Here is a 136,754-nt window from a genome sequence, read left to right as displayed (position 1 = left end):
GGCAGGTGCAGGGGGCGGTGCCCGGCCCTGCCCCCGAGGGCAGTTCTTGGAGGACAGGGGCGGGTCAGAGAAGTGGCTCGTGCGGGCGACGCCTTGGAACCAGCGGACGGCAATTGCAACCACAGGTGCTGCGCAGGGCAGGGTGTCCCAGCTCTGGGCATCAAAACTCCAGCGCTGGGAGCTAAGGCTTCCGAGCTGCTCCCAACCCTGGACACCTAAGCCCCTGGGCCTCAGAACGGAGCCCTGGGGTCTTCCGAAGCGCGTGGGCCTGAACCTCCCGGCTTAGATATTGAAATTCCCAAGCCTGCCGCAGAGCTGAATACCGACGTCCCCGTGCCCTCCCCAGACCAGGGCGCGGAGACTCCTGAGCAAGAGAGGGAAGTCCTCGGGCCATCAGCGAAGCAGGACGCAGAGCGTCCTGGGCCGACCGCAGCTGGGGGCTTTGAGAGTCCTGGGCAAGGAAGCGACGACCCTGAACCGTCTGAAGCGCCAGGCGCGGGGCTCCTGGAGCAGTGTCTCTCTCAAGGTCCGGAAACCTCCTCTGAGTCGAACTCGGAAGCCCTCCAGTTGCGTTCGGAGACCCCACAACATCCCCGAGAGGAGCCACTCATGGAGACGCCCATCGAGCGCGAAATCCGCCGCAGCTGCGAACGCGAGGAAAGCTTGCGCCGGAGCCGGGGCCTGAGCCCAGGTCGCGCGGGCAGTGAACTCGTCGAACTGCGCGTGCGGCCGGTGCTCAGCTTGCCGGGCCCCAGCCCCGCGCTCCCGCGCGCTTTGGAGCGCGCTCGGGCGGGCGCGCAGATGCAGCGAGACATCGAGCGGGAGGCCTATCGGCAGGCGGCGCTGGCGCGCCCCGAGGTCCCGAAGCAGAGCGCCCGGCCGCCGCCGCAGCCGCTGGGCGAGCTCAAGCGCTTCTTCGAGGCTGGGTGCTACTCCTCACCCGCGGTGGAGGGCAGCGCAGACACGCAGCGGCTGCCCGAGCCCGGAGGCCGGCCGCATTCAGTCGTACAGGGCCGGTGTCCGGTGCTGGCTCGCGCCCCGCCGCCTATCGCACCGTCGCTGCTGGAGCAGGAGGTGCGCGAGGTGAATGAGCGCGAGCGGGATTTGCAGCGCCAGCGGCTGAGCCTCTACGGCACCGCCGAGTTCAAGGAGCCCGCGCCCAGCCTAACGGGTAAGCCACCGGCGCCCCAACGCTGGGGATTCCCTGGGCTCCAGCCGCTTTCACCGACTCCCCAACTCCAACGGGCCTCTAATCCTCAGGGTCCCCCTTCCTGGCTCCCAAACTCCCCGGCCACCCCTCTCGACTCGACTCTCTCTGCCCACCCTTTCTGGACTGACCGTCCCTATGCTCCACCCCCACCCCCGTCGAACTCCCAGACCCACCCCACCTAGGCTTGTGGTGGGGGAAGGGAGGAGGATCCCAGATGTCTTTGTCGGGTTCCCAGGGACCCTCCCTGGGTTCTGGCACACCTGGATCTCCCCCTCTGAATTTTCTGGTTCCTACCTCCTCACTGTGGGTTTGTTCGCCTTCCCCCTCCCTGGGGTTCCTCCCTCCTCCCTCGGGACGGAGGCTTCCGTGGGGAGGAGGGGGGTGAACGCCTGTGTGTGTTTAAGGGGCGCGGCCGCTCTCCTTCGTCTTGGCCGCCTCCTGCCGGTAAGGCGTAGGGTGGGGCAATCCCAGCTGAGCGCCCCTTCCTCCGCAGTGAGCAGGGGCGACGGAAAGCTGGCGGTGATCTGGCCTCCTCGCAGAAAGGCTTCGGAGAACGGTCTGGAACAGGTGGGAACTCCTTTCCCCTCCTGCCCCTACCCCAACCCTCTGCATGGGAGAAAACTGGGCTAGCGAAAGGGCTCCCTGGGAAGTCACTGCGCTAGGACCCAAAGTCCGGGGCGTGGCCCGCGGGTGAGGAGGAGGCGGTGGTCGTGGGGCCCATACTGCCCCATCCGGCGCCTGGGTGTCCCCACTCGCGGTGCGCGCGCCGCTAAGACTTGCCTTTGGTCTGGCCCCTCCCCCTGGCAGGAGGAGCCTTGAGGTTCCGGTCTTCTGGGGTCCCAGGAGGAAAGTAACATGCCCCGCAGACCCTCGGGCCCGGGCGCTCAGGAGTGCCCTCCGTATCCGCGGAAGGCCTGGAGAAGGGCCACAGGTCTGCGCCGGGGAAGACGCAATCGATCAGCATCCTTGAACCTGACTTTGTGAAACTGACCAGAATCTTCTATAAGACTGTTAGTCCGCATTGGGAAGCACCGCCATCACCACCGCCAGTAAAACTGCCCAGCCCTTCGCCGCCTAACTGCAAACGGCACTTAGCCTCTCCTTCTGGCCTTGTCTGTTAGAAGACAGGGGTCCTCGGCTGCCCCTACTCCCCAATAAAGCCCTTTCTTTCTGGACAGTGCAGGCTGTTTTCTTCTGGGTTTTCTTCTCCTGGGGTGGGGCAGGAGCGCGGCGAGACGAGGAAGGCCTGACACACACGGGAGGCGCCAGCCGGAATGCATAATGTCCCCTTGTCGCCCGGTTCCGTGGCCGCTGGTCTCCCCCGGCCCTGCCGGGGTCCTAGTGCCCCCTAGCGATGCGGGCGCGAACTGCGGCTTTGGGACAAACGAACTCATGCCCTCCCTTTCCAGATTTCGTCAACTTTTGTTGGTGCCAAACGACGTGCCCCGCGCATGGTGCTGGCTAGACAGAAGTGATAAGAGGTTGTTCCCACCCTGGGGATATAAACAATAGCTACAAAAAAAAAAAATGTGGTGTTGGTAGTTCAAGCTCCTTAGCAGGGCATGTAAGGCCATTTATAATCTGCCTAGCAAGTGTAAACCTCAGATGCTTACAGACCCCAGTGTGTGTGTGTTAGCTGCTCAGTCGTTTCTGACTCTTTGAGAGCCCATGGACTGTAGCTCACCAGGCTCCTCAGTCCATAGAATTCTCCAGGCAAGAATACTGAGTGGGTTGCCTCCCAACCCAGGGATGGAACCCGGGTCTCCAAAATTGCACACAGATTCTTTACCATCTTAGCCACCAGGGAAGCCCTTACAGACCCCAGACATATATTAAAAGAGCGAGAGGGTGTGCTGTAAAACAAAGACCTGGTTTCAACAGGGAGGAGGTAGGGGTTACTTCGTATTACCAGTGTTTTCAGTGAGTGAGCTCAGTGGTGTTAAGTCTGTTTTCCAAAAGCAACTGGAGGGGATTCCCTGGCAGTCCAGTGGTTAGGATGTCATGATTTCACTGCCGAAGGAAGACCCTTGTTCAATCCCAGGTTTGGGAACTAAAATCCCACAACCCCTGTGGTGCAGCCAAAAAAATCTAAAACAAAAAACCCGAAAATAACTGGAAATCATCTTTAAAAGAGAAATCTACTGAACTTTAAAGAATTGTGACTATTTAGAAAACTTTAATTGGTGGGAGGTAAGAGCAGACAGCAAACAATACCTGTTTGCAATAGGGCTTGTGGCTCAGCTGGCAAGCCCTCCTTAACTTCCCTTGGTCCCAAGACTAGGGGTCCAAGGCCTCTGATGGGGTTCAAGATAAGCTGTAAAGCTGCATCAGTGCAGTATATTCTGCAGTTTTAATGTATCAAATTCCTGGAGATACGCTGAGACCCAGAAAAGACTGTTTTAGAATCATTGTTTAAACTCCTGGATTTATGCCTGGGTCTAGCTCACACAGCACTGCACCCCAACAGTAGCTCAGCCCAAGGACCCATCCCTGACCCCATCATCAGCACACTGACCACATGCTTGACTGTGACTCTGGGAGGAATGGAGAGAAAGGCAGGAAAGAGCCAGCATTTGTTGTTCAGTCGCTCAGTCATCTCTGACTCTTTGCAACCCCATGAACTGCAACACACCAGGCTTCCCTGTCCTTCACCATCTCCTTGAGCTTGCTCAAACTCACGTCCATTGAGTTGGTGATGCATCCAATCATCTCATCCTCTGTTGTCCCCTTCTCCTGCCTTCAATCTTTCCCAGCATCAGGGTCTTTTCTAATGAGTCAGCTGTTTGCATCAGGGGGCCTAAGTATTGGAGCATCAGTCTTTCCAATGAATATTCAGGATTGATTCCCTTTAGGATTGACTGGTTTGATCTCCTTGCAGTTCGAGGAACTCTCAAGTGTTAAACACCAGAGTTCAGAGCCAGCACTGCCAAGGTGGAAAATGGAAACACCAAGAGCCTGTTTTCAATCCCCTGCAGAGGAGCTAAGAGCTAAGTATGTCAAGTTGACAGAAGTTAAGTATAGACCTGGGTTCATGAACTTTCTTGCATATTAAAGTTACCTGAGGCATGCTTATGTCAAATAAATCAGATTCTGATAGAAGCTTTGGAATCAATAAAGCTCCTCAGGTGTTTCTAACATGGAGCCAAGTTTGAGAGCCACGAAATCGATGTAGGCTCGATATAGGTCGATACAGGCTTAAAGTGTGGTGTCTGGATGAGCAACATCAGCATCACTTGGGATCTTGTAAGAAAAAAGTTCCATCCCAGACTTAGTGATCAAACCCTCCAGTGATTCTAAAGCTAGAGAATCATGGGTGTAGACAGTTCCTGAGCAACTACTGGTTGCTTACTCTCTAAGTTGTGCCTGACTCTTTTACGACCCTATGGACTATACATTCCACCAGGCTCATCTGTCCATGGGGTTTTCCCAGGCAAGAATTCTGGAGTGGGTTGCCATTTCCTTCTCCAGGAGATCTTCCCCACTCAGGGATGGAAAACCCTCCCACCATCTCCCCCATTGCATTGGCAGGCAGGTTCTTTATCATTGAGCCACCAGGGCTTCCCTCCTGACCAACAGGACCCAGGAAATCAAACCTGTTTCCTTCTTCTCCCGGGACTGCCACCACCCACCAGAAATCTAGTTTTAAGTGGCTTGTGGATTTGTCTTAAGGGAAGATAAATTAAAGCTGCATGTGGCTAGTCCAAATTGAGATGTGCTATAAGTGCAAAATACACAGATTTCAAAAACCTAGTACAAAAAAGGGGGGATACCTCAATAATTTCTTTTTTAAAAAATAATTTCTTATATATTGCAAAAATATTTTAGATATCTGGGGTTAAATAAAAATATCACTAAAAGTCTGGCCTCTTTATTCTTTTAGTATAGCTCTTAAAAATTTGCAATTACATAGGTGACTCGCATTTGTGGCTCAAATTTCTATTGGACTGGACTAGTCTAAACAGTTTTCCAGTAGTCATGTATGGATGTGAAAGTTGGACTATAAAGAACGCTGAGCGCCAAAGAATTGATGCTTTTGAACTGTGGTGTTGGAGAAGACTCTTGAGAGTCCCTTGGACTGCAAGGAGATCCAACCAGTCCATCCTAAAGGAGATCAGTCCTGGGTGTTCATTGGAAGGACTGATGTTGAAGCTGAAACTCCAATACCTTGGCCACCTGATGCAAAGAACTGACTCATTTGAAAAGGTCCTGAGGCTGGGAAAGACTGAGGGCAGGAGGAGAAGGGGACGACAGAGGATGAGATGGTTGGATGGCACCACCGACTCAATGGACATGAGTTTGGGTAGGCTACGTGAGTTGGTGATGGACAGGGAGGCCTGGTGTGCTGCAGTCCATGGGGTTGCCAAGAGTCGGACACGACTGAGTGACTGAACTGAACTGAACTGAACTAAGTCTGAACAGTAGTGGTGGTGAACTCAGAGGGGCCTTGACTCAGTATTAGGGAACTTCAGAACCCATTTGGACTCATTCAAACTCCTGGGTTGTGGACTAAAAAATCCTTGGTGCAGTCAGAAATTGTCACCAGAAGCCTCTACTCCTACTCCAAAAAGACAAGGGTTTTGGTTAATCATGTTTCACTTCACGTTTCTATTTTTATAATTTGTAAACTGGGATAATCATAACACATGATAATACTATGTGTCAGGGACTATTAGGTAAGCAGGGCTCCAAGTCTCTCCTCCAACTCTGAAAATGCAAGGGAGACTCAAAAGGTGTCCGTTAGTTTAAGGGGAGAGGGGTGGGTAACTCGCAGCTGACTGACAGCCGGATGAGAAGGACACTCCTCCCCTGGCAAGTGACCAGTTGCTATCAGGTGCAGGCTCCACCACCTGGTCTCTGAAGCTCTAGGTAGGCAGGTTCACCTCTCAACCCGGTCTCCTTTTCAGTCCAAGGAGGGCCTCACCGCTCTCCCCCCCAGCCCGCGCCCCGGACACCTCAGGAGGGTACAGCGACCTGCCCAAGCCATGACCCAAAAGCTGGAAGAGAAAGATCTAACCTCGGCGCTTAGGAAACTGATCGCTGGCCCTTTCCTGGGGCACGTCGGGAAATATAGTCTTTTTCGGTACAGGGAAATAATTTCCGGGTCAAAACATGAGAGTGGGCGTAGCCCTGCGTTCCTTCTCACAGTGGGCGTTGAATTTCCTCGCTACCCGAAACTTGCGGTTATCTGGGTTCCGGTTGTTGACAGGGGCCGCTACTTCCCTTTTTGCTTGGTACCGGCCCCTACGCATGCTCTGAGCTCCCGTCAGCCAGTCAGCGGACCACGGTTTTGTTTCCATAAGACTACATTACCCAGAAGGCCACAGCGAGTAGGCGGGGCCTCCTCTCCCCAAGGGGAGGGGAGCGGCGCTCCGAGCGGACGCTGAGCCTGTGACCTCTTTCTTTCTTTTATTTAACACAAAACTGGTGTGTTCACAAGCAGGGCTCCGCGGCCGGGCCGGATCCAGTGCGGACGGGCCAGCTCGGCCTGGCCCCTTGGAAGGCAGGCCGAGCCGCACTAGGAGAACGAGTGAGCCCCTCCCCTACCCGCTCTCCTGGAGTTTGGAACTGTCAAGCTCCAGCTCCCACCCTCTCTCCAGGTTCAAGACTCCTGAGCGGCCCACGCCGCGGGCCCGGCGGCGCTCGGGGGCCGAGCCGTGCCTGCCTGGCCCGTGAGGATCTGCACCAGCAGGTCGGTGGCCAGCATGTGCGACGGCTCCTCGAAGCCGATGGTTAGCAGCTGCTGATAGTCCCCAGGCGGCTGCGGGCACAAAATCCTGGGCGCCAGGGACAGACAGGCCAGGACGTGAGCGTCCCCTGCTACTCGGGAGCCCCTCCCCTTGAGCGAGAAACTGTGGCTGAAAGAGGCTTTGTTTCAGCTGGGGGTGGGAAAAACCCTGGGGGAAAGTGGTTTCCTTGTTGATGCGAAACCTAGAGTGTAAGGCTCTGGGAGGCTGAGCAATTTTATCCCTGACCTGGCTGATTACTCAACGAGCTGTGTGTCCTTTGGCAGGTAACTTAACCTCTCTGAACACCTGTTTCCTTTGTAAAATGGGGCTAGTAGTATAGACCTCAGTGGATTGTTACATGAGTCTGCATAAAGGCTTTTCAGGGCACAATAAAATTCATTATTATCAATGGTAACAATGTTGAGGGAGGCAGATGGTCTCTGGTTGGCTTCTGTCCCTCCCTCCAGACCCCACCCACCTTACCATTGCCCTGGCTCCTACCATGAATAAAGGTCATCCTCGGCTGGTCCTAGGGGCACCCATCGGCCGATGGACCACAGCTTCTGAATCTGGGGGCAGGAATTGGCCGGACTCTTGCCTGTGTCTTCCCATGTATCTCGATAGCATAAGAAGTAGCTGGGAAGGGAAGGGGCAGCAATTAAAAGTGAGCAGTGAGCAGTCTCTTAGTTCTTCTGTTTGAGGGCTTTAATTTTGGAGGTAAAGTGGAAACTCATCAAAAGTTACCTTCAGGTTCTCAGGTAGGCATGTGACAATACTGAGGTCTTTTCTCCCTGTCAGCCTACTTTTTAAAGATAACGACTTCTATTTTGATGGGTGCATCTATGTATGTATGTATGTATGTATATATGTATATTTAAGGTGAGGATGACCTTGCAAAGGTTCTTGAATTCCTGCTTGGTTTTCCACTTTGGTGGTGGTTCAGTGGCCCAAACTGGCATTCTCCCATAGCGAGGGGGAGGACTTGGATTCTGATAAGGGGACTCACTAATCCACGTGGGAATCTTGCTCCTGGCTGCTGGCCTCTGGGGTGGTTTCCAGGTTCCAGCGCATCTTCTTATAGAGGTATCGGGGGAAGCGGCTGGCGGTGTAGGCAGCAGGGGCACAGTATCTGAAGATGGACACCTCATGGGAGGGACTGATGGAGAACCTCCCGCAGAAGAAACAGGAGATGCTGGAAGGAGATTCAAGAGTAGGGAATGAGGCTATGCCCTGGGCTCCTCCACCCCTGACCCCAAGCCAAGTCTCTTAGGCTTTTACCTTAGGGGGTCAGTCTCCTCCAAGTTCACGAACCCAAAAGAGGCATACATTAGGACCAGCTGTTCCAGGCGAAGAGTGAGTTGTTGGGAGATCTCCAGCAGCTGTATGGAAGAGGGGGCATAACGAGATTAGTTGGCCTTCCAGGAGCATCCTCCCCATCCCCCAGGCCTGAGGGATGCAGAAAGGGGCATCAGGGTCTAGGAAACCTGCTCCACACACACCCCCTTTCGGATCAGCTCCTGCAGGGCTCCATAGACGGGGGGCACACTCCGAGCAGCTGCCTCCAGGTACAGGAAGTAGGGCTCACACATCTGCAAGAAGGTGGGCATGGCCTTTGCCAACTGTTCCTTCTGCACTCGGTCCCTGCTGAAGGGAGAAGCAGGCCTTTGCCTGAGTGCTTGGCTCCCCCACCAATTTCTCCCATTCTACGCACCCCTCCCACCTGTATCCCTGGCCTGGACTCCCACTACGAACAAACTCCCAGAGGACCTTTCAGGACCACCATCATCAAAGACATGTGAAACACTTGTTAAAATGCAGACACCTGAGTCCCACGTCTGACTTTGACCTACTACTATTCCCTGGGTGAAGCTCAGAAATCTAGGATTTAAACAACCTCCCAGGGGATTCCAATGGACATTAATCTGTGAGCATCACAGTCCCCCTTCCCTTGGTCTGGGAATATTATCCTCTGAGGTCTCAAACTGGTGGCCAGCAGGCCAAATCTGGCCCAGATAGGTTTTGTTTAGCCTGCCCAAGGTTCGAAACTTAAGCCAACAGTTAAAAAGTGGGAGAAAAGTTCTAGCAGTTTGGCAACCCCAAAATCCCACATAGTAGTCCGCCCTCCCTAACCCCAAGTTTCTACACAGTTCTCATAACTCTGAAATTGGGTTGCTAATCAGCCAGCGTCATTTACTTCGTCTAGCTCCCAATGCTTTTGAGTTTGCAAACCTAGTGTATTTCGCCTATTTTGTTAAACCCTCCTCTGCCCCTTTATCCATGGTAGAATCTAGGGCCCCGTCGAGCATCACCTGTAGAGCAAGTAGCTCTGGAAATCATCTGCCTTCTTAAGCAGGTAGCAGAGCTGTTCGGTGACGGGGCTGAACAAGGTGTCCAACGGCAGGCGAGGAGGGGTGGGCCGGGGGCCTGGGGCCGGACGCTCTGGGGACGGCGTAGAGGTGGGGGTCTGGGGCAGCTGTCCTTGAACATCCTTCTCGGGCTCCGCCTCGGGTGGGTTCCCAGGTCCGCCAGGGGGAGGCGACCACGAGGGGTCTTCGCAGGGCTGTGCCCCAGATTCCAAGTCGTCCAGGGGCGGCGTTTCCCCAGAGCCCGCGGGGAGCGGCCCCACGAACCACTGTTCGGTTGCCATCGTGCGGCAAGAGGCGGGGACCACCGGAGCTCTTTAAGCCTCCGCTGCTCACATTGGCCGCGGGTTCGACCCCGCCCAGGGTATCTCGGACCTGCCTGGCCTGGTTCACCCCAGCCTCTACCTCCCTGCCGGCGCCGCGTGGAGGGAGTTCGCCTCATTTGAATTTCAACACGCCGGAGGGGCGCGCCGCTCCTGCCCGCGCTGCGCGGCAGCGGCGCCCCGCGCACACGCGCGCTCCCGGAACCTGACCGTGGGGTGCGCCTCCTGGGCTGCTGCTGGCGCGGCGGTGTTCTGGGGGCGCGGCCTGGGGCCAGCGCATCTAACTCTCGGAGGTGGTTTCCTAGGGAGGAGGGATCTTCTCGGCGCGTCAAACCCCTGGGGTTGCATGTATAGAAATCAAGGAAGGCCCCGCCTCGCTCGCTGACTCTGACCCCCAGGCCCTGGAATCTGTATTTAAAAAGAAAAACAAAAACCTAATGGAATTGAGAAACTGACTAGAACTTACTAGGCTCTTGTGATGTAGTAGTTGTCACTAACAATAAAAATCTTCACTTGGAAAAGATTTCCCCATCTCATGATCTCATCTGATGGCCCAGTCCCTCCTGTCCCTTTTATGAAAAAGACCTTGAGGATTGGGGACCCTACCATGGGCCCAGAAGAGACTTCTGCCCTCCCCACCCCCCCAAGTTGTAGACTGGATTCTTTGTTAACATGCAAACGTTGTCAGATACAGAGGTCTGAAGCCAAATACATTAATTATACTTAAAGACGCTGGGTAAAGAATGACAGGTGTCTGACCCCACCCTGTGTGACACCGAGCCAGCATCTTTGCAGTGATGAGCCAGTTGCCAGGTCTATAAAGTGTTTTTTTTTTTTTTTTAATGAGCTCTGCCTCATGGGGCTCTGGTGAGAACCCAGAGAATGCTCATAAAACCTAGAGTTAACTGCTAGTCACTTAACAAATATTTGAGCACCTACTATGTGCCCAGGGACTATTCTGGGAAAGGAGAGATGGCAGAAGAAACAAATAATCCTTTTCTCCTGGAACAGTTACTGTCAAAATTACAGCCAGCTCTGAGGCAGCACCACTCACTACCTAGTCTTCCACCGCACACAGCTTTGTCCGAAACCCAAGGCTCCCAGGGGGCTGATGTGGCTCTTCTCCTCCCCAGACTACTTTTATGAAATGGACTCCATGCCATTTTTTTCTTCTCTCTTTTTTTAAAATTTTATTTAAAAAACCTTCGGTGCAATATTAAAAAGCAATACGGCCAGCTGGAGCAACAACGAACAGAAAGAAAAGGGGAGGATGGGTAGGGAAGATCTACGGACCCCCTTCCCAGCTGCTCCCAGGGGCTGGAGGCCAGGGCCAGACTGGGGAGGGGCCTGGGTGGTGGGGGAGAGAGGAAAGGCCACCCACCAAAATGAACAGGCAGAATAAAACATTGATATAGGAAATATCTGGCTGAACTGAAGAGGATCTAGGGGAGATGGGAAGCCCCCATTTTCTCTCCCCAAAATGTCCTAGATAGGGGGCAGGGGGCGGGGGGAAAGGGTTGGCCTCCTGGGGTGAAAGGAATAGGTCCTGTCCCACCCCACACTCCTTTGTCAGGGAGTACAGGATGTGCTGGGGGGCCAGAGCCGTGTATGTTGGGGGAAAGGTGAGTAGGAATGCCCCCTCACTAGAATCTGTTACAAGGGCTGAGGGTGTCCCCGGTCCAGCTCCCAGACTCTTGGGGGTCTTGGGTGAGATGGAGACTGGAGTGGGTTGGGGCAGGGGTGTGAGGCTGGGCATTCAGCCTAGAAAGCCGTCGGGGTCGTCCTCCTCAAAGTGGCCTTGCTGCAGCACCTTGATGTGGTGCTCGTAGATTTTCAGGGCTGGGCCGAGGCGGATGGACAGGCCAGTCAGCACGTCTGTGCGTTGCATGAGCAGCAAAGACTTGCCATCGATTTCCTGGGTGGGACAGAGGAGAAAGAGAGAGAGAGAGAGCAGGGTCAGAATACACCCCCACTGAGACCCTGAAACCCTGGGGCTAAGCTAAGGGGCTGAACCCACCTGCTCTTGGAAAGCTGTCGCCTGCTCCGGGAAGCCAGCCTCAGTGAAGTATTCAACCACATCTGTCACCGTCCACTCCACAGGATCAGCCGGCTTCTCCTTGCGCCCTGAACTGTGTTGGAACAGAGGGAACCAGTGAGCAGTGACACTCCTGTGGTTCGGTCACGCACACCTGGGCAGCGGCCCCCACCCCACCCCGTGTCTCAAACACTGCAACTTACGGACAGCCAAAGGGGGTCCCATCGGCCCCAGGGAGGGCTGGTTTTCCTGGGGGCAAAGGCACGGGGGATGGGGAGTCTGGCCCAGTGGCAGCAGAGGCTAGGAAATAAAAAGCAGATGCCTGTGGTTTTGTCTTGGGGCTCGGTTCCCCCCCACCAGCCACCCTCCCCCACCCGGAGGAGCCCTTACCTGATCCCCCTTCCTTATTCATGGCGGCCATCGAGAACACTTGACGGGTGCCACTGCCTGGCGCTGGCCCGCGTCCTTCATCCTGGCCCTGGTGGGGCCCACAGGGCGTCCACTCCTTGACCCTCTCCTTGGCACTCTGAGGGCCCCGCTCGCCATTAAGCTGGTGGTGTTGGGCACCTGCAGGACGGTCTCCCTCGGGCACCTCGGAGCCCTCAGACACTTCATCTTCATCATCTTCATCTTCGTCATCTTCATCCTCCTCTTCCTTCTCAAGCACTCGCTCTTCTCCACCTCTCTGGAGCAAGAGAGGGAGGCCCGTAAGGGCAGTAGCTGTTCTAGCCCTGGGCCCGACCCGGGGATCCAGGACCAGGCGGACTGCCTCACCACCACCTTTAATACCAACACGGACTAACTTTTACACATCCACTCCGTGCCAGACTCTGTGTTAATAAAGCTCTCAGTAGCCAAATCTCACTAAACTCGCTCAACAACCCCAAGAGGTCGCTACTGTTATTAAGTCGCGTTTTACAGCGGAGGAAACTGAGGCTGGCGAAGATCAAGTCACTTGCCAAGGTCACCACCCGCCAAGCCCGCAGGGAAGAAGCGCAAAGCCCCGGCCGCCTGCGGCCCGCTTCCTCCTGGGACTCTCGCCCCGCCACCAACTTCGCCAGCACCTGCCCACCGCACGGCGCCCCCCTCCGCGGCGCGCTCACCTTGCTCCGCGACGCGCGGGCGCTGGCGGCCGGGGGCGCCCGCCCGGGCCTGTCCCCGCGGGGCAGCGCGAGCGCTCCGAGACGAGTGCGCTCCAGGCGGCCCCGAGCCGCCGCCTCCTCCTCTAGCAAACCCTGCACGCGGCCGCGGGTTAGGCGGCCGCCGGCGCCGCCGCTACCCCCGAGGTAGCGCACGACTTCCCGCAGGCTCACGGGCCGAGCCGGGCCGCCGGCCCGCGCCGCGCCCCCCTCCGGCGGCTGCTGTGGCTGCGGCGGCGGCGGCGGCGGCTGCTGCTGTGGCTGTGGCGCCGGCGGCAGCGGCGGCTCCCGGGCGGCGACGGCGGGCGGGGGGGCGCGGCGCGGGCCGGCCGGGGGCGCCACTGCCGGAGGAGCGGCGGGCGCGGGCGGCGGCGCGGCCAGGGGCGCGGCCCGCTGCGCGCGGGGGCCCGGTTGCGCGGGGCCGGGCGAGGGGGGCGCTGTGGCGGCAGCAGCGGCGGCCGCGCGGGGCGCCCGGGCCGGGGCGGCGGCGGCGGCGACGGGCGCGGGCGGTGGCGGCGGGGCGGGCGTGGGCGGCGGCGCGGCGGCGGCAGCGGGGCCCCCGCGGGGGGCGCGCGGCGGGGCCGGCGGGGTGGCTCCGCGCCGGGGCGGCTGGACGCGCGCCGCGTTGCGGTACGAGATGCTCCCCTTGTAGCTGACCCGGAGCACGGCGCGTTGCTGGATCAGTTTCTCTAGCTCGGCGCGCGTGCGCTCCGGCTCCGGGCCGTGCCGCCGCCGCACCATCCGGCAGATGCGCTCCAGGTCCGGCCGCGCCTTGCGCGAGCGCAGCGAGTCGATGGTGTCCAGGATCCACTCTTGGTAGTGCGGGGAAGCGGCGGACGACGAGGCAGCGGCCGCCGTGGTGGCGGCCGCCGCCGTCTCCGGCGGGGGTAGGGCCGGGGGCCCCGCCATGCCTCCCGCCCGGCCCGGCTGCACCGTGCGCGCTGCCTCCCTCCCAGCGCGGCGCCCCCCTCCCCGGCACCCCTCCCTCCGCCGCTGCCCGCCTCCTCCGCCTCCCCCCCCGGGGGGCGCAGCGCCTCGGCGGAGCGGCGGCGGCGCTGCTGTTTCTTTGCAAAAAAAAAAAAAAAAAAAAAGAACGAGAGAGAGAGGGAGCGAGAGAGAGAGAGAAAAAAAAAAACAGTGAGAGAGAAAGAAAAGAGAGAAAAAAATATGCACACACTCACTCACTCGCACGCACGCACACACAGACCCGCTTCTGCTGGGCGCGCGCGGGGCCGGGGATGCGAGGAGGGAGGAGGGGAGCGCGGCGCGGCCGGCCCCTCCCCGCCGCCGCCGCCGCCGCCGCACGCGCGCCCTGCGCCCGGGACACTCCGGCCCCCCTTCCTTCCCTCCCTCCCTCCTCCCCGCCGCCCGCCTTCCTCCCTCCCACCCCCACGCGCCCGCTTTTAAGGTGGAGCCCGGGCCCCCCGCCCGCCCCCTTTACCCTGCGCTCTCGCTCACTCCGGCTCGCCCCGGCCCCCCCTTACAACTCCCGCGCGCTTTTTAAGGAGGCGCCGCGGAGTTGGCGCCGGGGCGGGGGCGGGGGAAAGCGGCGGGCGGGGGAGGGGGAGGGGAGCGCCGGGGGGAGGGGAGAGGGGGCGGGCGGGGCGGGCGGGCGGTGCTCGGCCGCCCTCCAGCCATTGGGCGCGGGACCCAGACGTCCCCGGCGCCCAGCCCCCCTCTCCACGCCTCCCCGGCGCGCTCCGCTCTCGGGACCGCACTTACCGGGAACTCGCCGCCCGCGGGCCGGGCCACTGCGCTCACCCGGCGCCGCGGGGACCTTCGGACCACCGCCGCCTCCGTGCCCCTTGGGCGTGCTTGGCCCTGCGCGGGGAGGGGGGCGCGCACGGTCTCCACCACCCCATACCCCCCCTGCCAGGGCCGCCCCCGCCGCCGCTCGGCTTCCAGGCGCGCCGGCCCCAGCGTCTCCTTAGAGCTCCCGCCCTTTCGGCCTCTCGTTGGACGCAGAGGGGGTGCCCCTCAGAATGTGGGGACCCCTAATCTGGGGTCAGAGGGCAGTTTGGCGCCCCCTTCTCCGGCAGGGCGGAGGGGAGTGGCGGAATTCCAGCTAAACCCGGCTTTACAAGGACTCCAGGCCAGGTGCTGATCAGCTTGGACGCTGGGGTCCGAAATTCTCTTTCCAACCCCCTGGGGGTGCGTGGGTGGGTGACCGAAGTCAGGCACACTAGCGACACTTTTTTTTAAACAAAACTTTATTGATAATAGTTTTCAAATATGTTTACAACAGCACACTGTTCAAGAGGAAGTTGCGTCCTTCGCAGCACACAGGTTGAATCACCCCCGCGCCCACCCGGGCCCCACCCCAGGCCTGAGAGCTCCTCCTGGGATGGGGAGAAATGATGAGAGGGACAAATATGGGGATGAATGGGGTGACTCCCGACTTTTCTATTAAGAGAGAAAAAACCACAAATGGGTGGTGGCGGTGGGGTGGGGGGAGAACCGGTGATTGACAGCTGACAGCTAAGCAGAGGAGGAGCGCCCAAGATGGGGGGGGGGGGGGGGGGCGGAGGCTGCTGGGTGAATAAAACAAGCAGCCCCTCACCAGCAACCCTGGCCTTGAACCCGGGGGAGGGGGCGCTCTACCTCCTTTTGCGGTGATTGCCTTCCCAATTGACAGGAGGCTGGACATTAAAATCTAGCTGAGAATAAAATCAAGGAGTTTGGGGAGAGTGTTACTGGGAGGGACGACCCTGGGCTCGGGGCTCCCCCTCTGTCTTTTCAGGGGACGACTCCTCTTTGGCAGGGAGAGGGGCAGCTGCTTTGTCTGGGTCCCGAAGCCCAAGGGTGAAGACAGGTCTGTTGGGGGCAGAACAGAGTAGGGGCTTCCTAGAGGGGCTGAGACCCTTCCAGGCTTGGCAGGGGATCCTGGGGAAAGGGGTGGGGGGAGGAGGCAGGAGAGATTAGCAGCTTGGGGGAGAGGTTCGAACCCAGCTCCTTCCTTTACAGTCAGTCTGCTTCCCATTTTTGTTATAAAAAAAAAAAAAAAAAAAAAAAACGATTTGGAGAGGAGGGGCATGGGAAAGGGTGGGAGAGGAAGGAGGGAGGGAGGCATTGGTGGAACTTAAATAAGACTGTAAATTGTATTTAAAAAAAAAATTATAGCAAGTGGCCCACTGAACGTGTCACTAAAATCTCTCCTTCCCTGGCAGGATTATTCTGAAGGCAAGGCTGGCTTTTCATTCATTCGCAGTTAGAGAGCGGTGCCTGTCGGTCTTTTTTTTTGGGGGGGGGGGGAGGGGTGGCTGTAGTTAAGTTTGGGCCCCTCTTGCCACACCCTGTCCCTGAAACCAGGGAGACCTGGTCTGACCTGAAGAAGGGAAGAACTGAGAAACTCGTTTAAAACAGGCAGAAATGGGCTGGGGTGGGGGGCTGTGGAAGAAAGGCAAAAGCAGTGGGGGGGGGGGGGGCAGGAGGGCAAAGGGGGTGAGGGGGAGCAGCTGGTGTTTTGCCCCAAATACCTGGACTTCCTGCTCCCCCTACCCTGGAGGGTGGGGCGAGGTGGGTTAAATTAGATGCAAGGAACTCTGGGGCCCTCTGGCTGTTCAATCCAACCCTCCCACCCCCCCCACCAAAAAAAAAAAAAAAAAAGGAAAGAAAGAAAACCCATGGGCGCACAGGCACACCCCTAGAACTCAGAAAACTCCTTGCCACACTTCTCATTGATGGAGACTCGGATCTCTTCCTCCTCATAGTCGTCAAAGTTACTTGTGTCCCCAGGGCCTTTAAACTTTGGTATGAAGGGAGCTTCCACCTGGAGAGGGGTCAAGAACCACTCAGACCTCAGCAGTCAACATAATCATCATTACAACAATAAATGCGAATGGGCTAACATTCATAAGATAACTTACTCTGACCCAGGCCTGAGCTTAGCATTAGAGTGTGGACTCTTAAGAATCTTATAGAAGTCTTCCCTAGTGGTCCAGTGGCTACAACTCTGTGCTCCCAAGGCAAGGGGTCCAGGTTTGATCCCTAGTCGAGGAACTAGATCCTACCTGCTGCAACTAAAGACCCTATATGCTGCAACTAAGACCTGGTGCAGATAAATAAATTAAAAAAAAAAAAAGAATTTTACAGCGAACACATTGATGGGCAAATTATTAATACTTTCCAGAGAGAACAGTCTCCTGCCCAAGGTCACAGAGTGGCCAAATGACTCTGCAATTCTGTTTCTAGACCCCCACTGCTCTAAGTTGCCACATCTACATTCACCCAGAGCCTGAAGGCTATTTTTAGATTCCCCTTCCCTTTTCATCTCTCCATTGGTAATACTCCCCCCCTTCTCCCCAAACCCCCAGAGCACCTGAGGAAGGAAAGGGGTGCCCTACCTTCCTCTGGTAGATGGCAATCCAGTCAGTTGTGGCAAACCACTTGTGGTTCTTGATATCATTGACCCCATTCTTGAGGTTCCCAAAGCGCTTGGTGAGGTCCACTTGTAGGAGGTTGCGCAGCAGATCCTTCAAGTCAGAGCTGAAGTGGGACGGAAACCGCACCTGGAGAGCAGATAACACAGGAAGACTGGGAAACCCCTTTGGAGCCTGGGGAGCCCAGGACACTGCCTTCCTCACCCAACAGTCTTATTGGGTGGAGGAGCCCAAAATGGTGTGTTGGAATCCCATTTAAAACAGCTCGTTGGGCCCACTGGAGTTTCCGACTGAGGAGATCTGGGGAGGGCCTGAGAGCTTGTATTTCTAGCCAGTGCCTGGGCTATGCTGATGCTGCTGGAGGAGGGACCACTTTGAGAACCGCCGGAGCAAGGTAAGAGCTATGAGGTTCCCATTTGATTTTTCATTTTTCTGGCCTCCCCGTGAGGCTTGTGGCATCTTAGTTCCCCGACCAGGGACTGAACCTGGGTCCTTGGCAGTGAAAGCAGAGACTCCTAACTACTGGCCTGCTGGGGAGTTCCCGAGATTCCCATTTTAGAGAGGAGGAAACTGAGGCTTGCCCAAGGTCACACTGAGGAGCAGGATAGGTTGGTTCCGTATGTGGGGTCTGATGGACTCCAAAACTTGCATCCTTAGCCACTGCTTCTTAAGGCAGCTCTGCTGGGGTTGGGGGACTTCAGAAATATTCATGTTTCTGAGAGAAATGATTGTTTTTCTATTTCTCTCTCTCTGCATAGCTAAGGCTCTTCCATTCTTTAAGGCTCAGTGTAACTTCCAGAAACTTCCCCCAAATGCTTTGAGGCTGCAGCCTTGTATAGAAGTAGTCAGTGAATTTACAGCTGCAAGAACTGACTTCCAGCACTGCTCTGCTTCTTCCATGCTGTGTGACCTTGGCCACCGCCTTAACCTCTCTGGGCCTGTGCCTGCCTCTCTGGCACGGGGCAGATATCCCAAGGCTGCATGAGGGAGATAATCCTGCTGAGGGTGCGTGGGAACTGTGAAATGCTACAAAGAAGGGAGTCAAGCTCATCTCCTCTCCCCCTCAGAAACTTCTATGACTTTTTTTTTCTCCCCACTCTGGGCCATTTTCTTGGCAACCTCTATTGTGCCTTGTGGCAGACACCTCATCTTTCCCTTTTTTAACGACTCCACTTGGTAGTTGGTGACTCTCTTAAACCTCCCTGAGAGGCAAGTGGCTTGTTCCCCAGTTCTGAGATGGATGAGACTCAGAGAAGCAAAGATATTGGCTTGAGGTTTCAAAGTTGATGGATGGCAGAGCCGGGACTTAGAACCAGGTCAGTCCACCGAGGCTGAGCTGGGAGCCACGTCCACCACTTTCTGAGCCAGATGGAGGGGTGGCTGGTCCTCCAGGGGAGGTGGGTGAGCTGAAGGCAGACTTGGGGCTCCCAACCTTTCTCGGAACAACAGTGCTGTGTGATCTTGAACCAGACATGCCCAATCTCTGGGCCTCAGCTTCCTCCTCCCTCACAGTGCTGTGTGACCCAGGGGGTGCATGGGGCAGCAGACACTTCATGCACTCCAGGGCTCTAACAGGTCAGCCACCCCTTACCCACGTCCTCCAAGTTAGAAAGTCTGTGTTTGGGAAAGGAGGCGGGGCTATGTGTCCTCAGTGACTCTCTGCAGGGCTCTAAGGTAGCGCCTGGGAACTGAACACACTTGCGTTTCTGCTGTCAAACTTATGGATACTGACGCTAAGGGGGTCACGCAGAGGTGAGACGAGCCTCATGTCAGGCAGGGCAGGAGTTTGAGCGAAGCCTGGGGTTTTGGAAACCCGTGGGGTTTCGGCACTGAAGGTCCAGAGATGAGTGAGGCTGTGTGAAGTGGTGGCCTCAGTGTGGTGGGTGTGTCTGGCTTCACCACCTGGCCTGACTTCGTGAACTTCTAGATTTGTTCTTTTGGTTTTCCTTTGGTTGCCCCGTGAGGCATGTGGGACTTAGTTCCCCGACCCAGGGATCAAACCCGAGCCCCCTGCAGTGGAAGCAAGCGCGGAGTCTTAACCGCTGGGCCATCAGGGAATTCCCTAGATTGTTCTGACAGTGAGGAGCAGGGCTCCATGGTGGGCAGGATGGGCGGGGAAGGGTTGGTCTTAGGGCTGAGCCCCCAACATCCAGGCCTCACCTTCCCAGAGACAATCTTCTCGTAGATCTGGATGGGCTGGTCGGCGAAGAAGGGTGGGTAGCCTGCGGCCATTTCGTAGATAAGGACCCCCAGGGCCCACCAGTCCACAGCTTTGTTGTAGCCCTGGAGGGAGAAGGGTGAGGTGCAGGTGTGGGGAGAAGGGTGAGGAGGGGGTAAGGGCAGAACAGGCCTCCGGGCGGTGGGAGGGGTCAGGAAGCGCCTACTTTACTCAGGATGATCTCAGGGGCCAAGTACTCAGGGGTCCCACACAAGGTCCAGGTGCGGCCTTTAACACGCTTGGCGAAACCGAAGTCTGTCACCTGTGGGCACAAGGACGGGCGGTTGGCTGGGAGGGCGGGAGGGTTCAGGCTGAGCCGCCTGGGGCTGCCCCCTCGCCTGGCCCAGTGGGCACCTGAATGTAGCCCTGCTGGTCGATGAGGAGGTTCTCCGGCTTCAGGTCCCGGTAGATGAGATCAAGCGAGTGCAGGTACTCAAAGGTCAGGACAATCTGGGCGGCGTAGAAGCGCGCATGGGGCTCACTGATGGAGATAAGAGAGGAGGGGATGGGAGAGTGGGATGGGTGAGATGGATGCGGGTATAGCCATACCCGCAGCACCCGCCCGCCCCGGAACAGTCCAGCAGGTGGGCCTATGGCGCTGTCTCCAGCCTAGGCAATCATGATGCATCAGCAGATGGAGAAGGGGAATGTCAACACACTCCAGTATTCTTGCCTGGGAGATCCCATGGACAGAGGAGCCTGGCAGGGCTACAGTCCATGGGGTTGCAAAGAGTCGGACACAACTGAAGTGATTAAATAACAAGGTGGATTTGTCAGTTTCTCTTGTGTGAGTACTCTAAGAGACTAAATAATTATAAGCCTTATTTTGTGATTAAAAAAAAAAGCACCCACAGAGCAACCTTCTTCATCTACAGCCCTGGACTGGAGACAGCCCTTGTGTCCATCAGCAGAGGAATGGAATCACAGGTTGCAACAGATTCATACAATGGGATCGGACCCAACACCACCACCAGGACGAATGAGGAATACACCCAACAATGTGGCAGGGTCTCAAAATGATTATGTGAAGCAAGAGAAGAAAAGGGACAAAAGAATATGAACTGTGTGAGGCCATTTATATCAAGTCCAGACCCAGACCAAACGCACTTATGGTGTTTGAAAGCCAGAAAGGACGTTTGCCTTTGTTGGGCCGGTGATTTGCCAAGAAAGGCATTCGAGGGAATTTTCCAGGATGGCGGCTACACACACGTATGCAGCTGTCAAAACTCATGGGACTGGGTATTGAAAACCTGTGCATTTTATTGTACATAAAATGTATCACTGTATAAATAAGTAAAATAAAACAGCATAAATTTAAAGGACATAAAATCACTCACTCACGGGGTGACACATAAGTCACTGTGTTTGTTTTGTTTCATGGTAGTTGAGACATTGTAGATTCAGATTCCTCAGCTCAGGGGGAACGAGAACTCACTGGGACCCCGAGAGACCACTTCCACGGATGATGCCCATGGACAGCCCCAAGGTGGCGGGGTGGGGTGTCGGGCTCACCTGAACCTCCCGATCCGTCGCAGGTGTGAGAACATCTCCCCACCGGGCACATACTCCATGACCATGTATAAATTTGAGTTGTCCTGTGGGAAGCAGCAAGTGATCAGGGTTCTGCTCCCCAAGCCCCGGGCCCCATCTGCAGGCCTAGTGCCCTTACCTGGCAGGTTTTCACAAAGTGACAACCACCATCTTGGCTCCCAAGTGGAGCACGTTCCAGTGCCAGGCTCTGTGCTCACCAATTACCTGTCTCATTTCCTTCTGCCTGCCAGCAACTAGGGGCAGCTGTCACCCTGCTTACGGGGGCCCAAAGTGAGGGCCGGTGAGGGGTACATGAGGGACCTGGCCAGTCGGTCTGGGCTGCAGTCAGAATTCCATGGTGGCTCATGTCTTGAGCAAGGCTCTTGGGGCCACGGTTTTCTCATCTGTCAACTGGGCCCAGGATGGGGTACAGAATTTGTGGGGCCCCCACAAATAAAAGTATGAGGCCCCTTGTTAAAGACAGGATTATCAATTTCAAGACCAAGTGCAGGACCCTTGTGACCGCAGAGGTCACAGACCCTGAATGGCCTTTCCCAGTTCTCGCAGTCAAGGCTTAGGATGATGCCCAAAACAGCTCACACAGCGTGCGCATGCTGTGCTTTGAACTGTCACGGCAGCCCCAGGTGGGGACTGCCACGATACCCCTTTAACAGATGAAGAAACCAAGGCTCAGGGGAGTAAAGTCCCTGGCCAGGGTCACACGGCCAGGAAGTGCAGGGATGGGATTGGAACCCAGGCTGAGTGGCCTGGCTTATGGCCGTGTGTCAGGTGCTTGCTATAAATGAGTGATGATTTTGAGGGATGTTATCCAGATTGAGGGACTAGCCCCAGCTTATCAAGCTAGAGGCTGGCAGGCCCAGCTGAACTTGGGGCGATCAGAGCCCCAGGCTGATTTGCACACCCCTGCCCCATCAGTGGACAGCCACCGGTGGTGATCGGCCCGGCCCCAGCTCTGGGAACCCAGAGGCTGCACTGCCTGGCCGTGGCCTCGGTCTGCCGCCACTGGAACCCCACCTTGAAGGAGAACTCGAGTTTGACAAGGAACGGAAAGTTGACCGCCTGCAGGATGCGCTTCTCGTTCAGGGTGTGCTCAATCTGTTTCAGCTTCACCACCTGCAGGAGTAGGAGGGGAGAGTGGAGAGGACGGGGTGTGAGTGAGTCCTTTTCCTCCTGACCACCCAAAAAAAAGGAGAGGTGCCAGGGCCTGGCCAGGTCCTTCATCTAGAATTGTATGAGTGGGGACTTCCCTGGTGGTCCAGTGGTGAAGAATCCGCCTGCCAATGCAGGGGACACAGGTTCGATCCCTGGTCAGGGGCAATGCCACATGCCATGGTGCAATTAAACCCGTGTATCACAACTAGTGAGCCTGCAAGTCCCAACTACTGAAGCCCGCATGCCCTAGAGCCCATGCTCCATAAGAGAAGCCACGGCAATGAGAAGCCTGTACACCACATGGCAACTAGAGAGTAGGCCCCACTGGCTGCAGCTGGAGAAAGGTTGTGCACGCTGCACAACAAAGACCCAGTGCAGTCATAAGTAAATAAACACGTTTTGACCTAAAAAAAACCCCACACTGTTTGAGTGCCTGGGGACTGTCAAGCCCTGGGCCAGGTGCCTGTCCCCACATGGCATGCAGTCATGCAATTCAGGGCAAGAACACATGAGTCACCAGGCCACAGGGGTCACAGCCCTGGTGGGGGAAGCTGGGGGCCTTATCTGGATGCCCAGATAAGGCACCTGGTGAAGTCTGAGGAGTCAGAGAAGGCTTCCTGGAGGAAGGGGCAGCTGAGCTGAAACAGAACATACAGGCAGAAGGGGCAACCAAGGGGTGGGGGGGTTGAGAAACACCTTCCTTGCAACTAGAGCACGCCCCTCCCCACAATCCACCTGAACCCTGGGCTAATTCCTCCTTGGCCCTCAGCCATCCCCAGCAGCCGCCTCACACACTGACAGGAGTCCTGAGGACGATGCACTGGGAACATGCCTGTCTGGAAGCCCAGATGCAAAGAGGGGAAGTGTGGTGCCCAAGGTCACATGCAGCTAGTCAACCTCAGACCAGCTTGTCACACGTACGCAGTCTGGCCCCTCGGTCAGCTCTGAGCCCCACTGCAATGGGGCATCTTCTGCTTTGCCCACAACTACATCCTCTGGGTCTATACCTGCACTGTCCAGGACAGTCCACACTAGCCATGTACAGCTGCTGAGTACTTAAAACATGGCTGGTTGACTGACAGATTGAGTTTAAGATTGAAAGTATCTTGGGGCTTACCTGGTGGCTCAGTGGTAAAGAATATGCCTGCCAATGTAAGAGATGTGAGTTCGATCCCTGATCTGGGAAGATCTCACCTGCCTCGGAGGAACTAAGCTCATGGGCCACAACTACTGAGCCTGTGCTCCGCAAGAGAAGCCACTGCAATGAGAGGCCTGTGCACCACAGCTGGAGAGTAGCCCCCGCTTGCGACAACTAGAGAAAAGTCTGAGCAGCAACAAAGACCCAGCACAGCCGAAAAAAAGATTAAAAAAAAAAAACAAAAAACTCAAAGTATTTAAAATGAAAATTTAAAAACTGATACTCAATGCAGTTACTGGGCAACTTTCAAGCCTGTTTGGAATATATGAATATGCTTTTCAACTTTTTTCTTTTCTTTCTAGTGAAAATGAACATCCAAACGAAGATGTGTTCTAAGTGTAAAGTACACTCTGGATTTCTAAGACTTAGTACGGAAAAAAAAGAATGTAAAGTGTCTCATTAATGATATTTCTACACTGGATACATATGTTGAAACGATAATATTGGAGATATACTGGCTTAATTACAACACACTGTTAAAATGAATTCCACTTGTTTTTTTTAACTCTTTTTTTTAACTCTTAAAATGAGCATTCTAGGGAATTCCCTGGTGGTCCAGTGGTTAGGACTCCATGCTCTCATGGCTGAGGGCCCGGGTTCGATCCCTGGTCAGGGAACTAAAATCCCACAAGCCGCTTGGCCAAATAAATAAAGATAAAATGAGGAGTCTAGAAAATGTAAAACCATATGTGATATTTCTCCTGGACAGTGCTGCTCTAGAACATTTTGCCTGGCAAAAATATTTGCAGAAAGGAGGTCTGCGTAGACATCACTCCCCTCAGGAAAATGCCCGGCTTCCTCGAGACAGGCTAGGTGTCTGATGCCGCCTCCATGCTGGGATTGGCGCGGGTGGCTCCCGGGGAGGGGAAGCTTTCTGAAGGCAGTTCGGTACCCTTCCTGCCCTCGGGTCTGGCACGTTATGGAGGTGCTCCAGGTGGTGACCACTGGGCGGGCGGAGCCCTGGTAGCTGGGCCCTGGGCCGCGTGGCAGGGCCAGACTCACCTTCTGTTTGTCAAGGATCTTCATGGCATAGTGGTTCCCGGTCTCTTTGTGCTTCACCAGCATCACCCGCCCGAAGGAGCCCGTGCCGAGAGTCTTGATTCGTTCAAATTGATCCAAGTGGGCTGTGTTCTGCAGACAGAGGGCTCTGGAGGGTCAGGGACCACCCCAACCCCTGCAGCCTGCGCGGCCCAGGTTTGGGGCGTCCCCTCTGCCACCAGCAGAGGGGGCCGTGGGCACCGGGTGGAGCGAAGCCGGTGAGGCCGGGGGCGGAAAAACAAGATGGCGGAGGGCGCATTCCTCAAGGCTGGTGGCAGGGTCCGGATCCAGCCCTGGCCAGGGGCCCAGGAGCTGCTGGCAGCTGCCTGGGGGGGCAGGGGCCGCCCGTTGGAAGGGGGTGGTGGGGTGGAGGAGCCTGGCAATGTGTGATCAGGTGCCCCCATGAGCATCGATGGGGTGAATGAGGCCAGGTGAGGCGCCTCCACAGGGCCCCAAAATCCTAGCCATGTCACCTGGATGTGGTTGGGGGTGAGGGGGCTGTCAGTCACCCTTCCCGGGGCTCTGTACCCACGGGGCTTACCTGAGCAGGATTTTCCCATTTTTTAAGAAAATCTTCTTTGGCTTTGGCTAAGAATTCTTTCACTGAAAGAAAGAGAAGAAGGCAGTGAGGTGAAGACCCCATGTTGCTGGCGTGGCCCCGGGCTATTCCCAGGGAGATGCCGCTTTGTGGAAAGTGGGGTGCGGTCACCTTAACCTAGAGCCTGACCTTCTCCCTGGGCCTTTGGGTATCCTGGCTGAGTCTGAGGGTAACCTTGGGTGGGTGGGGGGGCCTGATCTGGGCTGGGGCGTGGGTCCCCTTTACTACAGACAGCTGGGGTCCAGTCTCAACTCTGTCCACAATGGGGGACAGGGCGACTTGGGGGGTCACTCTTGGTGGGGGGACAGAGAACAGTGCCCGGGCCAGCCCACCCCCACTCGCCCCAGTTCTGACCGACATTCCAGGGCCAGGGACGACGCCAGCCGAGGTATTTATAGCCTTTGGATTTGGCGGCTCCTCTGGTCCCTTCTCTGGGGAGGCCGGTCCGGGTGGAGGCCTCTGGGGCTCGGGTAGCAGGCGCCCTTGGGGGGTTCAGCTGTTGCCTTGGCCCCCAGCTGGCTCCATTCCCGCCTGTGCCAGTGGAGGGCCCCTGGCTCCTGAGCCGCTTCAAAGAAAGCCTCGCCTGATGCCTGCCCCCTACAGGCCCCTCAGCAGCCCCAGGTGATCACCTTCTAGCTAGCACTGAAGATTTCCCTGCGACCCTGGGCTTGCTACTTTGTGTCCACTCTCTCCTTTGGTTCACTTGCCCCCTCCCACATTCCTTTTATCTGTGCTCCCCATTCACCACCCCCCTCCCCACCCCCCCAACTGAAGCCTGAAAACAGGCATTCCCACCAATGTGGAGCAGCAGCCCGGCAAAGTAGATAGGGGCCAGGACTGTGGGATAAGATCAAGTTCAGCTCCTGGCCTGGTCACACCTGCTGTGTGACCTTAGGTGACTGACCTCTGGGCCTCAGTTTTCCTCATCCGTAAACTGGGGATAATAACAGTAATGACCCAGTGGGGTAGTTGTGGGGACTGAAGGAGTTAATCTTGGCAAAGGGGGTCTGGATGGTGGCTGGCACAGGGTGCTAGCACCATGTAAATGTCAGCTATTAATTTTGCTGTGAAGTGTTTTTTATTTTTAAGTTTTTGGGGCCTCACGGCATGGTAGGCAGAACTTCCCTGATGAAGGATGGGGCCTGCGCCCCCCACCTGCAGTGGAAGCGTGGAGTCTTAACCACTGGACCATCAGGGAGGTTCAAATATATTTTTAAATAGAAGTATAAAATCCAGGTAGAGCACTGAATGCGCAGCCTGACGGACTCCTGCAGCATGGACCTGTCCGTCCAATGGCCCCCCTGGGGCCAGGCGTGCTGCTGTTCAGGGACCATCTCTGTGTCAGCTCTGCGACACACTCAATGCTTTCCACGCTTAATTCCCACACTGATGGCTCAGAGCTGCTGTTACTCTCATTGGACAGATGAGAAGACTGGCCTCTGATCACTTTCCAGACAATCCCTAACACCCACGAGATTAACTACTTTGCTTCTGATGGGTCACAGGCACCAGGGTGGCCCATAGACAGAGCTATCCTCAACCCTGATGTCCCTGGGACGGTTGCCACCCTGAGAGGGTCCTGCAAACCTGTACTTTGGCTTTGCCTGTCATTTGCCTGGCTCACCTGTAGGCAGTGCCAGGATGCCCACAGCCTTGTGAGTAGCCACACCCCTCCCCCCATCAATCCTAAGACTCTCCCTGAGTGTTCCAAGAGAAGAGCCTTCTGTGGGGCCACAAGAGTGGCAGACGGAGGAGAGATAGTTGGCTAGGAAAGCCCTATGAAGAATGACCGGGCAGAGAGGGGGCAGTCAGGAATGGCCGAGGGTCCTCGGTTGGTGCGCCTGGCTGAGCCACCAACTTGTGTGAGAACTCTCTGAGCCTGGGGGCTGCACCACTTGCAAGGGTTTCACTAGCGGAATCTTTCTGGACATACGACACCTTCCTTGGAAACCTCCAAACGTACACGCTGAATTCTGGATGAAGGTGGGTGGGGGGGGCAGGGGGAGATGAAGGTACCCTCTTGGGACTCTACCGTCACCCACCCAAGAAGGCAGAGAGGAGTGCATTTGAGAGGAATCCAGGAGAAAAGCAGGTCCTGCTTCTTCTTTTCCTCTCAGTTGTCCCTGAGAAATGCCACATCCTGTTTTTTCCCAAAGTGGTGGGTCGGCGTCTCTGTCTGCTGGTACCCCACTAAGAGGCTCCACATGGATGCCCTGATCCTGACACAGCCCTGCTCCGGCCTTTCCAAAGTGCAGGAGGAGCCAGGCTGTGTGCGCTCTCATCAGCTTGCCAGATTTGGGGGTGAGGGACAGGGTGTGGCAGTGGCAGGAAGAGAGGGCAGATAAAGAGGAATAATGATGGGGGGGAAACCCAGCCAGGAGTCCCCATACTCACCTCTGCTTCCTGCCTCTTCCAGCAGGGGGTACAAGGGCGGGGAGTGGAGTGGGATGGGGTGATCGGGGGGCCCATCTGCCTGTGGCCAGGGAGGCTCAAGGTGCTGGTTGCGGCTTAGGTGCCCAGAGGGTATGGCGCAGGTAGCCCAGGAGGCGGACAATCAGATGGCCCCAGAGAAGCAGCTGCAGCCATAGCTGGAAGGTGGTCTCTGAGTCCCCATCCCAGCCTCTGCCTGACCCCGGATCCATCCCAGGCCGCCTTGACTCTCCCAGGAACGTTCCCTTGGTAGGGAAACCAGGAATACAGCAGAGTCTCTGAGCTGACTTCCTTGGGAGGGCCTGGGGGTGGGGGTGGACAGGGGAGGAGGAGGAGCTGGTTGCTAGGGAAGCATTTAAAGGTACCTGCTCCCGGCTGGCCAAGGTTGGTAAAGGCCCTCCTTGGCAGCAGGTGGTGGGAAGAGTCTCCTGAGGGTGTCCCTCCTGGCGGGCCTGCCTGCCCTGGGGGCGGGGTGCTAAAGCTAACTTCCCGTTCCAGGGACTTCACTGCTCCCCGCTGCCAGGCCCTGCCTTTCTCAGTGGGTGCTTGACCGCCCAGAGGATGGCATCCAATGTGCCCAGGGCAGTGCCCACTGGGGAGGGGAAGGAGTTAAGGCTCAGGCCCAGGCAGCAGCCGGGGCCTCCCTGGGGGTCAAGGAGGCCCCAGAACTCCATTAATTAGCTGAAAGAGCAGCTGGAGAGAAAGGCGGAGGTGGGGGGGGGGGGGGCAGCGAGAAACACCCTATCTCCTCCCCCAAGTGCTCTCTGAAACTGGAGCCCTCAAATTTGGCTACTTTGAGAGAGAAATGGGTAACATCGAACTCAGTCCTGCTCCTGTGCAGGGGCGGAGACGGGCATGGCATCCCGGGATGTCCTTGGCCTCTGTCAAACCTTGCCCTGTGCTTGGCTCTGCTCTCAGCCCTGAAAGTCCAAACCGGAAACGAAACGCTAAACCCAGGGGTGGGGGAGGGGGAGGCAGCTTTGACCATCTTCCTCCTTCTTTCCAGATCCCCAAAAGTAGTGGAGGGTCAGTGGCAGCTACTTATTCCCCGGAGTGCCTGGCAACCTCGGCCCCTGCTGACAACAGGAAGTGGCAGAGAAGGGAAACCCAGCTAGCTGCTGTCTTTGGAGACTGTAGGCCTGGCCTGCTCCTGTTTCCCACAGGAGGGGTACCAGCTTCCACCCTGGGCTGGATTCCACTTGGGCTCATAGGGAAAACAGCCCTCAAAAAGCCAGGGCCCCAGCAGGAAGCAGGATCCCAGCCTCAGGCCCCCCCCCCCCAAAAAATCTCAGGACCCCGTGTTCCCTGAAACTTGCTCGTCCTGGAAAGTCTGCGGCAGGAAGGCCAAGCCCTAGGCTGGGCCATGCCCTAGTCTGAGTTGGACCTCAACACTGGACTGGACCACTGCCTAGTACCACCTGGACTCCATCACTGAGCTGGACCAACCCCCACTCTGAACTGAACCCCATCACTGAGCTGGTCTACCCCACTGCCTGGGTCTGGGCCAGATCCCCAATCTGGGAGGCTCATCCACCCCACCCCCTGCCCCCTTGTCTGAACTAAACCACCCATCTCCCCTGCTCTTCCCTACTCAGGGTTGTTAGGAAGGGTTTCCAGGGCCAGTCAGGGGTCCACAGTCTTTTCCTCTCCACTTGCTCCCTAAACTCTACTCTAATCCCTCCTTGACTTGAGGGTCAGAGTGTGCCTGGGAAGTTGCTATAGCAACAGGGCTCAGCCTCACCATCGTTGGGGTTGGAAGCCATCACTCAGTCTTCCTCTCAAAGCACCTGGACTACGGTGGCTGGGAAGGCTCATGAGACCTGCTGCACCAGCTTAGCTGCTCATCACCAGAGCCCTGCCTATAGGGGGAGCCAGGGAGTAGTGGGGTGGTGGCAGGAAGAGAAATCCAACCTGCGGGCCAGCGGGTGCAGGGGAGGGGCAGGGAGGACCCTCAAGCTTCTTTAAGTCCAGGTGGACTTAAAGGAAAAACTGTCTTGGCAGGACCCTCTTGGGCACCTGTACAACTGCCAACACACAGAGGGTGTTTGGCCTTCTCAGGCTTCTGTAGTATGTTAGGAGGGCCACAATTCTTCCCATCTATGGACCTCTTGGGAGCAAGTCTCACTCTCAGCGTGTAAATCTTCTGGTCTCTGGGACCTGGGGTAGGGGTTGGGGGAGGTCTGGAGGGCTTCTTCTTACCAGGCCTGTACCTTCTTCCATGGACCAGCTCTTAGGGGTGCCTTTTTGGCCAGGGCAGCCAAGGCTGGAGACCCAGTTGGCTGCCCGTCCCCAGGGCCTCTTGGGGCCACTGCCCTCTCTCAATTCCTCGAGCTTGTTCAGAGCCCTGGGCTTGATCTTGTTTTTCCTCTGCCCTCTTAGCATCTTACCCAGGTTGCCACCAGTGGCTCTGGCATCTTTGGGTACAGATTTCCTCCTTCCTTGGTGTCTCAGACAATAAAAAATCTGCCTGCAATGCAGGAGACTCGGGTTCGATCCCTGGGTCAGGAAAATCCCCTGGAGTTGGGAATGGTTACCCACTGCGGTATTCTAGCCTGGAGAATCCCATGGACAGAGGAACCTGGCGGGCTACAGTCCATGGGGTGGCAAAGAGTCTGACATGACTGAGTGACTAACACTTTCCCCCACCCCATCCCCGGGCTGGTTCTAAATCCCTGCCCTCTTGAGAGGAGGCCAATGCTGTACTGCCCCACCATGGAGACGGCAGCACAGGGGGCTGCAGGATGCCAAATGGTGCCTACTACGTTTTGGCACTTTCCTTACTCTAGTTGGGCTGATGTCTGGCAGATGAAATTCAGGTGCCCCCTGAAGGCTGACCAGGCTACTATCCCCACCTCCACCCCGTCCTAGTTGCGGGAGAGGGCAAATTTTGTCTAGCTCCATCCTCTCAGAATCGGAGCTTTGAAGCAAAGAGGGGCTTCTTTCCTCATCCTGTTTCCTTCTCCAAGAGCCCCTGCAAATCTCTGGAAGTACAGCTTAGGATGTTTCCCAAAGTGTGACCAGGTCCCACTGGCTGGGGACGAACTGATGTTGAGGATATTTTGCCTTTCTAGTTTCATTGTATTTTAAGGTGTACCAGAGAGAATATAACTGGTATAGCAATCCCATGATTTCATTTATATTATTTCTCAGGACGGATCAAAATTTACATCTGAACAAAAGTGAGTCAAAATTTTTATTTCAGTTAACAAAATAGAAGTGAATATAGTGAAAAATCAGGGGGGCAGCTTGGAAATGTTTGAGTTGGGAAATTCTGGGGTCCAGGAATTTGGCTGGTAGATGGAAATGGATGTGAATCCTGCTTCTGTGGCATCATCTATGTCAAACTCAGAGAGCTCGTTTGTAAAATTCAGGTAACAGCCTGTTACGAAAAATCACTCGAGCAGATAGATCTATGGAGACCATTTGGCCCGGCACATCCTAGCTGCCCAGTAAATAGTGGCTCTATTTTATCCTGATAGTCCCTTCCTGGGTATCCAGCTTGTACTCTGAATTAGCGGTTCCTTCCGGAGCTTCTTATCTTTTTCTTGGGGATCCTTTTCCCTGTGTGGTTTTGCCACCCCACCTCTCTCCACTGCATGTGTTTGATACGCCTTGAAAGTTTCCCAGGACTATGTCATCTCCCAACTTTCAACTGAGTCACTGAAATATACAACTGCTTGCCTCTACCTTACACCTCCGGGCCAGCCTCACCTGCTGGGGGCCCAGCCCCTCCCCCTCTGTCTAGTCCCCTCCATGCTCATGCCCAGACCATTTTTGGTCACTACCCACCTGCTCCTCTGTCATCAAGCGCTCAGCTACAGGCACTTGCCTCCCTGTCCCCCGCCCATCGGTGACATGTCAGGCTTCTCCATGGCTGCTTAGCAGCTATAAGTTCTGCTATTTGAATCTGGGTGGAAATAAAGTTCCCTGGCTTCCATGCTTGGGTCTTTCTGGGAGGGGGCATTCAGGGAACTCAGACACTGGGATCTGAGACAAGTAACTGGGAAAGGCATATTTGGATGTGGCCATTCCTTTTCAACTCTATTTCTGGGTAACTGGAAGGGGATCCTAGTTGAGGCCCAACTTTAGGCCTGGAGTGATGACAATTTGAGAGCTGGATGACTTGAGGAAGGAGCTCAAGACCATTTCTGAAGGCATTTTCAGATACAGAATCTCTTTCCCTGGCTGGCTGGAAAAGGCCAATTTGATTTGGGGGCTGAGGGTGGAAACAGGCGCCCCTCTGGGTGAACCCTAGGGATGATCAGCATCTGTCTCTTGGCAAAGCAAGGCATTAGATGTCACCTACTACTCTTCCCAACTGTCATCCCTCGAGTCCTCTTTCTTACCATCCCAGCTCTAGCTGAATGAGCCTTGCTAAACTCACCCTTAATCCCCCACTTTTCATCCCAAGTCAGGAGCAGGTAAGGAAGCCTGAGGGACTGGGTGAATGATGAAGCCTCAGTTGTGACACAACCATTTATTGAGGGGCCCTCCAAAGAGCCTAGAGCTCACTGCACAGCAGGAGATGGGAAGGGGCTCTCTGCTGAAACCCCTCACCCCCAAAGCCAAGAAAGAGGACGCACGGAATTCCAGCACCATTGGCTCAAACCTGGCTTTGCAAGCACAGAAGCAGTTCTCTAGGTTCACAAACAGTCTGCGACTCCAGCCAGGGACAGACGCTTGCTTGGAGAAGGAAGCACAGGCAGAGAAGCAGTGATAGTGACAGGATGAGAGAGGGGCAGAGGGACCCAGAAAGATCCTGTGCCCCATGCCAAGTGACACAGAAGGGAAAAACAATGCTGGAGGTGGCTCTGGGAAACGCTCAAGGGTGGGTTTGAAGGGGGGCTGTGATAAGGTGAAGAGGGGAAGGGCAGGAGAAAGATGGCGGGGGCTGGAGGGGGTAGGGGTGTGGTCACCAAGTGGCCAAGGACCCTGTGGGGTGGAGGCAGACCCCATAGCACTCCCAGACTGACAGAAGCCTGGGTCGGGGTTTGGCAGTGGGTCTCATCTGTGGAAGAGGTGAGTGAAGAAGTGGGGGGATTAGAATCTGCGGAGAGGGACCAGGAAAGTAGGGAGTGGGGTGGTGATAGGGCCCCATGTGGGGGCCCAGCGGTCATACGTGCCATGGCTGGCAGTGACAGCTGAGGGGGGAGCACAGTCTTTGCAGTGGAGAGGAGGTCTTTGGCAAGGGGGCTCCTACGAGGTCTTCTGCGGGCCCTGGACCCCAACCTTGGACAGGCAGGGGGAAGGGGCGCCTGGGGGTAAGCAGAGAGAAACTGGGAGGGGGGGGCGCGTGGGGGGGGGGGCCAAGCAGTGATGGACAGGGAGGAGGCTGGAAGCGCGAGGCCGGGATCGGGGTCACGGCCCGGGCACTCACCGCTCTCTTGCTCGCTGCCCTTCTTGGCGGCGGCGGCGTTGCCCATCGCGGCGGCGGCGGCGGCCGGGGCCGGTGCCGGAGCTGCGGCGCGGCGGGTGCTGGAGGCGGCCCGCGGCCCCGGAGCGCGCTGGGCGGCGGCGGCGGCGGCCCCTCGGGTTGGCTGCGCTGGCTGAGGCGCCGCGACCCCCGCCCAGCCCCTGCTTCCCGCGTCTCTCCGCGCCCGCCCGCCCGGGAACCTCAGCCCAAGTCCGCTGCTGCTGTCCGTGACGCCCCCGCAGCCCGCAGCTCATTGGCCTAGGCCGCCCTGACTGACGGCGCTGCGCCGCCATTCATTGGTCCTTCGCGACCCTCCCGCGCTGCCATAGGCTCTCGGCCTCATGACGCGCTCCTAGGACGCTTGGCCACTAGAGCGCTTGCGAGACCCCAACCGGGCGGGCCGACCCGTCTGATTGGCGGAGTCTTCCGACAGGGCCCGGGGCCCGCCTAGCGAGGCTGCCGATTGGTGGAGGAGCGCTGTCCGGCAAGCCCCGGCAGAACGTTCAGTGTCAATCCCTGGGTGAGAGGGCGGGGCGGAGGCGCAGTCTGCTGCCCCGGCGCGCCGGCGGCTGCTGGCCGGCGGCCGCGCAGCGCTCGGAGGCCCAGGAGGCGGTCCAGGCAGGCGTTCGCCCGGCCCCGTGCGCGCCGCAGTCCCCCGCCCCCGTTCAGTGCGGCAGCGGCTGCGGGCCAGCCAAGGTTGGCGCCTCGGCCCCCCCCAACCCCAACCCCGGCGCAGCCGCTGTCCACCTGCCAAGCGGGGGAGGGGCGCGGCAGGCGCCGCGGGTCATAGGTCGCCGGGCCGCCGGCCGTCGTCATTCATAAAGCCTGGCGCAGGATAGCGGCAGCGGGGTCGGGTCCAGGATGGGACCCTGCTGGAGGAACTTCAGGAGGATGCTGGGCTCTGGGAGGGGGGCACTCAGTAGATACCTCTTTGCTGGGTGCCCACCCTGGCCTCTTGCCAGTAAGAGCTGGCACTTGTTAAATACATTACTTCGCACCACACTCCTTTCACGTAGGTACTATTATCATCACTCCCATTTTACAGATGAGGAATATGGGGCACAGCCAGGTTGAGGATTCCCTCTGGGCAGTGCAAAAGGAACCTCATCTCCTGGAACAGAGAAGTAGCAAGATGCCCCTTCCTTCAGCGTGCGTGCGTGCATGATTAGTCGTGTCCGACTTTGTGACCCCATGGACTGTAGCCCACCAGGCTCCTCTGTTCATGGGATTATCCAGGTAAGAATACTGGAGTCGGTTGCCATTTCCTCTGCCAGGGGATCTTCCCAACCCAGGGATTGAACCTGCGTCTTTTGTGTGTCCTCCAAAGGCAGGCAGATCGTTTACCAGCTGGAAAGCCCCTCTTCCTTCAGGGTCCCCTTTAAATACAGACAGCCGTGGGGACGGTCAGTTTCCCACCGGCACGTTTGTGACATTCGGGGCTGGCTCAGTCTATGCTGGGCTGGGGGTGGGGTGCTGCCTTGTACGTTGCAGAGCGTTCAGCAGTATCCCCACCCCATGCCGGTAGAGCCTCCCATTCCTCTGCTACCTGTGACAACTAAAACCATCTCTCCCATGCTAAGTCGCTTCAGTTGTGTCCAACTCTGTGCAACCCTGTCGACTGGAACCCTTCAGGCTCCTCTGTCCATGGGATCTTCCAGGCAAGGATATTGGAGTGGGTTGCCATTTCCTTCTCTAGGGGATCTTCCTGAGGGAGAGATTGAACCCTCATCTCTTAAGTCTCCTGCATTGGCAGGCGGGTTCTTTTACCACTAGTGCCACCTGCCACCAAAACCATCTCTAGACATTGTTAAGTGTGCCCTGGTTGGGGGCAAAACTGCTGCCCAGTTGAAACCGAGGTAGAGGAAAGCCCAAGTAGGAGGTGATGCCAGGGGCAGGGGACTGGATGAGCTAGCCCCCCCTCAGCTTGGGGAGATTGACTGGTCTCAGGTCTACAAGCCAACTGGCTGCTCTGAGTCTGGACTGGTATGATCTGAACACCCCACCCAGCAGCCGTCTAGATCCATGCTCCTAAGTCCACCATAGTTTCAGGGAGAGAAGTCTGGGTTTTCCTGTGAATTATGGGGAAATGGCTCACCACTTCACCTGGGGATGTGGAGTTACAAAGTAAGTTTAAGTAAAATTTAATACAAGTATTGATATGTGGGCCCTCAGAGAGCAATGTTAATTTCTTCTGGTGGGTCAAGGTCATGACAAGTCTGAAAAATCACTGGTTATGCTCTATCTGCAGAACAGCTGGGTTGCTTAAATTTTGAAAGCCCCTTCCTGGACCTCAGTCTGGAGTACAACTATGACAAGACTATAAAAAGAAGCTGAGTAAGGGAGAAAGGGGCAGTCAACCTACTGGTTGAGGCAAGAGGCTGCACCCCCCCCTCCCCCACAACGCTCCCATTATGAAGAGAGACAGACAAAACTGCCTCCACCTACTGGAGACAAAAGCAGAAAGAGTCTAGATGAAGTGCTTTTTATTTTCAGACCAACCAAACATTTACTATAAAAACCTTTAATACACAAACTGCAATCACAACAGCATCCACGTAGCAGCGAGGGAATAGGGGTGAGGGTGAGGAGCATGGCAGGGGAAGGAAGGTTTTCAGGGTCCCTACTGCTTCCCTGGTCTGCACTGTGGCCTGAGAACACGGGGTCTTGGCAGAGTGCAGATCAAGGCAGCCAGAAGCAGAGGGGTCCTGACACCAATACTGAGACAGACTGAGAAAAGCAGGCCCCTCCAACACGCCATTGTCTCCAAGGGGCAGCCTCCAGGGAAAGCCAGATCCAGTTGGGAGGCAAGAGGAAGGTGGCTGTGACCCAAAGAAGAGTCAACCATCTTAGCATCCTGCTGATCACCTTTTTGGGAACAGAGTTTTCCAGAGGGCTACTGAATTGAAAAGACTTAAAAAAATCATTCTGGCAAAAGGACAGAAATTGTGTCCGAGTTTGGGGACTCCAGGCAGCTGGGTGGATCTGTGCAGATGGTTGGGAAGGGAAATGAATGGCAGAGCCTTTGGCCCAACAGGGTCGGAGCCTTGCCAGGCATTGACCAGAAAGCCTCAAGGCAGGCCAGGGAGGTCTGTGGGAAAAGTTTTGGGTCAGTGGCACTCCTGGGACGACGGTGGCACAATGACCCGCAGGTGGAGCTTATAGTGTGTGCAGAAGAGAGAAAGGACGCTCCGAAAGAATTAAGAACTGAAGTACCAGGTTCTTTCAGGCCTGGGCAGTAGAGGGGAGATGACCCTCTGGGCCAGGGCTAGGAGAGACCAGAAGCCCGTTCCTTCCTGAGGGCCAAGTGTGACTGGCCTGGATATAGCTGATGGCCCCAAAGTCCTCCATATGCCCTTCCCGATGCTCTCCGGGAGGCCTGGCTGCCCCTTCCAGATGTGCCAGGAGAGACTGGCCGTGGTCCCAGCTGGGCCCAAGTAGGGCCTTGGAGTCCCACAGTTAGATGCAGTCCATGGAGTTCTCAGGGAGGAGGCCCGGGATGCAGCCGGGGAGACCCAAGCCCTTGATGGGGGTGCAGCTGAGGGGGAGACTGCAGCCCAGGGCGGAGTCCTGGTTCTCTATGGCCTCCAGCCTGTCCATGTTGTTGTCCCAGTTGATGTGGAAGCGGGTCACCCGGGGGTTTGAGGCCAAGATGTTCCGCTGGAGCTGGGGCGGGAAAAGGAACACCAACGCTTGTTAGCATGCCTTCGTATTCCTCCCACAAAACAGTGCGCTTTCAGACCCCCTCCCAGAGCCCAGGAAGAGCCGACTTTGCTTACTTATTCCATTAGCATCAACAATATGTGTACAACTCCGGGGAATGCCTGTACACCATGACTTAGAGCTGGGGCCTATCTAATCTTAATTTTATCATTATTATTTTTTTCTTAATATATATTTTATTGACGTATAGTTGACTTACAATGTTTCAGGTGCACAGCAAGGGGATTCAGTTATACACATATATTTCAGACTATTTTCCATTATAGGTTATTATAAGGTATTGACTATAGTTCCCTGTGCCATATACAGTAAACCTTTGTTGCTTGTAGCATATCCCTTTTTTTAAAATTGGAAATCTAGTATTCTATTCATACTAAGTCAAACAAGTGGAATTAAAATGTCATAAATTTTTTAGTTAGGCAAAAATTCATAAGTTTTCTAAAAATATATACATTACATATACTATATATATATACACACACACAAGCTTTTCTACTACATTTGATAAAGGCTTGAGAAAGAATATATTATTGTTTTTATTTTGGCCATACTGCCGTGGCATGCAGGATCTTAGTTCCCCAACTAGGGATCGAACCCACGGCCCCTGCATTGGAAGTGCAGAGTCTTAACCACTGGACCGTCAGGGAAGTCCTGGGGCCTATCTAATCTTGATTCTGTGAGGCAAAGTTCTGAGAAACAAAGATCTTTCTCTCTCTTGTTCTAGCCTGGTGCTGTGAGAGCTGAGCACCACTTAATAAGTGACCTTGGCTCCCAATTCCAAGGACTCAACTACCCCCAAGTGCAAAGGACCACCTGTCTGAAGCAGGAAGTGTGAAGAAGAGCCCTACCTGAGAGAAGTCTGGTTTCAGGGGCGGGTTCTCGCGCAGCTCGGGGCTGAGGTACTCATTGTTGACATAGTAGCCGACTCGGATGAACTCCTGTCCATGGTAGGTGCAGGTGATGAGGACCACGGTCACTCCCACGGCATCGGTCTCCGGGATGAGGGATGGGTTGGGGGCATCCGCCTGGGGAAACACATACTGGGCTTGAGTACTGACGGTCTCATCTTATCTGGTAATATGATTCTCAAGCAATGTGTATTTACACGGCCAAAAGGGTGGTCTCTGCTCTGAGGAGTTTTCAGTTGAGGGGGGAAGACAGAACCATCATACCAATGCCTGTAAAGTGCTGAATGGGGCAGATGCCATCAAGGAGAGGTATACAGCGTCCAGGAGGAATGTAATAAGCGAGGGGGCTGTTGTTGTGTAGTTGCTTAGTTGTGTCTGACTCTTTTGCCACCCCCTGGACTGTTAGCCCGCCTGGCTCCTCTGTCCATGGGATTTCCCAGGCAAGAATGCTGGAGTGGGATGCTGTTTCCTTCTCCAGGGGATCTTCCCAACCCAGGGATCGAACTTGCGTCTCCTGCATTGGTAGAGGGATTCTTTACCACTGAGACACCTGAGAATCAAGGTGGAGAGTGGTATAAAATGAGGCTGAAGGGGTAAGCAGGTAAGTATCAGTGAATTAAAGGCTTCGGAAAGGCTGAGGATGTTTAGCAGGAGATAGGTGTGGCATTGCTCATTCCATCTGAAAATCTGACTCTGGAGGGAAGTGCAGCTGCAATAGGAAAAGAGCTAAGTGGGAGTCGGGAGACCAGGCAGGGGGCTATAGAAGTCATCCTGGAGAGAGGACAGTGGCTTAGACCAGGCCTTAGAGAAGGACAGAAGTGGACAGATTTCCGGGGGTGTTGCTAAGGACAGGACCGGCTATACAACTGGTGCAAAAGGAGACTAACACAACATCAAACCGTAGGGCCTCAGCCTAAGAATTAGTTGTTTCAGCCAGTGATGGCAGAACATTACAGCAAGTGTGGGGCCCGTGTGACTGCATGGTCACATGCCCAAGAAGCTGGCCCTGCTGTGGGGTAGAGTAGATGGGGCTGGCCAGTGGGTGGAGTAGAGGTGGGCAACGAGTTAGGTGATGGGACGAGGTTGCTGAGATTGGGGCAGGAATGGCCAGGATTAGGTAAATGGATTTGAGCCCTGGCTCTTAAACTTTACTGTGCCTAGGAATCATAGGAATCTCCATTTCTGACAACCCCTGTGATGCTGGATTGTTGTTTAGTTTCTAAGTTGTATCCAATTCTTCTGTGACTCTACGGACTGTGGTCTGCCAGGCTGCTCTGTCCATGGGATTTCCCAGGCAAGATTACTGAGTGGGCTGCTGTTTCCTGCTCCAGGGGATCTTTCCCACCCAGGGATCGAACCTGCGTCTCCTGCACTGCAGGTGGGTTCTTTACCCCTGAGCCACCGGGGAAGCCCGTGATGCTGGATTAGAGCCACTTACAAGCTACACTGGATCCTCATTATTCACACATTCCATATTTGAAAATTCGACTGTTCGCTCAAATTTATTTGTAACCCCCAAATCAACATTTGGGGGCTTTCACAGTCATTGAAGGACACGGACAGACAGCGCACAGGTGGGATCTGAGTGTGCCTGTTCCTAGTTGAGGCAGAGCGAGGTAATCTCAGACTAAACGTATTTTTTTTGCCATTTCTAGGCCACAGTTTCTGCATTTTTGTGGGTAATTTTGCTGTTTAAAAAGGCCCTAAACATGGTGCTGAGTGAGGGCTGCCGTGTTCCTAACAGCAAGAAGGGATGTACCTTACAGAGAAAACACATGTGTTAGGTAAGCTTTGCTCAGGCATGAGTTAGAGTCCTGTGGGCCATGCGTTCACTGTGAATAAATCCAAAATAAGGTGTCTTTAAATAGAAAAACACATAAAACAAGATTATGTATTGACTAGTTGACAAAAATGTTGACTTGCAGAAACTTAACACTGTATTTCCTCTAGGGCAGGGATTCCCAACCTCCCAGATCTAATGCCTGATGATATCTGAGGTGGAGCTGATAATAGAAATAAAGGGCACAATAAATGTAATGTGCTTGAATCATCCTGAAACCATCCCCCCACCTCTCTGGGTCCATGGAAAAGTCGTCTTCCCAGAAATCAGTGCCTGGTGCCAAAAAGGCTGGGGACAGCTGCTCCAGGGGCAGTGGTTTGGGATTCATTAATTCTGTGTCCACAGTAACTTTACAGAACAGAACTCCCGTGAGTAACAAGAATCAGCTGTAAATTGGTGGCTCATTGTAACAGCTATGACGTAATAGAGATGGGAGATGTCTGAACTACCTTTGAGAGGTCAGACAGTGCTTGAGAGCTGAGCCAGGATCTGAACCTGAATTTGGACCAATGAACCATCTGTGTGCTTGTGTATCAGAGAGGAGTTTCTGGGTGTCAGGGCCCAAGGCCAAGTCTTTCTTACCTGAAAGACGAACATGTGTCTCCCTGCCGGGACGGGGCCAACCAGTACTGAGTCTAGGATTTGATCAAACTCCTCGCTTTCGGCTGAGCCAACATAAATGATCTTCCACTCCAGGTCTGCAAGGATACAGGGTGTTAGGAATGGAAATCATTTAACAGCAAGAAAGCTGGGGAAGGGCCTTCTTGTGGTAGTTTTGCATCGGTCCTTAATACATTGGTAGATCTTAATTCTCAAAGGACACCTGACATCCACTGGAGGTAACCTGCCAAGGTTTGAATCCCCATTCTGTCTTGTGACCTTGAGAAATTCCTTAACCTCTCCATACCTCAGTTTCTGCATCTGTAAAATGGGGAAAACCTGGGAGGGTTGCTGTGAATAATAAAATCTATTAAAAAAAATTTTTTTAAAAAAATTTTAATAAACAACACCTGACATCCACTGGGCACCCAGTGCCAGGCACTGCATTGCTGGTCACCAGGGCAGGCACGAAGCTCTATTTCCAGTGGGGAAATTTCTTCTGTGGGCCTAGCTTGGCCAGGTGACCTTGACTCTGCACCTCCAGGGCAACGCAGGCCTCTCAGAGCCTGAGGGTGAACCATATGGCAGAGGCTGAATTAAGGGGCACGTGACGGAGGCTCGGAGACATACTGAGGAGGGAAGAGCAGGGAGCTGGGACAGGAGGCAGCATCCTCTTTCACACACAGGGCCTGGTGCCACCGAACTGAGTAGATCCCTCGACAACTGGGGCAGGGCGGCGGGTTGCAATCTGGTCAGAGAGCCAGCCAGCAGGAAGGGGAGATGAGGTTGCTGGGGGAGCCGGCCAGTCCCCGGGTCCTCCAGATCCAACACCAAGTCACACCTGCTCTCGGACCTTCGGGTGACAGTGACTCAGTCCACAAACGTGGCACCCTAAGGCCATCCTGAACCCCAACTCTCTGGATCCCCTTCCAGTTGCGGGACCCCCATTCCTGGCTCTCTTCTGGCCAGATAAAAGAAAAAGCGCTCCATGAGACCCCACCCGTCAAACACAGGAAATTCCCAGTGACTGAGGGCTCTGGCAAGAGGGCCAAGTGTATCAGGGGCAAGGTCACGCTAGTACAGGGAAATCTGGCCGGGGACCTGAAACTTATTTTAGGTTCTTTGAAATTACACAACCTACGGGCTCCAGCAGCCGGGGCAGAAATTTCACAAGCTGTGATTTTCACAGGAAGCACACTGTCTTAGAAACTGCCCTGTTCCTTGGTCTAATGTCCCACCAGAGCACCCAACTTTGATGCCTTTTAAAGAGAATATTTATTTATTTGCCTGCACCGGGTCTTAGTTGTGGCCTGCAAACTCTTTGTTGTGGCATGTGGGATCTAGTTCCCTGACCAGGGATCGAACTTGGGCCCCCTGCATTGGTAGCTCAGAGTCTTGGCTACTGGACCACTAGGGAAGTCCTTCTAAAATGACTTGGCCCTTCAGGCAGTGTGGACATCACATGCCTTTAAGAGGGCTCATCCTAGGAAATGAATTGGAGAGCATTTTCCCAAAGGAACACATGTCTTCCTGAGACAGTTCCTAGCTGAAACGTTATTGTTTCTGCTTTTAAAACGCACATAGGTAAATTAGAAACACCTGTCATTTGAATTGACTGTTTACTCTGAGGGAGAGGGCAGCTGAATGAGGGTAGGGCTGAGAACGGATAAGGTCACCCCCATGTCTATAAGTGGTGCTACTGGTAAAGAATCTGTCTGTCAATGCAGGAGACGAAAGAGACCGGGATCTGATCCCTGGGTCGGGAAGATCCCCTGGAGAAGGAAATGACACCCCACTCCAGGATTCTTGCCTGAAAATTCCATGGGCAGAAAAGCCTGGAGGGGCCCAGTCCATGAGGCCGCAAAGAGCTGGACATGACTGAGTGATTGCGCACATATCTACAAGGGCCTGAGAAGTCTCCCCTCCGACTATTATTTCCATTTTCCCTGACGTGTTTGTGAGGAGGAGGGGGAATGGCATCTCATAATCCTTAGACCCCTGTTCCTTAGTAATCTGATCGTGTCCTAAATCTAATTTAAACTCGTGGCAGTCTCTTTTTTAACTTTTATTTTATTTTTGGCTTTGCCACACAGCATGTGGGATCTTAGTTCCCCAACCAAGGATTGAACTCTGAGCACCCGGTATTGGAAGCTCAGCATCTCAGCTCTGGAAGCCCCAGAGCACCCAACTTTGGAGGCACAGCAATGCCGGGCCACGACTATGGAGGTCGGTCACCTGAGCTCCACGCCCTTCCCCGATACACTGGTTTCCTGTCCTTTCACAGCTGACACCCGGCCTCCTACTCAGGGACCCTGGCAGGCCTACAGGATGTGGGTGCCATTTGACTGAACTGGGCTTCAGTCAAACTCCAGTTTCTTATTTGCAGGAAGGAGTTAGTTAAGCTTACTGATTTATTTTTGCTACAAGTAGTGACACAACCGGAAATAATATGTTTTTGGATGAACAGAAAACAAGCTAGCCCTGTTCTCACTTTTCTGACACAGTTCTATCATTTGGTATCTTTCCTTCTGGCCACCTTCCCCATCATCAGTGGAGTCACATACGTGTGTACTTAACTAATGTGTTGCATATGTGCTCAGTGGCTAAGCTGTGTCCGACTGTTGTGACCCCATGGGCTGTAGCCCTCGAGGCTCCTCTGTCCATGGGATTCTCCAGGCAAGAAAATTGCAGTGGGCTGCCATTTCCTCCTCTGGGAGATCTTCCCAACCAAGGATCAAACCTGAGTCTCCTGCATTGGCAGGCAGATTCTTTACCACTGAGCCACCTGGGAAGCCTAACTAATGTGCTGAGGGTGGATACAAAAGGGAGACTTTCATAGAGTAGGCCCTGGTGTATGTGAATGTTGGCACTCAATGTTGAAGGCACTCAGCTTTCAACATTGTTGGCAATGGAGTTCCCTGGTTGCCTAGTGGTTAGGATTCCCGTCTTCCGCTGCTGTGGCCCGGTTGTCAGCGAAATGAGATCCCAAATTTGGCATGGAATGGCAAAAACCCCAAAACACCTGTTGGCAAAACCTAAACAAGACTGTGTGGGTGCAGACTGGAAGAGAGAAACGCAGGTGGTCAGGCGAATGGGTTGAAATGGTTCTCAGTACTCAGGTCAGAAAGAAACCAGAGAATTAACCAAGGACGACAATACTCACTCAGGAATTAAGGAGCTGAGGGACCTCCCTAGTGGTCCAGTGGCTAACACTCCGAGCTCCCAATGCAGCAGGCCCACGTTCAATCCCTGGTCAGGGAACTAGATCCCACATGCTGCTAATAAGAGTTCGCATGTCACAACTAAAGAGATTCTGCATGCTGTGACTAAGACCCGGTGCAGTCAAATAAATAAATAAATATTAAAAAATAATAAGAGTTAAGGAGTTGATAAAATCACCTATGGAAGACAGAAGATGATTGAAACAAGGACCTACAAATTGGAATTGCCTCTTAAGCAGAGGCATCCTGAAGTGACTTCACTTTTTTGAATGAGAGGTGGGGACGTCAATCACAAACAGCACAAATTCACTCCTCCTGAATATGAGATAAGGTTGCACACGTATAACGAATGCCTAGCCTTCCAAGTAATTCCAAGGGCAAATGGATTCCACTGTTTTGTCTTTATGCCTTAACTTTATCATCTAACCACTGCACAAAATGCTCCTCCACTATGTATGAAAACAAAATCCAGACCAATGATATGATGAAAAACGTAAAAAAAATTATGGTAGTTGAACCAGCTGGAGAATCTGTTTCCTGCCCCCTCAAAAAACACAAACAGGACTACCCTGGTGGCACAGTAGATAAGAATCCACCTGCAGTGCAGGAGACACGGGTTCCATCCCTGGTCCAGGATGATCCCAACATGTCTCAGAATAACTAGCTCCCTGTGCCACAACTACTGAGCCCATGTGCCACAGCGACTGAAGTTTGCTCATCTTAGAGCCCATGCTCCACAACAAGAGAAGCCTCCTGCAATAAGACACCCAAGTACCACAACGAAGAGTAGCCCCTGCTCACCACAACTAGAGAAAGCCCAAGTGCAGCAATGAAGACCCATCATAGCCAAACACACACACACACAAACCCCCCAAACAATCAAAAAACAACAAAACAACCCCAACCCCAACAACTTATCTAGTAGGCCTTTTTCTGTTTATCACTTTCCTTTTGTTCATAATATAGATGAACCTTGGCCTGACTACAGCGTGTTACGTGTGGGTCAGATAATCTGGCTCTAAGACTTGTTCAGGCAGTATCTCATGAATCTCTCAACTAAACTGGGGGAAAACACACCCAATGTATTGAATATAGACCCAGGCCTTGGATGCGTCTATTTCCAGATGCTGCTGAGGAGGAGAGACAGAGAGAGTCAAAGGGGTTCAGAGCCCTTGAGCAATGGCTCAGACTGGGGGCTGGGTGTTCAGACCTTCAGTTGCCAGGTAATAAGGCTGACTGAGACTTTCTCCAGAATCTAAGAGACTTCTAAGCCAGGCCTACTCCATCTGTTTGGGAGGCAAGAGAGAAATCCTCTTTGCTCTGTGGGAAGAGGCAGAAAGCAAGCTGACAGGTCAGAGTGAAGCACAGCCCTAAAGGTACAACCAGAGAGTCTAGACTTCCAGTCCATAGTTGGCTTTCCAACTGGAATTCCTCTGAGCAAAAGCTTTACTGTCCAGGTGTAATTAATAATAGGACCCCATTGCCCTCTTCTGTCCTGTTTATGTCCCACTTCTAAAATAGTGGGTGCATTCTTTTCCAGTATATAGCAAAGATAAAGAACCATGGACTCAGAACTCAGAGACAAGACCTAGTGTTAATAATTCTACACACCAGCTGTGTGACCTTGGAAAAGTCATTTTGTTTTCATTAAAAAATAATGACCTTGGGGACAGAAAGAACTGTCTTTAGGGATTTCCCTGGTGGTCCAGTGGTTAAGAATCCACCTGCCAAAACAGGGGACATGGGTTTGATCCCTGGTACGGGAAGATCTTACATGCTGTGGAGCAACTACTCCTGAGCGCTACAACTACTGAAGCCTGCTCACCTAGAGCCTGTGCCCCTCAATGAGAGAAGCCACCGCAGCAAGAAGTCCAATGCACCACAACGAAGAGCAGTCACTGCTCACCCCAACTAGAGAAAGCCTGAGCAAAGCACCGAAGATCCAGCTCAGCCAATAATAAATAAATCTTAAATAAAATACAACACATATTAAAAAAAAAAAAATACAACACAAATAAAAAACAATGACCAGCAGGTTGACTTTAGACTCTCCTGATTCTATAAACAGATTAGTAAAGTAACAGGGCAGGAGCTTTGCAGGAATGAAAGTACTAGATAATGACCATGCAACCATTTTTAAATGCCAGGAGCACAAACAGACTGATTGAAACCTGATCTCCTGCCATCTGGGAACTATGAATCCCTTCAACTATTAGCTCCTTACATCTCCTGGCTTTAAAATTAAATCTTATTCCACAGGGTCATTCTACACTTTATTTATTTATTTACACCCCGCCTTGTTCCAGAAAGGATTTAACTGGGCATATTCTATAGTTAGTCATAAGTAAAATGACTCCTTGATTTAAAAAGGAGAGAAAGCAGGGACTGATCCAATGGCCCCACCCAAGCACACCAACATCGAAACTCTTCAACCCCATGCTAGTTGGAGAAGCCCATTTGCAGGCAAACCACCCACCGACCACCAAGAGGTGCTAGTTAGAACAGCCTGGCCTTCCAGATCACTACCTCCTTAAAGGCCGTCTCTTCTCTTTTAACCACCAAGTGGAGAAGAGATCTAATGGAAGTACTTCCTCCTGAAAGTGGTGCCAAGACTCGCTGAACGACCTTAGATCTTCCGGTTTTTATAGACCTTTACTTGAAAGGTCTTTTACTCTCTGTGGCTCCCGCCTTCTCATCTGTGAGATGAGAGCCATGTCCGCCTTTTGTCACAGGGATGAATAAGCACATCTGTGAAAGCGCCTTGGAAAAGATGCACAAAAGGCTGTGACCTCCCAGATTGAAGCCAAACATCACCATGGCTCGGCCTGGCACACCCAACCCCACACCGTGCAAGTCGAGGTCAGGCCATCAAAAGTGTTGCAAGCTTCGCTGCAGTGGGTCAGCAGGAATCCAGCAGGCCAACAGTAGGAACCAGCTAACGTCTGCCTGGCCATGCCACTCCTCAGATCTGAGTGTGTTCATTGAAGCCCACAGTCAGGGAGGAGGACGGAAGAGGAGCTGGGGAGACCAGATTATCCTCGAACACTGGAGCAGGAAGCCAGGTCATGCCTCTCTTGAGGGAGTAGAGGGTTGGGGCCAGACTAAGGAGGGAAGCCAGGTTCTAGGGTATGTGTTTTGAGGTAGAAAACAAGGTGTGTGTGTGGGGGGTTGGGGTTAAGTATCAGCAGGTAGGAGATATTATGGGAAGACAAATGGGGCGATAAGGATGCGTGAGGTCTTGCCAGAGAGGGAGGATATTCACAGGTAAAATGGGGGAGGAGGCTGCGGTTTTCATATGGGACATGGGAGGGGGCTAGAGCTTAAGATCTCCACAGGAAAAGAGTGAGGTGGGAGTGTCTCACCACAGGGGAGAGGGGATTGGTGGGGGAGGCTGGGTGGCTGGAATGGTAGTCTGCCCATACAGAAATAGAAGATGGGGAGGCTGAGGTCTCTACATAGAAAACAGGTGCTCAGGAGGAACGTCCCAGGCGAAAGAGGGGGATGAAATGGTCTCCATTAGGGGAAAAGAGGAGTAACCATGGGGGTGGGGTGGGATGGGGGTAGTCTCCAAGCGGGGGTTGGGGCTGGTGGGCGGGCTTTGGTTCAAGGGAGATCGCGGTTGGGGGAGGGGGAGAAGGGGGGTGTGTTTGGCAGGGTTGGCCTCAGGGTTGTCTGCAAAGGGAGGTCGGGGTTAGCTCAGGGGAGTGGGGTCTCCACAAGGGCCCAATCTCACCGTCTGCCAGGGCCTCATTGCACTCAAAGCTGATCTCGAACCGGAAAGGGCTGTGGAAAGGGCTCGGATTCTCCAGCACCGCCACGTTCAATACTGACACTTTAGCCATCGCCTCGTCGGGTCGCGGCTGAGGCCAGAGCTGGGGCCGAGCCCGCGGCTGGGTCCTGTTGGGTCAGCGGAGAAGCTTAGCCCAAATCCGCTCCCGCCTCCTCTGACCGCGATCTGAAGTGCGTATCTAGTCCGCGCGCCTCCTTCAAATAGCCGGCTCTCACCCTACGGCCAATCACCGTCAACGCTCCAGGAATGCGCGAGCGCTTCCTCAGCCAATCCTGGAGCGCCGGTCGGCGCGCGCCGAGACTCCCGGGACCAATCCGTGGAGCTCCATCTCAGGGATAAGCGAGGGAGGCGGGACCGTCTCTAGGCTTCTTTGGTGTCCGCGGGGAACCAATCCCCAGAGTCTCCGACTCGGATGTCAAGGCGGGATGGGCGGGGTCAGAGCGCCTGGCTCTTCTTGGCCAATCCCGAGGGTCCCCGCACCAGCGTGGTCCGCGATTAGCCCCGCCTTTCCGGGAGACCCTTCCAGCTGCGGGCAGCGCAGTCAACCGCCGAGTGGTGGCGCACAGCGCTCGCTTAAGCGGGAAGGAAGGGAGGCGCTGGACTTGCAGTGATTGGCAGGCAGAAATGGGGCGGAGATAAGGCAGGTTTTCTGAGAGATTATTGGCTGAATTGGCTGCGGGGGCGGGAGAAGAGAAGACTCGGCCGGGGATTCGTGGAAGTGGAGCGGAAGTCGACCGCTTAAGCTGTTGAGAAGAGTGTGAAGAGAAAGGGGCATCGTTTGCGGCCTCGGCGTCTGTCAGCAGGTGAGCGTTGCCGGAAGTTTCTCTAAGGGGCTCCTGGCCCCGCAGGCCCAGCAGCCTGGGAGTCCGTTGTGAACGTTGTGAACGTTTAACTCACCCTTGAGGGGAGACGGTGCCGCGGTAACGCGGCGCTCTGGGGCCCGGGACCCGGTCGGGCCTGGTTCGAATCAGGGTCTTACTCGAGAACCTCTGGGGAGGTTTCGGGTGCACGGCCCTGAATGGGATTTCGAATCCGGCCTCTGCCACGCACCACCCGAGGCCTCGTTTCCTTGCTCATTGAACGGGGTCATGAAAATTTACTGGCCTGACTTATGACTACATAATACATCTAGAAACTTCTCTCCACTCCCAGGCGTAGGCGGGACCACCGTCGCCACCTGTCTGGAAGACTCGAGGGGCCTCCGCACTCCCTCGCTCCGCTTCCACCGACGGCAACAAACCTAATCTTATACTTTCCTTTAGTAACCACGTTAAAAAATAAATATATATTTTAATATGTTAAACTTAATGTAGTATAGCCACAATATCATTTCAACATGTGATCGGTATTAAAATAAACACGAACCTGAGGTATCTTTTATTTTGTTACTTAGTACTAACGGTTTGAAGACCTGTGTGTTTTACACGTTACACCACATCTGTGATCTGGACGCTACGTTTTCACCGGAAATAGTTGAGGTTTCATAAAACTTAAGAGTTGAAAGGGAGATTCACATGCCCAATGTTTCCCAGCATACGTTAAAATTTCACTTGAACCCAGTCTCATGTCGGTGATAAATTGAGATGTTAATTGATGAAAGTTAAGCGACGTGGAATGTTCTGTTTCACAGTGGCACTAGCCACATTCAGGTGCTTGTGATCCCCTGTGGCTTCCGGTATTGGATAGCCAATACCAACTTCAGCCAAACTGACCTTTTTGTTTCATAAAATCTGCCATGACACCCCCCACCTCTTTTCTGGTGCCTCCTTGTTATTCAGGTCTCTCCTCAGATGTCTTCTGGGAGAATCCAAGAGCCCCCTGAACAGCATTCAGATTCGTAGAACGTAAGCCTGAACGGTACATTTCAAGCCACTAGCATTTCTTATCCATCCTTTGTAGCCTCATGATGCTCAGAATATTTTCTCTCTCTTTTTTTTTTTGTATCTCCATCTCAAATTAAGTAGGATTAAAAAGATTTTTTTCCCCCTTGAAACAATTTGGCTGCAGGAAAATTCCCATTATGATTGGCTCTGGGTTCTTGGCAGTCATTGGGCATCCTTAGGAATTTTTGTGACGAGAAGATCAAATTTTCAAATTATTTCCAAATGTAATTCAGTTGCTTATAAATATGAAATTTGATGAAGTTGTTTTGTTTTCTAGATATTAAACAGTTATTCATTACAACTTTGTAGTTTTCTTTCTGCATCGTGGAAGTTGTTTTCCTTTATCCTCAGCCCCAACCTTTTCATAGCCCCTGAAAAGTTCATCAGTCACAAGCATTATGTCTCTGTCTATAATGTCTTCTCCCTACAGCTGGCTGAATAATCTTCAGTTGTAAACCAGATCATGTCATTACTCTGCTTAAAACCTTCAAAGGCTTATCATACTTAGGATGAAACTTAAGATCTTCACTGTGGCTTAGGAGGCCCTGCACAGTGGCCTCAACTGACCTCATCTTGCCAGCCTCCCTCTTGTCACCACTCCCAAGCCCTGCTGGCTTTATTTCCTGTCTTTCAACACACCAAACTTTATTCCTGCTGCATGGCTTTGCACTTGCTGTTCCCTCTGCCTGGAATGTGTTTCCTTTAGATAATTGGCTGTCTCATTCTCATCATTTATGGTTCACCTCAGGTGTCTCTCCAGAAGAAGCCTTCTTGGACCACCCTAGTTAAACTAGACTTTCATTAATCACGAAAGCCTGCTTATTAGGAGCACTTACCAGAATCTGTAGATATGTTGAATTTTTTTTTGGCTCTGCTGCATGGATTGTGGGATCTCAGTTCCTTGACTGGGGATTGAACCTGGGCCACAGCAGTGAAAGCCCCAAATCCTAACCACTAGACCACCAGGGAACTCGTATCATCCCTCAGTAGATTGAAAGCTGGTTGTGGACAGTGATCCCACCTGTCTCATACAGACCTCTCAATGTATTTCCAGAGCTTGGCATAGGACCTCACATGTGGGAAGTTTCCAGTAGATTGTTTTTAAAAAAGAATAAATCCATATAAAGGGCTTACATGATAACCTGGAGTGTGAAAAGTACTTCATAAACAAGAAACATTAGCAGTGCATAGTCATCATTTTTCTTAATATTTCAGGTATACTCACTCAAAAAAGAATAAGGAATGCTATAACAAAGTACATTTTTACTCCTTACCCAGCTTAAGAAGTAAAACATTAGGGATGCAATTGAAAGGCCTTATATATCCCTGCCTCAAACCTGTTCCTCCCCTTTTTTCACATGTAACTATAATCTTGGATTTAGTGTTTATTTTTCTGTACATGCTTGTACATCTTTAATAGGTGTCTTTAAACTGTATATAGTATTGTATGTCACGTTCTGCAACTTTATAGAAATGCTGCTGCTGCAAAGTCTGGGGAAAACCAGGCACAAGCTTCCACAAGGCCTTTCCTGGTGAAGTCACAAGGGACTCCCTGAGTTCCTACAGCAGAGTTGTGACAACGTGTGAAATGTCTACCAGGAATGCTCAGTACCCAGGGTACTTGGGGCAGGAGGGGGCTGATCAAGTTTCAAACTTCAGACTCCAGAAGGAAAGCAGTTGTGGACACAAACCACATTGTTTGTACAGTTTAGGCACAATGAGCCACTTGTATCATTTAGGGAGTGGTGGGCGCTCTCCATTCACTTCAGTCACTTCAATCGTGTCTGACTCTTTGCGATCCTGTGGACTGTAGCCCACCAGGCTCCTCTGTCCACAGGATTCCCCAGGCAAGAATATTAGAGTGGGTTGCCATGCCCTCCTCCAAGGGATCTTCTGGCCCAGAGATCAAAACTGCGTCTCCTGCATTGGCAGGCAGAGTTCTTTACTACTAGCACCACCTGGGAAGCCCTACAGAAGGGATAGCTGTACACAAAAGAGTTAACTGTATCAGACCTGAGACCGCTGTCCTTAGAAAGGCCTATTTGCAAGGTTGGTCCTGCCTGGTGTATAGGAATTTGGATTTCAGGAGTGTTCCCACCACTCCCTAAATGATACAAGTGGCTTGTGGTGCCTAAACTGTATGAACAATGTGGTTTGTGTCCAACACCTGCTTTCCTTCTGGAGTCTTGAAGTTTGAAACTTGATCAGCCCCCTCCTGCCCCAGGTACCCTGGGTACTGGGCTTTCCTGGTAGACATTTCACACGTGTTGTCACAACTCTGCTGTAGGAACTCGGGGAGTCCCTTGTGACTTCACCAGGAAAGGACTTGTACCTGGTTTTCTCCAGACTTTGCCCCATGCACCTTTGCTCTTGGCCGATTTTGCTTTGTGTCCTTTTACAGTAAGAAATCATCGCCTGGGAAATTCCCTGGCGGTCCAGTCATTAGGACTCTGTGGTTCTGTTGCAGAGGGCATGGTTTCAGTCCCTGGTCAGGGAACAAAGATCCCACATGCTGCATGGTGCAGCCAAAAACAAAAACTCAAACAAAATCATACCTTGAGTAGGCTAGATGCTAAATTCTATGAATCCTCCTCATGAATCATAGAAGCTAGGGGTTATCTTAGGGACCCCCAATGCAGTGTCATACCAGACTTACCCCATCACGGCTGGAATTAAGGGGAGGAAGAGCAAGGGCACAACATTTAAGGAGACACATACCCTCCAAGTCACACAAGTGCCAAACTGTACTTGCATGACTGAAGGCGAGTGCCTCCTAAAATTTTCACTCTAGACACCTAGCTTCCCTCTGGTGCCAGCCCTGCCTTCTGAAGCTTGCTTTTTTTTGGTCAATCATAATACTTTTAAGATGTATTTGTGGCACATGTATAGCTCCAGTCATTTATTTTCCCTGCTGTATCGCTGTGCTGTGTGATGTGGTAGCCATTAGCCATGTGTGGCTATTTTTTTTCCAGTTAATCAAAATTAAATGAAAAATTTAACTCCCTGGTTACTTCACCACACTTCGTGTGTTTAATAGACACCATGGCTTGTGGCTGCCACATTAGACAACTCCAATAAAGAATGCCTGCGTGATCACAGAAAGTTTTGTTAGACAGAATTTACTTATCCATCCACCTCTTGCTTGTTATTTAAGCTGTTTCCACTTTTCTGTTTTTTTCTTAAATTTAAAAAATTTACTTATGTTTGGCTGTGCTGGGTCATGTTGCTGTGCTTGCTTTTCTCTAGCTGTGACAAGCAGGGGCTACCCTCTAGTTGCGATGCATGGGCTTCTTACCGCGGTGGCGTCTCTTGTTGCAGAGCACAGGCTCTAGGGTTCACAGGCTTCAGTAGTTTCGACTCCTGGGCTCTAGAGGACAGGCTCAATATTTGTGGCACATGGACTTCGTTGCTCCTCGTCATGTGGGATCTTCCCAGACCAGGGATCCTAACCCGTGTCTCCTACATTGGCAGGTGGATTCTTTACCACAGAGCCACCAGGGAAGCCCAGTTTCCAGTCTTCTACTCTTACAAACAGCACTATAGTGTTCATTGTTGTGCATGGCTCTTGGTGTACACATGCAGGAGTTTCCCTAGGATGCATACTTAGGAGATGATTTGCTGAGTTTGGGGACTATTCACCTTGACTAGATCTTGCCAGTGTGTTCTTCAAAATGACGGATCCGGTTCTCAACTCCTGCCAACAAAGTTGGTGTTGCTGTGTCCTTATCACACTTGCTGTTGTCAGACTTTTACATACTTGTCCTTATGATGGGTGTTAATTACTGGTTTCAGTTTGCATTACCCTGATTAACAAAAGAAATTGAAATTTTTTCAAATTTGTTGACTATTTGCTTTCCATGAATTGCCTGCTCATATCTTTGTCCATTTTCTTGCTGGGTTGTCTTCATTTTACTGAGTGCAGGACTTCTTATAAGTGAGGTGTGCCTTTTTGTTGGTATGGTGTCTTTTTCTATTTTAAACAATGTTTATTTGGCTGCACTGGGTCTTAGTTCTCTCTAGTTGTGGCTCACAGGCTTAGTTGCTCTGAGGCATGTGGGATATTGGTCCCCAGCTGGGGATCAAACCCAAATCCCCTGCGTTGCAAGGCAGATTCTTAACCCCTGGACTGCCAGAGAAGTTGCTCTATGGTGTCTACTGATGTTCAGAATTTATTATTAATGTCATCATCATCATTATTTTAATGTTATCAGAATTATAAATCTACTTACAGTTTGTGTTTTTTGTGTCTTGCTTAAGAAATCTTACTCTGAGGTCAATAAGATATCTTACTGTATTTCTTCTGGAAGTTCTACTTTTCATATTCTACTTTTTATGAAATATTTTCATATTTCATATTCATATTTAGGTTAAAAAAACTGGAATTTATTTTTGTTTATGATGTGAGGTAGGTTTAATTTTCAGATGGATAACCAGTTGTTCCAGCTTCAGCTCCATTTATTGAGTAGTCCAGTGGTTCTCAAAATACAGTCCCTTGGGGATCCCTAAGAACCTTTTAGGGAATCCATGAGATAAACTGTTTTCATAATATTCTAAAGCATTATTTGCCTTTTTCATTTGTGCTGTGTTGTCTGTGCACTGTTGATACAAAAGCAGCAGTTAGTAAACCCGCGGGCCGCTTCCAGGAATCAGTGCAGCGTCACTGTATTGTGTAGTGGTCCTTATTGTACTCCTCACCACCTCACACACACTCAGTGTTGAAACAATTTTACTGAAGAATGTCCTTGAATTGTGTTAAAGCTTAGCCCTACAGCAGGTCTGCCTAATATTCTGGGTGGTGAAATGGAGCATTTGCATAGAGTACTTCTGTTGCATGCTGGAGAAGGACGGTAAGGAGGTAATGCACTTGTCCAGTTTGAGTGGAGGTGGAACTGCCTTCTTTTTCCATGAACACCATTTTTACTGAATAATCACTGATTATTATTCAGATTAGGATATTGGCCATGTATCTTCTCAGAAATGAATGAAGTGAGTTGTCACTAGGAGGAAGATTGATAGTGTGTTGTCAGTGATAATATTTGCGCTTTTAAGCAAAACAGACATTTGGGAAGCTTTTATTCATAACCGTGAGCCTGGTAACATATATATATATATATATATATATGGCTGCTCTGGGTCTTAGTTAGTTGGGGCACATGGGATATTCAGTCATCATTGTGGCATGTAGGATCTTTAGTTGCGGCATGTGGGACCTAGTTCCCTGACCAGAGATTGAACCCAGGCTCTATTTGGAGCATGGAATCTTAGCCACTGGACCACCAGGGAAGTCCCCAACTTTTCAATATTTGAAGGCTTTCCTGATGAGATCAGTGGTGATACAATTAACATATATTTTAAAAATACTGTATAGTGAAATATAGCAACTCAGCATATTTTCCTAAAGACCAATGCATGATGTTACAAAATCAGTCATAAAAGATCGAAATTTGTAAAACAGAGCAGTGAGTTCCAGTGTAACAGTGTGAAAAGTTTATTGATACAGTTTCATACTCTACATTGTAACTAACTTTAATACACCACCACTTGTTGAGTTTCGCTATAGTAACCAAGTAAAATATCCCAAATTAGTTGAAGAGGCTATAACACTCCTCCCTTTTCCAACTGTATGTCTTTGTTAGGCTGGCTTTTCTTGATATACTTCAGCCAGAACAGCATACTGCAACAGATTGACTGTGGAGACCTATGTGAGAATCCAGCTCTTTCATTACACTAGAGGGTAGGAGCGTTACAGAAATGAAAAGCAGTGCCATTCTTTTCACTACCTGTGTTTTAAAAATATACAGTTAATTTTTATTAAAATAGGTTATTTTAACATTTAAAAGATTCATTAGCTAATTTAAATATTTTAAATTTTTCTAAGTTTTAATTTCCAATTTAGTAAACATAAATAGATATAATCTCTAGTCCCATAAAGAACAGCTCATTAGGGTCCTCATTAATTTTTTTAAATTAATTTTTTAGAGCAGTTTTACGTTCATGACAGATTTTTCACATCCCCTTCCGCCTCACACATGCATAGCATCCCCCACCATTAACATCCACCACTGAAGTGGTAAATTTGTTACAATTGATGAACCTATACTGACACATCACTATCACCTAAATGTACAACTTACAGAAAGGTTCACTGTTGGTGTACATTCTATGAACTTCAACAAATGTGTGACATATATTCATCATTATAAATCATACAGAGTACAGAGTATCTTTACTGCCCTAAAAATCCTCTGTGCTCCTCCCAGACATCCCCCTCCCTACCATTATTTTTTTTTTTTTCCTACCATTATTTTTAAAATAAGTTTTTAAAAGAGTGAAGGGAGCTCAAGACCAGAAAATATCAGATCCTCTGGATCAATCCATCCTTTTTCTAGTGATTTGTAATCTCTGCCTAGAGCAAGTTTCCATCTAGCCACAGGTCTCTTCCCTCAGATTTTTTGTCTCTTCTCCTGCCAACACCCCATTGTGCAAAATATTAACACACTATAACCAGTCTTGGGAAGGCTAGTTCCCCACCTAGTTCATTTGTGTTGGTTATCCTTGGCCTTTCTTCCTACATAGAAAGTGGGACACACAAATACTTTTTCCTGTTGCAAAAGTAATATATGTGTAATGCAAACAGTTTTTAAAATAGAGTTGCAAGAAAGTTAAAGTTACCTCTGTTAATATTCTGATGTTTAGCTTTATATTCTGCATATGTTTTACATTTATACACACACAGACAGTTTCATATTTGTATATACACACTTTTTGTATATTCATGCCATCACAACAAAAGTAAAGTCATACTTTATCTTGTTTTTACATATAGGTTTTTACCCTTAGGATTATTATGAATATATTTTCACACCATTTAGTGTTCTTCTACATTATCATTTTGAATGGCCGCATGGTGTTCTGTTTATGGATGTGCATTATTCACATAACAGTTCTCTGTGCTGAAATTTTAGATTATCTAGTGTTTCACTCTTAGAAGCCTTGTTGCAGCGAAACTTCTTGTCGCAGTCTTCATGCACTTGGGCGTTTCCTTAGGATCAGTTCCCAGGAGAGGACTGGTTGGCTTAAAGTGAGGGCTTCAGTTGTGAGAAGCTGGGATCACTTGGACAGAGGCAGAGGGTGGTAGAAAACAGTGGGCAGGACAGATAGAAGAGTCGTGATTACAAGAGTTTTCATCAAGGAGAGGCCCAGTGACGTAGGAAGGGATATAAGTGGGAGCAGGTCCTGTCATCGCAGCTTGTTGCCGTGACTCAGATGTTTGAAAAGGTGAGCGAGGAGCAGAATAAGCCTGAGGAGTGACTTCCCTGGGGACCCTGCAGTTCAGAACCCATCTGCCAATGCGCAGGACACAGGTTTGGTGTCTGGTCCAGGAAGATTCCATATGCCACAGGGCAGCTAAGCCCAGGCACTGCAACTACTGAAGCCCATGTGCTCTAGAGCCCATGCTCTGCAATAGAAGAAGCCACGAGAAAGCCTGTGTACCACAACTAGAGCGTAGCCCCCGCTCACTGCAACTAAAGAAGGCCCATGTGCAATAACGAAGACCCAGTGCAGCCAAAAATAAAGAAGAATAATGTATCTCAGGGAACTCAAACAGGGGCTCTGTATCAACCTAGAGGGGGCAGATGGGAGGGAGGTGCAAGAGGGAGGGGACATATGTATACCGGTGGCTGATTCCCTGTAGTTCAAACGGTAAAGAATCTGCCTGCAATGCAGGAGACCAGGGTTCGACCCCTGGGTCGGGAAGATCCTCTGGAAAAGGGAATGGCAATCCACTCCAGTGTTCTTGCCTAGAGAATCCCATGGACAGAGAACCCTGCAGGCTACAGTCTGTGGGATCGCAGAGTCAGACACGACTGAGCGACTAACACACAACACATGGTTGATTCATGTTGAGGTTTGACAGAAAACAACAAAATTCTGTAAAGCATCTATCCTTCAATTAAAAAATAAAAGAAAAAGAATAAACCTGACGATATTGTGGGGATAAAAGGGTAGCCTCAGCCTAGCACCTCTAGACCTTCCCAAGAGTTCATGGGGGAGAGGAGATTTTCTCAGCGGCAGAGGCTCCAGTGCTTTCAGTCCTTTGGGAATCTGAGAGAATCCATTGCTCTGCATCAGGGCCTTCCCTCTAGCTTAACTCACATGAGTCCACTCTGGATAGTCTTCTAACATACTGGCTACGTAGGGACCATCAGGGTGTGGCACAGTTTGTGGGCATCTCTGATGTGGGGAGCCCATATAGTCCGGCCCCGTAGTGTGTGCCTAGTGGGCTTGGCAGGAAGTGTGTGTGGTGGGGGGCGGCTGGGCAACTGCAGCTGAGTGCAGACAACCCTAGATGCAGCCCCTGGGGTCAGAAGACCGAGATGGAGGCCTGGTCGAACTTTCTTTTATTAGCCAGGTGAACATCGGTGTGTTCTTAAACCTTTCTGGGCTTCAGCTTCTGCAGGTGTAAAATGGAGCGAAGTAAAACCTGTCTCATTGGGTGGTTGGAAGGATTAAATTGGACAGTATGCGTAAGGTGTCTACAGGGTGTGGGCACTCTGAACTGCTTTGTAATCTTGAGTAAGTCATTTAATCATTCTTCACTTCAGTTTCCTCATCTGATGTGTGGGGATAATAATATATATCTTATGATCATTAAGATGAAATGTAGCAAAGACCTTTGAAAGGAGTCTCAACATCAGTGTTATTGTTCCTGGGCACGTGCATATGGTTGCCCCCAGTATGGAAGGGTGCCAGTAACAAGCCCTGGGGGTCACAGGTTGTCAGGCACAGCAGGTTTCACTGCATGTGCGGAGCAAGAAGTCGTGTGTGCCGTGCTGGGAGAGTAAAGGGCAAAAAGGTAGAAGAACTGGCCTTGTGGTAGAATCTCGTTTTATGCCAGGATTACATTTCAAAGAGCATGAGGTCAGAATCATATATAATTAAGTTTAACTATGCTTAAATCTCCCGAATTTGCTTACAGAGCATCTCTCAGTAAGTCCAGTAGAACTAGTTCTTCGTCAGCATAAGATATCGTTGGGCACCAGCTAAACTGTTGAACTTAGGTTTCAGGGCCAGGCTGAGCTAACATCAGCATCACACAGAACAGTGTGTGGAAGCTGAGAGCTGCTGAGGGAGGGGTTTTAACTTATCTCAGGCCTACTCTGGGTCTGATGCTCAATTCAGCTTTATGTCTTTTAACAAAGATTCATTGAGCACCTCCAGTGTGTCAGACACTGTGCTAAACAGTAGGAAACAGCAGTGAAAAGAAAAAGACCCTTATGCGTTATATTCTTGGGCTTATCTTGTGGCTCAGTTGGTAAAGCATCTGCCTGCAATCTTCCCTGGGTTGGGAAGATCCCTAGAGAAGGGAAAGGCTACCCACTCCAGTATTCTGGCCTGGAGAATTCCATGGACTGTATAGTCCATGGGGTCGCAAAGAATCAGAAGTGACTTGTGCATTATATTCTAGTGTGGGAGGTGGGGAGGCAGACAATAAACAAGCAAAAAAGATAGTTTGTGAGATGGGAGACAAAGCAAGACAGGGGTTAGGAAATTCTGAAGCAACAATTGCCATTTAAATGGAGTAGCCTGGTAAGGCCTGCTGGGAAGCTCTGATTTTTATATGCCCTGCCAGCATATAAAAATATGCTGTAAATTAATACATATTTTGTGTGTTATATGTATTATATCCTGTATTCTTACAGTAAAGTAAGCTATAGAAAAGAAACTATTACAATCATAAGGAAGAGAAAATGCATTTATAATACTGTACTATATTTATCAATACCATAAGTTTACCTCATCTGTCTACAAGATGAATTGTCTCTCAGTACCTACATCAGTGTTTTCTTATATAATACAAAAAACACTGTAGATGTTACGCATATTCCTAACACTGGACATCAAAAATGAAATTAGGTAACTGTGAAAAAGAAATTCGTTTTTATTTACAGGTATAATGCTTCACACATTGGTAATGAAGAAGCAGCAATGATTGCTTTATGGGAGCCTTGTGTGGTCTGTGGCGCCCATGTATGGTCTGTAAGTCTGGAAGTTTTGATAAGTTTTAACTTCAACTTTTTATAATCAATATGTATATATTTTATGATTGTTGTTTAGTCACTAAATCACATCCAGCTCTTCTATGACTGCATGGACTGTAGACTGCCATGCTCCTCTGTCCAGGTGATTTCCCAGGCAAGAATACTGGAGTAGGTTACCATTTCCTTCTCCAAGGGATCTTCCAACCCAAGGATTGACCCAGGGTCTTCTGCATTGGCTGATGGTTTCTTTACTACTGAGTCACCTGGAAAGCCTGCATTTTATAGTAATAAATGATAAAATAGTATCTATATATATTTTATGCATTTATGACATACCTTTCTTAATTTTTTAAATATGTCTAGGCTATACCTTTAACCAATTGTTGCAAATCTCCAAAAATGTTTCCAATGTACTTATTTAAAAAAAAAAATCCTCATCTGAGTGGACCTGTGTGGTGGTGTGTTGCTCAACGGTCAACTGTATTTAAAACCATGAAATGGGATGAGATCTTCCAGGGAGTGAGTGTGGGTAAAGGTCCAAGGCTGAACCCTTGGGCCTGTCAACATTAAGAAGTCAGGAGATGAGAGGGAACCAGTGTGGAGACTGGGAAGGAGTAGCTGGGGAGAGGAATGGCGGAGGGTGGCACCCCAGATGCCTGTGTTGAGGACAGATGGGCATGGAGAGAGGTTCTTGCGCTGTTTGGTCATTTCCATCTCTGAACACTGGCTGCTATATTTGAGAAAGTGAAATACACATGATGCCATTGCACTGTGCTGTCACGATAAAAAATGCACCACTCCGGTAATGTGTGGGAGTCTAGGAATGGCAGCTGGAATCACACATGGCACAGTGTATGGTTCCTGGGCTTGGCTCTTAACATGGCCTGTGGACAGAGGTCCGGGCCAAGAAGGGCTTGGCTGAGACACAGCGTGGCACAGTGGCCTAGCCCAGAGACTGGGATGTGCACCCAGGTGCTAGAAGCCTGTTTCCCTACCTGTGAGATGGAGCGCTGGTACCCTCCACCAAGAGCACTTACGAGACTTGAGAAAGAAATTGCACCTGAATTGCCCAGCTAGGCCCTTGAGCCTACCAAGTGCTGGGAACGCGGACGGCTCTGACTCCCTGGGCCTCTGCCACGGGTTCTGAACAGCAGTGCAGGCTCCTCTCTGTCACAGCCTCAGGGATGCTGTGAAGAGCCGCTCCAGCGCCTCTCACCACACCCCCAACCCCCCCCCCCCCCCCCGGCCCACCGCAATGAATCATGCCACTCTTGTCATTCCAAGAAATCTTAATTTCTTTATTGATTTTTGACTCAACAATTTTTTTTTAACTTTTTGTTTTTTTCTGAAACGTTCTTGTTATGAGCCTTTTGTTTTGTTCTCGTTAAATGCACTCGACCCAAAATTGGTTTGGCATATCGAAAAGGAGACCAGGAGGGACTGGGGTCATAGGAGAAGAGGGGAGGGGGCCCGAATGGACAGAGAGAAACTGAGGGTGAGAGAAGAGGAACACGGAGACAGTGAGAAAGACACAGGGGAAGAGGTGGAGACACTGAGAGAAAGGAAGGCAAAGAAAACCAAACCCGCCCCCCCCCCCCCAAAAAAAAAACCCAAACACCAAACCCGGAGAAAAATAATTAACAAGATTTCAAAGCAAATGAATTCAGGAGCCCAAGGAAGGGAGTAGGAGAGGAAACCAAGACCCTTCCTCCTCTATACTGTCCCAGCTGGGGTGGGGGCATCAAGGCACCAGGTCTGGCAGGGGTGGGGGGACACCTGGGCGCTCAGGGTAGCCTCGTGCTGGGCTGTAGTGTGTCCGGACCTACCAACCAGAGTGCCCTGCCACACAGCTCTGAGGCCTGGGAACCCACCTTGGGGGTTCTGGCTGGAATGGGAACCCCGGGACCCGCTGCACCCTCTCTCCCCTTGATTGTCAGAGTCTGGAGAGATAAACGGAGGACTGGGCAGGGGAGAGGAAGCGGGACACCTTGCTTGCCTCCAGTCCCCTGGGACCTCTCCCCCCAACCCCCCCACTTCTTCCAGACCTCTCTGCTGGTGCCAGAGGCAGTCTGACTCTCTAACCTGGCCGATGCTTGGGCCAGGCCCACCCTTCCACCTACCCTTGTCTCCCAGGAGTTCTCTAGTCCCCAGAGAGTTCTGGCCTAATGAAGTCAAGGAAAGCCGTGGAGCGGCCCCATACCTTCCTCACGTAGCCACCGGGGCAAGACCGTTCCCATCCTTCCCCTCCCCGTTCAGACCTGCCCATAGTCTGGTGAAAGGGGTCAACCCTCCCAGCAAACAGATGGAACCCAGCCTTACCTTCTCCCCACACCTGTGCCCCGGCATGGGACAGACCACCTTCTTTGGTCTGGCCCCTTCTCCCCTAACTGATGGGGGCCAGCCAGCCCCAGCTCCTCAGGAGAAGGGAGGGGCTTTCTAGCAGCAAAAAGGGTCCCTCCAGCCACCCCTCCACCCCTTTTCCCCAGTTCCTCCCTAGAGTCCCTCCCCCTGAACCCAAAGAAGTTCATGGCAGCAGCAGGCTGAGACCCAAAGATGTCTGAAAACTCATGGCACTTGTGAGAAAAGAGGGACAAAAGAGATGAGGGGTCAGAGCAAAGGTGGAGGGCTACCCCTGGGGAAATGGCAATGACAGGGCTGGGCTATGGCAATGGGACTATGCTACCCCCAAAGAGGTGGGGGGGGGGTTGCTGGGAAGGCCAGGGAGACAGACTGGAGAGGGGGCAGGGAGAGGTCCTCAGGAGACACCCCAGCCGGGCCCCAGTACCTGGCTTGCCTCTCCTACGGGAGGGTGGGGGCAGGCAAGGCAATCTCTCAGCTTCGGCTTCCCCACCCCGTGAGAGACGACCACCTCACCACTCCCAGTCCTTCCTTCTCAGTCCTACCCGCCCCTAGCAAACACTGCTGCCCTCATTTTCCTTCCCCTGTCAACTTCTCTAGGCAGGAAATCAGCCCCTTCTTCCCAGGCCCAGAGTCCCAGAAGCAATATACAAGAAGCAGGAACTCAAAAGGGACAGCGCAGCCATCTCGGCAGAAGCATCTTTGGGCGTGAGGGTGCCTCCCCGGGCCACGGGGATGGGCGGGGGAGACAGGCCGAGCCCTGGGGCAGGCAGTGAGGTACACGCCCCAGGAGGGCTGACTGATGCCAGGGAGAGGCGGAAGGGGGAGAGGCGACAGAACCAGGTGCCAGGGGAAGGGAACGGGTTCTTTGTTTTGATGTTGCTTCTAGATTGTTTGTCTCTGGATTGTAAAAAGCTGCTCTGGTGGCCCGCCCACCCCGGCTGGGGGATGCACACGTACATGGAGAAGTCCTGGCTGCCAGGGCCCAGCAGCGCAGCTCTGCTCCGGAGAAATCCCGGGCTGGCCGGGCCGCAGGCTCCCGGTGGCTTCAAGTGATGAGATTTTCTTTCTTTCTTTCTTTTTTTGTCTTTTTTTTTTTCTTTTCCATTTCATTGAAATATTTACAGCAATGGGGGAAGAGGAGGAGGAGGAAGGGGGGGGGGGGGTAAGAGGGCCCCCTAGGGAAAGATCCAAGCCCAGGACCCACTCCCCAGGGAGCTCCAGACCCAAAATCTGCTCCCCAGATAGCCGAGCCCACAGGACTGGGAACTGCTCAAATATGGCCACCCCTGTGGGCTGGGGGCCCTGCGGGGAGTTGTGCTTCATCAGGAGTCGCCCCAAGGGAGGGGGTCATTGGGTGCACTCAGGGAGGGCTGAGGGGGCAGGCTTGCCGGGAAAGCGGGGACGAAGAGCAGAGAGAAGGAGCTTCAGAGAAAGTTCCACCTGTCAACCACCAGCCACAACCGCCCGTTCCTCTTGCCCTGGGGCTTTCTCCCCCTGAGGGCTCTCTCCCAGGCCAGAGGCCCCAGTCTCTGAGGAGGAGCAGGGAACTGGAGTGCAGAGGAACCTGTCCATCTGTCCTGCGCCCACTGCTCCATCTGGGTGCAGCTGGCAGCACTTCCGGCTGCAAAGAGAGGAGCAGCTGCCAGGCTTCATCCAGCAGGGCCTTTGGCCCAGGGCAAGCAGAACCCTCATTTCCCTCCAGGGAGCAGGAAGGGTAGGGGGGCGGGGGAAGTCAAGGGTGGGCTACACCCTTCCAATGTCTCCTTCCTCACTCCCCTGGGGACCTCTTGGCTCCTCACTGCACTTCCCCCGAATTGAGCTGGTGCACATGGCTGGTGGGAAACCCTGTCTGTGAACCCTGCACCTCGGGCCCCACAGCGGAGCCCCCACGGGGCCTGGAGGGCCCACGGCCAAGGGGCGCCTGGAGAGAGTGGCCCATCGGCCACTGTCCCCATCTGTCTCCCGCTCCCACCAGAGCCCCACCCAGGGGCCCCTCCCTGGCCCGGGCCACCAGCCCCCGGTCCGTGAGGTCCCTCAGAGACTGGTAACCAGTTGCATCTGCCCGTCCCCGTCGGGCCCTGGTCCCTCAAGGCCCGGGGCCGCCAGGTAGCCCTCGTGGCTGGGCCGCCGCACCTGGTAGTAGCCCTGCAGGGGATTCCGGGCCACCAGGGCCGGCGGGCGCGAGGTGTAGTAGATTTCGGGGGGGCCGGGGGGTGCGGGTGGGGGTGGGGGCAGGGCCTCGCTGGGCCCCTCGGGGCTGCTGTCCGGGTAGGAGGGCGAGTCCCGCAGGTTGGCCCCGCTGGCGTAGAGGGAGTCCCGGCCTGGAGGCGAGGAGAGGGGCCGGCTGGTGGCTCCGTCCTCCGCCGTGCAGCTCTCCGACTCGTCCAGATCGCTCTGGTACAGCACCGACTGGGCCCGGGGCAGCAGCAGTGGCTCCTCCAGGGCCTTGTAGAGAAGTTCGATCTCGGCCCGGTCAGCGCCCCCGGGCCCGCCGGCCTCTTCCTCCCCGCCGCCCCCCGGCACTGGCGGCACAGGTGGCTCCGGTGGTGGGGGGCCCTTGGCCCCGCCGCTGCCCCCCCGCAGGTTGTTATGCACCAGCTCCGAGATGATCATCTTCTCGAAGGCAGCGGCGTCGGCCAGGTTCCGGCCTCGAGGGGGCTCAGGGGCCCCGTCCCCCGGAGGGAAATCCCCGCTTCGCAAGGAGTAGCTGTTGTTGAAATTGCCGTTGAGGGGCAGCGTGTCCATGCCGCAGGCTTCCCGGCCTCCCAAGGGGTGCTCTGCAGGCAGGAGGGAGCAGCTCAGGAGGGGACCTGGGCAGTGGACGGGATGTGGGCCGCGTGGGAGGTGGCTGTCTGCCTTCCCCTGGGCTCACCCCGTCCCTGGGGTCTGGGGTCTTCTATTCCCTCTCTCCCTCACCGGCAGTGGAGATACCAGCTAAGCAGAAGGTGAGTGGGGGGTGGATGTGGGAACCGATTTCCCCAGGGTCCCCTCCCACCTGGGGGCTTGGAGACAGCAGTATGAGCCTGGGTGGCCAGGCCCCTTTCCCATGATCTCCATCACCTTCACTCCCCACCTAATGCAACATCATCCAGCCAGCTGCCAAGCCAGAGACTCCTGTCTGTGTGTAGGGGGGCACCCAGTTCTTCTAAGATGGGGTCACCAGAGGGGGCCACTGTCGCATTCCCCTCCCACCCTTGGAAACGTCACCAGGAAACGGTCACACTTACTGGGTTCCCGGTAGCTCCCTGCAGGTGCCAGCCAGGAGGGAAGAGAGAGGAGATGAGAGCAGGCTCAGAGCGCTGGGTCTAGGCTCTGTCCAGCTCAGGAGGCACAGGGTGACCCCCGTCGAGACCCTCCCCACCCCCAGACCTGACACCCTCTCCCGGCACCAGCGTGCGCTCACCTGGGGAGTTGAAGACTGGGGGCGAGGAGGGGTTGAAGCCCACCGACTCGGCAATGAGGGTGTTGTAGGGGCTGGTGCCCCCACGGGGCTGCAGAACAGGGTTGGTCAGCAGATGGTTCCCCATGGTACCTGCCCAGGAGGGAAGAGGTCACGAGGCAGCTGGGAGAACCTCAAAGGGAGCGCAGGTGGGGCTCAGCAGTGCCCCCTCACCTCGGTTCAGGGTAGGGGTGCTGTTGATGTCGCCTGCCATGAAGGAGGATTCTGTCTGCTTCCTCACGGTGTCGTTCCACATCCTCCGGATTCGGCTCTGAGGACGTAACCCAGACGTGAGGGGCCCTCGGGCCGCCCGCCCTCCCTGGGCCTGATGGGCACCACCAGGGACCCGGGGGGAGAACCGCCCTACCCCCTCGGGCGGCCCTCAGCCCCGGGGCGCCGGCCCTGCCTGCGCACCTGGGTCCCTGTGTAGTAGCGGGTGTTGCTCCGCATCGCTGAGGTCTTGAGTGAGCCGTGCGCGCCCCCGGGCGGGGAGCGGATGCAGCAGTAGGAGTGACGCAGGCACTTGCTGTACTCCTTATGCACCTGTGGGGGCGGGGGCGAGGACAACAGGCAGTTGGCAGTAGGTGCCCCAGCCTTGGCAGCCCTGAGACCAGGCTCCCGGTGGGCATCAGAAACCCCGCCATCTCCTCCTGCCCCCAGCGGTCAGCCTAGCAGGCTCTCTCCTCACTCAGGCCCATCCTCCTTTCTCCACCTTCACCATTAAGTCCTCCTCTGTTCATTCGCTCAGCACATCTTCAAGGAGCGTCTTCTATATGCCAAGTGTGGTTTAGGCCCCGAGGACAGATGCAAATCAGAAACAAAGCCCTACTTTTCAGAGCTGGTATCTTCCAGCAGATAGAGACTGAACACATCTACAACATCAGTGCATTATGTAGGATGTCTGCCCAGAGAACCATGGCTGGGGGTTAGGCAAGTGCTTGGCGGCAGGGGTGGGGGTGGTGATGTCCAACAGATGGGGGAGCGGGGGGACTCACTAAGGAGACATTTTGGCAAAGACCTGAAAGAAACAAGGCAGTGGGCCCCGCAGATATCTGGGGAGGGGCAGGGGACAAGCCCTGAGGAAGGTCCACGTCTGAGTGTCTGAGGGAACAAGACAGCAAGGCTGGAGGAAAGGGAAGGAAAGGGGGAGCCCAGGCTGGACCCTGTGGGCCGGCAGGGGAGCTCTGTAAGCTTGTCACTGTCGCTGTGTGTCCAGTGAGGACCTTTCATCAGAGCGGGAACACAGCTGACCTTGCAGCCAAGACCAGTGATCCCTGCCTTCTTCACTCTCCGTGTAGCCTCACCCACCTCACTGTCCTCCGAGATCAACAACGGCCTGACTGGGGCTCCCCACTCCTTCAAGATGAAGTCTAACACTCCTTGGCCCCGTTCCCTTGGCTTCCGTCTTGAGTCTACAGCCTGTATGCTCTTCTCCACATTCCTCTGCTTCTGTTACCTCTTTAAAGATTCAGACTTTAACACCCTTTATTTAAAAAGGAAACTTCCTGTCACCACAAAACTCACGGTTTACCCTGCGACTGTTAAAGTAGGAAATGTTCTGTCTGGGTGGCACCCAGGCACACCTCCACACGCTTAATACACACCCCAAGCTAAGTCCCTGCCCTGAGCTCTCCTGACTCTCCACATCTGTCTTGCTTTCTCACTCCTCTGGGCTCCTGTATCTTGCTCTCTTCCAGAACCCTCCTCACCCCCGGCTAGAACCTGCCTGAGCCTGTGCTTCCCTCCAGGCAGACACAGGTCCCGCTGCAGAAGGCAGGCCCCTGGCCCCCTTCCCTGGAACTCACCTTCTTCTGTAAGGCGCAGTGAAAGACGAAGATGAAGACCCCCTGGAAGGCATTGAAGGTGGTGAAGAGATAGGCCATGACCACCGATTCCTTGTTGATGAAGAGGAGGCCGAAAGCCCACGTGAGGCCCAGCAGGAAGAGCAGCGCAATGGCCCCCAGGGCCCAAGATCTGGGGGGGTGGGGAGGAGACAGGACGTCAGAGCCCCGCCATGCCCTGCTGCGTGTTCCTATTCCAGCAAGCCTGGACACTGCCCTGGCGTAAGCGGGCCTGCCCAGCGACCCTCATCAGCCCAGCTAGGCCTGGGGGGCACGTGGAGGTTGGGGGGAGGGTCAGGGTTCTCTGAATAGCCGGTCATTCTCCTGCATCCTTCATCCTCTTGGCCACACTTCCAAACCTTTAATCTATCTTCTGTTGCCTATTTGTCTTTAAGTTACCCTGAAACGGACTCGAGTATTTTTTTCAGCCACCTTGAACGACTTGTGGGATCTTTAGTTCCCCAGCCAGGGACTGAACCCACACCCTTGGCAGTGAAAGCACCGAATCCTGACCACTGGACCTCCAGGGGACTCCCTGGACTTGCTTTGTGAGCTCAGTCTCACCCTATGCAATGATGTGCCGGTTGTACTAATGCCATGTTTTCTAATACTCATTAAACAGATACATAAAGAACATAGTAAAACACCACCTTTGTCCTTAAAAAGCAACACCAGAGGTGAGAACACCACCTTTCAGGAAAGCCTAGGAGAGGCTGGGCCCAGCTCAGAGGTGCCAGGGCAGGGGCGCGGGGAGGGGTGCTCACTTAATGTTGTCGAGGCGACTGGAGTCAGGCTTGAGCACGGACGAGCTCCGGACCATCTTGTGCAGAGTCACCATGAGGAACACCAGGTTCACCTGGAGGCGGGCAAGGGGAGGGCTGGCCCGCAGTCCCTCTGCCTCCGAGCAGCGGCTCCTGACCACATCTCAGCTCCCACCCCCTGCTTCAGGGTCCCCTCTGCTGCTGTGTGTGCTCCGTGATGTCCAACTTTTTTGCGACCCCATGGACTACACCCCCCAGGCTCCTCTGTCCATGGGCTTTCCCAAGAAAGAATCCTGCAGTGGGTTGCCATTTCCTGCCCCTCGGTGCCTGACAACTGGGGCAACTGTTAATGTGGCTCTCGGGGCTGGGGGGGACAGGGCCCAGGGCCTGACACAGCGGGAGCTCACACCACAGCTCCTAGACAGACAGGCCTCAGTGCTGGAACTTTACAGATGCAAGCTGCTCTTTTAGCCTCAGTTGGCTGCTCAGTTTTCAAGGGCTTGGGGAGAATGGGGGTCTGGGGGTCAGCTGGTCTGGATGAAGGACAGACTCAACGCTGGGGATACTGCCTTCCAACTCACCACAATGACAAAGGAGACGGGCCCAATGAAGCTCCAGATGAAGTAATTGTCCACTCGGAGCCAACAGCTGTGACGGAAGCAGAGCCGGGAAGGGAGGGGTGGGGGTGGGGGGGGAGAAGTGAGGCGGGCGGGGAGCGGGGGGGCGGTGCGCCCTTCCCTCCCTCTGGCTCCCAGGGCCCAGGGACTCTAATGGCTGGGGCCCCAGAGCTCAGGAGAAGGGAGGCCTGTGCCCTGAGGGTGCTGGCCCCAGGGAGGCTGCTGAGCAGGGAACCAGCGAGGAGGAGAGACTGGGTGGAGGGGGCACTCACGCCTTCTCGGTGCCGTAGCTGCGGTAGTCGATGGCGGCCGCGATGCCCACCACCAGGGCAGGGAAGCAGTACCCGCCCAGGTAGTAGTACTTGGTGCGGGAGTACTCGCTCTCAAACACCTCCACCAGCAGCAGGTAGAGGTGCACACCCTCCAGGCACAACCAGGAGAAGGCAGCCAGGAAGAAGTAGTGCAGCAGGCCCGCGAAGATGGGGCAGGCGATCTGGGGGCAGGGGTGGGGAGGCAACACAGGTGAGGGGCTGCCCTGGCCGCCGACCGGCCAGTGAGCATCACCTCTCCTCCCCGCCGCCCCTTCCGCTCCTGCCCCAGAGTCCCGCCTACCTCATACTGAGTCTTGTCTATCCCAACGAGGAACAGCAGCTCCGCCAGGAAGAGGTTGATGCAGAGATTCTTGTGGATGGTGTTCCGGTCGGTCTGCAGTCCCCGCAGGAAGCAGAAGGTGGAGATGCAGATGGCCAGGCAGACCAGGGAGATGACGATGCCCACCCAAGTGATGACCGACAGCAGCAGCTCATTGATGCGGCCCTGGTACTGGGGGAGGAGCAGGGTGCATGCTGAGCACCTCCGGCCTTGCACACACGGACCAGGCCGGGGGCCACGAGCTGCAGCCCACTGGGCCTTCTGCCACCTACCTGGCCTTCTGCCCCACCCCGGTCAACTAGCCAGGCCCCCAACCCTCTACAGGTGGCATGCTCACTTCCCATTCTCTGGCAGGCTTGTGGCGAGATGACAAAGGTTGACACCAACTTGCCTCTCCAGCGGGCCTTGGGAGAAGGTGGAACTTGGACTAGGGAGAGCCAGACATGTGGCCCCCTGCCCTGGGCAAGACTCGGGCCCCCCATGCCCATGAAGGTGGCCTTCCCTGGCACCACCCAAGCAGTGCTCTCTGAGGCCATGCAAGGCTGGGCCAGCAAGCAGGCCCGCCAGGAGGAGCGGGGCGCCAGCCAGCTTACAATCTCACGGTGCGCCATGAGCACGGCAAAGTTGGTGAGGTGGCTGCAGGCACATGTGGTATGGGTCTTGTTGGACTCCACCAAGCGGCAGCCCTGGGTTGACCAGTAGCCCAGCATGGAGCGCTCTGAGTAGTTCCAGAAGGAGCAGTTAGCGTTGAAGTGGTTCTTGGCCTGTTGTGGGGTGGGGGCCGGGGGGGGTCAGAGCTGGGAGTCCAGCCCTAGCCCTCACACCCCACCATGGGAACAAGCAGGAGAGACACGGCTGGGGCTTCCGGCTCCAGGTCACAGCCTGAGATCTCTGGGGACAGATGGCCCGAGCTGCTAAGGTGGGGGCCGGGGGGCTGCTTCTCCAGGGAGGGGTTGTAACTTGCTCTCGGGGTGAGCGAACACACTGTAGGGGGTATGGAGCTGCAGCCTGGGAAAGCGGAGGGTGCTGGGACACTCAAGGAAGGACGGGGCATCTCAGCTCACCTCCAGGTGGGCCACAGTGAAGATGACAGGGTCCATGAGGAAGACTCGGCTGGACTCCTTGTTGATGGACGCCGCGATGACCTGCGAGTTCACCACCAGGGAGGCGCCCCCTGGGCCCCCCGAGCCTGCTTCGCCCGCCAGCTTCACCGTGGCGTTCTCGGTGGACAGGAAGAGGCCCAGGTTGTTGTAGAGAATGAAGACAACCTTGACCACTCCTAGGTAGGACAGGCCCAGCAGGTGTGTTGTCAGCTCCTGGCCGGTGCCGCCCTCCAGGTACACTGGCCGCTGGGACCTCTGAAGTCAGGCTGCCGCCCAGGCAAGCGGGGCTCTGGGAGCCCTTCCGCGGGACTGCTGCTCAGTTGCAGGCAGTTCCCAATGGCAAGGTAGTGGTCCAGGACACACCTCACCCACCTCTCACTTTCTGTGGGACCCTGAGCAAATCCCTAACCTCTCCAGGCCTTAATCTCAAATGGCACAACCTGCCCTAAGCTCTGAGGATCAACTGCTGTCACACAAGAGTGACCTCTCCAATCTGAGGTTCTGTGGGGCTTTGTGGGGTCCCCCTGAATCCCTTGAAATGTTACACTAGCTTGAACGAAGGACACCTCTGTGTGTTGCTATGGGCTCCAACCTCTTATCAGAGTCTTCAGCCTGATCAGGGTTAAGAACTTCCCCGTGAGAGGAGCTGGGGTGCCGGCTCAGGGTTCGGACACTGACCGTTGCGGCTGTTCTGCTTGATGGTGTTGGCAGACAGCTGGATTGAGTTCTCGCTCGGGTACTCCTGGGGGAACACCAGCTCCTGCACTTGGCCCTCAGTGTTCAGGACTGTGACCTCGAGGACTGTGGGGACAGGGGGTGGCAGGGCACACAAGGTTGGGTCTGTCCACAGTCCAGAGGCCTGAGCAAGGTTGAGGGCCAGGGTAGCCCAGGGGTGTCCAGGAGGAACAGGGACCCACCCCGTTCAAGTTCTGCACCCCAACTTGCCCCAGCGTGACAGCAGCACTCACCCACGTTCTGCTTGGCGGCCAAGAAGCGGGCCGGCTCCCTGACGTTGTCTGCCAGCAGGAAGGCGCCCTCCTCCAGGACGTCCAGCAGCATGGTGGCCGTGTGCACCTGCTCGGTGGCGTTCATGTCCTTCCAGGACTCGAGGGCCTCTGGCCGCAGGAGGTTGTCCACCGTCTCCACCACAGCCTGCAAGTGTGGCGGGGCAACACTGCGACTCCCCCTGTCCCTCAGTCCCTCCGTCCCTCCAGCTGGGTCTGTACCCGCTTCTCCAAACCTCTATCCCCCACGGTGCCACCTGGGGCCCGCCCCACTCATTCAGGAGACAGAAGCCCCCAGGCCTCACCTTGATGTAGTCCTTGCAAGTTCTCTCCCGCTTGTGCATCTGGGGGAAAAGGGAGGTGGTGTGAGGGCGGGTCTCCCAGCCCCTCTCCCCGAACCCTGACACTCACGTCTGGGCACCAGAGAGATTCCTCTTCTGTCTCTGCCACTGACCTGGGGCTAGCCCATGAGCAAGAGCCATTCCTAAGGGAGCCCCCACGCCCCCAGGACCATCCAGGAAGGAGTCCTGGCCGGCCTGGGCTCTGTCCTGCCTTCTCCTCTCCTGGCCGTGGGTGGCTGCCCGGCTCTGCAGTGCCAGGCTGGGTGCCTCCCAAGTTCCCAGGGCGGTGCCCCTGCCCCACAGCCCCTGCCACTGGGCCCACCTTGTTATAGTTCTTGCCAGCCGACTCGCGCTCAATGGGCCGCAGTGCCTGCAGCTGGGCGTCCAGAATGTCCAGCAGTTGCTCCATCAGCTTTACAGAGGACGACACATCACCCGCGTAGATGGAGCCCCGGGTGTGGCGGGCCAGCTCGCTGGCAATGTTGGCCGCGTTCTCCCCACTCTTGATCTGTGGGAGGCAGGAGGGGGGGCCCCCAGCCTCGTCAGGGGGCTTCTCTCTCCACACAGCCGGCCTGCTCAGCCCCACTCATCCCTCTCTGCAGCCCCTTCTCTCTGCCTGCCCTGGTCCGCCCCCTCTGTCTGTTCCCTCTGGAGGCTAGGGATGGACCCTGGCCTGTCTCCCCAGGAGTTCCACCGCCCCCGCTGTGCCCGGGCACCCGGGGCCAGCAGGGTAAGCACGTGTGCCCATCTGGGGGCGGGGTGGCTGCTGGTACCTTCTGGGCCACCTGGTTGACCCAGGGGGAGGTGCAGTTGCTGAGGTCAGGGCCCCGGGGATTCCAGAGCCCCAGGGCTGGTAGACACTGGAAGGAGGCAATTCCTGTAGGGACAGACACACAGGAACAGAGGAGGGAACCATGGGGAGGGAGAGGAAGACGGGCCAGAGCAGGGAGAAAGGAGATGGCAGGGAGACGGGGGCGAGCAGGTGAGGGGAGAGGTGAGGGGACACGGAAGACCGGACATGAAACAGGCCAGACAGTCAAAGAGAGGTGTCACTCTGAGGTGACATGAGCCACCCACTTCCCCTAAACCCGCCCTCTCGGCTCCTCTTCCAGCTTGGCCTACCACAAAGCTGGAGCCTTCCGGTCAAGCCTGCCTTGGAAGCCCCACCACGCCTCCTGCAAAGTCTCTCTGACCCTTCGCTCGGATCCCTGGAGCCTGGTCCCGGCCCTGCCTTCTCTGGTGCATTGGCTGCTGTGTCCTGCCCCCAGCCCCTCCTGGGCCTGTGTCCCTTTCGGTCTGAGGCCAGGACTCAGGTTACCTCCCAGGGGCTCCCTGCAGGGTCCATCCAGGGCTTTGCATGGCAGCTGCTTAGACTTGCAGGAGGGAACAGGGGTGGGGCCGGGGGCACTAGCTGAGCTGTGACTGTGCCCTGGGGACACAGCTGCAGACATGAAGCACGACCCCTGCGTACGGCCCACTCTGGCAGGGAAGGTAGACGGGTAAGCGCATGCAAGCTGAGCTGGGGCATGTCCCCTGTCCCCTCCCTGGCCAGGCCAGCAGTGGTCATTCCCCAAGCCAGCTGCAGCAGAGGTCACCTGGGCTCAGCACTCACCTCGAGTCCCCTTGGGGCAGGGCCTCTCCACCAGCATGCCCTGCTGGGTGGCCGGCCACTGGACCCGCCGCACCTCTCGAGGTTCACAAAAGAGTTCTGGGGACACGTGCAGATTGGGGGCGGGGGGCCGCCGGGTGCTGGGGGCCGGGGCAGTGGCTAGAGGTAGGTCAGGTCCCAGCTGGTTGATGGCACCCACGGGGTGTGTGGTGAGAGGTGCCCGGCGGAGTGGGGTGGTGGCTGCGGGCGAGGCCGTGCTGGTCAGGGGTGTGGGCCGGGCTGTGGTGGTTGTGCTGAGGGGTGGGGAAGTGGCTGGGCCTGGAAGGGAGAGGGGATACGAGATAGGGTTACCCCCAGGGTTGATCTCCCAACTAGCTCTAGGAGATCTCCCCTAGCCCCTCTCCACCCAGAGGTCCCGCATACCCCTGGGACTATAAAGCATCAGAAGGTGGCAGAAATCCACTCATTTGTACTCTGAGGTCTGAGAGCAACGGCGGAGGACAACCCAGGAAGGTATTGAAGGCTCCCATCCTCATGCTCCTCTTACTCTGGGCTCTGACCTGGCCACGTCCCTTCCCTCTGGGGACCTCAACTCCCCCTTCTTGATTCATGGAGCTGTGGGGCTGCGCAGAGCTGGTTCAGGGTAGCCGAAGGGTTAGAATGAGACTGCGGAGGGGTCCCCAACCCTAGTCAATATCAGCAGTTCAGCTTTGCTGTTTTACTGGTACTCCCACCCAAGACTGGGGTTGAAAGGGCTCCAGGGCTCAAAACGCCCTTAGGAGACTCAGTGCAGCTTGGCTTTTAGCCAAGCCCAGAGTCCTTGGTCTAGCTTCTCAAATAAGCAAGCTAGCTAATCTCACATCCACCGAGGGCTTCTGTATGTGAAAGTCGCTCAGTTGTGTCCAACTCTTTGAGACCTCCACAGACTGCAGCCTGCCAGGCTCCTCTGTCCATGGAATTCTCCAGGCCATGACATTGGAGTGGGTAGCCATTCCCTTCTCCAGGGGGCCTTCCTTACCCGGGGATGGAACCCAGGTCTCCCACACTGCAGGCGCATTCTTTACCATCTGAGCCACCGGGGCAGCCCACCCAGTGCTTGGGTTTCCTCATCTGTAAATGAGGCAACAGTAAGCCCTGGCTCTCAGACTGCAGGATCAGAGGAGCTAACTGCAAAGTGCTGAAAACAGCCTGTCACGTTGCTACGTCTGTGACCTCCAGGGTTCCCCTGAACACATCTCCAGGTCCTCCAGGAGCTCAGGGTGCACCCCCCTCCGCTGTGAGACCCAGGGGCAGGGGGTGTTGGGGCGTGAACTCGAGCTGTCCTCACCCGCACTAGGGTCAGGTGGCCCAAACTCCAGGCTATAGCGCACCACAAAGTAGTTGTTCCAGACATAGAGCTGGTTGTCGCGAGGGTTATAGTCGACAGAGGAGACGAACTGGTAGGGGTTGGGAAAGGCCAGGCTCACGGGCTCCTCACGGTTGGCGTTGGTGTTGAAGGCGTAGTCCACGCGGTTGCCGGCCGCCTCGCTGTCGTCGTCCACGTACACCGAGCGCAGCACGTACAGGACGCCGCACACCATGAAGGCGTTGGACGCGGACCGCTTGTCGTAGCCCGTCTCCCACGTGCCCTCGAAGCGCAGCGTGTAGGGGTTGAGCTGGCTCACCACCAGCCGCCCGTTGTTGCCCTCAGTGGCGTAGATGACCCACAGCCCGTTCTCGTCCACTGCCAGGTCGATGTCGGTCTTGCCCCCCCAGCGGTAGGGCGAGGTGTCGTGGTAATTGGCCGTGTTGATGACCGTCTCCCCGCTCTTGATGCGCGTGCGCAGGTCGTACTTGACGATGTTGCGCGTGCGCTCCTTGTTGTAGAAGACGGCGCCGTCGTAGACCACGAAGCCTGTGCCGTCTACGCGGTTGGGCAGGCGATAGGTGGTGGTGTGGCGCGCCGCCACGTAGTCCTCCCACGAGGCGTACTCCGTCAGCGTGTCCGTGCGGTAAGGGATCCACGGCATGACATAGATGCGGTCACCCGCCTGCAGTGGGTCCTTGCACCATGCGCCAGACTGGTGCTCCGACTCGTGGGTTGAGGTGGGCTCCAGAACCTTCTGCAGGGTCCCTGGGCACACGAAGACTGGGTCGGGCGGGGAGGGGCAGGGAGGACACGGGGAGAGGAGGAGCGGGGGGGGCGGGGGGTGGCGAGGGAAGGGGAGAGAGAGAGGCGAGTTGGTCACGCGGCCAGCGGGGGGAGCCAGGCTGTCCCCTCCTGCTGCTGCAGTCACGGTTGCTTGGTAGGGCTGGTGATGGGAAGGGGGTTTCTGGGCTGGGACCCCTGCCCCGCCCAGCTGCCCCTCTCCCTGGAGATGTCAACCCTGGAGGCCATTAAGAGCAGGGTTAGTGGGGTTTGGGGGGAGGAGGTGCCCCTCTTTCCTTCCCTGGCTGCTAGAGACCCCACAGGCTGGGGATATGGGGTTTGGCAAGAGCCATCCCAGAGTCAGTCTCCTGTGCCTTTAGTGGGGGATGGAGAGATTTCCTCATTGCAGCCACTGGCAGCTTTGAGGTTCCAGGGACTCAGGGCCCTGTCCCTTCGCCATCATTTGCACTCCTATGGAAGAGCTAGGGTCAAGGGTCCCATCTTTCACCAACCACACCAGGACACAGATATATATATATATATATATATATTTTTTTTCCTTTTTTTTTAAACTCCATTTTCTTCCTCCTGCAAAAACTGCAAGGTAGAGTGATGTTTCCGTACCCACTGTGGGTGGGTGTCAGGAGCGCACTCCTATTCCAGGGTGAAAGAGGCACCCAAGGTTCCTGACGCAGCCTGTGACAACCCCCCACCCAGCACCCAGGAAATCAGGGGCTGAGGAAGGGTTTTCGGAAAAGTCCAGCCCCTCCTGAGGGGTGCCCCGCCCTGCCCCCAGCCGGCAGGGTCTCTCTTGGGGTTTATTGAGCAGCAGACACTGATACTGGTGCACAGGGGTGGTGGGGCGAGGGCAGAGAGGGAGGGGACTCCCGGGAGAGTTGGGGAGGGGGGAGGAGAGCTGTGTGGAGGGAAGAGAGACAAGTGGTGGTGTGGGGGCGCTCGGCGAGGTCCTGGCTCCAAGGGAGGCACGCCGGAGAGCACCTGGGAAGAAAGAGTTAGCGCTGGCGAGGAGAGAGGGGGTGAGCAGAGAATTCACTCCAAGGCCCAGGCCCGACTGAGGGTCCCTTGGGGGGGCAGTCCCAGGTCCAGCTCAGAGGGGGCCAGGGAGGGAACCAGGTGCTAGGATAAAGACCCAGCCCGCCCCCAACAGGCCCCCCACCTCCCCTTCCCGGACCCGATTTACCTGCAACCATCCCCGGCTCGGGAGGAGGGACCAAGGCAGCGCTGATGTCAGAAAGGTGGGGGGCCCCCGCCCCACCCCCCCATTCCCTGAAAAGGAGGAAAACCTCAACTGCATCTCGTTGGCCACCAACGGCCTGCCCACCCTTGCCCAGTCACGACCCAGCGCCACCTACTCCTGGGCTCCCCTTACTGACCCGGTGGGAGTCTGGACTGGCACAAACAGTGTGGCCAGGCTCCCTTCCTTCTCCTCCCATAGTGGTAAGACCCCTCCAACCAGGATGGCTGGGGGCCTCCCTCTCGGCTCCCTACTAGCAGAACCCGAGGACCGGCCAGGGTGAGAGTTTGTAGTGAATTCTCTGCTCCTGCTTGGCCTGTCACCAAAGCAGCCGGCCCGAGGGGACAAGAGAGGGCTGGGACTTGGTGCTGGCTTGGGGAGGGGAGTGGCCCCAGTGGTTAGAGGGGCTTGACCAGGAACCATTCCTCATTCCCCCAATTCCAGCCTCATTCTTCAGCAGGCTTAGGTGGGTGGCTGGGGATTCCAGCCCTCCCTCCACAGTATCAGGGACATTTTGATCCAGGGGTCTTGAGTCACAAAGCAGCCAGGCGCATGCCCTGCTTTAGTGGGGGGAGGGAAGCCTGGGGTTCCAGCGCTGTGTTCCCAGTGCCCTGAGGGGTTAGCCTGCACCTTCTGTCCAGCCCACTGGCCTCTGCCCTTTTCTCCTAGGCCTGGGTCTTCCCTCTCCCCAAGCCGGGCCCGCCAGCCAGCTCTGTGATGTCTGAGCAGATGTGTTTGTGTGTGGGGGGCGGGTGGGGGTGGGCAGTGGGAGGTCTCAGAGCCCGGCCTGGTGGGCAGGGCATGGAGAAGGAAAACGTGGTTAGAGGTTACCCTGGGGGAAGGGGGAGAAGATGAGGAAGGGCCTGCTTAGGGCCTTTGACAGCAAGGACCCTGACCCAGCACCAAGCTCCCAAAGCCTTCTCTGCCCTCCAGCCTCCTCCCACCCATCCCTTGAAGAGAAAAGATCCCAGGTTGCGTGTCCGACCACCACCGGGCCTGCAAGAAGAGTGTCTGGTGCTGGGCGGAGAGACTCCAGGAAAGAGAGAGGGAGAGAGTGGTGGGGTGCAGTGAGGGGCAGGGCGGTGGGCTGGTGGCCCAGGCCTCTATGAGATGGGGGAAGGGACAAGGGGGAGGGGAGCAGCTCGGAGGGACCCCGCCCTGCCTCCCTCAAAGGGGAAGCTCCACTGACCACCGTAATTTCAAGGCCAACGTGATCCTGAAAGGTCATCCCTCCCCTCCTCGCCTCAGAGCTGTCCATTTCCCACGACTTTCAGGGGAGGCAGTGACCCTCCCCGATAGCCAAGCCCGGCCCAGCCACCCTCCCTGCCCGCCGTGGAGTCCTCTCCTCCACTGCTGAAGGAAGAAATTACGGTGCTCACGGAAGCCCCCAGACCCAGCTTGTGCCTCCCCCGCCCCCCTCTCTCTGGTCCTCTAACCACAACAGCCCAGAAGAAACCCTGACTGCAGCTTCGCAAGTATTTCAGAACCAAAGGAAAAAAAAAAAACAAAAAAAACGCTCCCCCGCCCCTCGCTCCCCCAACCGTGAGGCCCGCCCCCCCCCACCCTCTCGGCCCCCCAGTGATCTGGCAGGCGCCCTCCCCGGGCTGGGGGCAACTCACACCCCTCTCCCCAGGGGCTGCCCCCCACCACCCCCCGCTGGTGGAGGATGGGGTGGGGGTGGGGAAAACTGGTGCTCCGTGCTCCGAAACAGCTCTGGGCCTTGGAAACGCCAAACCAGAAGGAACTTAAACCACCAGGAGCCAGAGAGAGAAAGAGAGAGAGAGAGAGAGAGAAAGAGAGAGAGGAGGAGGAGAAGGAGGAGGTAATCTGCTCCCCAAAAGGAAAACAAAGGTGTCCCCTCCCTCCCTCCTCCCCTGAACCAGACACAAAAGTTGGGGCAGGAAGAAAAAAGAAGACAGACGGCTCCCCCGTGCCCTCTGCCCCCAGTCGGGAGCCAGGGAAGAGGGTCCCTCCCTCCCCACCCACCCTGGATGCTTATAGACTTCTCCTGAAGGAGGCAAAAGAAGTATGAGAGAAGGTCAGGTTCCCCCTACCCCTGCAAGGGCCAGGGACTAGAAAGGAGGGACAGGGAGAGAGAGACAGAGTGAGAGGAGAGAGAGAGAGACAGGCAGAGAGAGCAGAAGGTCCTGCCCGAGCTCAGAGAAGCTCCCTTGGGTGTCTGGAGGTTGGGGTTGCCCAGTCGCACCAGGGCTGGCCCCACCAGGGGTGGGGACACCGGGGTGGGGGGGGAGCGACTGGACCAAGTTGGGGGGTGGGGGGCAGAAGAAGGGGCTGGAGGGGAGGGCAGGTCACATAAGTGTGGTACAGGTAAAACAAAGTCTGAGTTAGGGGTTAGCATTGGTAACAGTGCGTTTACCTTTCTGCTCCACTTCTACTTTAAGCATCGGAAGAGAGAGAGAAAACAAATTGAAAAAAAAAATGTGCAAGAAAAAAAGAGAAAAAAAAAAAAGATTAAATTGCTTTCGTTTCTTTTCTGGCAACACGCCCCCTTTTCCTTTCTTTTCCTCACTCCTGGTTCCCCAACCCCGAAGGTAGCGTCAGCCCCCGCCCCCACGTCCTTTCCTCCTAGGGAGGATGTCGGGGAGACAGTCACAGGGTGGAGGGAGACACACGGGAGGACAGAGACCAAGAGAGACACAGGGTGGGGTGGGGAGAGGGGGTATACAGGTAGGCAGACGGACAGAGCCCTCAGACCGGAAGGGGCACCCTCAGTGCAGCAAGGCTGGGGAGGGGGAGCCCCAGCTGGGAGGCAGCTCCCCTGGGGGGGGCACCAGGAAGGGATGGTGGGGGGGTGGAGGATCCCCTTGGTCCCCTCCAGCCCTGTCTGCTGCCCTCCTGCTAGAACCGGGGGCCCAGGAGGGCATTCAGTGCCTCCCTCAGCCTGGGAGCACCACAGAGAAAACACGCAGAATGCCCTCCCCTTCTGTGCTGGCCTTAAAAAGAGTCCAGCTGAGTTTCCCCAAAACCCTCAGAACCCCACCCCCACCCCAGAAGCCAACACAGAGAGAGGGTGGCAGCGTCGGACACAGAATGATGGAGAGGCCTCCAAGAGCCCCGTGGGGGAGACGCAGGCAGAGAGGGAAGAGGCTGGGGTTGGGGGGACATCACAGACGGGGCAGGACAGCAGGTGGGGGCACAGACACGCTCCCCCGCTCCCCCGGGGGCAAGCCCGAGGCTCAGTTTCTCTGCCCAGCTCCCCCCTGGGGGCCCAGGAGCTGGGAGCTCCCCAGCCTGCAGCCGGGATGGGCAGGCGGGCAGCACCTGGGGAGGAAGGGGGCACGGGTTAGACTGTGCTCAGCTGCAAGGTAAATCCAGCGTTAGTCGGGCCTGTCAGGTTCGTGTGCCAGGGGAGGGGGTGCCCCACACACCCACGGCTCCCACCCCCGACCAGCACTGGGGTCACCCCAGCCTCTGAAGCCCATGGCAAGAGGGGCTGCCCAGGCTGTGCCCCCTCCAGGCTTTGGGCCCCCCCGGCCCCTTAGGAACCTCTGACCAGGGCCTCACTCTCCTGCCACCTGTCTGTCGGGAGGAGCAGTGTCTGACTCCCTTCCCAGCGCCTCTCCCAGGGCCTGGTACACAGGAGGTGCTCAGAGAAAGAAAGGTCTGGGGATGAGTGAGTGCCAGGCCTCCCTGTTCGGTGGCCTGGCTTCCATCACCCTTGGAATGCCAGCCTTCTTCTGGGACCAGGAGTTAGCCCAGCCCCCCAGATACAGCCTCCGTATCAGTGACTGTGAGTGTGAGAGTGTGTGTGTGTGTGCCTCTGCTTCTCCCAGGGCTCAAGGTAGCTCTCTCCCATCAGACTGGGGGCTGCCCGTTCCCTGAGTCCTCCTGGTCTCTGTGGGTCATGCCCTCCCACCCACACTGAGAGGTTCAGCTCCAGGAAGTCTCTACACCTCTTCCCTACTTCTTTACCTGCATGGTATCCACTCATGTGGTTTTTTTTTTTTTCCCCACTTGCTTTTGGACACCACTTGGACCAGGAGACTTTTTTTCCCCCCTGCTTTTTATCTTGCTGGTCTCAGGAGAAACTGGGTTTGTCATCTGGTGTTAGTTTTATTTTCGATTACCCATAGCAGTAATAATTGGTAAAAGTCATGGTGAATGGTCAGAAGAAAAGTAACGACTACTAAGTGCTCAGCACTTATTAGGTGACAGGAACCGTGCTAAGCACCCCTCTGGCAGCGTTTCAAGAATCCTGTCTACAGATGAGCAAACAGGTTTAATGAAGTGAGGCAACGCGACTGACAAAATGGGTGCAGTCTCCTTCACATCTACGGCTGGGGGTGCACAAAGAGCTTTTACCCATGTTCTCCACAGTCCTGGCAGCATCTCAGAGGTGTTTGATCCCCTCCCACCATCACAGAGGAAGGTATAGGCTCAACTGGATTGAAAGGGCACCCAAACCATTACTGAGCACATCCTGAACCAGGCTTGGGTCTGGGCGCTGGGGAGGGGTTTGAAGATGAGGTCTCTGCCCTGTGGGGGGAGTTTACATCCAGCACTTTGCCACCACAAGTGGGCTCTGTGCTGGGCCCTGGGCTGGGTGCCTTGCACACATGACCTCCTGGACTCTCGCCTCCTTCTGCAGCAGCCCAGAGGAATTTAAGTCTTTTGCTCCAGTAGAAAACCCAAGGGCCGGGGCTGAACCTCGAACCCATTCTAGATTTTTCCACTGTGCTGTGCTCCCCAACTCCTGTCCCCCTTCCCCTGCTGGCCCAGCCCACAGGGGGTGGGCAGTGTCCCCAGTGCTGTGGGGAGGCTTCAAGGATCAGATGGGCGTCCCCCTCAGGCGATGACTGGAGGCCTCGGTCGCTGAAAGGAAAGGGTAAGGAGTAAAAGAAGAAAGCTATGGAAGCACATGAGGCTCCTATCTCCCCCAGCACGTCTGTGGTCACCTGCGAGGAGAAATCAAAGGTTGGGGGTTGGGGGGAAGGCTGGGGTGGGAGGGGAGAGGAGGGAGAGTCACAGGGCCTCCTGCTCCCCCGCCCCTGCCCCCCACACTCAAGACACCCTGGCGGCCCTGCCTCCTCCCACCTCTGCCCAGAGGGCCCTACCTCCAGGTTGACTACGTGAAGCTGGGGGTGGAGAGGAGGGAATGGATGATGGGGAAGGAGGAGGGAAGCATGAGGGCTGGAAAGAAGGGCCATGTTAAGGGTGGGGTGCTGAGGAGGAGAGACCCTGTCCATGGTTTGCTTCCTTTGGTCGGGTGCAAGAATGGCAGGCCCCTGGCTCCCCAGATCACCTTCCTCAGGATGCTTGGGTGCCACCCTCAGTCCAACATGGCAGCACTTCCTGTGCAGACAGGAAGTACTAGCATGCTAATAAGCAAACCAACCAAGAGTTAGGAATCTGTGGAAGACATCCCTAGCCCTTCACATGAGATATGTTGCCAGGCCTCAGAGGGTGACCTGCCTCTCTATGGGTATAATGTCCAGCTTCCAGGATTAGGAAGGGGCAGGAGTGGGGGCCTGTGAGGAGTGAGAAGGATGAGAGAAAGGAGAGGGAGCTGAGAGGAAGTGGGGTTAGAGGGAAGAGCATGTGTCTAAGAGGTGGTCAGGAAGGGAAGGGATGTGGGAAGAGTTGGGGAAGAGGAATTAGATGGCAGTGAGGTCAATGCCCAGGGAGAGGAGAGATAAGTGTGCCTTGAAGTGTGGCCTTGAAGTGTATAACTAAGCCAAGGGCAGGTGAAGAAGCAAGGTGAGCAGGCCAGAGTAAAAAGAGTTGGAGAAGGTGCCCAGTGGATGGGGACAGAGTCAAGGGAAGGGGTGGGGTGGGGCAGACAGCAGTGTGGACAAGGGTGTCTGTGAGGGAGGGAGTGGGTCCAGCCATCCCTTGTGTTCCTGGCCCCAAATGGGCCTTGTGTGTGTGTGTGTGTGTGTGTTCAAGGTGTCTCCTCCTCACTTGCTTCTGGGAGAGGGAAGGGCCCGTGTCGCATGAGGAACAAGATGACTCACTGTAGGGGACACAGTCGTACTGCACCTCCAGGTACTTGTAGGTCCCAGGGCAGGGGTCCGGAAAGGCGTCGGAGCCAGCGACCACCACACACTGGGTGCGGTTGTTACACCTGTGGAGGAGAGATAGGGGGGTTGGGAAAAGACGAGCCTGGAACTGGGCAGGGGAGGCCCAGGGTCAGGAGAGGAATGGACATCTCCACATTGGGAAGAAACCATGGAGACCATGCCAAGGGCCTTATGTGGGTGTTGTTTTCTGTTTCCTGTCTGCTCTCTCCTTCCAGATAGGATTCTTCCATTTTCAGGCCTGGCACAGCAGGAAGCTCAGGGCTATGCCAGAGGGGTCACTCCATAAACTCTTTTTCCAGTCACCCTTCATCACTTTCATCCTGAGTGTCACCTGTGCCATTATGTCTTTTTTTCCCCCCATAAATTGACCCTAAAACTTGTCATTTGTTCAATAAGATGTGAAGCCATACATATAAGGTGGTATCTTTGTGAACATGCTATTGATGGAATGCTCAGTGTTTGCCACCTCATACCAGGTCTTGATATGTCCCACCTTTTGGACAGAGCTGCCATGAGGCTCTGCAGCCAGAGAGGGGCAGAGTTGTCCCTTCATGCTGAAACCATCCTCGGTTCCCCATGTGGAATTCCCCCAAGTCCCTGTCAACTTCTCAGGAGTCTGGCTACCATGTAATGGGAAGTCTACTTAGCAACAACAAAAAGATGTTTCTTCTCTGCTGTCTTTACCCATGGTCAAGGTCTCCATTTCCTGGAGCAGGCCGAGTCTTGGCTGAGCAGGACAGCAACTTGACTGTGGGTGTGTAAGAAGTGGTTTGGTGCGGGGGCTTCCTGACAGGTATGGGGCAGAGGGGGCTCCTGTGTCTTCACTTCAGTCCTGCTCTTAATCAATGAGTGCTTAACTCATGAGCATCTCCTCATACCCCCACCCCTCAACTCCTTTTTTCAAAAATATAACACTGAAAAAAAAAATATATATATATATATAAAACACTGATGGGAGGTGGGAGGGAGGTTCAAGAGGGAGGGGACCTATGTATACTTATGGCTGATGCATGTTGATGTATGGCAGAAACCAACACAATATTGTAAAGCAATTATCCTTCAATTAAAAATAAATAAATTAAAAAATATAACACTGAGCTCAGATGGTTAAACAGAGACTTCGTTACCTATGAACCAAAGAACTAGTTCTATTCCCCAAAAAACTGAAAGCAGGTGCATTCATCTACTGCAACCCTGAAGGTATATTTGTGTACAAATGCTTGTATATGAATGTTCACAGCAGCAGCATCCACACAATCACCAAAAGGTAGAGACAACCCACTGACGAATGAGTGGATAAACGGAACACAGCTTATCCACACAATGGAGTATTATTCAGCCATAAAAAAGGAAGGAAGCTCTAATACTACACCATGGATGAGCCTTGAAAACATCACGCTCAGTGAAAGAAGCCAGCCCCAGAGGCCACGTGTTTCACAGTTCTATTTATATGAAATGTCCAAAACAGGCGAATCCAGAGACAGAAAGTAGATGAGTGGTTGCCAGGGACTCAGGGGAGGGCAGAGGGATGGGGAGTGACTGCTCAGGGTGACGGAGTTTCCTTTTGAGGTGATGAAAATGTTCTGGAACTTGACAGAGGCAGAGATTGCAGAATATCGTGAATGTAATTAACGCCACTGAACTGTTCACTTTAATAAAATGGTGAATCTTTTGTTAAGTGGATTTCGCCTCCATGAAAACAAAAAGAGAAACATAGAAATGCTGGCCTTGTCTACGGCCATACCACCCTGAACGCGCCCGATCATCTGATCTCGGAAGCTAAGCAGGGTCAGGCCTGGTTAGTACTTGGATGGGAGAAATGCTGGCCTTCCTGGAAAAACCGCATGTCCAGCCTCCCCTGCTGGGAAGTGCCTGTGACTGAGTCCTAACCTGGGAGGTAAGAGTGGGTATGATGTAGCCTTTAAGGGATTGGCCCCAGGGTGGAAGTGGGGGGCAGGGTTTCAGTACTAAGATAGAAGCAGGTGCTGGGGGTCTTTTCAATTCTGATTCTGTTTGTGAGCTAAGTCACTTCAGTCATGTCGAACTCTTTACAATCCTGTGGACTGTAACCCACCAGGCTCCCCGGTCCATAGGACTCTCCAGGCAAGACTACTGGAGTGGGTCACCATGCCCTCCTCAAGGGGATTTTCCCAACCCAGGGATAGAAACTGCGTCTCTTACATCTCCTGAATTGGCAGGCAGGTTCTTTACCTCTAGCCTCACCTGGGAAGCCGATCCTGTTTAGGTCACTGTACTTACTCTGGGGTGTCTCTGTCAGAGTCACAGAGCTGGACCCTGAACTAACGTAGTCTCCACGTGTGAAGATGGTGGGGCAGTGGCCTCATCACATTCCCTCGGCCCCAGTGACTGCACTACTGTGTACCCCACTCCCCTGCCCCAGAACTGAGACCCCATGAGTGTTGGAAACTAGGTGAGTTTCTGTGAAAGCAACTTGGGGAGATGGCAGAAAAAACTACAGACCCTGAGGCTGGTCTGAGTGAAGCGGGCAGGGAGAATCTGGAGAGGCAGTGAGTAGGAGAAAAGGGAGGCTGGACTGGGATGGTCCATGCAGGGGTGTTGGGAGACGGAAATTAGGGAAGAGGGAGAAGATCGCTGCAGGGAAAGAGGTTTTTTTTTTTTTTTTTTGCCATGAGCGCATGGCACGTGGACCTTATTTCTCTGTGCTAAGTTGTGTCTTATTCTATGTGACCCTAGGTACTATAGTCCACCAGGCTCCTCTGTCCATGGGGATTCTCCAGGCAAGAATACTGGAGTAGGCAGCCATTCCCTTCTCCAGGGATCATCCCGACCCAGAGACTGAACCCAGGTCTCCTGCATTGCAGGCAGATTCTTTACCGTCTGAGCTACCAGGGAAGTCCCCAAAGAATACTGGAGTGGGTTGCTGTGTCCTCCTCCAGGGGGTCTTCCCAACCCAGGGATCGAACCCGTGTCTCTTATGTCTCCTGCATTGGCTGGTGGGTTCTTTACCACTAGCACCACCTGGGAAGCCCCTGACCAGGGATCAAACCCATGCCCCGTGCAGTGGAAGCTCAGAGCCTTAACCACTGGACCACCAGGGAAATCTCGAGAGTAGATGTTTGAGAAAGAAATGGTGGAAGGGAGAGAATGAAGTGATTCCGGTCCGGCCCACCTACCTGAGCCACCTGACCACGCCCATTCCCTGCCCCAAGCTCTCAGAGGGCTTCTGATGACCCCATCCAGTGAGGTATTCTAGAATCCCCGAGGAGCTGTGGAGCTGGCTCCCAGGCCTCCTTCCCTTTTCTAGCTTTCTGCTCAGGGTCCTGGAGTGAACCCTATTCTCTCTCAGGCATTTGGCAAAAACTCAGTGAGCGCCTGTGGTGTAGCTGGCTGTGGACACGGTGGTGACAGACAGCACGCCTTTTCCCTGTGGGGCTGACAGCCCGGGGAGGGCAGACACAAGGGAGACATGATAAAGAGGCAATGTAGCCAATGGAACTGTGGGCAGAAGTCAGGACTAGGAGAAAGAAACAGGGAAGGGGCTGGCAAGTGGGGCAGGGCACTGTGATTTTAGAGTGTGGCCAGGTAGACCTCATTAAGAGGCTAGTCAGGCAAAAAAAAAAAAAAAAATCCCTGAATGGGGGACTTCTCTGGCGGTCCAGTGGTTAAGACTCTGTGCTTTTAGTGCAGAGGGGCGTGGGTTCAGTTCCTTGTCGAGTAAATAAGATCCCACGTGCTAGTAGCAGGGTGCAGCAAAAAACATAATTCAAATGAAAGAACCTGAGTAAGGGCAGGGAGGAGTCATGTGGGTTTTGGGGAAGAGCATTCCAGACAGGGGGAAGAGCCAGCACAAAAGGTCCCGAGGCCCTAGCAGAAGATGGGTGATGAGTGTAAGGAGTGGCCAGGTAACTGAAGCCCAGTGAGGAGGAGCATGGAGAAGGTGAGGACTAGAGAGGACTCTGCGGAGTGTCCACGGCCTTGTGGACCTGAGGAGGACTTAGGCTTTTGCTCTGAGTGAGGTGGGCACCAAGGAGGGATCTGAGAGGAGGGCAGGACCTGACTCAAGTGCTCATAAGTGCTCTCTGGCTGCTATGGTGGGAACAGACTATAGCAGGCAGGCAAGAGAAGGCAAGGAGAGGGGGCAGAGGATGCTCTAAGCAGCCGTGGGGGGGCGGGGGTGGTTGGTGTGGAAGCAGCAATCAATCTGGGTTAAAAAAATTTTTTTTTTAAATTTGGCTGCACTGGGTCTTCATTGCTGTGTGCTAGCTTTCTTTAGCTGCGGAGACGGGTGCTACTCTTTAGTTGTGGGGCTCAGGCTTCTCATTGCAGTGGCTTCTCTTGTTACAGAGCACAGGCTCTAGGCGCACGGGCTTCAGTAGTTGTGGCACACGGCATTAATTGCCCCATGGCATGCGGGATCTTCCCGGACCAGGGATCGAACCCGTGTCCCCTGCATTGGCAGGCGGCTTCTTAACCACTGGACCACCAGGGAAGTCCTAAATCTGCGTAAAATCTGAAGGAAGAGCTGACTAGCTCCAGGTGGTCTGGCTTGAGTGTGTAGCTTTGTACACCGCCCCCCCACTCAAACACACACTTACAGAAAGGAACAGTCTTCATACTCACTCCCTCCCTCACATTCTCACACACCTGTCTGACACAAGCACATAACCTTCTGCCGTCCATGTTCAGATGTCACCTCCTCAGGGAAGCCCTCTGGGCTACCCCTCAGCTCCTCTGACACCTCCCCCTGTCCTGCTATGGCTCTTACTTGCAAGCCCCCGCTAATCTTGGGGTGAGCATCTGCAGGCCACGGGCTCTTGGCGAAGGGTAGAGCCTGGGGAGGTGATAGGCTGACGGGGGGTGGGCTGGGTCTTACTGGCTGTTTGCATGGCACCCGGGCCCTAGTAGTTGCTGAGGAAACGTGGCGAATGCCTACAAGGAAGGGTGAAGGGGAAAGGGTGTGCTGGCCACGGGGCGCACAGAGGACAGGCACCTGATTTGGGGACCCTCGGGACTGCTGCCACCCCTTTCTCCTGGAGCCCCTCACCTCTGGGACATGATCTTGAAGGCGTCCGGCAGGTAACACTGCACGTTCTCCATCTGGAAAGGGTCGGCGTCGCAGATCTTGTCGTCTGTGCGCCCATAGTTGGCGTTCTCCACCATGATGACGTCGCTGCCCGGGCACCGCAGCTCGATGGGGTAGCCTTCACATGCCAGCTCCCGGCGCATCAGCCCAAACGGGAGCCCAGCCCGGCTCAGGCCTGCAGGGAGACGGGGGAGGCAGTCGGTCACCACCAGGCCCAGGAGGGGTGGCACGCACCCCTCTGAAGAGGCTCCACCTCCAGCTTGACTGTATCAGGCTGCGGGCTACATGAACCTCAGTTTACTCATCTGTGAAATGGGCTGCTCGGTGTGCCCACTTGTAAGGCCACTAGTAAGGCCATTAGCCCAGCCCAAGGAGAGTCTGGCTCCTGGGAGGTGCCCTGTGAGCCCCTGTAGTGTCCTTTGTGAGAAGAGTGTCTTTACTTGGGGGCCTGGAGCCATGTCAGGGTAGCCTGTGTGAACTGTTAATGGATTAAATCAGGCCTTCCCCCCCTCCACCAATTCATATGCTGAAATCAGGCCCTAACCCCAAATATCTTTGGGGTCCCCCAAACAGAACAGCAGTCCCCAGCCTTTTTGGCACCAGGGACTGATTTCATGGAAGACAATTTTTTCCACGGACAGGGGTATGGGGAGGATTGTTTGGGGATGTTTCTCATAAGGAGCGTGCAACCTAGACCTCTTGAATGCACAGTTCACAGTAGGGTTCACGCTCCTATGAGAATATTGATGCCACTGCTGATCTGACAGGAGGCGGAGCTCAGGTGGTAATGCAAATGATGGGGAGCAGCTGTAAATACAGATAAAGCTTCACTTGCTGGTCCACCCCTCACCTCCTGCTCTGCAGCCTGATTCCGAATAGACCATGGACAACTACTGGTCTGCGGCCCAGAAGCTAGGGACCCCTGCCTTAGAATACGAGCAGATTTAGAAATAGCATCTTTACAGAGGTACTCAAGTTAAAATGAGGCCACTAAGGTGGGCCCGAATCCAATATGAATGCTGAAGAATTGAAGCTTTCAGACTGGTGTTGGAGAAGACTCTTGCGAGTTCCTTGGACACCAAGGAGATCAAACCAGTCAATCCTAAAGGAAATAAATCCTGAATACTCATTGGAAGGACTGAGGTTGAAGCTGAAGCTCCAATACTTTGGCCACCTGATGCGAAGAGCTGACTCACTGGAAAAGACCCTGATGCTGGGAAAGATTGAAGGCAGGAGGAGAAGGGGTTGACAGAGGATGCCATGGTTGGATGGTATCACCAACTCGATGGACATGAGTGTGAGCAAACTCTGGGAGATAGTGAAGGACAGGGAAGCCTGGTATGCTTCAGTCCATAGGGTCGCAAAGAGTCGGATGTGACTTAGCTACTGAACAACAACAAATCCAATATGGTGTTCTTATAAAAAGAGGAAATTCGGGCCCAGAGGCACACAAGAGGGAAAGATGACGTGTAGATGCAGGGAGGAAAATGATGACCATCTATGAGCCAAGGAGAAGGGCCTCGAATAGAGCCTGGTGGCGTTCACAAGCAACCAACCTTGCTGACACCTTGATCTTGGACATCTAGCCTCTAGAACTGGGAGGGAATACCCCTCAGTCTGTGGTACTTGGTCAGGATGGTCCTAGCAAACTGTTAATAGTTAGTTCACTAACAATGAGGTTTCAGGTAGGCCTTTTGGGTCATGCATCAGTTGTCCTCTGGAGGGGCTGGAGATTGAGGCCAGCCATGTCTATGTGACTGAGCCTCAGTAAAGACTCTGGACACCAAGGCTCAGAAGAGCTTCCCCATTTAGCAGTATAACATGCGTGGTGTGGCTCATCGTTGCCGAGAGAGTTCCTGCTGTCTGTGACTGCCCTGGGAGGGAACCACCAGAAACCCCCATGCACAGAACTTTTCCTGATGTTGCCCCATGCCCCTCTTCTCTTGGCTGATTTTCATCTGTGTCAGTTCACTGTAATCAGCTATGTTGTTGTTTAGTTACTACGTCATGTCCGAATCTTTTGTGACCCCATGGACTGTAGCCTGCCAAACTCCTCTGTTCGTGGGATTTCCCAGGCAAGAATACTGGAGTGGGCTGCCATTTCCTTCTCCAGGGGATCTTCCCAACCAAGGAATCGAACCTGGGTCTCCCGCATTGGCAGGAGGAATCTTTACCATCTGAGCCAGCAGTGATCAACTATAACCGCAAGGGACCGTCTTCCCTTGTGGCTCAGTGGCAAAGTCTGGCGGGCTACAGTCCATGGGGTCCCCAAAGAGTCAGACACGACTGAGTGAGTAAACAACAATAATGGTGTTTGTGAATTTCATGAATCCTTCAGGCAAATCATCAAAGCTGAGAGTGGCCTGGGGCACTTCTCTAACTTCGCACCACCCCCATGCAGAGAGCAGGGAGGGTGTAGAAGGGAATGTCCTCAATGTTCTGGAAGAAACCACAGAGCCTGGCTTTGCTACTTCCCAGCTGACAGGCCAGGTGGGTCCTTTGGGCCAGGGTATCTCCGGTGTGGCCCCGGGCATATCTGTATTGTGTTCGGAATGCAGATTCTGAGTGCCCCCAGACCCCGGCCTGCTGATCCCGAAATCTCGGGGGTGAATGGGTACATCCACCCGTGATTCTCATGCACACTCTCGTTTGGTCAGCTGCTTCTGGCGCCTCGCCAGGCCTCAGTTTTCGGATCTGTAAAATGGGCAAACTACAGCCCAGGGCTGTACTGGGAGGCTTCTGTGCTAGAAGATGTTCTTGAAGCAGGTGCTGTGGACAGTGAGGGCATCCCAGGGAGGGGGCCCCTGGCTTTCACTTGGGAAACTTCCTAGGGTTGCCATGACAATGGAAGAACCTGCCACAGGCGTGCCTGGCTCTGGGAGGGGTTGCATTGTCACATGTCAGCTCCCTTCCTATGCCTTTCAGGGACTGCAAGCTGGGACTCAGGAGCCAGGTCCGGGGTTTAGATCCCAGGGCAGCCAGTCGCTGGCTGGTGGGTTCATGTAGTCACTGACCACCCCTGGGCCCTTACTTCCTTCTCTAGGGAGTTGACAACGCCTACCCCACGGGCCTCTGCTGAGGGGGTGCAGTGGAACTGGTCTGCAGTGAGCAGACAGGCCCCTGATTACTACTGTCAGGAGGATGATTAAGGCAGCTCGTCTCTGTGGGACAGAGTGGGCTCAGCACCATCCATGCCTGCCGGGGCAGCCACCTTCTTGCACACCGGTCCCAGCCAGGCCTATGCCGGGGGTCCGAGGGAAGCAGGGATGCACAGAGTGGTCCCGAGCCGCCAACGTGGAGACTGTCACTGGCGGATAAAGAGAAAGTCCCACTGCACATTGGCAGCAGAGACAGACGGGCCCCCTTTGCTGCGATCTAGTCCCTCTGATGCCAGCTGGGGGCCCAACGGGGTTGGCAGCCAGGCCCTCGGGGTTTTTTGGGGTGAGTTGAGTCCCACTTGGGGAAAAGTTTTACATGTGCTCCTCCAGCGCCATCTGCTCCCACGTCTAATTTTAGTCCTTCCTGGGCCTGGGAAGGAGGCTGGGGGTGGAGGGCTGGCTCAGATGGCTCAGATGGGTCTGGGGGTGGAAGCAGCCCCGCCCGGCCCAGCTGGGGCTGTGGGGCAGGACCTGGACGGGTAGAGAACGCGGGTGCTGCGGGAGCGGAGGGCGCCAGCTGGCCGGAGCAGTGCCAAGGCCTGGTGGCACGGCTGAACGACGCCCCCTCTACCTTTGAGGCTCTCTGTGTGAGGGAGCGCTGGGGAGCAGGGCCCACCACCAGCGGCCTCCAGACAGGGCTGGGAAGGGTGGGGCAGGGGGCACCCCCAGGGCGAGGGCGAGGCCGGCGGGCCTCCTTTCTCTGCCTCTCATCCCGCGCTGCCCTTGCCCCCGCCTGGGCCCACTGTGGGGACAGTAATTGAGTAATTGGGCGAGGGTGGGCGGGCAGGCTCCGGGCACTAATTGTGGCGTGTGCGGGATCCCGGGGCCTGCATAGGGCCGAGCTGGATAATTAGTTGTTTTTAAATAAACGTCAGCGGGCATGCTTTAATTAAGCCTTCTTCCCAGCGAGAGCCTCGGAGATGTAATCACAGAGAGACGCGCACACACACAAGAGACAGAAGGGCATCGCCTCACCAGAAAGGCCGGTCCCGGTCCTGGAGGCCACAGCCCAAATCCCAGGCTCTAGGACTGCGGGTGGGACGAGCCCTGGAGCTCTGGGCTGGGGGGTGAGGGGCTGATTTGGGGACCCCTTGAATCAGGGTGTGTGATCACCAAGCCTTCATCTGCTCCAATTCTGCCAAACTGAGGCTGGGTGGGGGCCTGATTCTCTAACAAGGGATCAGGAGGTTGTGGTTGTTGAGTCACTAAGTCATGTCCCACTCTTTTACCACCCTACGGACCGGAGCCTACCAGGCTCCTCTGTCCATGGGATTCTCCAGGCAAAAAGTGGGTTCCCATGCCCTCCTCCAGGGGAATCTTCCCAACCGAGGGATCGAACCCAGGTCTCCTGCATTGGCAGGCAGGTTATTTACCGCTGAGCCACCAAGGGAGCCCTGGTCGGGGGTATTTCGGGGTTTCCTCCCCCCTCCCCTGCCTCGGCCCCCTCAACACCTACCTTGGGTGGCTGAGGTGACGAGGATGGCTGTGACACAGAGACTCCAGAGCACAGCGGCCAGGCGGGCCATGGTGGCGGCCGGGGGTGTGTGCTCGGCTCTCAGTGGGCTGTGCAGGGGGCCCCGCCCCGCATCACCGGGTGGGCACCGCGGCCTGGTCCACCAGCCTGTGGAGGACAGGGAGAGTGAGGCGGGGGGCAGGGGCGGGCCGAGGAGGAGGGCAGGTCCCCTCTCTTTCTGCAGGTGCCCGAGGGCCTCTAGCCCGCCCCCCCCCAAGAGGGCTGGGTCAATGAACCTCCCTCAAGCCGGCACCCCTGGGCCAGAGGCTGACCCCTCCAAGGCCTCTGGCTCATGTTGCACACCCCCCCACCCTAACAGGTGGACCCACCCATTTGGGCACCTCCCAGAAGCACCTCCTGGGGTCTGCCAGCCCCCCTTCCCCAGGTGGCTGGGGTAATTCTTCGGGCAGTGCCAGCTAAGAGCCCACCTGCACCCAGGCAGGCCCCAGACCCTCCATCCCAGAGGAGAACCCTCTGGAAGCCTCCTGAAATCGAGACCCTGCCAGTTTGTCTCCCCTAGCCCAGCTTCCTCATCCAGCACGGTGTCCAGGGTGGGGGACCCAGGCGTCTTGGCCCAGGCCTGCAGCCTCCCGGTCTTGGGCAGGAGTCCAGGGCCCCACCCCCAGCCCCTTGGCTTCCTGTCTCTCTGGCTCTGGAAGCTAATTAGAATCCAGCTGGCTGGCGCCATAGATCAGGGACCAGGGACAACTAAGTCCCCTCTTTCCTCTCGGGGGGACCCTCAGGGTGAGCTGGAGACAGGCAGGCTGGGTGAGGGGCGGGTGCAGCCCCTGGGGGAGCTGGGGAAGCTGGAGGAGGGGTAGGAGTTGTGTGTCCTCCCTTGCTAGCCCTCCCCTTCCCCAGTCTGCCTTCCCCGGGCACAGCGGCTTTGAGGGCACAGAGCCGGGTTCTGACCACTTCTTCTCCCTTCCAGCCTCTCCTCTTCTCACTGCTTCTGTCTCCCCTGGGACACTCCCAAGATGGGACACCCAGATCTCCACGCCTGGTCCTTTGCTTCATCTACACCCTGGTTCTCCAAGCATGACCCTGGTCCAGGGGCACCAGCCTGGACACAAACTTGCTAGAAATGTACCTTCTCTGAGGAGGGTCAGCACCCGTGTTTCTTTTTTTTAAAATAGTTTCTCTTTTATTTATTTGGCTGCATTCTTAGTTGTGGTTCATCAGCTCAGTAGTTGCAGGGCATGGCTGTAGTTGCTTTGTGGCATGTGTGATCTTAGTTCCCCGACCAGGGATCGAATCTGCACCCCCTGCATTGCAAGGCTGATTATTAATCACTAGACCACCAGGCAGGTTCCAGCACCCCATGTTTTAACTGGCTCTCATTCCCTGATAGCTCAGTTGGTAAAGAATCCACCTGCAATGCGGGAGACCTGGGTTCGATCCCTGGGGCGGGAAGATCTGCTGGAGAAGGGAAAGGCTACCCGCTGCAGTATTCTGGCCCGGAGAATTCCATGGACTGCAGAGTCCATGGGGTCGCAAAGAGTTGGACATGACTGAGCACCTTTCACTTCACTTCTAGTGCGCAAACCCTTGGTCTGTCCTCTCTCCCGTCCCCCCAGTCTGTCCTATGGGCTCAACACCAGGGACAAGCTCATACTTTCCAAGCCTCTTATTTACAGTTTGGAATCTCACAAGAGAGCCCTGATGACTGGTTCCTCCCCACCCCCCACCCCCCACCGACCAGCCCAGTAAGCTCCCTGACCCCACTCCCGCCTCCTGCTCTTCCTCAAGGAGCCCAGACCCCGCCCCGGGGCCTTGGCACTAGTCACTTCCTCCGGAGGAATCTTCTGCCTGCCAGTTATTCACACTGCTTCTTCCTCTGCTCCCTGGCCTCCTTTAGACCTTGGTTCAAATGTAACTATTTCTCTTTTTTAATGGATGTGCCCCTCCACAGGCAGAGATCATTGCATTGTTTTGGTCCTGCTTCCACAACAGGCCTGAATGTTGAACAGTTGTTGTTCAGTTGCTCAGTCATGTCCAACTCTTTTGTGACCCCATGGACTACAGCCTGCCAGGCTCCTCTGTCCATGGGATTTCCCAGGCAAGAACACTGGAGTAGGTTGCCATTCCCTTCTCCACGTTGAATCAGTCTCAGAACCTGAACCTAGGAATCCTCCTCAATTACAACTCCTCTGCTCCCCTCCCCTTCATAAGCTCCTCCACCAAGTTCCATGGGCTCTGCCTCCCTCCAAAGTACCTTGTCAATCTGCCCACTCCCCAGGGCCCAAGCCACCATCCTGCTGCCCCCAGAGGCTTGTCCTGGCCTCCTCCTCTTCCCAGCCTCGCTGCCTCCACTCGGCGCTAAGGCCATCATTTAATGATGTGAATCTGAGTATTAACCTCCCCTCTGCTCTCCCCAGGGTCTCTATTCCTTACCAGGACTAGGGGCTGCGGGTGACCTGGTGCCACCACGTTCTCCAATCCAACCCTCCTCCCGGTCCTAGGAGCTCCAGCTTCCTTCCGGCCTGAGCCCTTGCCTGGGCTGCTCCTCTGCCTGGAACACTCTCCCAGCACCCCCATCGCCTGCTGCAGCTTCTCATCATTCAGGGCTCAACCTCAAGGTCACCCCAGCAGAGCAACCTACCCCGACCGCCCCCACCACTCCCGCTAACCTCGCTCGCCATCCTTTAGCCCTGTTTTTATTTTATTTTTATTTATTTTGGTCACACTGCGCAGCTTGTGGGATCTTAGTTCCCTGGCCAGGGATCGAACCCTTGACTCCTGCAGTGGAAGCGCAGAGTCTTAACCACTGGACCACCAGGGAAGGCCCTGAAATCACCTTTTTGTATAAGCAGGTCTATTGTCAGCCTTCCCCACTAGACCATGAGCCAGTTGAGGGCAGGGACTCAGCACAGCTTCTCAGGAAATAAAGATTTGGGCAGCTGACTCATGGGGCAGGATGTCCCTCCAGGCCTGTCTCCTCTCATGAAAAATGGAAAGTAATTTCCCAGCGCAACTCCCCCACCCCAACCCCCAGGACCCTCCCCAGCTCCCTTTACATCCTCAGCCCACAACAATCTCTCTCATCCCACAACCCTGTCCAGATGTGGCCCTGGATAGTTTCATTTTGCAGCATTCTACAATTTTACATGGTCCGGGGCGGCGGAGGAGGGCATCACCTCATTCCCACCCCCATCTTCTACCTTCCAGACTCGGGGTGGAGTGGGGAACTGATGCTAGGCTGATAGATGCTCCCCTCCCTGACTCTCCCCTAGGGAGTTTAACTGGTCAGCATTCTCCCTCTGGCTCCCTTAAGGGATTAAACTGGTTAGCGTCTGGTTAACGCTGAAGAGGCTGCCGAATGCCAGGCTCTGGGTACTGCCGGCCAACATGGGTCTGGGGTCCGACTCTGTCATTTCACGCCCCCAGGCCCTGAGTGGGCCCTCCCCACCCCCCCAGTTCCCTTGGCACCATGTTTCTGCAGGGTTCTTGTAAGGACCACAGCCCGCACACACAGTAAGCCAGCACAGGACCATCAGAGGATGCTGTCCCGGAGTGAGGAGGGTCAGGACTCAAAGCATCCATGAAGGAGCTTGCTCTTCTCCTCCTCCGGGCTGTCCCCAGTCCCCGGAACCCCAGGACCTCAGCCCTCTTTCCTTTCCACACCCCGCTCAGGGATTCCACTGGCATCATGCCTTTAGACACCATCCGGACCCGTGACGACTGCCGCCTCTGAATCCCAGCCCCATTTCTCTCCTCACATCTACACTTCTGTCTGAATCTCCAACGCACTTTGAGCCTGACCAGGCCCGACCAAACTCTCCATTTCAGGGCATGGTCCCCCCTGGCACCATCCTCCCAGGGCCTTGGGTCAGAATCCCAGGAGTCAAAATCTGGGCTTTCCCCTTCCCTCACCCCCACAGCCAGTTCAGGAGTAAGTCCGGGGTCTGCATCTCCAGAACAGCCCAGCGTCTGTCTGTCCATTCTCGGCATCTGTCCTCCAGATCTGGGCATTCCTATTTTCACCAAAGAGCCCTGATCCCTTCCCTGCTGCCCTCCAGCATCTCCACTCCCACATCCCTGGCTCCGTCTGGCAGCCAGAGGGGCTTTTTAAAAGACTGTAGTATCTCACACACATACACCCCGTTGTCTAGTTGCTAAGTTGTGTCCGACTCTTTGCGACCGCATGGACTGTAACCCACCAGGCTCCTCTGTCCATGGGATTCTCCAGGCAAGAATACTGGAGTGGGTTGCCATTCCCTTCTCCAGGGAATCTTCCTGACTCAGGGATCGAACCTGGGTCTCCTGCATTGCAGGTAGATTTTTTCCCATCTGAGCCACCAGAAGCTTGGTACCTGCTAGTCGAGAATTCTGTCTCCCCGCTCCCCTCAGGTCCTGGCAACCACTCATCTGCTTTCTGTGTCTATGGATCTGCCTGTTTTGAGCATCGCATACACGTGGAATCAGATAATCAGTAGCCTTTTGTGTCTGGTTTCTTTCACTCAGCAAAATGTTTTTGAGGTCCACCCATGTGGAAGAGTGTGTCAGTTGAGTTCCTACTTCTGGCTGAGTAATATTCCGTTGTACGAATGGACCACATTTCTTCATCCATTTGGATAAAAAATTTATTTTTTAATTGGAATATAGTCATTTACAGGGTTATGTTAGTTTTGGGTATACAGCAAAGTGAATCCATTATACATATACATATATCCACTTTTTGAAAAGATTCTTTTCTTGTATACACCGCTACAGAGTATTGATAGTTTCCTGTGCTATACAGTAGGTCCTTATTAGTTACCTATTTTAATAGTCTGGATGTGTCAAATTTTTTTTTGTTTTTGGCCGTGCCATGTGCCTTGCAGCATCTTAGTTCTCTGACCAGGGATTGAACCCGCTCCCTAGGCAGTGAATGCAGAAGGCAACGGCAACCCACTCCAGTATTCTTGCCTGGGAAATCCAATCAACAGAGGACCCTGGGGGGTTACAGTCCCTAGGATCGCAAACAGTTGGACAAGACAGAGCAGCTAACACCTAGGCAGTGAAAGTGTGAAGTCCTAACCACTGGATGACCAGGGAATTTCCTATCCATTCATCACTGATGGATACTTAGGCTGTTTTCACAGAGAGAACGTTTTCTTTCAATTTATTTATTTCTAATGGAAAGATAATTGCTTTGTAATATTGTGTTGGTTTCTGCCATACATCAACACGGATCAGCCACAGGGATACATACATCCCCTCCCTCTCCGGCTTACCTCCCACCTCTCACGCCATCCTAACCCTCTAGGTTGTCACAGAGCGCCGATCTGAGCGCCCTGAGTCACATAGCTAATTCCCACTGGCTACCTATCTTACATACAGTAGTGCGTATGTTTCTATGTTACTGTCTTCACTCATCCCACCCTGTCCTTCCACCCCTCCCACCCCCATGTGCATAAGTCTCTTCCACAGAGGGGACTTTTTAAAGACAATCTTGGGGCCTCCCTGGCGGTCCAGGGGTTAGGACTTGGAAATTTCACTGCTGTGGCCCGGGTTCAATCCCTGGTTGGGGAACCAGAATCTCACAAGATACGTGGCGCAGCCCAAAGGAAAAAAAAAAGAATCTTAACACACTGCTCCCCCGCTTAAATCCTTGCCAGGGCTCCCCCTCCACGTCCTGTGAGACCACACTCCTGCCCCTTCCCTGCTCCTCTGGCCACGCTGGTTCCCACCACGCAGTCCTGGCCTGTGTCCCTCAGATCTCAGCTCACGTCCCCTCCTCAGAGGTGCAGCTGGGCCCCCACCACCCTGCACCATGGCCTCTGGGAGTCAGCGCCCGCCTGTCCCATCCCCACCGTCCCGAAACCTCCCACGGCTCCGTTTTTCTCTCAGTAAAACAGGGCTGCTGCTTAGGGGAGCGGCAGAGCATGATGAATTCACACCCAGGGAACACGCAGGGCTACGCCTGGTGTGCAGTGAGTACAAGGCGTCCCCGCTGCGCTGTCGCCCCCACACCCACCGATCACGCCACTGCCCGTGACTTGACCTGTCCACTGGTGGATTTCCTTTGTACTCCTCCCCCGCCCCCAAGACGGGAAGCTCCCGAGGCTGTCTCCTGGCACTTAGATGTGCAGTACTAGTTGTTCAGTTGCTCAGTTGTGTACGATGCTTTGCGACCACATGGACTGCAGCCCGCCAGGCTCCTCTGTCCATGGGATTCTCCAGGCAAGAATACTGGAGTGGGTTGCCATTTCCTTCTCCAGGGGCTCTTCCTGGACCAGGGATCGAACCCGCATCTCCTGCATTGCTAGGCGGACTCTACCACTGAGCTATCAGGGAAGCCTGGATGTATAATAGGTCCACAAACAAATATTTACCAATGAACACAGGAATGGTGCTGGGGACGGCTAGACAGGGCATCTGCCCTGTGACCTAGGGGCCAAGCCTGACCCACGGAGACTGGGCATCCTTGCCTCAGGGGCACATTAAGTGTTCCCCATGGGCTGCTGCTGCTCCCGGAAGCCCCACCCCTGGAGCAGCTCCTCCACGAAGCCCCAGGCATCCCCAGGGCTGTCCCCACCTCAGGGTTGGAGCGGGGGGCGGGGGGGGGGGGAGCTGGGCACTGCAGTTCTGTTCCCTCTCTTCCTGGCCTGACTGCACACCAACTCAGCCCTGGGGAGTTTCTCCTGCCACCTGGTGCTCACCTAAGTGAGGAACTGAGGTTAGACGTGGTGAGGTGGGAACCACCTGGGAGATCCAGGCCTGACCAGCCCTGAGGCCTTGGGGTGGATGGAATTGTATTCCCCCCAGAAAAGATACACTGGCGCCCTATCCCCCGGCACCTCAGAATGGGACCTTATTTGGAGATAAAGATGTAATCAAGTTAAAATGAGTGAGGTCATTAGGGTGGTGTGTGTGTGTGTGTGTGTGTGTGTGTGTGTGTGTGTGCGTGCGCATGCACGCACACGCTCAGCCATGTCCGACTCTTTGTGACCCCATGGGCTGCAGCACACCAGATTTCTCTGTCCATGGAATTTCCCAGGCAAGAGTACTAGAGTGGGTTGCCATTTCCTTCTCCAGGGGATCTTCCCAGACTAGGGCTCAAACCCTCGTCTCTTGCTTCTCCCGCTTTGGCAGGTGGATTCTTTACCACTGAACCACCTGGGAAGCCCCAGTAGGGGGGACTCTGATCCAATCAGACTGCTGTCCTCATAAAAAGGACGTGGACGCAGACCCACAGGCACTCAAGGAGACCACCACGTGAAGACAGAGGCAGAGATCAGTGTGATGCACCTTCCAGTGAGGGACTGCTGGCAAACCACCAGAAGCTGGGGGAGAGGTTCTTTCTCTGTGCCCCTGGAAGGAACCAACCCAATGCTTCAATCTTGGACTTCTGGTGTCTATAACTGGGAGACAATCCATTTCTGTTAAAGCCGCCCAGCCTGGAGTATTTGTCACAGCAGCCCCAGCAAACTCACACAGGGCGTCAGGGCAGGAGGGGTGGTGGTATGCAGGCAGAGATGGGAGATGGGCCCTGAGCCTCACAACTTCAGGAAAACCTTTCTGCTATAGGGTGTGGGGTGTCGGCTGGGACCTCCCGTTTGCCAGAACCACTCACAATGGCCAGGAGCGGCGGCTGACAGCTCCGTGTCCCATTCCGAGCACTTCTCGCCTGTATCTCATTTAATCCTCATAAGAACTTAGTAAGGATGGGGGCGCATACCCACATTTATAGGAGAGAAATGTGAGATCCCAAGGGCACCTGAGTGGCAAGGGGGCTTGGAACCCCAGGCTGGTCACAGGGAGCTGGGGAGACCGAGGGGCCCTCAAGAGGCCCCTCGTCTGGGCCCCCACTGCTTCTGTAGGCCTGAGCAGCCTCAGAAGTGGGCATGCCCATAGGGGTCAGGTGAGCCCACACCTGCATCTGTCCCCACTTTGAGCCTCAGGGAACTTGAGTGTTTGGGAAACTTGAGTTTCCCAATTTAACCCATGGGAAACAGGGCTCTCCACCCTCACACTGAGAGGGGGGACTGGGCCCCAGGTGTGTTAGACCCCCAGGTCCAGCGGGCTGCCCACTGACCCCACACCTGCCTCTGATTTTGCCTGAGCCCCACGTCAGTCTCAAGTCAAGGGGCAAAAGCAGGGGCGTCCTGGGGGCGGGTGATGCGGCCCAGGCTCTGTCCTCAGGTGCCCTGGGATGGGGCAGGGGAGGGCGACAGGAGGAGAACCGGCTGCTGGCGGAGAGGGGGCGCCGCGAGCCTGCCCTAGAGTGCGGTTGCCATGGCAACCCGCCGTGCTTGAGTGGGTGGGAGTCTGAATGCCTGGAGGGGGGGTACCACCAGCAGGATTCCGGCCCCCTGAGAACAAGTCTCCTTCCTCTTGCTCCCTCCTCAACAGCCTTGAGTCCTCCCCAGACCCAGCAGCCGGAGAGCCCAGCTCCACGGGCCCGCCTCCTCCAGGGAACCCTCGGGCATGGCAGAGTGCATAAGCGGCAGGCCCTGGGATAAGGCCAGGGACTTGGCTCCTGGGTCTGAACCTGCTGTGTGCTATGCGCTCTCAGGCCAGCCTCCTGGCCTCTGTGAGCCCATTTCCCCATCCCAACTCTGGGACTAACAAACTGCCATCACAGAGATGGAGCCAGCGCCAGAGAGCGTCCGGCACATAACCTCCTTCAGGAAGGGGCCTGTGGGCTCCGGGGTTGGGGGTCAGGCCAGCGTCCCCACTGAACCCTTAGCTCCACCCCCTCATCTTCCAACATCTCAGCAGAGAGCAGCCTGAGCCCTCCGAGGTGCTCAAGAACCTCTCCTCCTCCCATCCCCACAGCGGCTCCTGCGTCTCCTCCTTCAGCATCTGCTCACTCTGTCCTCACGCCTTGGTCCCCTCCCTGGTCCAGCCCGACAGCCTCCCCCCTTCTCTCCGGCTCTCCACCCTCGCAGCCCAGCCTATTCCCCCTACAGCTGCCAGAGGGCGCCTGTGAGCACCTGAATCCCCACAGGGTCCCTCTCGGCTCAGAACCCTCCGTGGCTCCCACCACACTCAGAGCAAATGGCAAAGTCCTTCTCCGGCCCACAGGGCCCTGTGCGCTCTGCCCATCATCCCTACCCTCACCTCCGTCCACCTTTCCTCCTCCTTCACTAGCACCAGGGGCAGTACCCTCTCAGGGCCTTTGCTCGGGCTGGTCCCTCCTCCCCAGGGACGTGCGAAGCTCCTCCCTTGCCTTCTTCAGGTCTTTACACAGACGCTGCCAGCCCTGGGAGGTCCTGCCAGCCCCAGCACTCCTGCATCCTGCTCTCCCCAGCACTCATCCCTATCATGCCAGGCATGCGTTTTACTTATTTGCTTATTATCTCTCTCCCACTAGACGTCGGCGCCACAGGGTGGGGTTCGTCTGCCTATAAATTTTAAAAGGTCACTCTGGCAGCCAAGTGGCGGGGGTGGGACCATTCAAAGCCTCCCCTTCTCCGTGGATGCCTCCTCCCTGGTCTCCACATCTATCTGCCACTCCCGCCCCTTCTGATCTCCATCCTGCGCCCAGAGTGCTCTTGGCAAAATGAAAACTCCACCATCACTCTCTGCCTACAACCCTCCATGGCTCCCTATTGCCTCAGAGGCTGTGACATGGCATTTCAGGCCTGGATTTCCTGCTACCTTTTCACCACCTTCTCTGCTCTGGCCTGTTCTTTCCTCACCCCCTACATCTCTCACCCACATACCCAGAGGACTCCTGCATGCTGTGCCCTCTTTCTCCAAAAGGCTCTGCCCCCCCAGGACTGTGTTGGTACCCACACTGGCGGTACACTGGGCCTTCACATTTTGCTCCCCTAATTGGACTTGGGCTCTGCAGTTGAAAGTCCATTTATCCCATCAAGGAACATTCCATCATGGGTTGGCCGGGTTCTCTGCTGCATGCCCAGTTCTGGTGAGGAGAGCGTTCTCGTTAATTCGTTTAATGAACAACGATGAAACAGACCCTTGGAAGAGGTCATCCATTCAGGGGGTAGTTACCTCGTTCCCAACTGGTCACAAGTGCTTTGGAGGAAAATAGACTTGTAGCAGAGAAAGACTGGGCGGGGGGGAATATGTGTCAATGCAAACATAGATGGGGTGGTCAGGGAACACCTGGCCACGTAGGTAACAATTTAGCAAAGGTCATGAGGAGGTGAACCACCGAGGTACTGAAGAAAGAATATCCAGGCCATGGGAAGAGCACACGCAAAAGCCCTGAGGCAGGAATGTGCTAGAGAGCGGCTCTGGTCCAGAGAGAAAGGGGACAGTGGGAAGGGGTGAGGGCAGGTGTAGGGGGCAGAGCGAGCAGGGCCTGCGGGAGTGAGGTGGGAGCGGTGGAGCTTCTTTTTTTTTTAATATTTAGCTTATTTGGCTAGGCCAGGTCTTAGTTGCGGCATGTGGGATCTTTAGTTGAGGATATGAACGCTGAGTTGTGGCATATGGGGTCTAGTTCCCTGACCAGGGATCGAACCTAGGCCTCCAGCATTGGGAGTGTGGAGTCCCAGCCACTGGACCACCAGGAAAGGCCCACCCTGAGACCCAGTGGGGACAAGCCGTGCCCGGACTCGGGCGAGGGGCGATGAGACTCTGTATGTGTGTGGGGGTGAGGATGAGAGCAGAAGGTGCTTCCCGCTCTGCCCTCTTCTTTTGGCTAGGTCCACCCTGCTGTCTGAACCGGAAACCTGCAGTTTCCCCTCCCCCTCCTTTCCTTCTGCCTTCCAACTGGTCATCCACTAAGTCATGTCAACTCTGTCTCGAAAGCCCTGCACGGGTCCCTCTCTAAGGTCTCAAGGCCCCATCCCAAGCCTTCATGTTGACAGCTCTGGGGGCCTCCGACCCACACTGGCGTCGCCCCCACCTCCCCCCGGCCTGGGCTCCCTTCCTGCCTGCCCTCCACAGTTCTCACCTACGAAGCGGCCAGAAGGAGCGCATGCTAAACATTCTAACCCTGTTTCGTGGGCCTTGACCCCTTCCCAGGCCTCCTCAGCCCTGTGCACAAGTAGAAACATAAATCCAAAACAGTCCTTTGGCCCCCAGGACCTGCGTCCTGTCTCCCTGCCCGGCCAGGGAATGTCTTTCCTTCTCCCCTCTGAGCTGCCTGCCTTCTTTCTGGCCTCAGGGCGGGTCCCCTCCTTTTACAAACTCTCCCCGACTCCCCTCCACTTTATCCCTCCTTCCCTTCCAGGCCTCGGCTGGGAAGCCCCCTCCACCAGGAAGCTCTTCCTTACAGGCCGTCCGGCCACCTCTTGGATGCTCCTCTCCACAGTGGGTTGGTACCATGGCGACCCGAGACCCATTTTCACCCCAAGGTGCTCCCTGACCGGTCACAAGCCTCACGTACATTCCAGGTCCTGTAGCTATCTAGTCACTCAGCTGTGCCTAAGTCTTTGCGACCGCATGGACTGTAGTCTGCCAGGATCCTCTGTCCCTGGAATTCTCCAGGCAAGAACACTGGAGTGGGTTGCCATGCCCTCCTCCAGGTCATCTTCCCAACCCAGGGATCGAACCCTGGTCTCCTGCATGGCAGGTGGATTCTTTCCTGCTGAGCCACTGGGTAAGCCTCCAGGTACTGCAGAGCAGTGCTGAAAATGGTCACGTGAGTCAGGGCCTGTGGCAGAACATGGAAGAAGGCTCTGGGGCCCTCTGCTACCACCAAGCTGGCAGTGAAGGGGCAGAGACCAGAGGGCGGGGGAGATGGTGCTCAGCGGGGCAAGAGGGAAGAGACTCCAGGTCTCAGGGTCCTGGGTTTAAGTCCCAGCTGTGCCCACTTTAGGCTGTGTGACGAAGCAACTCCCCCCGCCCCCACCACGGTCCCTCCGCTGCATTCTGCCTCTTCCCTGGGGAAACGGGACGCAAGTCTCACAATGGTGGTTGTGGGCTTAGAAATAATATTCAGCAATTCTACATGACTCTTTTATTTTATTTATTTGCCACACTGCACAGCCTGTGAGACCTTAGTTTCCCCGACCAGGGATCCAATCTGGGAACATGGCAGTGAAAGCCTGAATCTTAACCACAGGAACACAACGGAAGTCCCTACACGTCTCTTAAAAGAGGCACCTACTATGCGTGAGGCACTGATCGAGGTGTGGAGAGACAGCTGTGAATGAGCCAGACATAAAAAACACTAAAAAAAGTCAGTCCCGTGATGGACTAGTGGAGTGTGTGTGTGTCTGTGTGTGTGTTCTGCAACGTTAAATTCAGTAATGGAGAAAGGCCAGACATGTCAGTAAAGCTCTGGGAAGGTGAGGAAGGAGCCACAGAGGTGCCCAGGGAGGAGAAGAGCATTCCAGGCAGCAAGCATGGCTTGTGCAAAGGCCCTGGGGCTGTTCGGGGGGGCCAGTGTGTTTGACAACCAGTGAGAGTGGGCACAGGGCAATGGCAGGGGGTGTGGGCAGGGAGGTGAAAGGGACAAACAACACCAGACTCGCCCCTCTGCTGATGAGGGTGCATTCAAGGGCACCCTGACCTCCATCACCAGGGGCAAAAAAGGGTGGGTGGGTCTGCCAGGGTGGGAGTTGACCACCTATGGACTGGGCACTGCCCCTGGTCAATGAGCTTGGCTGCTTTCAAAGGATTAAGAAAAAGTGGCAGCAGAAGTTTATGCAACAGAGCTGGTAAGCCCACCAATGTCTCCAACACTGGCTGCCTGGGTCTTCACAGAGGGAGTCTGCAGACCCTTGATCTAGAGCAGTGGTACTCACCTGGGAGGGCCCATGATTTTGCCCCTCTCCACAGGCTGTTTGGCAAAATCTGGAGGCCTTTTAGGTGTCACAACTCGGGGGTGGGGGGATGCTCCTGGATACCAGGGCGTAGAGGGTGGAGGCGAAGGATGCTGAAAAGTCCAGGCCTCCTCCCAAAGAATGAATGACACAGCCCCAATGTCAGGAACGCCATGGCTGGGAGACCCTGTCCTGGGCCCCAAGCCTGTCTGCCTCACCTCCCTGACCCCAGATAGGACCACCCACCTGGCTTCCTGGTCTGCCTGGTATTTTTAGCCTTGGAGGGAAAGGCCCTGGCTGTTTTTAGTTTTGGGAAGCGGGGGAACAAGGCTATTTTTAGCCTGAGCATCTAATTATTGCAACTTTTATCTTCCCCAAATTTTGGATTTGGGGGAGGATGGTGTGGGGGGGGAGGCGCAGTAGTAAAGAGCTCGGGTGCCTATGCAGGAGACGCAAGACACGCGGGTTCAATCCCTGGGTCGGGAAGATCCCCTGGAGGAGGGCATGACAACCCATTCCAGTATCCTTGCCTGGAAAACCCCATGGACAGAGGAGCCTGGCAGGCCACTGTCCATGAGGTCGCAAAGGACCGGACATGACTGAACGACTGAGCACTGCGCTGAGGTGGGCGGCGGACGGGGCTTTTGCTTGGCTGATTTCCTAGGATCTGAAACAAGGTTGGGGGGGGGGTCCCATCATCCTATGAGAGTCTGAGTCAGTGTCCCCCTGGATCAAAGCTGCTCAGGCCTTGACCGTGACACTCCTACCCCCAGCAAGGGCTGGAGCCCCCACATGACCCTCTGGGCTCTAAACCCTATATGCACACTGCCCCACGCCTGCCCACAGGGACACCCTCACACACTGGGCACCCATGAAGCCCTCTCAGGGAGCTGCCTCACAAGTGGGTGCATGGGACAGGTGCCGAGCTGGCCTTCCCCAAGAGGACCAGGGTCTACAGGGACCCCTCAATGTGCAAAGCCAGGGAAGGGGAGTCCCTTGGGGCCTCTGTCCTTTGAGAGGTGACCCCCTCCTCCATTCACTCAGCTAAGAGTTCTCAAGCGCCTACTGTGAGCCCGGCCTGAGTCTAGGCACCTGGCGTCCAAAAGCAAACCAGGAACAAATTCCCCAAGAGCTTGGGTCCTGGTCGGGGAAGACAGACAATAAACCAACAAACACAATAAATCAGTAAATTACAGAATGTGTGAAAAGTCATCCTTGTTAGGGAAAAGTCAGGAGGCGGGTGGGAGGCTGAAATTTTAAACAGGTTGCATGGGGTAAATAAAGGTTACTGAGGAGAGGACATCCGATGTGGGTGAGGGAGCAAAAGCTTTGCATGTCAGGGGAGGGGCCCAGGCGAAGGAGCCGCCAGTGCAAAGGGCCTGTGGTTGAACTGCATGCCTAGGAGCAGTGAGGAGAGGGGGGCGAGGTGGAAGGGGTGACAGGGAAGATCACAAAGGTCTGGACCCTGGGACACCCCATGCTCGGGGTGCCAAGATGAAGGGCCTGCCCCTCCCCAGCTGGGACTCTGGGTGTTCTGGATGGAGAGATATATGCCTTTTCCCCAAATCTTATGACAGGAGCCCCTTGACTGAAATTGCTCGCGTCACTAGACTGTGAGCTCCCTGAGGACAGGACTGGGGTACTGTCCCCCTGGAGTCCCCAGCACAGCGCTGAGTGAAAAAGACACTTGGCAAATATTCACGGGTTTCATGAAGAGGTCTGCCCAGCTTTGCTCCCAGGAGCCACACATGCACACACTTGCAGGTGCACACAAGACACAGACAGCCCCTGACACATGGAAACACACACACATCCCCTCTGCAAAACTCACAAACACTAGAACCCAGGAGACCCTTATGAACACGCGACCAGCCTGTCGGACACGTGGCCACATGCAGGCTCGTCCAGGTTACCATCCTAATCACAGCACAGGTACCACAGGTCACAGCAGCCTGGATTCTCAGGGCGGTGGGACCCGCTCCCAGGCTTCTGTTCCGCAGCCCCCCCTCCCACCTGGGACCCCGCTTTCTCTTTCATCAGGGTGGCTGAGCCCAGGGCTGGGAGGGGCGCTGGTGCAGTCAGGTACAGTTCCGGACCCAGGGAACCCCCATCTCAGGAGCATCATCCCCCTCCTCACCTCCCTGGAGGGTATGGAGGAGGGGAACTGTCTGGCGTCTGGAAATTGAATCCTTGCGAGGAGCCCACACAGAAATCAGAGCCTTCTGTGTGTCCTTGGTCACACGTCTGGGTCTGGCTGGAGAGGTAGGAGGGGGCAGTGACTGACAACTTCAGCTCCCTGTGGCCAGGAGGGGCTGGGACAGGGACAGCGGGGAGACCGCTCCTCCTGTTCTCCACCAGGGGCACCCCCTCTGGTGCCAGGCAGCACAGCCTCCTGGGGTTGGCACCCCCACCCCGATGCCCAGGCTGGGGCTGAAGCACCACGCTCTCTCCTGTCAGCCCCCCACATGCAGGTGATGCCCGAGCCAGGACCAGACCACTTGATGCAGACAGACTCCAGAGGGGCCATGCCCCCCCCAGCTCTCCCCCTATGGCCCGCCTCCCAGGAGAAGGGGCTCCCCAGGGCAGGCTGGGAATAGAAACCAGGCTGCCAGTCTCCTGCCTTCCACCTCCTCCCTGCAGGCCCCACGGCCCAGGTGCGGCTGGTCCCCAGCTCCCTGCCCTCCCCCAAGCCTGGGCATCCTCTCCACGCCCAAGGGCAGCAATCAGGGGCTTGGGACGGGCACCCCAAGGAGAGCAGGAGTGACAAGCATGGGGTGAGCTGAGGCCCTGAGGGAGTTCCCTGAGGCAGAGGAGGAAGAAGGTGGCAAGGCCAGTGGGGAGGCCGGGCACTCACATGTGAGCACACACTTATGTGGCTTGGTGCATGGGGGCCGTTGCTGCCAGCCAGGGATCGAATTAGTTCCCTTTTCCGCTTTCCAGATGATTTTTCATCTCTGTAATTAATGGGCAAGTCAGTTCTGAACGGCATGGCAGGCAAATTACTAGTTAGGAAAATCACGGATAATTTTCTCGATATGATAATGAAGGTTGTATTCCTTCTCTTATTCTCCCTGTTTTCATCCTACTTTTAAGTAATAAAATCGGCATTAGAATTTGGGGGTGGGGGAATGGGGAAGAAGGAGAAGTCACCTGCCCCCACAGCTGGGGCCTGACTCAGGCCCCATGGAGAGTGCCCAGTCCCTGGCCACCAGGCAGATGGAGGGAATGAGAGACCTGGGGGCCCTCCGTGGGACACCCGGATGACCCATTCAGGGCGCCAGGCCTAGGAGACCAGGTGGAGGGCGGGCAGCTCCCAGGCTGTTAGGCCCAGGGGTGAAGGAGTTGGGGTCTGGGGTCAGGTTACAGGTTCCCGCCCGGCCCTTGGGTGCTTGGAGTGGGGGGCAGGGATCACCCGCCTGTCGCCCAAGCAGGATTGAGATCCACCAGCCCTGAGCAGACATCTACTCTCAAGTGTCCCCCATATCTGTCCCCCAGACTGTCCAAACCCCTCTCATCGATGACTCCTGTAGCAGCGAAGAGAACAGGGCAAGCCGAGAGGGAGAGAGAGGCAGAGAAAAAGAGAGAGGCGGAAAGGCAACCAGCCATCTTGGCAGCCATCTTGAACCCCTCCCCCCTCCCCCCCCCGCCCCCCCCCCCGCTCCCCACATGTTGGGATGTGGGCAGAGGAACCCAGGCCCCGGGTTCTGCAGGAACCAGGAGGAAAGGGGGCCCCGTCTCAAGGCTGCGATGGAGGGACACCCACTCAGCTGCCATGGCTGTGTGTGCGCGCGGGGGGCGGGGGTGGAGAGATGGGGGAGGGAGGAGCGGACGGCGAGGAAGGGACAGTGAGGGGCCGGGCAGGGATGGGGCTGGGTGCCGACCGAGACTGGAAGGTTAGGGCCGGGGGGGTGTGTGAGGGCTGTGTGCTGGCGGGGGGCGGTGTGCCTGTGGGGCCACTTTTTGGCCACGGCGGGAGCACACACACAGCGCTGCCCAGGCTCTTCTGGCACCGACTCCCGTCCCAGGCAGATGGAAAGATGACAATTGAAACCCCAAGCTCTACTCGGCGAACACCTGGGAGAGTGGGAGCGCTGGCCCTCAAAGCCCGAATCCGGGTGGATGAAACCCAACAGCTTCCCAGGCTTAACCGGGTACCGCGGAGGGAAGATGCTGTCGACGGCTACAGCTCGCCAGACACCCAGACAGACCCCTCCCCATCCCCCGCGCCTCTGCCTCCCAGAGAAAAACAACCCCCAGCCCGGCTTCGTGGGGTGCCAGCCCCCGACACGGCTCCTCCGGGAGCTGGGGCCGGCGCGCGGCGCGCACACGCACCCTCTCCGCTCACACCCAGACACCTACACAAACAGGGCGCCAAGCACCCGCGCGCACACGCACCGGGGACACGCAGGCACTGCCGCGCCGCTTCCCCACAAAGGCTGGCGCGCGCGCGGGCACACGCAGCCACGCGCGGGCACACTTGCGGTCCCCTCCCCCCACGGGCACCCCGCGGCCGCGCATCCGCACCCCCGACAGTCCACCGGGGTTGCACCTCTCGGCCCCCTCACCGGTGGGGTGAGGTGCAGGCCGCCCTCCATCCCCCTCGCGCTCAGGTGCTGTGACCCGCGGCTCCAGCATCCCCTCCCCCTTCCTGGCCCGGACAGGCCCCGGCTCCCATCCTCCCTACCTCGGCCCCCACACCTGGCCCAGGTACGGCGTCCCCCTCACCCGGGGTCCTCAGACACTCACCTGTCCAGCGCCGCTCCGGGGTCGGCCTTGCGCGTCTCTCCTGCGGCTCCGCGAACCCAGGACCCCCGCCCGGCACATCTCCCGGAGCCGGGATAGGGGGGAAATCGGGCGAGGGGTGGCGGGGCCCAGAACCGCTGTCACCAACCAAAAATTAGAAAAAAAAAAAAAAAAAAAGAAGCGGATTACACAGCTCCAAAGGCGGCCCCCTCGCGGCGGCAGAGACTCGGGGCTGGGGGCGAGCGTCCGCGCCCCTCCCGGAGAGGGAGGCGGCGGAGGCGGCGGGGCGGGGGCGGCGTCAGAGCTCCGGGGGCTGGGGCGAGGCGGAGCCCCCCAAGGCGGCGCCAACAGCTGCCCGCATCTTCCCCGCAGCTCCGCGGCCCCGACGGAGGCGGCACGTGTGCGCCCAGGCGACTTCCCAGCCCCCTCCGACGGCGGTAGCCGAGGGGTTAACGGGGCAGCTAGGAAGCCCCTGCAGCCCCCCGCCGCCCGGCGGCGCCGCTCCGGGGCCCACGCGGCCCCATTCGCCGGGGCCTCCTCGGCAGACGGCGGGGCGGGGGCGCCGCAGCGCCGACAACTCCCGCGCCGACGGCTCGGGCTCCCCGCAGTGGCCACGGGGGGCTCGGGTAGGGGGCGGGCGGCGCGGAGCTTGTTGGGGGGTGGCGCGGTTGTAGGCGGGCGCGGCGGCGTCGCGCCCCCGGGGTGGCCGGATTGGGGGGCGCCGGGCCGGGCCCGTGGGCACCGCAGGACGCGCGGACCGAGCGGGCGCCGGGCACCAGCAATGACAAGCCGCCTGCTCGCCCCTCTCCCCGGCGCACCCGCTCCGGGAGGGGGGCGGCGGGCACGCGCAAAACCCGGCCCGGAGCCGCCGCCCGGGACCGGCCGCTGCAACCTGCCCAAGCGCACCGGAGGCCGGTCCGAAAACCCGGGATGGACTTTCCTCCCCTTCGACCCCCACCTCTAGCCCTTATGGAAAAACCGGGAGAGGGAAGGAGATACGCTGGATCCCCGCGTTGGAACGGGAAGTGGGGGAGGGGAGACAGGCTCGAGGAAGACCTGGAGCGGATTTTGCAGGTAGTGGAGTAAAGGCGCTTTGCCCGGTGAGGGGAGAAATGGGAGCGATCTGGAAGGGGTCTGCAAAACCCGGGTTGGATTAGACAGAGATGGGAGGAACGAAGGCAACTGCGACAGGGCCAAATGCACCCCGGGCACGCAAATTTCGGGCCGGATTCTTCCTCGGGAGACGGAGTAATGCGTCATGCCTAATGCAGTGGGAACAAGTAAGACCTGGCCTAGAGTTCCCAAACCTGGGCTCGCAGGGGGCTCCGGGAGGGGGCTATTTAGTGGCTGAGGCGGCGTGGACTGCCCTCGTCTTCCTGGCAGCGACGTGCAAGAAGGAGGGGCAAAAGGAGGGCTGGACTCGGGCACGAAAGGATCTGGAGCGCCGACTGCACGAAGCAGGCAGGTAAAAGCAGTTTCAGGATCCAGGGACGATGCGAAGGGAATGCAATGAGGAGGCCGCTACCCTGGGAGACCAGACCTACAATATAAGGCAAGGGAGGACCGCAAAGCCAGGACTGGAGTATACGGGATGGGACAAGACCCTAGCTAAAGATCTGTGGCAACTGGTCAAGGACTGGCAACCGACCGGGTCGCACCGGAGAGGGTGGGTGTTTGGGGGAGGTTAGTATCTATAAACGCCTCAAAGGTCTTGCTTTGGGTGGTGGTGGGGAGGCGACAAGAGAAAAAATTGAATTTTAGGCTTTTGGCAAGAACAAAAACTCGATATGGATTTCCGCAGCTGAGCAACTATACTGCAGCTGGTGGACTTGAAGTAGGACAAGGAACCAGCGGGTTCCTAGGCATCTGGCCGAGTGAGGCCTGGGGCCGGCTTCATGCTGAAGCTGCAGAAGGGAGCCCCTCACCCCATCTCCCTGGCTGGGGAAAGCAGTCCGACTTGGCATGAATCCCTGGAGCCAGAGCTGTGACTGCCAAGGCCCACAGTGGGGGCTATAAAACCGGGCCCCAGGCCAAAAATAGGCACTTTGGCAGAATAGACAGCTCAGTGCAGGGTGGGGGCTGAGGAAAAACTAGAGGGGGGCGGGTACTAGAAGGTCCTGAGAGGTAAGATCCGGTGAGGATCTCGGGAGAGCGGACCTGGAAGCCTGGCGTTTTATGAAGGATGGGTGCAAGGGGAAGACTGATGGATGGGAAGGAGCAAATCCCTGGTTTGGATCCTCAGGGAAGGGAATCATCCAGTGGAGGTCTAATTAGAACACCGGCCAGAGCCTACAAAGAAAGTCCGGGCTGAATCTCAGGTAGACAGAGAGCGGGCAATAGTGGGGAGAGTGGGGCAGACAAGTCCGGACCTGGATTATAGAGGAAGGGGATGTGCTGAGGATGAGGAAGATGGCAAACCCTGGTCTCCATCTCCAGGGAAGAGAATGCATTGCCATTCCAACTTGGCTTTGCAGAATGGATGAGGAATTGGGAAACAGCGTGGAAGTAGCAGTGGAAAGGGTTGGGGTGATAAATAGACAAAACTTGGGGCAGGCTTAGAGGGGAACTATAAAAATCTAAGAAACCCTAAGAGGAACATCTGCAAATGAATGAACCCGTCCTCTAAGAATCCCTTCCCAGAAGCCTGAATTTAGGGAAAAGCAGAGACTCCCCAGGTGGTACAGTGATAAAGAACCCACCTGCCAGTGCAGGAGATGCTAGAGATGCGGGTTGGATCCCTGGGTCAGGAAGATACCCTGGAGAAGGGAATGACAACCCACTCCAGTATTCTTGCCTGGAAAATTCCATGGACACAGTCTACAGTCCATGGGGTCGCAGAGCCGAACAGGACGGAGTCACTGAGCACGCAGAGAAGCCAGACTTCCATGCTGACCGGGTAACCAGGGGCTACCTCTATGGCCACCACCCTCCACCTGCTTCTGTGGGCGACCATCATTTCAGGACTGGGCAGGGATTCTCATAGCCTGGAACTGGGGCCAGATCCAGCCGGCAGACTTCAGGGGTGGAGACAGTAGGTGGGCTAACTTCATTCTGCCTTCACACCCAGGGTTCCGTGGCTGTAGACCTTGGGCCTTAAATATGGACGGCCAGGGCTATCGGCTGGATCTAAGGGACCAAATATGTATGAAGTGGAGGTTGGTGGCTGCGGAGGGGGTCCCATCCATCTATGGTTGGTGCAGTACCAGGATGGGAGAATGGGGGAGGTTCGGCTTCTCCACGCGTCAGTTCCCCACTTTGAAATATCTCCGCAGCACCTGGTAGGATCCATGAAAGGCTTTAGGGGTGCTGGGGAGAAGGGGAGGTACCACAGGGGGCAACCAGGAACCCTCCTCCCACATCCACACAGCCAGCTTTCTATAAACCTGGCAGGATTGAAAGGGGGAAAAACGTGCAGCTCAGGGAAGGCTGAGCATCTCCAGAGCCCCGTGGCTCCTAGTCCTCCCATCAGCCCGCCGTCCAGCCCTGAGTAGCCCACCCACCTGCTCTATGGAGGGACCCTCGGAACCAATGAATGTGCCTGGGGGACGGTACTAACTTGCGTTCTTCAGTCGCTATGAGAAGCGGTGTTTTTAGTTTATACGAGGGAGAGGAGTGCCATGCTTTAAGGAACCCCCGACTCAGTTTGGAAAAATCCTGGCCAGGACCCCCCTCCCCCAAACCCTCCTCTTTTCCCCCAAAGCCCGTGGTCAGCAGAGCGCCCCGTGTTGTGGCCGGGATCGGTTTCACTAGCTTCCATTCTATCGCGGTTTTTAGTCCTCGCGGTGAGGGGCTCAAGAGGCGAAGGATGAGTAGAGGCTGGAGGAGCGAAAGAACCCCAGCGCTTCTCCCCGAAGACCCTCGGCTGCGCAGCCGCAGTGGAGGCCGCGCCAGCAGCCAGGCTCCAGAAACTAACGCGTCCGCGCGCGCGCAGTCTCGCCCCAGCTCCCGGCGCCCAGCACCGCGCGTGTCCGTACCCGCGCCCAGGACGCCCTACTCCCAAGGCGCTTCTCTCTTTGCGCATCCTACCTGTGCCTCGGGATTCTCACGCTCAGGGTGACCCGCGTCTTGGATACCCAACGTCCTGTGCATCCGGCGCCTGGACATCCACTTTTCTCTGTACCCTGTGCCAGAAAACCCTCACACCCAGGTGGCCCGCGCCTAGGACACCCCACGTACGGATCTCCCGGCGTCTTGGAGACCCTACATTCTGCTCATCTAGCACTTGGGGCACCCTGACCTCAGACGTGGATAGCTCTGCTCACCTGTGCCCTCTACCCTCCTCCTGTGTCCACGTGTGTAGAGCTCCAGTGCTGACCGACTTGGGTGCTGCGTTCCTCCACCTTCCTCTGTCCCCGATCCTCTGAGTCCTCTACCTCAGAGCTGGCGCCCTCAGTAGTGGGTGTCCTGTTTCTTCGTGTTCCTTAGGTCCGTGTGCCGGAGGTGCGGGAATGGGGTGGAGGGGAGCAGACCCTTAGAACCCATGTGAGGGCGGCGCAGGGGTTGGGGTTGGCAATGAAACACATTCCTGGTCTCAGGAAAAATGCTCAGACCTCCACTGCCCACCAGGTACCCCCAGCCCAGATTTACCTAGAGCCCACTCGGCCAGCATGTACGACCCTGAGGGGCTTCTCATGCAGTTAGTGTATTCATTCCTTCCATTTACTCCTCAAACACAGAGGATCCCTTGCAGTCTTTAGTGGCTGGGGGCTAGATGTTGAGAATGCCCTAGCATCTTGCCAGTAAGACTGGAGTTCCTCTCAGGGGCATCCCTGTTCAGTGGGTGAGGCAGGCACAGAAAGCATAATGGAAATAACCCCGGAAAGTGAGCAGGGTGCTAGGGGAATGGATGGTCAACTGTCCAAGCCTTGAGGGGTGGGTGGGATGGAGTTCTGTGTGCCCCTGGCTCTCCTGGAGGCTTCCCGTACCCCCACCTGGGGCACTGCCAGAGCCCCATCCTGTCCCATGTACCTCCGCTCAAGTGAAAAGGCAGGTAAAGAGGTCTCAGAATTGAGCTGGGAGGATATTGTGTGGGTGGGGATTAATTCCAACTGCTGTCATTGTGGGGGCAAGGCAATGCATTCAGTCAACAAGCATGTGTTGAGCACCTACTGTGCACCCTGCATTTTGCTAGCCGCTGGGAACACAGCAGTGAATAAGGCAGACAAGCTTCTCTGTTCTTGGGACTGACATTCCAATCAGAAAGACAGATGAGAAATCAGACAATTAAAAGGTATAGGATGTTAGAGGATGATCAGTGCTATGGAAGAAAGTTAAGGAAGACACAGAACATGGTGATGGCTGCAGTTTTAGATAGAGGAGGTCAGGGGAGAGCTCACTAAGAAGGTGGTATTTGGATAAAGACTTAAAAGGAGTCCTGGGGAGATTGGGGGTGGTGGGGAAGGGGGTTCCAGGCAGAGAGAACAGCCTGTATAAAGGTCCTGAGGTGGAAACATGCTGGGTGTTCAAAGGATCAATGAGAGGGCCTGTGTGGCTGGAGGGAGGGAGTGAGGGCAAAAGGAGAGAGAGGTGAGGGTAGGGAGGTAATGGGCTAGATTGTGCTGGCCTGGTGTGCTTCAGGGAGAATTGGTTTTTAATCGGAGTCAACTGGGAGCAATGGAAGGTTCTAGGCAGAGGAGGGTTTCCCCCTGACTTATATGTTCTCAAGAACCCTCTGGCTGTGGGAAGATTTGAGAGGGAGCCAGGAGACTGGGGAGATGGATTCCACAGTCAATCCAGGTGAGAGGTGATGGAGGCCTGGAGTGCTGGGGAGAAAGGGTCGGATTTGAGGCACAGCCTGGGGACAGAGCCAATAGGACACCTTAGTCTTTGCATCCCCCTCCCCCAGCAGAACTTCTCAAATGTCATCTCTGGATCACACTGCGAACGCGTCACCTTCCCCACTCTCAAGAAGCAAGAGTCCAGGAAGCCACCCAAGTCCAGTCTGAGCAACAGCGGGCAGGCAGCAATGGTGGTCCATTCCCAGTAAGGCACCAACTGGGAGGAGAGGACAGTTGGGGTGCACTTCCCACCCCAACCGCTAGGGGCCGCTGCCCCGCTGCTCTGCGGCCGCCAGGTGAGGAGGCCCCGCCTCTTCCCCAGCAGGTGCTCTGGAGGCTTGGGCGAGAGGGCAGGGGACCAGGGTAAAGAGCGCGGGGCTGGGGGAGGAATTGGGGGGGGGGTGCGAAGGGACGAAATGGGGGTGAAGGGAGAGAGCTGAGCGAGGCCCACGTGGAGGATGCTGAAAGAGGGGAGGGAAAAACTGCCACGGCGAGGTTGGAGGAGTCAGGTGAGGAACCGGAGATGGTTGACGGTGCTTGGGAGAAAGGAGGGGCGGGGAGAGGAGTTGGGGAGGGGGGGAAACTGAGGGCATAGAGCAAAGTTGAGGGAGGGAAGACAGGTGAGCAGGTGAGGAGTCAGCGATGGTCCTGGAGGTGAGGTGGACGCGACTGGGGGACATTTGGAAAGTGCGTGGGGACCGCTGGGATGGCTGAGGGGTGGGCCTGGTCTGTGGGAGATGAAGGACCCCAGAGAAGGTGCCTGGCACTTTGCCGGTCGTGGGTGGTACGGACTGTGGGGGAGCCGGGAGGAGGATAGTTTCTCAGATCTTGACCCCATGGGTCAGAGATGGGGAGGAGCTTCTAAGGAGTGAGGTGTGCAGGCCAGGCTCCATGCAGGAGCACAGTTTGCTTCTGCAATCTGGCACTAGGGCTCTGCTTCATACCCTGTACCCCCATGGCCAGGATTCATGGTGCACTGAGCTGGGTGGTAAGCAGATGAATGAGGCAGAGGCAGTCCTGGTTGATTGGAAACCAGCAAGATGTCCACGGATGTGTGGGGTGGAAGACAGGGGCTGTGGGAGAGTTCAGGCCAGAGGCCCTCCCTAGCCAGGGGGCTCAGAGAAGGTTGCCCTGGGGAAGTGACTTGTAAGCAGAGAGCAAGAATCCATCAGCTGAACATAGAAGACCCTGATGGTCTTGGCAGAGAGGAGATTTTGAGGACATTGCCAAGAAAAATGCCAGCAGAGTCTAGGCTGCAGTAGAGCCATAGAAAGGGGAAAAAAGTGACGCCTGAGCTTGCACGGGCCAGGGACAGGGCCCTCAATGCCAGATGCTGACACGGGAACAAAAAACAGAAATGGGGCAGGTGTGAGGCAGTGAGGAGGGAGGGTGACAGCTGCGGGGAGCTGGAGATGCACCCCCCTTTTAAGCCAGCAGCCGCTTGCTACTCCTCAACTTCAGCTGAGAGCTACCATGTGGGAAGCCAGGCTCTTGGAATTGCTGGTATGGATTCTTCAAGAGAAGCTAGAAGTCAGGTGTTTTGTGTAAAATTCCCTCAGCTTTAATTCTCTCAGACCGATCTACTAATTGCTATCAATTGCTGTGACCCAGCAATTCCACGCCTGGGTTTATTCCCAATGGAAATAGGAGCTTCTGCCACTGAAAGACATACATACATACATGAATGTTCACAGCAGCTTCCTTCACCATCGCCAGATACTGGCCACTGGCCATGTGACCACTGACTGGCAAATGGGAAATTAATTGGAGTATATTCAATGGAATACAATACAGTGATGAAAAAGAAGAATGTATGAACACACACACAGCCCTGTGCGTGTTGCCCACGGGACACAAATAGGATGCAATGCATGATGACATTCCTATCACTCAAGGACAGATAGAAGTAATCTGTGGAGCTGGGGAGCCCTGGGCTTCCTAACCATGGACCACTGACATTAGGGCTGGCTGATTCTTTGCTGCATGCGGCCTATCCTGTGCATTGGAAGATGTTGAAAAGTGTCCGCGTCTTCTCCCCCACCAGATGCCAATAGCATTTGCCTAGTTGTACCCTCCCTTGTTGCGGGGCCGGGGTGGGGGGCACAGTCAGCTTTAGGTGAGGATCACTGGGAAAGTGATTTTTAAAGATTTATTTATTTTATGTTTTGGCTGTGGTGGGTCTTCGCTGCTGCTCACGGGCTTTCTCTGGTTGTGGCGGGAGCAGCAGCTACTCTTCATTGCTGTGTGCGGGATTCTCATTGCGGTGGCTTCCCCTGTGGTAGAGCACAAGCTCTAGGCATGCAGGCTTCAGTAGCCACAGCGAGTGGGCTCACTAGTTGTGGCACACTCAGCATGTGGGATCTTCCTGGCCCAGAGATCGAACCAGTGTCCTTTGCATTGCAAGGCAGATTCTTAACCACTGGACCACCAGGGAAGCCTGGGACAGTGATCTTTTGAGGTAAGACAATGATTAGAAATTGGCCTTGGAGAGCTCCCAAGGGACTGGAATATTCTCTATCTTGAGCTATGGTGATGATAAAGGTGGAACATATTTTTAAAATACACAGTGCTGTATTTTAGGAAGCACGTGCTTCAGGATAACAGAGTGAACCCTACGACATGGATGATGCTCCAAAACATGATGCTGAGAGAGAGAAGCCAGACACGAAAGGCCACAGGTTATGTGACTCCATTTATATAAAAAGTCCAGAAGAAGCAAATCCAGAGAGACAGAAAGCAGATGAGTGGTTGCTGGGGGCAGGGGTGAAGGGAGTGGGTAATGAGGAGTGGCTGCTAATGGGTCTGGGGTTTCCTTTGGAGTGATGGGAATGTTCTGGAATTAGATAGTGGCTCAGCACTACAAAAATACACTTAATTGTTCACTTGAAAATGGTTTATCTTGTGTCAATTTTACCTTAAAAACAAATTTTTTAAAAAGATTTTTGATGTGGACCATTTTTAAAGTCTTTATTGAATTGGTTACAACATTGTTTCTGTTTCATGTTTTGGTTTTTTGGCCCCAAGGCATGTGGGATCTTAACTCCCCAACCAGGGAGTGAACCCACACCCCCTGCATTGGAAGGCGAAGTCATAACCACTGGACTGCCAAAGAAGTCCCAGAATTTTTTTTTTTTTTTTTAATAGAGTTAACTCAAACAAGGTGAACAGGACTGGTGCCTGGACCAGCTTGGCCACTTTGCAATGGAGGGAGGGGATAGCGGGAAAGTGAGGTGATAGACAGCCTCTGTCCAGAGAAAGTGTGAAGCAAAGCGGGAACTGTGGGCCTTCTTGGAAAAGGGAGGGCTGAAGCAAAGAGTATGTCTTGGCTCAGGGGAGCGCTCTCTCTTAACCCAACCTGTCAGCCCTGGAAAGAAATCGCAGGCAGGTCAGAGGCCAGCCTGCGAGCTGTTGAAGGGAATACAGAGTTCTGACGGGTGGAAGAGAAATGACAACCGCCCAGCCCAGCCTGACGCCACTGAGGGATGATAAACACCCCCACAGTGCTTGCAGGGGGGCCGTGGGGATGTTCTCTGAGAGCTGAAAGGGGGCGATGGGGGCTCGCAGAGGAGCAGGCTTCCTGAGAGCTTGGCCTGCTCTGGAAACAGAAATCCATGGGGGACACCAGACCTATATGATTCCTTCCCACCCGCCCCCCCCCCCCCCCCCCGTTAGGGGATGGGAAGGGGAGAACCACCCACTGTGAGCAGCCAGAGACCAGGGGCCAGGGGATGGGCTTCCAGGATCTTGAGTCTCCACTGGCTTCAAAAAATTGAACGAGGGACTTCCCTGATGGTCCAGTGGCGAAGACTCCATGCTCCCAGTGCAGGGGACCCGGGTTCACACCCTGCTCAGGGAACTAGATCCCACATGCCACAACTAAAAAGAGTTTGTATGCCTCAACTAAGACCCAAAGCAGCCAAATAAATAAATAAAAATAAATATTAAAAACAAATTGAATGAGTGAAGAGAGAAAGCAAGCTAAAGGCTCCAGGAAGCTGGGGGTCCTGGCTGGTAGGGGCCAATGGTGACTCCCTCAAAATATGAACACCTGGAACCTGGGACTGTCACCTTATTTGGAAACAGTGCCCTTGCAGATGTAATTAAGACTCTTTCGATGGATGAGATCATCCTGGATTAGGGTGAGTCCTAAATCTAATGACAAGTGTCCTTAGAAGAGGAGAAGGGGTGAAGACAGAGGCAGAGATTGGAGTGATGTGGCCACAAGCCCAGAGCCACCAGAAGCTGGAAGAGGCCAGGAAGGATCCTCCCTTAGAACCTTTAGAGGGAGCACCACCCAGCTGACACCTTGAGGTCAACTTTGGACTTCAGAACGGTGAGGGCATAAATCCCTTGTTTTAAGTCACTCTGTTTATGGTCCTTTGTTATAGCAGCCCTAGGGAACTATAATAATAGAGGCCCTGATAGTCAATTCTCTGAACATTTACAAAGCCCCTGGAAGGGATCATGGTACAGTGGAGAAAGCAAACACAGGAATAAATTACTCCTATATATGCATATATACAAGGGTTTCCCCAACTCAATGGACATAAGTTTGAGCAAACTCCGGGAGATGCTGAAGGACAGGGAAGACTGGCGTGCTGCAGTCCATGGGGTCACAAAGAGTCGGACACAACAACAGGGCTTCCCAGATGGCGCAGTGGTAAAGGATCCGCCTGCCAATGCAGGAGATGCTGGTTCTATCCCTGGGTCGGGAAGATCCCCTGGAGAAGGAAACGGCAACTCAGACCAGTATTCTTACCTAGAAAATTCCGTGGATAAGAGGAGCCTGGTGGGCTGTAGTCCACGGAGTCGCAAAGAGTTGGACATGACTGACTGAGCACACATGCATAGATAGATAGATAGATAGATACAGGGCCATGCCATGAGGCTTTCGGGATCTTACTTCCCCGACCAAGGATTGAACCTGGGCTGTGGCAGTGAGCATGCTAAATCCTAACCACTGGACCGCAAGCAAATTCCTGGAGTCAGTGTGGAGGGATGGACATCCTGTGGGGCAGAGGACTGTCTAGGAACTCTATAGCAGGGGTGACATCACACAGCTGGTGATAACACACGCCACTACCTATAGGGGACAGCAGGTAATACAAATAGGCTGAGCAGTCAAGAAGGCGTCTGCATGAGCAATGGCACAGGTGACCTTCACTTCAGAGTCAAGGGGCATTCAGGAGTGGTGAGGACTGTGACACAGAATAGTAATAACTGCTAATGTTTATTAGCACTAAGTTCTTTCCTTACACAGTATTAACTCATTTATTTTCTCATCAACTCCAGAGTCAGGTGTTATCCCCGTTTACCAGAGGGCTTATTTGAGGCATAGAGGCTATAGGGCTAGAAACCAGTGGTATATTCAAACTGGGTAATTTGAGCAGAGTTAAATGATGGGACAGCATTACACAGCATGGACAATGTACCACAGGAACCACAAGGAATAATGCCACACCTTGGACTAGGACAAGTGGGAACTATTAGCACCCCTAGGTCTGAGGGGCCAGGGGAGTGAGCAGTTGCTATAAACTGGAGACATTACAGGCTGTGTGGATGAGGGAGACCTGTGACCTCCAACAGGGATGCGAGCAGCCCTCAGAAGCCACAGGGGCTGAACTGGGGAACAAATATCTCCCTCACTTCCCCTCCCCTCACTGGCTGAATCCAACCTGAGCCAGAGGACCCAGGAGCCCGTTGGTGTGGTCCACACAGCCCAGACCCCCAAGACACTAAGTTAGGTAGAGAAGCCAGGAGAATTGTTCTGAGAGGGGAAAGCGAAAGATTCCCGAGCAGTCAGCCGAGTGACTCTGGGTCCAGAGTTCCCTTAAACTCTTCACCATGTGAGAACTGGCAGACCTGTGCTGTCTCCTGGGGGTGGGGGCCGGCCTTACTGAGCACTGCCTCTGAGTTTCACAGAGGCTGTGTTTTTTGATGGAAAGCCAGGAATACAGATTTTTATGCAACAATCACCAGGTATTTAAGAGCTGGTAACTTATTACCATTTTACAAACCCTGCATGGGCAAGACAAATTGCAGGTGTGGGCTGGATTGGGCTCTGGGTGTCGAGCCCCTGGTTCAGAAGGTGAAAGCAGATCGTGCAGCATACCCAACTGTGGAAACTGGGAGCTTCAGAGAGGCAGCCGCGCCAAGCATCACGGGTGAGATGGGGACCACGGATCAGCCAGCTGGTTTGACTAGAAAGGGCCTGGGGCTCAGGGCAGGTGCGCTGGTGCAGGATGTTAGGGTGAAACTGAATAGGTGTTTTGGGGGGTCTAGATTGGGAGGGGCCACTGGAGTCACACTAACAGGTTTCAGCTTTGAAGGAGAGAAGCCACGGGTGGCTTTTAAACAGCCGAATGACTCAGTCATCCTCGGGTCTCTTCACCCCGAGGCTGGCTGTGGATCAGGCTTTCTTTGGGGGTAGAAGGACCGTGGCTCCACAGATGAGAGAAAGAAATGAAGGAGCCCCCTCCTTTGAGTGTGCTTACAGCTTGGCGAGGAGGGCAGATGCGTAAATAATAACCTCAGAACATGATGCGCGGGGGTAATGAGTTAGCCCACGTCTGTGGATATTTGATCAACTGTGTGTTCCGCACTGGGGATGAAGGGACAGGATGTGGTACTGCCTTCAAAGAAAGGGGCAGTGGATGGGGGAGGAAATAAAGGGAAAGGAAAATTTCAGGTGGTGATAAGAAAAGGTAAAACAGCAGAAGGTGATCAGGGAAGGCAGCCCACCAGCCCAGGCGGCAGGGCAGGCAGCGGGCAGGGAGACAGGGCGTCCTGGGTGGGTCCCCTGGGGCCCAGCAGCCTGGCCGCCTCCTCCCAGAGTTGCCCCCGTCACACCTGAGAACAAACCCAGGGCTGACATGGATTCCTGACTTGGAGCCCGAGCAGGGGGAGAAAAAACACCCATCTGTTCCTCCTCTGATGGAACGCGATTCTTCACCCAGTGCTTAAAACCCCGCGCTTCTCCCATTTCCTCTCGGCAGCCACGTGACGTGATATAAATCGCTGAAAATGGGTTTTCCCAGCCGGTTGCTGTGTTGTTTTAATAATGGTTCATTTTCTGCCCTGGGGAAAAAATATTCCGTGGAGAAATTGGGAGCTGGGGGCTCATTTTGTCTGTCTGTGTGTATGTGTGTGTGCACATGCACACACTTGTGCCTAGCGTTCCCTTAGAGAAGATTCCAGAATATCACTGGGACACCAAGTTACCTGTCTAATCGAGTGATGCCCAGCACATCCCCCTCACCTGGACAAAGGAATTCCTTCAGAAACCTGGGCATGTTCACCTGCTATGTGTGCGCTATATCTGAGCTAGATGCAAGGGTCACAGTAGTCTCCCAGGCCTGGCCTCCCTAGGCCAGCAGCATTCTGGAAGCAGGGAGATTGACATTTAAAAATAATTGTAAATTGTTGTAAAAAAATTGTAATAATTTAAAATAATTGGACTTCCCTGGTGGGACAGTGGATAAGAATCTGCCTGCCAATGCAGGGGATTGGGTTTAATCCCTGGTCCAGGAAGATCCCACATGCTGCAGAGCAACTAAGCCCAAACGCGGCAGCTATTGAGCCTGTGCTTCCCTGGTGCTCAGACAGTAAAGAATCTGCCTGCAATGCAGGAGACCCAGGTTCGATCCCTGGGTGGGAAGATCCCCTGGAGAAGGGCATGGCAACCCACTCCAGTATTCTCGCCCGGAGAATCCCATGGCCAGAGGAGCCTGGCGGGCTACAGTCTATGGTGTTGCAGAGTCGGACATGACTGAGCAACTAACACACACACACATACTAGACCCTGGGAGCCGCAACCACTGAAGTTGGCACACCCCAGAGCTCATGCTCTGCGACAAGAGAAGCCACGGCAGTGAGAAGCCTCCGTACCACAGCTGGAGGGTAGCCCTGGCTTGGCGCAACGAGGAAAAGCCCGAGCATAGCAGTGAAGACCCAGCACAGCCAAAGGTAAATAAAAGATAATAATTGTGTAAAACTGTGTGATTACAACCATGGAAACTCTTCAGGAGAGAGTTGGTGGTGTGATGGAGTGGATAGCACCCACTATAGGGACTTTGGGCATCACTACCACCCCATCCATGAAGGAAGAGACCCTCAAGCTGAAACTTGGAGGATAGAGTCGCATGAGGGAGTGCCATCCAGGTCGGGGGAGACTTCCTGGGCAAGCATCTTAAAGCTTGAAAGAATATGGTGCAGGCTCAGATCCAGGAGAAAAGTCACGGGTCCAGTGTAGGCAAGGGCTGAGTGGGTGACGGGGAGCAGTGTGTATCAGTGGGCAGAGACTTGGGGACTTTCTCCCTGTTTCTGGGTAGAGAGGGTTTCTCCATGAGATATAGCCATGACACTCTTGTGCATATTCAACCTTTAGTCTCAAGGCCAGTCCTTGCTTTGCCTATTTGGGAAGAGCAGCTCTGGGAGGCCATGTGGATTGTCAAGGTCACTGCCTCACCTTCCCCATCCCCAATCCTGTAGTGGGTTGGAGGGTGGCCCCTCTCCTAAAGATATGTCCACATTCTTACTGCCAGAACCTGTAGATGTGACCTTATTTGGAAAGAGAGTCACTGTGGATATCACTAAATTAAGAATCTTGACTTCTCTAGGGGATCTTCCCAACCCAGGGATTGGACTTGGGTCTCCTGCATTGCAGGTGGATTCTCTGCCATCTGAGCCACCAGGGACGCCTACACTAAGTGAAGAGAAAGACAAATATCATATGATATCACTTATATGCAGAATCAAAAAAATTATACAAATGAACTTATTTACAAAACAGACTCACACACTTAGAGAACAAACTATGGTTATCAGAGGAGAAGAGGGAAGGGAGATAGGGAATAGACTGGGAGTTTGGGATTGACATGTACACACTGCTATATTTAAAATAGATAACCAACAAGGACTGACTGTATAGCAAAAAAAAAAAAAAAGAATCTTAAGATGAGATCAAACTGGATTAGAATGAGCTCTAAATCTATTGACCAGAGTCCTTACATTTTGTTTGTTTCCTTTTTTGACGGCACCTCACAGCGTGCAGAACTTCCCTGAACCCATGTCCCCTGCATCGGAAACATGGAGCCTTAACCACCAGAACACCAGGGAATTCCTGACCAGCATCCTTAGAAGAGGAAGGGATTCTCACAAACACAGTGGAAGAGGCCACATGAAGATGGAGGCAGAAGCTGGGAGTGATGCAGTCACAAGCAAGGGACATCTGGAAACACCAGACGCTGGGTGAGGCCAAGAATGGACTCTCCCCAAAAGGCTACCTTGACTTTGGCCTGATGATACTGCTTATGAATTTTGGCCTGATGATTACTGCTCCAGAACTGTGAGAAAACAAATGTCTATAGGTTTTCTGGTTTGGTTTTGCTCTATTTATTTATTTAGCTGCATCAGGTCTCAGCTGTGGGTCAGAGGACTTTCACTGTGTCATGCAGGATCTTTTGTTGTGGGGCACGTTGTGGCATTGGGCTCAGCAGTTAAAGCGTTTGGGCTTCCGTAGTTGCAGCACGCAGGTTTAGTTGCCCTGTAGCGTGTGGGATTTTAGTACCCCAACTGGGGATTGAACTCCCATCCATCCCCTACATTGCAAGGCAGATTCTTAACCACTGGGCCACCAGGAAGTCCTGGGTTTGCTTTGTTTTTGTTTTCTGTGGCGTTTAAGCCTCCCAGATCGTGACTATTTGTTACAGCAGCCACCAGAAACGAGCACTTCTCTGTCCACGGGATTCTGCAGGCAAGAATACAGGAGCGGGCTGCCATGCCCTCCTCCAAGGGATCTTCCAGACCCCGGGATCAACCCTGCATCTCTTACATCTCCTGCATTGGCAGGTGGATGCTTTAACACTAATGCCACCTGGGAAGCCCAAATACATTCACTGTCCCCAGCAAACCATTCCAAGAGCTGTCTCTCCTCCCCAGCTCTGGGTCCTCCCCCTCTAATCCCCTCTCCTTCCTGCTCCAGTTGGCTTTTTGTCCCTGCCCAGCTGAGGAAAGGGCTCCATCCTGCTGAATTCAAGGGTGTTTTCTCAGCCTCCAAGATGCTATGCTCCCCGAGTCCTGCTTCCACTTCCCTGGCTGCCCCTGCTCATTGCCTTCTGCGATTCCTCCTCATCCCTTGTCCTTAATGTTGGAGAGAGAGCCATGGGGCTTGCCGTCTGGCTTCCTGTGTCTACTTCCAGTCAGCTCCCTGGGGATCTTGACCAGCCTTGAGGAGTTAAATGCCGCTTATATCTAACAATGGTATCTTCCAATGACACCTCCAGCTTGAGCCTCTCCACTGACCTTCAGCTGCCTCCCTGGGTGTTTGATGATGCCCAGGTATCATGTCTGAAACTGAGCTCATTTTAGAAAAATTATTATTTATTTGTGTGTCTTGGGCCACTCTGGGCCTCTGTTGCTGCACATGGGCTTTCTCTAGTTGTAGCAAGTGGGGGCTAATCTCTAGTTGTGGTTCATGGGCTTCAGTAGTTGTGGCTCCCCAGCTCTAGAGCAAGGGCTCAGCAGTTGTGGGGCATGGGCTTAGTTGCTCCACAGCATGTGGAACCTTCCCGGACCAGTAATCGAACCCATGTCCCCTGCATTTGAAGGTGGATTCTTAACCACTGGACCACCAGCGAAGTCCTGAAACAGTACTCTTGATCCCTCCACTCACCCCAAACATGCACCTCTCCTATCTTCCCCATCTCAGTTAATGGCAGCACCATTGTTCTCCATTAGGTAATGGGTGGAATAATGCCCCCCAATAATGTGCTGAAGAATTGATGCTTTTGAATTGTGGTGCTGGAGAAAACTGTTGAGTGTCCCTTGGACAGCAAGGAGATCAAACCAGTCAATCCTAAAGGAAATCAACCCTGGATATTCACTGGAAGGACTGATGCTGAAGTTCCAATACTTTGGCCACCTGACATGAAGAGCTGACTCATTGGAAAAGGCTCTGATGCTGGGAAAGATTGAGGGCAGGGGGAGAAGGGGCTGACAGAGGATGCCATGGTTAGATGGTATCACCGACTCAATGGACATGAGTTTGAGCAAACACCGGGAGATGGTGAAGGACAGGGAAGTCTGATGTGCTGCAGTCCATGGGGTCACAAAGAGTCAGACACAACTTAGGGACTGAACGACAATGCCTCCCAATTCACATTCAGCTGGAACCTCAGAATGTGACCTTATTTGGAAATAAGGTCTTTGCATATGTCGTTAGCCAAAGATCTTGAGATGGTATGTATTGGACCTAGTGAAAGTGTTAGACGCTGTTGTGTCTGACTCTTTTCATCCCCATAGACTGTAGCCCATCAGGTTCCTCTGTCCATGGAATTCTCCAGGCTAGAATATTGGAGTGGGTAACCATTCCCTCCTCCAGGGGATCTTCCCAATCCAGGGATCGAACCCAGGTCTCCTGCATTGCGGGCAGATTCTCTACTGTCTGAGTCACCTAGGGTGGGCTCTAAATCCAATGATGAGGCATCATTCTAAGAGGAGGCAAAGACACACAAGGAAAAAGATGGAGGTAGAGACTGGGGTGATGCAGCTGCAAGCCCAGGAAAGCCAAGGATGGCTGGCAGCCACCAAAAGCCAGGAGATAGGCAAGGAAGGATTCTCCCCTAGAGCCTTCAGAGGGATAACAGTCCTGCTCACACCTTGAACTCGTATTTCTAGCCTCCAGAACTGTAAGACAACACAATCCTGTTATCTTAAGCCAACAAGTTTGTGGTCCTTTATTACAGCAGCCCTAGGAAGCAAGCATAGCTGTGTTCTCCACGATGAGCTCTGAGACCCCTTGATTTGAGCACAAGTGATTTACCTGGAAGGCGACCGCAGGAAGCACTGGCGGGGAGGTGGGGGGGAGACAGGGGAAGGAGGGCATCCAGCTAAGAGTGGATGGATGGGGACTTCCCTGGTGGTCCAGTGGTTAAGAATCAGCCTTCCAATGCAGGGCATGTGGGTTTGATCCCTGGTTGGGGGATTAAGATCCCACTTACCAAAGGGCAACTATGCTTGCATGCTGCAACTAAAATCCCACCCAATCATTTTAAATAAATAAATGTGTGTTTGTTTGTTTGTTTTAAAGAGTGTAGGGCTTCCCAGGTGGCCCAGTGGTTAAGAATCTGCCCTGTAATGCAGCGGACACCAGGTTCCTTCCTGGTCTGGGAAGACCCCACATGCTGAGGGGCAACTATGACTGTGTGCCGCAACTCCTGAGCCCACGTGAGCAAGTACTGAAGGCTGTGTGCCCTGGAGCCTGAGCTCCGTGAGACAAGCCACCACAATGAGAAGCCCACGCGTTGCAACCAGAGACTACCCTTGCCAGCTGCAACTAGAGAAAGCCCTCAAGCAGCAACGAAGAGCCTGTGAGCTGCAACGAAGACCCAGCGCAGCCAAAAATAAATAAATGTTTAAAAATAATTCATTTCTTTTCTATTGAAGGATAATTGCTTTACAGAATTTTGCTGTTTCTGTCAAACCTCAACATGAATCAGCCATAGGTATACATATATCCCCTCCCTTTTGAAGCTCCCTCCCATCTCCCTCCCCATCCCACCCCTAAAAATAAATAAATTTTTAAAAAGAGCATATTCATGAGCAGGTCATACCGGAACACCTAGGACTTAATTCTCCCCCCGTCCCCGGAGACCTTAATTCTCCCTCCCCTCCTTGGAGGCGCCTGCACCTCAGAGTCATCTCATTGAGGGTTGAGGGAGCCGGGGTGTGTTCTGGGGTTGAAGGATGCTCGCAGGGGAACGGATTCTCTGGAATGTCTGGTTGTTCCCAGGCAGGTCTGCGCTGCCTCTGCAGCCGGAGAGAGCCACCAGGCCAAGTTGCAGGTGCTGGTGATACGGAGCCACTGGACCGACGTGCACAGTGCGACCTGTATGTAAATACCTCCCATCAACCCGCACTCTTGTGTGACTTCTTCTCCTTGAGTGTGGATGGGGCTCTATGACTTGTTTTTAACCAACAGAATGTGGCAAAGGCGGGAATTCCGTGGTGGTCCAGTGGTTAAGACTTTGCCTTCCAATGTAGGGAGTGCAGGTTCGATCCCTGATTGGGGACCTAAGATCCCACATCCCTTGTGGCCAAAATCAAAACATGAAAGAAGAGGAATATTGTAACCAATTCAATAAAGACTTGAAAAATGGTACACATTAAAAAAAAAAATCTTAAAAAAAAAAAAAAAAGAATGTGGCAAAGGTGATGGGATATCCCTTCCAAGACTAGGTTACAAAAACTCAGTGACTTCCATTTGGGGTATCTTCTCACTCTCTCTTGCTCATTCTGAGGAAAGCCAGCTATCATGTTGTGAGCTGCTCTGTGGAGAGGCCCACACTGCGAGGAGCTGAAGGAGGCCTCCAACCAACAGCCAGTGAGGGACTGACTCCTGCCAACAAAGAGTGAGCTTGGATGTGGATCCTCCCCAGTCAGTCCTTCGGACGAGACCATGGCCACAGCCACCATCTTAGTTGCATCTGTGTGAGAGACTCAGAGCGACCCAACTGAGCCACACCTGGATTCCTGAGCCGTATAAACTGTCAAATAATAAGTGCATGCTGTTTTAGGCCACTAGGTTTTGGGATAAGTTGTTATGTGGTAATGCTGAGTGCCACAGGGACATGGGGGAAGGCACATAAACGGTGACTGGTGGGACTTGCCTGGTGGTCCAGTGGTTAAGGCTTGGCATTCCCAAAGCAACCCCTAGCTGGGGAACTAGATCCCACATGCTCCAACTAAAGAGCCCGCAGGCGGCAACAAAGATCCTGTATGTTGCAACTAAGACCTGGCACAGCCAAATAAATTTTTTTTCTAAGATAGAAAAAGCATCATTAAAAAAAAAAAAAAACCAGGGCTCCCTGGGTGACTCAGTAGTAAAGAAGCTGCCTGCCAATGCAGGAGACATGGGTTTGATCCCTGATCTGGGAAGATCCCACATGCTGCAGAGCAATTAAGCCTGTGCACCACAATTACTGAGGCTATGCTCTAGAGCCTTGGAGCCACAACTACTGAAGCCCATGTGCCCTAGAGCCTGTACTTCACAACAAGAGAAGCCACCGCAATGAGAAGCCCACACACTGTAACTAGAGAAAAAGCCCATGCAACAACAAAGACCCAGCAGAGTCAAAAACAAATAAATATTTAAAAAACAAAACAGTAACTGGTAAGCCATCCACTTGATCACTCTAGTCTTCCCCTTCTCTCACATCTTACATCCAGTCCCTTCGCAAGCCCTGTCAATTCAAACTCCAAAATCTATCTTGAATGCATAGACATTTCCCCACTTGCACTGCCACTAGCTCATGTCAAGCTAGCCTTGTCTTTTACTTTCATCGCAGCAGCAGTCCCTACTCCCTATCAGTCTCCATCCAGCTGATTCTCTACTGCTAAGAGGCTTTTGTATCATAAATCAGACCCTGGCATACAGCAGGTGCTCGGTAATGATGGAGTAAAGTGTCAAGTCAGGCCAGACTGGATCTCGCATCACCCCGGGTCAGCCCCTTTCCCTTCCTGTACCTGCATAAGGAAGAAAATGATATAAGGGAGGAGTTCTTAGTCCACTGGTGCTGACCGTGTGGCCCCTGGGGGGTAGCTTGCTGGCCTTACATCTTTCTCCACGCACACACTCTGCCAGTGCTGCCCACTCATGTGTGGAACCAACACTCATTACGCACTTACTGTGCATCTAACTTCTGAGTATCTGACAAGTATGATCTCATTTAATCCTTGAAGTGAGTGAGAACAAAGCCGGAGGCATTAAACGTCTTGTTTTCAGACTATATTACAAAGCAACAGTAATCAAAACAGTATAGTATTGGCATAAAAAAAGACACACAGACCAGTAGGATGGAATCAAGAGGCCTAGAAGTAAACCCATACATATCTGGCCAACTAATATTTGACAAAGGAGCCAAGAAGACTCAATAGAGAAAAGGTAGTCCCTTCAATAAATGGTTCTGGGAAAACTGGATATTCACACGTGAAAGAATGAAACCAGATCCCTTTCTTACATCACTGGTAAAATGAACTCAAATGGATTAAAGGTTTAATCCATCATATACACAGTACTGTATATAAAATAGATAAACAGTAAGGACCTACTGTATAGCACAGGGAACTACTTGATACTCTGTAATAACCTATATGGGAAAAGAATCTAAAATAGAGGGGATATATGTGTATGTATAACTGATTCACTTTGCTATATACCTGAAACTAACACAGAATTGTAAAATAGTTATGTGTGTGTGGGCTGTGCTCAATTGCTCAGTTATGTTCACTTTTTGCAACCCTATAAACTATAGCCCACCAGGTTCCTCTTGTCCATGGGATTTTCTAGGCAGGAATACTGGAGTGGGCTGTCATGTTCTCCTCCAGGGGATCTTCCCGACCCAGGAACTGAACCCACATCTCTTGCATTGCTGGTGGATTCCTTGCCACTGAGCCACCAGGGAAGCCCTAAAGCCATCATACTTCAATTTTTAAAAAAGACATAATCCTTGAAATGGTCCGACCAGGTAGGATTGCCACTATTCCCCAATTTACAGTCAGAGAAACTGAGGCACAGAGCAACAAAGTCACTTACTTACAATTGATTCAGCCAGTCCCAGGTTGGACTGAGATTTGAACCCAGACAGTTTTAAAAGCAGCACTGGGGTCTTCACTGAGATTCAGCTTGTGTCACACATGTAAATTCTCTTGCTTTTGACCAGATGGACATTACTGAATGCCTGTGCACCTAAAGGGAGTTAACACCCCTTTGTTTTACCAGAAGATGGTTCTGTCATGCTGGGCTGCATCAATGAAAGGCCATTTCTTGCTCTCAGGGAGGTTCTTGACTTGCTGGAGAAACAAGGACATCAATAGCCTTAAATTCTCAGTAATGACAGCAGCCACCTAACCCTGCCCTGAGGGCACTTGGAATGCATTAATTCTACCTGGGGAGATTCTGGAAGGCTGGAAGGGCTTCACAGTATGTGAAGTGATGCCACGTCCATGGACAGAGGACCCCTGTTGTCCACCTTTATGCCTTGGGACTGCAGAGAGTGCTAAGCATACAAAAGCCAGGAGTGGGCAAAAGATTTGCTCCAAGTAATTGAGCTGAAAGGCTTCCCTGGAGGCTCAGACAGTAAAGAATCTGCCCGAAATGCAGGAGACCCTGGTTTGATTCCTGGGTCAGGAGATCCCTTAGAGAAGGGCATTGCTACGCACTCCAGTATTCTTGCCTGGAGAATTCCATGGACATAGAGGAGCCTGGAGGGCTACAGTTCATGGGGTCACAAAGAGTCAGACATGACAGAGCCACTAACACTTTCATGGAGCTGAAGCCACCACGAGAAGCTTGCACACTGCAACAAAGAGTAGCTCCCACTCGCCACAACTAGAGAAAACTCATGTGCAGCAAGGAAGGCCCAGTACAGCCATAAATAAATAAATAGCAAAAAATGTTTAAGAAGAAATATATCATCTCACAGTTCTGGAGGTCAGAACTCTGAAATAAGGTGTCAGCAGGGCCCTGCTCTCTCTGAGGTCTCTAGGGGAGGATCTCTCCATGTCTCTCCCAGCTTCTAGTGGTTGTCAGCCATCCTCGGCGTTCCTTGGCTTGTAGACACATCACTCCAGTCCATCTCCATCACCATATAGCATTCTCCTGTTGTGTGGGCTGTGTCTCTTTCCTTAGAAGAAATGTATAACATAATCCAATCATATTGAATTAAGGTCCCACCCTACTCCAGTATGACATCATTTTAACTAAACACATCTGCAACAATCTTCTTTCCAAATCAGGTTACATTCAGAGGTACTGGGAGTTAGGACTTTAACATGTATTTTTTTTTGGAGGGAGGACACAATTTACCTTGTAACACTCTCTCTCCCTTATAGGCTGTTTTTTGTCACCTCTTTCTGGGCTGCAAGGGGCCCAGTTAAATGCATACACTTTGCCATTTTTTTTTTTTTTTTAATGTTGCAGTGCCTGTGCCTCAATCTATATTTTGTTAACATAAAAATGTTAATAAATAGCGACCCTATCCCTGGTGGCTCAGTGGTAAAGAATCTGCCTGCCAATGCAGGAGACCAGGTTCAATCCTTAGGTCGGGAAGATCCCCTGGAGGAGGAAATGGCAACCCATTCCAGTATTCTTGCCTGGAAAACCCCATGGACAGAGGAGCCTGGCAGGCTACAGTCCATGGGGTTGCAAAGAGTCAGATATGACTTAGTGACTAAACAACAAAACCCTACCCTGAGTATTTTTGGAGATCCAGAAAAATTTAGTGTCATTATATGGGAATACATTGGGCTGCAAATATAAAAATACCTGAACAGCAGTGGCTTAAACAAAAAGTTGCTTTTTTCTCACCAGACAATCTGGAGTTTGGTGCTGCTGGAAGCCAACGGCTAGCACCACTTAGGTTCCCATGGTCACCTAGATATCCCTCTAGATCAGTTGTGTGATCGTCACCCCAGCTCGTTGCTGTTGTTAATTCCCATTTTATATATAAGGCAATGGAGGCTCATAAAATATGCTCATTCTTCCCTGAACCCCTCAGCCAACTTTGGCTTGGGTTTCATTGGCTAAAAATGTGTCACTCAGCCACACTTATGGCCATTGAGAAGCAAGGGAGGCTGGGTGGGAAGCATAGAACAGGGAATCTGCCAACCAATCAAAGCAAATACTCTCTTAGCAAAGGAAGAAACCAAGATGTTGGAGGCAATAAAACGTATCTCTCATAATTCTCCCTGCTTCTAGATCTAGAATTATATATTATGTATAATATTATATGATGTACAACTACATATATATGATATACAATTACATATATAATACACAATTACATTGTGCACTAAGTATTAGTACTAGGTATTATGTTTGTAGACTCACTGAATTACTGCAAAAAATAGTAATAGCGCTTATTTCATGGAATCCTCAACATCTGTGAAGTACATGCTATTATCATCCTATTTTACAGATGAGAAAACTGAGTCTCAGACAGGTCCAGTAGAACCTCTTTTATTCATTTAACAAACAAGTATTGAGCATCTATTAGATACCAGGTCATTTGGGTACTGAGACTAGAGCAGTGAATAATACAAAGACTGCCCCCTGAAGAAGGATTCCTCAGGAGGGCATACAGTCTAGTTGGGGGCAGGGCAGGGAGGGAAGGAGACAGGGTACTCAAAAATAATAGAAACAAAATTAGTTTTGGGAATACCACCTACTGTGGGCCACGCACTGTTCTGAAGGTTTTCCATCTGCTAAGTCACTTATTCACCCAACAGTTGTACGAGACGGGTTTTATTACTATCTCCATTTTAAAAATGAGGGCATTGAAGCTCAGAGAAGTTAAGTAACATGCCCAAGGTCACACAGCCAATAACTGTGAAGCCAGGGCCCTTGGGTTGCAGAGCCTAAGCTCGGGTAAGTAATATAATGTCAGGTGGTGATAAAACGATGATGGCAAACAACCTGGTGTTGCCTTGGGAAGGTCCTTCTGAGGAGGTGGCAGACTAGCACAGATGTGAATAAAGGCAGGAGGGAGCTGTGGGGACATCTAGAAGGAACACCCAGTGGGAAGCCTAGAGGTAGGAGCATGCTGGGTGTGTTTGGGGTTTAGTGAGGGGCCAGTATAAGGGCTTCCCAAGTGACTCTAGTGGTAAAGGACCTGCCTGCCAACGCAGGAGATGTAAGAGACTTGAGTTTGATCCCTGGGTCAGGAAGATCCCCTGGAGGAGGACATGGCAACCCACCCCTGTATTCTTGCCTGGGGAATCCTCACGGACAGAGAAGCCTGGTTGGGCTACAGTCCATAAGTTCACAAAGAATCAGACACCACTGAAGCGACTTAGCACACACGAGGGGCCAGTGTGGCTCTAGCAACAGGCCTAGGGATTCTTCTACCCAGTTTGCACATATGACCTTTCAGCATCATAAAAGTCTCATGACATAGGTTTTCAAAGCTACCCTCATTTGATAGATGGGGACACTGAGGCTCTGAATGGTTAACCAAGCTGCCAGGGGGGAAATAGAGGCAGAAAGAGGTGAAGCCTGGATCTGAACCTAGGCAGCCAGATCCCACTGCCTGACCCTATGGGAAACAGTAGGGAGCAAGTGCCAGCAGGCTGGGAGGGCTGCCTGGAGGAGGTGGATGTCACCAGGACCTAGAGGGACTTGAGGAGTTGGGAGTAGGGTAGGGAAGGTGCTGCATGGAGCATAGCAATGGAATCCATCCCTGGGGGCAGTTCTTCGAGGGCAGATTTCCATCATGGACCCAGACTCCAGTTCCCCCCAGGCAGGATCTGCTTAAAGAAAAGGCAGAGATGTGAGCTTCATTAGTGCCTCAGAAACCCCAGGAGCCCCTGGGAGGAGGGGAGGGGGACAGAGGGGGAGAGGGGGATGAAAAGGGCCGGAGAAGGGAGCCATTCTAATTTTGGCACACCTCGCAGGGGGCACAGGGCCACTGAAAAGGAAGCAGCTGGGGTTGGCTGGGCAGGCCCCCGTCATTGTTCCAGCTGGATCCGCTGTCTGGGCTTCAAATGCAAAACCAGAGTAAGGGGGGGTGGGAGGGGGCGCCCGTGGCCTTTGCTCCTCCTTTAACAGACCAAAGGACCCTGGCGGCTTAGCTCTTTTTCCTAATTTAAAGATATTTTCAGGCGTTTGGGAGCTCCCCTATGGTGAAGCAGGAAGGTTGGAAGAGGGGGAGGGGGGGCTTGAAACTCTCACCGTGGTCGCCACGGAGGATGGGGAGTAGGCCAGGAGCCGGGGGATGGCGGGGCTGGGGGAGGGCAATAAGGGTGGGACCCTTGGGACGGGTGAGGCGATCCATACTGTGACTTTGGCTCTCTTCTGCCGCAGTTTCCCCTCTCTGGCACCTCGGCATGCCTCTCCAGAAGGCAGGATGGATGTACCCAAACCTCCTTCCTGCTAAGGAAAGGGGGCTCTTTGGGGTGAACCCTGGAGGCCTTGAGTTGGGGGACACTGCGGGTATTGCCCCATGCCAGTCCCTGGGCAGGGCAGGATGTCCAGAGAGAGACGGATGGAGGAGGTTGTTCCCTCTTAGTTTGCCACCCCTGGTGCCAGGACAAGAAGAGGGTTAGGAGACAGGCCAATGGGGTGCAGCCACCTCCATGAAGGAGGGGGGGCTCCTAGGCTCGAGTCTTGGGGGGGCAGTGCATAGGAACCAGCAATGAGCCAGCGGGGGGCCTGGGCTGGAGGGCGGGGAGGAGCCCCGCGACAGCTTGGGGTGGGGGTGGCCCTTCCCTGCGGTCCAGGCGCCCCTCACAGCCTCCTTCTCCCGTTTTCTTTCGCTCCCTCCTTCCCTCGCCCCTCCCACTCCAGCTCACCTCCCTTCCCGGCCCCCTGCCCTCCCCGCTGCTCACCTCTCCCCAGCCTCTCTCCCACCCCCGTCTGCGGCTCGCTCTCCCGTCACTCTCGGGGCCACCTCCTCGGGCTGCCTTTCTTTCCCCTCCTTCCGGTTCCCAGCCATCCTCACCCCGCGCAGCACCGCCCTCCCCGCACCCGTCCCCAGCCCGCGTCCCGGCTCCCGCCTCCCCTTCGTTCTCCCAGCCCCTTCCCTCCCGCTTTCTCCCCCTCTCTCCTCCCTTCCTTCATCTCTTCCCACTTTCCCCAGCAGGAGAGGGGGCCGCACTCCCCGCTCCTGCCGCCCCCTCCCCGGGCCGGCGGGCTCGGCTCCGCGCCCTCCCCTCCGCCGGGGCCGCCGCCATCTTGCAGGATGCCGGGGAGGAGCGCGTGCAATCGAAACAATGCATCTTTTATGAAGCGCCTCCTGCCCCCGGCCTGGAAATCTTACATTAACGCGGCATTGATTTCCCTCGGAATGGAGGGGCCTCGGCACGCCCCCCCACCACCACCCGGAGGCTTGGGCTCTTAAGGGGCAGCCCCCGCAGGTGGGCTCGCTCGGCCGTGGGGGGCGCCGGGGACCCGGCAGCCAGCCTTGGGCGTTGGTTCCTAGAAGAAGGGGTTTGGGGCTTCTGGCTTTCTAGTAACTCCTGAACTGAAGGAGTCCCTCGTCGGCATTGGCATTGGCCGGAAAGGGCTCTGGAGACCCTGGGTTGTGCCTGGGACCCGCTTTCTGCTGCCACGCCGTCTGGGGCACGTGCCCCGCTCCCAGAACCCGCCGTGGCTCCTCCTCCCCTCCCGGCCCAGTTTCCTTCCCCTCTTCTCGTCCATCTTGCTACTTCACTCCCATCCTTTCCGTTTGCTGCCTCCCTCAGCCTCTCTCATCCTCTCCCCGTACCACCCGCCTCCGTGCTGACTGCCCCCTCCCCCCACAGCCCCTTCCCTGCGTGCTAATGACCGCGAAGCCGGCAGCTCCCCGGCTGTTTCCGGGGGAGTCGAATATGCAGCCAGGGGAGATGCTGGAGCTATTGGGGGTTGGAGTGGGGCGAGAAGAATTATACACATAAATCTAGGATAATGACGTTGGTGCTAATGGGCTGGCAGCCGCAGCGCCCAACCTCCCCCTCCCCACAAGGATCAGGCGGGACTTGCAGGGTCTCTGAGGACCCATGGCCCCTGTCAGCTCTGAATGGGCTACACTGGGTGTACCGGGTCCAGACTAGTTTGAATCACCTCTGACACGTCTGGTCACTGGGTCTCCGTTCAATTTGCAGCTTGCCGCTTACCACCCCTGCAGTCCAGGAACAAGTAGGGTCCAACTTAAGGACAGGTAGATTTTCTGGGTCTGAGGCCCCCTCCCCGAGGCCCCCTCCTCGACCCCACCAGCACCCTGGATCCCCACCTCTGGGTCTCCTGAGGTCCCTCCACCCACAACCTGACATCTTTCATATAATTGATAAGTCAGGCTTGAATTTTCTTCCATGTTCCCCATTTCTGAGCTTTGTGACCTTGGGCAAGTCACTTGACCTCTCTGAGATT

At 54.6% G+C, this 136,754-nt stretch overlaps 7 protein-coding genes, 3 long non-coding RNA genes and 1 other non-coding gene across 15 annotated transcripts in view; 4 read left to right on the top strand and 7 right to left on the bottom strand.

Annotated features, from left to right (window-relative positions):
- Nucleotides 1-2,174, bottom strand: part of LOC122699385 (translation initiation factor IF-2-like) — a 4,807-nt gene extending 2,633 nt beyond the window's left edge. The window contains exon 1 of the mRNA XM_043911254.1: nucleotides 1,991-2,174. Within this exon, the coding sequence (XP_043767189.1) occupies nucleotides 1,991-2,174 (184 nt within the window). The remainder of the gene's footprint in view (nucleotides 1-1,990) is intronic.
- MISP3 (MISP family member 3) lies at nucleotides 59-2,385 on the top strand. The gene is made up of 3 exons (XM_043911253.1): nucleotides 59-1,171; nucleotides 1,704-1,777; nucleotides 2,018-2,385. Exons 1-3 carry the CDS (start codon nucleotides 610-612, stop codon nucleotides 2,027-2,029), a joined length of 648 nt encoding a protein of 215 aa, XP_043767188.1. The 5' UTR covers nucleotides 59-609; the 3' UTR covers nucleotides 2,030-2,385.
- A 4,216-nt stretch (nucleotides 2,386-6,601) lies between these two features.
- On the bottom strand, nucleotides 6,602-10,117 carry C9H19orf67 (chromosome 9 C19orf67 homolog). Its single transcript, XM_043911236.1, has 6 exons — nucleotides 9,246-10,117; nucleotides 8,436-8,580; nucleotides 8,215-8,315; nucleotides 7,943-8,128; nucleotides 7,438-7,572; nucleotides 6,602-6,984 (listed from the first exon to the last, which is right to left on the bottom strand). The coding sequence occupies exons 1-6, from the start codon at nucleotides 9,581-9,583 to the stop codon at nucleotides 6,810-6,812; spliced, it is 1,080 nt and encodes a 359-aa protein (XP_043767171.1). The 5' UTR covers nucleotides 9,584-10,117; the 3' UTR covers nucleotides 6,602-6,809.
- A 667-nt stretch (nucleotides 10,118-10,784) lies between these two features.
- SAMD1 (sterile alpha motif domain containing 1) lies at nucleotides 10,785-14,919 on the bottom strand. 3 transcript variants are annotated; one of them, XM_043911235.1, is made up of 6 exons: nucleotides 14,519-14,919; nucleotides 12,761-13,860; nucleotides 12,048-12,342; nucleotides 11,861-11,957; nucleotides 11,640-11,751; nucleotides 10,785-11,537 (listed from the first exon to the last, which is right to left on the bottom strand). In XM_043911235.1, exons 2-6 carry the CDS (start codon nucleotides 13,703-13,705, stop codon nucleotides 11,379-11,381), a joined length of 1,608 nt encoding a protein of 535 aa, XP_043767170.1. In that variant the 5' UTR covers nucleotides 13,706-13,860; nucleotides 14,519-14,919; the 3' UTR covers nucleotides 10,785-11,378. The 3 variants fall into 3 exon arrangements, with proteins under 3 accessions (XP_043767170.1, XP_043767169.1, XP_043767168.1); XM_043911234.1 differs by lacking the exon at nucleotides 14,519-14,919 and adding an exon at nucleotides 14,238-14,356; XM_043911233.1 differs by lacking the exon at nucleotides 14,519-14,919 and having other exon boundaries at nucleotides 12,761-14,065.
- An 871-nt stretch (nucleotides 14,920-15,790) lies between these two features.
- On the bottom strand, nucleotides 15,791-33,021 carry PRKACA (protein kinase cAMP-activated catalytic subunit alpha). The gene is made up of 10 exons (XM_043911237.1): nucleotides 32,738-33,021; nucleotides 24,874-24,935; nucleotides 24,297-24,425; nucleotides 21,959-22,057; nucleotides 20,906-20,988; nucleotides 19,748-19,874; nucleotides 19,560-19,655; nucleotides 19,336-19,458; nucleotides 17,140-17,304; nucleotides 15,791-16,565 (listed from the first exon to the last, which is right to left on the bottom strand). Exons 1-10 carry the CDS (start codon nucleotides 32,781-32,783, stop codon nucleotides 16,440-16,442), a joined length of 1,056 nt encoding a protein of 351 aa, XP_043767172.1. The 5' UTR covers nucleotides 32,784-33,021; the 3' UTR covers nucleotides 15,791-16,439.
- Nucleotides 33,022-35,239: 2,218 nt separating this feature from the next.
- ASF1B (anti-silencing function 1B histone chaperone) lies at nucleotides 35,240-47,198 on the bottom strand. The gene is made up of 4 exons (XM_043911232.1): nucleotides 46,796-47,198; nucleotides 39,824-39,939; nucleotides 37,342-37,518; nucleotides 35,240-36,436 (listed from the first exon to the last, which is right to left on the bottom strand). Exons 1-4 carry the CDS (start codon nucleotides 46,902-46,904, stop codon nucleotides 36,230-36,232), a joined length of 609 nt encoding a protein of 202 aa, XP_043767167.1. The 5' UTR covers nucleotides 46,905-47,198; the 3' UTR covers nucleotides 35,240-36,229.
- TRNAG-UCC lies at nucleotides 37,068-37,140 on the bottom strand. The gene has a single exon. It is a non-coding gene; the product is annotated as a tRNA-Gly (tRNA).
- On the top strand, nucleotides 38,730-39,594 carry LOC122699375. Its single transcript, XR_006342604.1, has 3 exons — nucleotides 38,730-38,779; nucleotides 39,057-39,185; nucleotides 39,352-39,594. It is a non-coding gene; the product is annotated as an uncharacterized LOC122699375 (long non-coding RNA).
- Nucleotides 47,199-47,556: 358 nt separating the features above from the next.
- LOC122699373 lies at nucleotides 47,557-48,227 on the top strand. The gene is made up of 2 exons (XR_006342603.1): nucleotides 47,557-47,655; nucleotides 48,005-48,227. It is a non-coding gene; the product is annotated as an uncharacterized LOC122699373 (long non-coding RNA).
- Nucleotides 48,228-60,055: 11,828 nt separating this feature from the next.
- ADGRL1 (adhesion G protein-coupled receptor L1) lies at nucleotides 60,056-109,869 on the bottom strand. 3 transcript variants are annotated; one of them, XM_043911227.1, is made up of 24 exons: nucleotides 109,080-109,869; nucleotides 91,609-91,773; nucleotides 86,956-87,169; nucleotides 81,864-81,973; nucleotides 78,266-78,283; nucleotides 73,833-74,633; nucleotides 72,509-72,823; nucleotides 71,670-71,773; nucleotides 71,219-71,404; nucleotides 70,861-70,899; nucleotides 70,520-70,703; nucleotides 70,230-70,352; nucleotides 69,513-69,727; nucleotides 69,042-69,212; nucleotides 68,410-68,619; nucleotides 68,070-68,290; nucleotides 67,762-67,828; nucleotides 67,184-67,275; nucleotides 66,384-66,552; nucleotides 64,993-65,121; nucleotides 64,753-64,849; nucleotides 64,543-64,671; nucleotides 64,367-64,384; nucleotides 60,056-63,916 (listed from the first exon to the last, which is right to left on the bottom strand). In XM_043911227.1, the coding sequence occupies exons 2-24, from the start codon at nucleotides 91,676-91,678 to the stop codon at nucleotides 63,174-63,176; spliced, it is 4,425 nt and encodes a 1,474-aa protein (XP_043767162.1). In that variant the 5' UTR covers nucleotides 91,679-91,773; nucleotides 109,080-109,869; the 3' UTR covers nucleotides 60,056-63,173. The 3 variants fall into 3 exon arrangements, with proteins under 3 accessions (XP_043767162.1, XP_043767163.1, XP_043767164.1); XM_043911228.1 differs by having other exon boundaries at nucleotides 78,266-78,280; XM_043911229.1 differs by lacking the exon at nucleotides 78,266-78,283.
- A 493-nt stretch (nucleotides 109,870-110,362) lies between these two features.
- Nucleotides 110,363-127,276, top strand: LOC122699372. The gene is made up of 3 exons (XR_006342602.1): nucleotides 110,363-110,541; nucleotides 123,899-124,102; nucleotides 126,942-127,276. It is a non-coding gene; the product is annotated as an uncharacterized LOC122699372 (long non-coding RNA).
- Nucleotides 127,277-136,754: the final 9,478 nt, after the last annotated feature.

The sequence above is a fragment of the Cervus elaphus genome, chromosome 9 (genome assembly GCF_910594005.1).
Source record: "Cervus elaphus chromosome 9, mCerEla1.1, whole genome shotgun sequence".
In the NCBI taxonomy this organism is placed as follows: domain Eukaryota; kingdom Metazoa; phylum Chordata; class Mammalia; order Artiodactyla; family Cervidae; genus Cervus; species Cervus elaphus.
Note: the sequence above shows the minus strand (reverse complement) of the source record. Positions and strands in the feature narration are given on the sequence as shown.

Excerpts from the sequence above, each read along its gene's own strand:
- ADGRL1 (XM_043911227.1), bottom strand. The coding sequence starts at position 91,678 with ATGGCCCGCCTGGCCGCTGTGCTCTGGAGTCTCTGTGTCACAGCCATC. Across the intron at positions 71,774-72,508 it reads CTGCCCCAAGGGGACTCGAG|GAATTGCCTCCTTCCAGTGT; the intron begins GTGAGTGCTGAG and ends CTGTCCCTACAG. Across the intron at positions 65,122-66,383 it reads ACTGCGCCTTACAGAAGAAG|GTGCATAAGGAGTACAGCAA; the intron begins GTGAGTTCCAGG and ends CCGCCCCCACAG.
- SAMD1 (XM_043911235.1), bottom strand. The coding sequence starts at position 13,705 with ATGGCGGGGCCCCCGGCCCTACCCCCGCCGGAGACGGCGGCGGCCGCC. Across the intron at positions 12,343-12,760 it reads CCCGCGCGTCGCGGAGCAAG|AGAGGTGGAGAAGAGCGAGT; the intron begins GTGAGCGCGCCG and ends CTCTTGCTCCAG. Across the intron at positions 11,538-11,639 it reads CGACAGCTTTCCAAGAGCAG|GAAATCGATGGCAAGTCTTT; the intron begins GTGGGTTCAGCC and ends TGTCCCACCCAG.
- PRKACA (XM_043911237.1), bottom strand. The coding sequence starts at position 32,783 with ATGGGCAACGCCGCCGCCGCCAAGAAGGGCAGCGAGCAAGAGAGCG. Across the intron at positions 24,426-24,873 it reads AATGGGAAAATCCTGCTCAG|AACACAGCCCACTTGGATCA; the intron begins GTAAGCCCCGTG and ends CTCTGTCTGCAG. Across the intron at positions 22,058-24,296 it reads AGATCCTTGACAAACAGAAG|GTGGTGAAGCTGAAACAGAT; the intron begins GTGAGTCTGGCC and ends CTACTCCTGCAG.
- ASF1B (XM_043911232.1), bottom strand. The coding sequence starts at position 46,904 with ATGGCTAAAGTGTCAGTATTGAACGTGGCGGTGCTGGAGAATCCGAGC. Across the intron at positions 39,940-46,795 it reads CAATGAGGCCCTGGCAGACG|ACCTGGAGTGGAAGATCATT; the intron begins GTGAGATTGGGC and ends GTATCCTTGCAG. Across the intron at positions 37,519-39,823 it reads GACACATGTTCGTCTTTCAG|GCGGATGCCCCCAACCCATC; the intron begins GTAAGAAAGACT and ends GTGTTTCCCCAG.
- C9H19orf67 (XM_043911236.1), bottom strand. The coding sequence starts at position 9,583 with ATGGCAACCGAACAGTGGTTCGTGGGGCCGCTCCCCGCGGGCTCTGGG. Across the intron at positions 8,316-8,435 it reads AGGAGCTGATCCGAAAGGGG|CTGCTGGAGATCTCCCAACA; the intron begins GTGTGTGTGGAG and ends TCTTCCATACAG. Across the intron at positions 6,985-7,437 it reads GAGGATGACCTTTATTCATG|GATTTTGTGCCCGCAGCCGC; the intron begins GTAGGAGCCAGG and ends CCTGGCGCCCAG.
- MISP3 (XM_043911253.1), top strand. The coding sequence starts at position 610 with ATGGAGACGCCCATCGAGCGCGAAATCCGCCGCAGCTGCGAACGCGAG. Across the intron at positions 1,172-1,703 it reads GCCCGCGCCCAGCCTAACGG|TGAGCAGGGGCGACGGAAAG; the intron begins GTAAGCCACCGG and ends CTTCCTCCGCAG.